The following is a 144179-nucleotide window of genomic DNA, read 5'->3' on the forward strand; positions in this document are numbered from 1 at the left end:
TTTTGTCAATAAGACTGAAAAAACAATACGTACTCCCGAAGAATTACAACGTTCATTTTTAAAAACAATGGAATATTTGAGTACTTTTTTTGATTAAATTTTTTTTTCTTTAGATTACATAATAAAAAAATGGTAAAACTAACAGTACGAGCAACTAATAGTTTAATAACACCTGTTGTAACCTCATCACGTTATATAGAACTATGTGCAAATTCTCAAAAAGTTAAAATTGATTATGTAATGAACAAACCAAAGAAAATTGTTTACGCGATGAATGAAACCAAAAAAAATTGTTTGAGAAATTTGAATGACCATTCAAATTAATTTTTATTGTAATTTTTTATTGTATTCAATTAATTTTTATTGTATTTTTTTAGATTACATAATAAAAAATGTCTTTTAATCTTCAAGTCAATAATCTCATCGCAAAACTTTTATTATCAACAGCTGTTATTCACGATCAAACTCAAACGATTGGGAGGTTATTGAATGAAGCAGAATCTTGTCCTAAAGAAACTTGTAGAGGGTTAAGTACTTGTGAATCTTGCAAAGAAACATACCAATTTGTGCGACGTTATATTCATGAAGAAAATATAAAAAAAAAAGTGCTTGAAATGTTTGAAAATTATACTTTATTATAAATCTTTTTTTGTAATTATTTTTTGTAATTATTTTTTGTAATTTTTAGGTTACATAATAAAAAATGGATGTGGTTTGTGAATTTGAAATTGTTAAAAACAAAGATGGAAGCTTTGGTATTATCGAAGATATTGATCGTGACAACAACGTTGTTCGTTACAGCAATGTTCTTCCAGATTTTACAAGACTAACTTATTTGAATGCTAAAGATTTTTTTTATGAATGAAAGTGGTTGTTTGGAAGATTGTTTGGAAGATTATCATCTTAAAAAATTGTTTCAAGAAGAAATGAATCAAGAAGATTGTTTGAAAGATTATCATCTTAAAGAATTGTTTCAAGAAGAAATGACTCAAGAAGAATTTGACAAATTTGTAAAAAGTGCGACAAATCAAACCTGAAAAACTGAAAAAATATTCAGAAGATAAAAATTTTTAAAAAGAAAAAAGAACTTTTATTAGAAAGTTTTGGTCATTTGTTATTTCAAGGTTGGTGGTTAAGTGAAAAGGATTCTGAAATGTGTGAGATATTCACCCTTTTTGCGTGGCGAACATCGTGGTGAACAGACGCGTTTTCTTACAGTTAAATATTTTTTGAAATTTTTTTTAATTCGTTAAATAAAAGTTGATATGTCTAAATCAGAAGAGTTAGTTTCGATTGCTATGATGAGAGAGCTACTAAATATTCAAAAAGAAACAATTTTGTCTTTTTTTCATGAAGCATTATCGAACATAAATGAGAGGTTTGATAACTTTCAATCTAGTTTTAAAGAAGTTCGGCGAGAACTCGACGAAATGAAATCTGGATTAAATTTTGTTGGCGATGTATTTAACGATAAAGCTAGAGCAGTTGAGGAAAAAATTAATAAAGTTCACGACGATTTATCAAATGTACGAAAAATGCAGGGTAAAATATCTTCTGACAATATTGAGTTAAAATTAAAAAGCGTTGATATTGAAGACCGTAACAGAAGAAACAATTTAAGAATTGACGGGGTCGTTGAAAATAATGAAGAAAAGAATTGGGAAATCACAAAAAAAAAGGTAAAGCAACTATTTAAAGATAATCTTGGTATTGAAAAAGAAATTATAATTGATCGGGCTCATCGAGTGGGAGTAGCTAATGATAAACGAGAGCGAACAATTGTCTTGAAGCTCCGGGATTACGAGGACAAAAAAACAATTTTGGAAAGAGCAAGAAAATTAAAAGGAACTAATATCTTTCTAAACGAAGATTTTAGTTTTACCACGCGAAAAATTCGAAAGGAACTTTTTGATCAGGCGAAGATACATCGTCAAAATGGCTATTTTGCAAAAGTTGTTTACAACAAACTGATTGTTCACGAATTTCGAGAAAACACCCGCAACACAGATGTTATTCCGACATGCGTAAACGAGTAAGCGTTTTGAGTATTTTCGTTTTTAATTATATTAAATATTTTTAAATTATACATTTTTAAAAAATGGCAGCGCTTTTTCCACAGAAATTAGATTTTCACAATTTAAATTTAGACTTTTTTGAGGACAACTTTATAAATAACCTATCAGAAGAAAATATAAATATTTTTCAAGAAACTCAAATGAACTTAATTAACACACCGTATATTGATCCTTTTGAATTTAAAGTAATAGCAGATGATGGCTCATTTTCTGTATTACACATAAACATTAGAAGCATGCAGCAAAATTTTGATAAACTTAAAGAATTTTTAAATATTTTAAACTACACGTTCGACATCATATCTATTTCAGAGACTTGGCATGATACAGAAAGTTCTCTTGAATTAAATTCTAATTATATATTACCATTTTATAAACTAATAAGTCAATCAAGAGGAAATGGGAAAAAAGGAGGAGGATTAGGAATTTATGTCTTAGAAAAATATGCTTTCAAGATAAAAAATATACTATGCTTTTCAAATGATAATTATGAAAGCCTTTTCATTAAAATTATTAATAAAAAATACCGAAACATTTTAGTTGGATGTGTTTATCGTCCACCGAGTGGAAAAATAAAAAATTTCGAAACTTTTATCAAAAATACGATTATGAAAATAAATAAAGAAAATAAGACATTATATATAACTGGTGACATAAATCTTGATGCTCTTTCTAACACAAAATTTCCAAAAATAAAATCTTTTTTTGATATGCTTTTTAAATTTAATGTCTTGTCAACTATTAATAAACCAACGCGAGTAACAAAAACCTCTGCAACAGCAATAGACAATATTTTTATCAATAATTATTTAGAAACGACATTTGAAACCGGTATATTTTTGACAGATATTAGCGATCATTTCCCGATATTCATAAAAATAAAAAACTTTAAATCTATGTCTGATTGTCATTCAAAAATTATACATTTAAAAAAACGAAATTTAAAATTGAGTAACACTAATAAATTAACAAGTAGACTAAAACAAGAAACATGGAACAACGTATATAAATGTAAAGATACTAATGAAGCTTACAATGCCTTTTTAAGTACATTTTTGGAGTACTTTAATGAAACCTGTCCAAAAGAGATAATAACAATTAAGTCAAAAGCAATTGCTAATCCGTGGATGGATAAATCGTTATTAAAGTGCTCAAAAAAAAAGCAAAAACTTTACAATAAATTTTTGAAAAATAGAAACAATGATAATGAAAAAAATTACAAAAATTATAAATTTTTTTACCAAGATCTCATTAAAAATGCAAAAAAAAATATTACAGTAATCAAATTAACAAATGCAAATTTGATAGCAAAAAAACATGGTCCATCATTAATCTCTTAATGGGAAGAGAAAAACTAAATTCACCTTCTCTTCCTAAACGAATTGTTATTGAAAATAACGATATATTTTGTCAAAAACTAATTTCAGAAGAATTCAATAAATATTTTACAAATATTGGTCCAAATCTTGTAAATAAAATTGTACCAACATCTGTATCCTTTAAAACCTATCTTAAAAACACGAATAACGTTACCATGCTTGATTATGAATTAGGCTATGAAGAATTAGAGGCAGCCTTTGCCTCCTTAAAAAAAAAAAAGGCTCCAGGATTTGATGAGATATCTAGTGATATAGTTATTGCAAACAAACACAGTCTTAATAGACCCCTGTTTCATATACTTAAGCTCTCATTAAATTCTGGGATATTTCCGGATGTACTTAAATTGGCAAAAGTAATTCCATTATACAAATGTAATGATCATTCTGACATCACAAACTACAGGCCTATATCAATACTTTCTGTATTTTCAAAACTCTTCGAACGTGTAGTTTATAATAGAATCTATGATTACTTCATTAAAAACAATTTTTTTTACCCAAATCAGTTTGGCTTTCAAAAAAATCTCTCTACAGAGCATGCAATCATTGAAATAGTAAATCAAATAACTAATGGTTTTGAAAATAATAAATTTACTTTAGGAGTGTTTCTTGATTTATCAAAAGCATTCGATACAGTGGACCATTGCATTCTATTAGATAAATTAAGGCACTACGGAATAATAAATAAAAGTTATTATTGGATTAAAAGCTATCTTACAAACAGAAAACAATATGTAAATAATGTCCAATCTGGAGTATTAAATGTCATATGTGGAGTCCCGCAAGGATCGATTCTTGGTCCACTTCTTTTTCTAATATATATAAATGACTTTTGTAATGCATCTTTAAAAATGAACTCGGTCATGTTTGCAGATGACACAAACTTATTTCTCACCAACAATGATATCAAGAAATTATATGCAGACATGAATATTGAACTGTGTAAAGTAAACAACTGGTTTAAGGCAAACAAACTCTCACTTAACGCTGAGAAAACAAAGTATATACTATTTCACAAAAAAACACAAGAAGAAAATCTTCCTCTCAAGTTGCCTAACCTATCTCTAAATGATAAACTAGTAAATAAGCAATCCAATATAAAATTCTTAGGAATCATTGTTGATGAAAAATTATCCTGGCTTCCACATATAATATATATCCAGTCAAAAATCACCAAAATAATAGGTTTGATGTATCGAGTTCGCTCCTACGTCAATAAAAATAGTCTTAAATTAATCTACTTTGGGCTAATTCATAGCTTCATCAGCTATGCAAACATTTCATGGGCAAGTACTCAAGCGGCAAAGATTAAAAAAATTTATAGTCTACAAAAACATGCCTGCAGAATCATTTACTCAAAAAATAGGCGTGAACACGCTAAGCCCTTAATGAAAGATATGAAAATGATGAATGTGTTTGAAATTAATATCTACCAGCATTTAATTTTCATGTATCGTTATAATCACAATATCTCTCCTATAAGCTTTAATAACAAGTTTAAAATAAATAAAAATGATAGCTATAATCTTAGAGCGAATATGTCCAACACATATAAACTGCCTCGGATAATAAACAAATATTCAGAGTACAGCATTCTATATCGAGGTCCAAAAGTATGGAATACTTTTCAAAAAGGATTCAAAGGCACGGTAAATTCGTTAAGTTCCTTCAAGTTTTTAACAAAAAAAGAAATTTTTAAAATATAAGAAATGTTTTTGGTTAATCATATTTTGAATAATTTCTCATAAATCTGTTTTTGTTTTATTTCTACTTTTGTTGGTGGCTTATCAATTTTATTAGCGAATTACGCGTTTTATTACGATATTTTATTGAAATTTTATTACGCATTAACATATTACGATATTTTTTTGAAATCTTGTTATAGGGGCTCTATGAAAAGATTGCGATAACGTACTGTCATCCTCATCTTCTTTGAGCCCCTATCTGTTTTACTTATTTTATTTATTGAAATTTTATATTACGAAGTTGTAAAATCTTATATTATATTAAAACAGAGAAAGAAAAAAAAAAAAAAAAAAAAAAAAAAAAAAAAAAAAAAGTGTGAAAAAGTATCAAAAAAAATTGGGATTACAAAAACATTACTCAAAGTGATTTGTAAAAAACGTGATTTTGTTTATGATGCTTTATGTAAAATAGCTCAATGTGAATGTACATCGAATTGTGTATTTTGTAATTTAAATGCTTGTCACATTTTTGTTGAATTAAGAAGAATTTTTGGTTTTTATTTTTTTGGTAGAATTTTTTTAAAAATGTATTTTTTTTAGATTACATAATAAAAAATGTCAACTTTGAAAAATTTCGATTCAAGTAAAGATATTGTTGAATATGCTGCCATCAAAGAATTTGTTATAAGTTACAGTGATGATTATGTTAGAACTTTGGAAGAATTTGATCTTGTTAGAAAAGTAGTCAAGAAAGATCTCGATTTTGATGATTTTTTAGAATATGTTGCAAATTCTGAACCAAGTGGTGAATTAAAAAGAAAAATGCTTTCAACAGACGAGTGTGCCTTTTGTGATTTGATACCATGTGAGACTTTTCAACAACTTGTTGATTTTCAAGATCAAGTATGTGCTAGCTGTCAAGAGATACATGAAAATTTAAAAAAATATATATGTCAACGATTTTGTAAATAAATTTCAAATGGAAACTACAAAATAACTGTAAATTTTATATTTTTAAAAATGTATTTTTTTTAGATTACATAATAAAAAATGGAAAACAATATAATGTTGGCTTGTCAAAAATTAGGATTGACGGAAGATCTATTGAAAAAGATTATCGTTTATCGAGAAAATCAAATTTTAAGTTTATCGTTATGTCCTTGTAAAGAATTTAATTTGTGTACAAAATGCAAACTAATCAAAAATATAATAATACGTTCGCCATTTATCGACGATCAAAGAATGAGAAATAATCATTTTTTAGATATCGAGAATTGAACATATTATTTTTAAGAATAAAAAAAATTACTGTAAATTTTTTTTATTTTCTTAAAAATGTATTTTTTTTAGATTACATAATAAAAAATGGAAAACAATATAATGTTGGCTTGTCAAAAATTAGGATTGACGGAAGATCTATTGAAAAAGATTATCGTTTATCGAGAAAATCAAATTTTAAGTTTATCGTTATGTCCTTGTAAAGAATTTAATTTGTGTACAAAATGCAAACTAATCAAAAATATAATAATACGTTCGCCATTTATCGACGATCAAAGAATGAGAAATAATCATTTTTTAGATATCGAGAATTGAACATATTATTTTTAAGAATAAAAAAAATTACTGTAAATTTTTTTTATTTTCTTAAAAATGTATTTTTTTTAGATTACATACTAAAAAAATGAAAAATTATACAAAGTTGGCATGCAACAAATTGGAATCGAGCGAAATATTAACAAAAAAGTCTTTTAACTATAAAGATTGAATTAACTATTTGGCTTTCTGCGCTTGTGAACCCAACAATATGTGTTCTAAATGCAAAAAGATTAGAACAGAAATTATAATGTCGGAAAACAATAATGACTATGAGAGAATATATAAATATTTTTTACATATGATTAATTAATTGTAATTATTAAAAGAATAATTCGTTAAATTAACTATTTTTATAAATGTGTTTTTCTTTATTTTACTTTATTTTTTTTTAGATTACATAATAAAAAATGCAACTAACAGATAATGATTTGGACTTTTTGATGGAAAAAATATACCAATTCAATCAAGATAACCCAGCTACTTTGGAAGAAATTCGAATGCATGCGATTACTTCAAAACAAATTTTATGTCAACATTGTAAATGGTATTATTTGAATTACAAGTGGAATGGATTTTTCAATGAAGAAATAAAAAGAATACCTCATATATTGATTTTGATGGTCTTTCAATATATTAAAATACATTATCATGTTTATTTGAATTTAAATTTTGAATATTTTCATGATTTTTTTAAAATAAAATCTAGAGAAGATGTGTTAAATCATGTAAAAGAAAAATGTGTAGAAATTAAAAATAGTAAACATTATTTAAATGATTGTGAAGAGTGTGATGAATATAGATATTCTGATGGGGAGAGTTGTTCGTTAATATATTGTGAAAAATGTTTTAATTCTGTATATTGACTTTTTTAGATGAATAAATTAAGAGAAAAACATAATAAAAAAATGTTGGAGTTGTTAATTAAACAAAACCTATTGCCTGCAAACGAAATGATACTTGCGAATATTTTGTTAGATGAACCAAATGATTTATTTTGTAAAGTGGAAAGACTTGTTGATCAGAACATTATATATATGATGTTTTTTATAAAATATGCTATAATATATTTGTATTCAAAATAAATTTTAAAATACGAACAAAATGTTAAACTAATTTTTTTTTATCAAGTATACTTATATGTACTTTTATTCTAAACTAAAAAACGTTTTTTTTTTCAGTAAATAATAAAAAAAATGTTATCTTTGCAACAACAAAAGCACTTCAATGGCTTGATGAAGGAAAGAATTTTTTTATTACTGGTGGCGCTGGTTGTGGAAAAAGTTATATTGTCAACCAAATTGCTCAAAGTGAACAAATTTATAAAACAATACATATTACTGCGAGTACAGGAAAAGCAGCTTATTTAATCAATGGTGTCACAATACATGCTTTTGCTGGTATAGAAACTGGTGTTAAAAGTGTTGATTATTATAAATGTCATATGCATCCAGACATTAAAAAAACGTGTTTGGAAACTGATGTTTTAATTATTGATGAAATTTCAATGATTAACGCTTCAACATTTGATTTATTACATTTAATAGCTTGTGAAATTAGACAATGTTACGATGAATTATTTGGTGGCGTACAAGTGATTGCTTGCGATGATTTTTTTCAGTTGCCACCTGTTACAGGACAATTTGTTTTTAAATCACAAATATGGCAACACTACATGACGGAAGTGTTGGTTTTAACTCAATGCTTTAGACAAAAAGACGATAAACAATTTTTTGGAGCTTGAAATGAAATACGTTTAGATCAAGTTTCAGACGAAACTATTGATTATTTTATGACGCGTTGTTTTAAAAAAGATGAAAATTTAAACTCTAAATATACAAGATTATTTTTTAGAAACATCGAAGTGAATGTTTATAACAATCAAAAAATAGAGACTATCAACAAGAAGGGTATTGGTTTTATGCTAAAGATGATATTAAAAATCGAAATAGTCCAAGCGCGTTTCAAATTACAGCAGCTGTTTATCTTAAAATAGATGCTATTGTTATGCTTGTAAGAAATATTAATGTGGAAGAAGGTTTGTGCAATGGTACTATTGGTACCGTCATTTTGATAGAAAATGATGCAGTTTGGGTGATGATGAATAAAAAAGAAGTCAAAATTAAATGTGTCAAAGAAGAAATTTTAGATTGCTCTCATGCTGTCGTACGTTCAAGATTTGGTTTGCCTTTAAAATTAGCATTTTCTTTTACTGTTCATAAAGCTCAAGGAAGTACCATGAATAAAGCCGTTGTTCAATTTAATTCAAAGGCTTTCATTAATAGTCTTTATTATGTTTCTTTATCACGAGTTTGTAATATTAACGATATATTTATAATTATTAATAATAAATTTGATTTACGAACACTATTTAAAAGTAATACTGTTGATTTTGATGTTTTGGAATTTTATAAAAAATACATGTAAACTGTTTTTTTTCAGATAATTAAAAAAAAAATGAAATTTAAATATCAAACTGAGGAAACTTAATTTAGTAATAACAGTATATACACAGAACATTATTTTTACATTAAAGATGCTTATAAAGATGAAGATATTGTAGAAGAATCACAACTTTATTCAGAAACTCAAAGTCCTGATAAAATTGTTTATCAGGTTGAACAAAAAACAATGGAAGGATTTGAAACACAAATGAAAAAAAAGTATTCTTTCTAGTGACTTGTTTCAAAATTTCCTATTGGGTTATAATATTGTTTCTGTGTTGCAAATCTATTTAAAATGGTTATTGTAAAATAATGAAACGTTGTTACAATTCGCCTGTTTATTATATTAAACCTTTAGAAGGACCGACAAATTTACGTTTTATTTAAGATGCCAATGTGCGAGCTGTTTTTAATGTTTTAGAAAGCTATAGCGGATGGAAGATAATACGAATATGTAATATTGAAATTAAAACTTTATCCAATTTAACAGAAATATCCATAATGAAATTACGAGATTTTGAATTGTCTGGTTTTAATAGAAAAACGCTCATGACAGATGAACAAATTGAAAAAAAGAAAAAACACAACAAAAGCTATTATGAAAAAAATTAAAAAATACTAAATCAACAAAGGAAAAGTAAAGATAATCAAAAGAAACACATGAAAACATATTACTTAAAAAATCAACAAAAGAGGAAAAAAATAGACGAATGGTTTGGTGAATGGTACAGATTTCATTGTATAACACAATGGAAAAAATCACTAAAAAGTTTATCTTATACTAATCTGTCTTATCAACATAAAAGAAAAATGTTTTTAGATTATAGTATTTTGTTTGAACCAGGATTATGTTTTTATTCAGCGTTTCTCGTCTCTTTGTTGATTCGTCAATGGAATGTGAGCACTGTTAAAGAATGGAATAAAAAAGTGTTGGAAAAAAATGCTACTGATTTATATTCTGAAGAAAATATTTTACAACTTCTTTTTGAAGATCAAGAAGAGAAAAATATTCTAGCATGGAAAAACGTTTTACAACAATTAAAAGAAAAATCTAAAAATATGTCATTTCAAACTTTGATTGATTTGTGTCATTGTTTTGCTGACGAAAATACTTTTGATCGTATTAACATTAAAATTGTTGCCGCTAACAAAAGTAACACCAAAATTCGTTTGTTGCATTCTAAATTAAATTCACAATATAAAAGTTCTCTTGCAGAATTATCAAAAGTGGTTTACGAAAGCGCAAACATTCCCAAAGACGATCAAGATTCTCAAAAGTTATTATTAATGATGAAAAAAGAAATAAAGCCAATCACCGGAAAAAAACAATCTACACGATAAAAATTTGTATTTTTCAAAAAAACATTTCTTTTCACGCTATAAGCATGTTAAATAAATAATTTTCTACTAAGTATTTCTGTTCTTACAACTCACGTGTTTTGTTTCAATGTTCAGATTGTGGACAAAAATTTACTACAGAGAAACACAATTGCAAAGGTTATTATAAACCAGACAAATTTACATATGGCGATTGCATTACTCACTATCGACCACAAAATTCCTTCATGTGTACAAGTAGAAACTTGTTTCCTTTTTTAATGACATTTGATTGTAAAACGAGTATTACAAAGTCTGAAGAAAATGCTACTTCCAAAGTCAAACCTTTATCTGTGTTGAATTATTATTGTCATTCCATTGTAATTCAATGAATTCATGAAAAATTAGCAAGAGAATGTTTTGGTTTAAACGAACAAGGTCAAGTCATTACTCAATGGATTTTTTATTATGGAAATACGGTTGAAAGTTTAGAAAGAAATCCTTTAAAATGTCTACCAGACTATTTTCAACCAGGAGTTTCTTTACTTCACAAGACACACAGACGTATCTTGTAGGAAAAGCTAAATTGTGAAAATAATGAAAAATTAAAAATTGAATTGAGAGTTTACGATATCATTGCTTTAGAAGATACTTTGGTTCGATTTACTTATGAAATATGTTTACCTCGTTTTGAAAATTTAAATATAACGAGTGAAAAAAGAGATTTAATATGGCAAGAAGAAAATCATTGTTGTTCTATTTGTAGAACTCCCGTAGATAAAATACGTTAATCTGATGTTTATAAAAATAAATTTTCTCACATGACTCTTCATGAAATTGAAAGATTAAATCATAATGAATTTCGCATTTATAACGACAAACGAATTCAAGTTGTAAACATGGTGTTTCAAAGAGTAGGACGATTAGAATTGTTCATGTTACCTTGTCACGTTCAAAATTATTTAATCGACAACGATGCTAAAAAAATAAAACAAGTATTATTTCGAGAATCCACTTTGTATTACATTTGTTGTAGATGGTGGGAAAAGTGTATATACCTACCTGCCACTAACGGTTTGTTGAGTGATTATGTGAGAATCACCAGTGGCGAACTTGTAGATTATATGAAACAATTGTCTTTGCTTATCATGACCGAACACCAATTTGAAAACTATTTTAATCAAAAAGATATAGAGTTGTTAGAAGATCCCTACTTTTTAATCAAAATCTTTCGCAAATGTATTAACGAAAGTGGTGAACAATATACAGACAACCTTCATTTTTTGTTTCTCATGAGAAAATTCAAGCAACCCGTCTACGAATTATGGTATCATGCCATGTTGGTTGCTTTTAACAATCAATTTGAAACTAAATTTAGTTTATCTGATTTTATTCAAGATGAAAAAAAATCGAGAAAAAGTTTTAAATAAATGCAATTTTTTTCTTAACGCTTTTGAAGATTATCTTGTTATTGATCACGATCATTTTTCAGGACAAGTGTATGGATTAGCTCACGATTATTGCAACAAAAATATAGGTAGATATAGTCAGCATTTGTCTTGTCCTATTTTTGCTCACAATGCTTCTTTTGATAATCGCATTTTGATTGTTGAAAGTTTAAAAAAAATGTTGCATATTCCGTTATATGGTCAATTGGCAGAATCTGAAACTACACCTTTTAACGCTTTTATAAAATATAGCAACATGGAAGATGTTTTTGTTATAAAAATGTGCGCAAAGTCAATATTATTTGCATCGGTAAACATATTAAAATTGTAGATAGTTTGAAAATTTTAAACTGTTCCTTAGAACAAGCCAGTAGTATGTTGTCACGAAAAGCTCAAAATCAAATTGTTAACACCATGTTGCATTATTTACGATCTTTCCATCCCGAAGTGAATGACTCAACCGACAATCAAGAGTTTAAAAACTGTTTTATTAAAAAAACAATATTTTCTCACTCGCAAATAACTGACGAACTTTTCAACATTGAATATAAAACATTTCCACCTATTGAATTATTTGCTTAAAATGATTTAATGATGTCTAAAAACTTACAAGAAGAACTTAAAAATTAGAAAGAAGCTTATGAAGGTGTTAAAAATTGTGGAACTTTTTATATTAAAAATCTTTAAAATCCTTATTGCATATCTATACTGTGCTCGATACGGTCGTATTAGGTTCTATTATGATTGCCTTTGACGGAAAACATTTAAAATTACAAAATTTCATATTCTAAATCATGTTAGCATTTTTAGTTATACAAGCAAATTAAATTCTACCATCAGTTTTATTCTAATCCAATATCCTTCGACCAACGAACATCAAAAAATGATTGAAAAGAGTATTCGAGGCGGTATGTCCACCAACGGTACGCAAAAATTTGCCATTGATACAGATTACTTTGAACTTAAAATAAAAGAACTCAAATTAAACAGCGAGTTGAGAGGTTGTTTATTTTTGTGGACGAAAATGGACAATACGGAGGAGCTCAATTAAAACCTTTACCTTTTCACATGAAATATTCTTTTGATTTGGAATGTATTACTTTAGACGATGTGATTCGCAAATATAATCGCGTTAATTTAAATGGATTCTCAACTATTGCTTAAGTGCATTGTCAAATTACTATGAAACCAGAGTATCAAGATCAAGTAGGAGGTTTTTCACCCATGGTAGAAAAAGAAATTATATCCTTTCAAGATTATTCTCCCACTGAAATTGTATCCAAACGTTATCTCAAAACCAATGGAACCTACGGTATAGAAAAAGACAAAACTATGAAATTGGTAATAAAATTAAGTTATCATGAATCTTGTGAATTTTTAGACACTTTAATATGGTTGACTACATGTTGTGGATGCGTTGTTGAAAAAATTTACAAAGAACTTCCTTTATGGCGCTATCCTTTAGCTCAAAAAATGGTAAAAAGAAATATGGAAAAAAGAAAAGAAGCTATTAAAAAGGGTGACAAGGTAGTTGATGCTTCTTGCAAATTAACAGTCATTACGGAACCTTGAGTCAACAAATTGCGCAAAAACAAAATACTACTTTTATTAACCACGAAGAAAAGCATTTCAAAATAGTATTGAAAATTTTTAAAACATTCGTCGTGTTTTAATTCAAGAAGGTCAATCAGATAAAAATATTAAAATGTTATTCCTTTTTCATTTCTAAAATTTATTATATAACGGATCCTGATTTATTGGTGTTGAACCTGAAAGATATATATTGGACGTTTTTGAAAAAAAATTTGTTTAGATGATAACGAGACGAGTGATTTTAGTTATGATGATTATTTTAAAGAAACATTGTTTGGTTTGATGACTGATGTTGAAACCAAAAGAATTTTATTTCACGATCAAGACAATCATCATTAAATGAAAGACGCCTTTGAACTTTTAAAATCAAAAGATCATAAAAATGCTCTCATTTTAACAACCAGCGAAAAATGCAAACTCGTAAACACCTCTTTACGCATAGTAGCTTCACAAATTTTATCTTATGCTAAACTCAACGTAGGACGTTTTAGTTGGGAATTAGGACAAGTATTAAGAAATCATGGAGTTGAAAAACATATGGTAGTAACAGATACTGATTCCTGTGTTTTTTCATTACGCAAAAAAAAAATTAAATGCTTTCTTCAACGTTTCGCGAAAAAGTAAAAGAATGGATTTATTTTTCAAAATTTGGCAATCGTTGGATAAATTTTTCCAATTATAAAAAAACTCACCCTTTTTATTCCACTCTTTATGCCAAAAAAACGAATCATTTTCAGAACGAAATACCTCCTCCCTATTACATTGCTCAAGGTTTTGCTATGGGACCTACATGTTATAGTGCTCACAACGTCAACGCAGACGAAGAAAAAGAAAACTATTACAAAAATAGAGCTAAAGGAGTACCCAATTCTAAACCCTTATTTTTAAATTTCAAAATTCAAAAAGTCATGAGACAAAAGTTGGCTGCTCGAGGACAAATTTTTTTTCCCAAAACAAATAGAAAAAAAGACATTGACGAAAACGAAATTAAAATATGGATGAAAGAAATTTTGACGCGTTTTAATACTGTAAAAATGGTAAAATGCGAGCTTTTATCGGATCACGAACGACAACAAATAAAAAATGCTTTTCAAGAATACGTATGTATAGAAATTAAACTTTTTGTCAAAGAATATTTGTATCCGTATCCAAAATTTAACGAAAACTGAAAAGTTATTATAAAAAAAGAAAAAATGAAAGATAAAAATCAAGCTATATCAGACTTTGTTTATCACAATTACGACGTTTCAAAAGAATATTTTAACTCTACTCGTTTTAAACTTTATCACGAAATTATAAATTATTACGCTAATAAATTAATCTCATTCGACACTATACAGCCTGTAAAAACTTTAATCGATTTATTAGGACAACAGTTTGACGTTGATTATTGTCAAAAAAAATTGTATTTTCAAAATAATTTGTATTTTTATGAAACATGAATAGATATAGATTTTATCACGAGTCTCCTTTTTTAACTTTACGTAAGGTGTTAGCAAAAAATGCCTACAACATGGATGTTTTTAACAAGAAATTATTACAAATCGACGAACAAGTAAACCTAGAATCTTGAGAAACAAACAAATCGAATATGTCTGACATTATTCTTTGATATGATTTACCTTCTTCTCTCAATTATGCTGATCCCATCAATCTCGAAAATCAAATTGCTGGTGAAGTAAGCTTTCTACAAACTTAAAATGCTTTGTCACCTTTAGACACTATGCTCGATAGTGATATAGCTACAAGTTTAATCAGCGATCAAGAAAAATGGAAAACTTATGTCAACGTAGGAGGAGATGCTTACGCTTTTAAATCCATTTTAAATCTAAATAAACAAAGCAAATTCAATGATCAAATTGATCAAAGAAACATCAGCGAATCTTTAAGAATGATGAGAAATTTAAAAAGATTTCCTATTCAAGACAACTCTCTTACTACAACACCACCCACCTCTTTTCAATCTAAATTAAACACTTTACCGCGTTCCACTACTTTAAATACTATTCCATCAACTCATAAAAAAATTTACACTTTGACACCTCTTAATGAGTTTTTAATTTTTCACGGACAGCCAATGCGAGTGAAATTCTAGAACAGCTTTATCGAAACGAATCTGTAAAAAAAATTCATAACTTACCTAAACATCTGGTGGACATGTGTAAAAATCAAGTCAATTATCGATTTGGATCACATCAAATTTCTTTACGCGTTTACAAACCAAGAAACGAAAAAGCCACTCTAAGCAATTTAAAAATTTATATTTTATACCTAGCCAACGTCGTAGATGTAGAAGAATCTATAGCTTGTATTAATAATAATGTGAGCAACTTTGCCTTTGAAAAAAAAAACGATCGAAAACAATATTCCTATTATGCTAACGAATTTTTAACTTTACTCACTTCTTCTCATTCTGTAACAAACATGAGAATAGTAGCCGATTATTACCAAATAAGACAACTCACTTTTGCAAAATTATGGAGTTTTAATAAAAAATACAACATACCCTTCCGAAACGAAACTAAATTAACCTCGGAAAGTGTATATGCTAGTGCTCTAGCTCGAGATCCTTACACTGTTATGACTTTTAGTTTTATAGAAAGCGAATCTCTCAGCGTTTAAAGTTTTGGTGGAAATAGAGCTTTTGAAATATTAACACAAACAAAAGACATTATTCAACAAAGATGTATACAATATGGCGAAATGTTTTGAAGTGATAAATTTGAAATATTGAGAGAATACATTCAAGTCAACAGTTATTTACTGCCTAATAAAGATATTTTTGTTCAAATGATAAACAAGTATAACAAAAACGCATTAGCCAGCAGACCCATCGGAGAAACGATGCTCTATTTAACGTTCAAAACTTTTTTCAACACTGTGCCTTCTTTACCTTTAAGAGATGTAACAGATGTGACCCTATTAAAAAAAAAGTAGAACAAACTTGTGCTAAAGGAGGTATGTTAGGATTATTGCAACATATTAAATCCAATTCAAATCAATTTTACAGTACAGAAAAAACAATTAAAGAAAAAAGTTTACTCGAAATTTTAATGATAATGGGTGCAATGTATAATTCTCAACTTGGTCGTTTAAATTCGCTTTAAATATCTTATAAAAAATGTTTTGAAATGGATTCTAATAATATTGAAAATTTTGCCAACGCTTCAAAACTGCTTACCCTTTTTAAAGAAAGAAATTTATTCACTCATCCTTTAACAAGGTCTTCCTTATTAGAAATTCCTAAACCGAAATAAGAACCACGAACACGAGCAGTTGATCCTTATTTAGGTCTGATAGAAACTAAAAAAGAAGAAGAACCTGTTGAAACAACTGCATCTACTGAACCTGAAACTGCTCCCACATTATAAGGAGCTACTGCTTTACCTGAAACAACTAAAACTGAACCATCAGCTGCTACGGCTAGTACTGAAACTCCAATGTTAACTAAAAGTGGTCGTTTAGGATTTAGAACAAAAAAACCATCTACTAGATTGTCATCTACAAACATAGAAGAAAAAAAAATCCACCCTATTGGGACACTACCAAAAAAGTAATTATTATCAAAGTCTCTTAGCGCTCTAACCCTTCAGTAGAAGGTTATTTACCCGTTTATATTTATAAAGTGGGAATAGTAGGCGATTTAAATACGACTTTTAAATTAAAACGAGAAGATTTGTTACCTATTAAGGAAGAAGACAAACACATTTATTATAAAAACTTTAACGAATATGTTACCACTTTTTTAAAACCTTTAAAGAAAAGAGTGCAAGAAAAAAAGAAAAAAAGAAAAAATGAACAATTTTACATTTGACAATGTTTTAGATGTAAATAAATATGATTGTAGCACGTATTATTTTAGCGAAATTAAAAATGAAAATGAAGCTAGCGTGAATTATAATGTCTTAAACGATTTTAGTTTACCCTTCTCTCCTAACAATATAAACAAACCCACATTTAAAAATAACATCATTTTACATTTAGCCAGTATGGACGTACCTACCAATTTATCTCGAGCAGAAGAAAACCTATCCTTCTTAGAAAACAATTACGGATTAAGAATGGAATATAAACCTGCTATAAAAAAAATGTTATCAGATATTCAAAGCGATATGATTAGCAATCCTACAAGACACATAAAGTATTTTTATCTTGTTACTAAAAATGTTGTCTTGTACACCAATCATATACCCTTACAAGGTGACACGTTTCTTTGTTATGACATATTAGATATGGAAAACATAAATGCCGACCATTTCAGTTATATGTGGACCTTTAATGCGTCAGGTGGAGGAAAACTCTTTTGCGTTATGTCACCCACTGCCTATCAAGATGATTTTTTTGTTAGAAACTTGGAATTTTATAATTCTAAATTAGATAGAGTTTTATATTTTTCAGACTTTTTTTCAAGTTATTATAACAAAGATGGTAAAACTTCAGCAACAAAATATTTTAATCCAAAATTTTTTAATCCAAAATATTTATTTGATCCTTCGAATGAGCTTCGATACAAAACGGCTGTAATCGAATTACCCATGATAAAGTTTAGTTTAGATAGCAACAACAATGTTCAACAAAAATTATTTAACGTTAATACTTCTCCATTTAGTAATAGAATCAATTATAATTTATTTTCGTATTATAAAAAAAGAAACGAAAACGCAAGAAATCCTTCTTTTTTACAACCTATTCGATCTACCTTAAGCGTGATCTCGCCTTTACAAGAAAGAGAGTTATCTTATTTCGGGTTTTTTCAAATAGAACAAGTGATAGTGTGTATGTTTTAGAAGATTTTACAAAATTATTACAATTTAATTATATTACTATTAATTCTCTATACGACAACATATTCAATTTATCATTAAATACTCACACTAGTAAAAATTATTTAATTTATGCAAAACATCCGCTTTTAACCGCCGCACAAATAGCAGCTATTTCACCCGAAAGACAAACTATTCTTAACGGTATAGAAGAAACCTTTGTTCGACCTTTTATTCATATTATGCTCTCACCCAATTTTAAAAATCCGGTTTTAACTGGAACAAATTTAACCGCCGACAATAATATTCTTAGTGTTGATCTAGATGTGTATGTTAATAACTTTTTACCTATTGCAGAAAGCACAAAATCAAAAATGAAACACATTTTACCGTGGCAAATTGCTTTCTTTTTATTAAAAATAATAACCAACACCAACACAATACCCTTTTAAGGCAACCTATATAACGTAGAAACTAATCTTAACGATTTCAACACACCTTATAATGTCAACCTTCGTATTCCATCTTTACGAAAAATTTGGAACGATTATGTCGACACTAAAAGTCCACTTTATCCTAGAGTTTATACCAACGAAAAAACAGTACTACCACAATTTGTAGATATTATCAAAGCTGCTTTTACAACTGCTTTTCCAACTGGATTTGGTACAAAACTTATCTATGTTACAGCAGCTGATTTAGGCGTAGAACCTACAGAATTATTAACAAGTTTTTATCAAATTTATTTACCTCTCACATCCAAAAGAAAATATTATCGTTGTACTTTAAAAATGTACCGTTAGCTTCTTTACCGTTACCTTTTTTAACTCACATCAAGTCATATGGCCTGAAAGAGAATTTAAAATGATGGATGTTTTTACCGAAAGTTTAAACATGACAAACAATTTACTCAATCTCAATTTAAGTAACTTGACTTTTGACGGTCATACTTATGCAGGGTCCGATTTTAACATGTTTAGTAAATATCTTACAAATAAAGCAAAGGGTGTGCCTCCATGCATTCCTGATCCTATAGGCGGAACTTCATATTATTATACTTTTTTTTCTTTACCATCCTTCCAAAGAAAATTATTATCACCCATTAAATTGAGCACATTACTTATGAAAAGTAACGTATATTCTAAAATAAAAAGTAACTCCTGTTCAGATTAAGATACCAGTTATACATGGAATAATGTTCCTATTGGTACTCCCGAAATGAAAGGCACTCCCTTTCAAGTATTATCTTCAAACTTATCTAATGACATTTATAAAATATGGACATCCGATAGCTCTTTAATCGCTAAATATAGCGCAGAAACTTTTATTGAAATTTAATATATTGCGAACAAAGCATACCTATTTCTTAAAATACCTTTAAAGCACCTCTTGTCACAACAAGTACTTTAGAAAGAGCTGCCACTCCGTGTCATAAAACATGGTTAAATGGTGTCAAAGCTATATTACAAGGAAATAATCCAACAGAAATAATATTTTATTGCACTTCGCTTAATGGGCAATTCATTTATCAAAAAAAGAGCGATGGTACTATTGTACAAACTTGGACAGACAGTTTACCTTTGAAAAATATCATTTTAAAAATGTATCAACCTGTTGGAAACAATCCTATACCTTATACTTTACTTTTACAAAGAGATCAATACAGTTTAACTCAACAAATTAATCCTTTTATTATGCAAGTCAGTCAAAATATGACCAACATATGTCACTTCATTTTAAAATTCAAAAAAAAAAAAAAATCTTTTTTAAGATGTGCTCTTGTTCAAATTAATAACTTTAATAACACCCTTTCCAATTTTCCTTCAACTACAGACACATACATTTTTATTAAATGTGATCAAGCTGTGCAATGTGGAATGTATATGAACAAAATTTATGTTCCTGGAATTGTTGCTTTTTTCAATTTATTAGACTATACTAATTCTACTCAAGTCACCACCAATATTGATTTTACAAAAGACCGTAATACTTCTATTCAAGGACAATTATCCACCTTTGATATCAACGATGTAGACGATTGGAAACAAACAAGATGGTCATTTCTCAAATCAAAATCTGAACCGCTTACCTTTAATAATCTTAGTTCTACTGTTTTTTTAAATCCTACTTTAAAGATTCAAATGGTTCCGTTTTACAATTAACTAGTTTGATTAGTATAAAATAATATCTTTTATTTTTTATTATGACTAAGAAAATATAAAAAGAAAAAAAAAAGTTGTTATTTTTTTTCTCTCACCTATTTACAAACAAAAAATGAGTCTCTTTTGTGCTAAAGAAAGATATCATAAAAATTTAGTCAATTTAGAAGAAAAAATGATGCAAGAATCAAAAGTAAATATTAAAGAACAATTCACTCAAATTAAAAATCACATGCAACAATTACAAAATCAACTGACTCAATATTCTACTAAATCTGAATTACAAAACATGAAATCCGAATTGGATGAAATTTAAAAAATCAAAAATAAAAAAGAAGAAATACCAGAAGAAAAATTTCTCAAGAATAGGAGAAAAAAGGAACAAATCAAATCCAAACCTATAAAACGAAAATATTCAGAATCTGAAACCGAAAGTTCAGAAGAAGAAGAACTTGTTGAAAAAAAACCTAAAAGCAAATCTAGTCCTTTACACATTTGTTCACAATGTTTTCAAGAAGTCAATGCTGTCGACAAGATAAACGGTTTATGTAGAAACTGTATTATTCAACAAAGAGCCATTTTATCAAGTCCACTCATGCAGAATAACAACGACAAAAAGAAAAAAAAATTGAATAAAAAAAGTCTAATTGAACTTGGTTACACTCGTGCTTTAAAAGACGTTAAAATTTAAAAAATACATTTTAAAAAAACTACTTCAGAATCAGAAGATGAATAAATAGAAAAAAAATGTTTTTCTTTTTTATAATAAATGGGTTCGTTAGCTAAATATATGAGAGACGGTGACGGCAACCGTTATACACCCAATACAAACGGTCATGTTACTATTGAAGATGTTTTGGCACAAGCAGACCACGAAAATCGTTTATTGCAAGAAGCAACAAGTGGTAATATTAGCGCTGAATATAAATCGCTATTAAATGAAAATTATCCTGGTTTTCAAACAGCTCAAGCTCAAGATGAAGTCATTGCTGTTAATAATCAAAAATTTTCTTACGATCTTACTTCTGACATGGCTAATTTAATTTCTTTTACCACTATACTTATCGAATGGACATATCTACCAGATTTTTATATAGATTTTGAATTATTTCTTTATGAAAATGTCAACACACAAACAAGATTATCACCTGTAACAGACAATGATTTAGCAAAAAAAGTATGTCTTTGCAACAACTTTATTCAAGCCTTCTTTAAATGTTTCAAATTCTTTCCCAACTATTAAAAAAATAATACTACTTGCGCAAACAACGCTGTTATTAATCGTTCTTATGATTGATTTAAATCAATGCTAGTTAAAAAAAGTTATATAAAAGCTTTTAGAGAGTTGATGATTAATCCTAATTTAGGTTTAACAGAAGAAACTGAAAATACAAACCCTATTAGTTTTGCTAAAACCAAAGCGCTTATACAAGCTGCAGACCCTAATGGACTCATTAGACCACTCAACACAGCAAGCGGAGCTGCTCCTTTACCTGCTGGTTATCAAACAGTGCTAAGAGATAGATATAATGCTTTCATGATTGGAGAAAAAGGGTGTAAATTTAGAATGCCTTTGAGTTTAATATGTGAAGTTTTTCAAATGAAAGAATATTTTGAAAAAAATAAACAAATTAGATTGGAGTTTAATATTGAAAACGATATGAATCAACTATTGGAATGGGTAAGACCTATTTCTAACGCAGAGGTAACAGCGCTTGCTAATGTAGGAATAGCTATAAAAAACCCAATGATTTATTGCAATACGTATAGACTCAAACCTAGTTTACCCTTGGAAAAGTCTTTATATCTTAACAGTAAAAAAGACGAAATGTATACTTTACTACGTATCGCTCAATACGAACAAGTTGTCACCAATGTAGAAAATGTTGCAGAAGTCACTGTCAATTTAGGAAGTATAAAGACAGCAGATCTTGTACCTCATAGCATTATATTTACTGTTAATTCAAAAAAAGAAAGCGATCATTTAAGCAAAGGTTGTTTTACACCGGTTGAAATGGCTTGCAACATCATTAAAAAAATTACCCTTAATAATTACAGAAGAACATATGTTAATTCAGCAGGTGATACTACTGAACACGATTTGACAAAGCAAGATGATCAATGGTTCATTTGGAAAAGTTATGCTTCCTGGTGTAAAGGAAATACACCCTCTACTTTTAATATTAACAATATTGCAGATTTTTATAATTTTGACGATGATAGTTTTTTGAGACATCCAAATTATATTTTAGTACTACTAACACTACAGAACCTTTAGTCATCGATACCACTAGCGATTTGTTTTATCAACGATAAACCTCCTGCTACTATTGCTGGAAAAAATTCGTTTCAAATCAATGTGCTATTTACAGAACAATTTAAAGGTGTATTTGTTATATATATGCAATATCCAGCTCAAGTTATAGAACAAGGGTCAGGAAACGACACTGAAGTCAGCAATATTCCTACCAAATTTAAATCGTCTTAATTTGTTATAAAAAAACATTTTTAATTTTATTAAACAAACCCTATTTGTATTTATTATTTTATAAGTAAACGGCTATTAATTTTTGAAAAAATCTTAAAAAAATTATAAATCTAGTTTTTTTTATTGATTGTGTTCATGACTCGCAGGCGTACAAGAAGCGGACACCGTCGTTGACATCATAAAACTCGTCATCATAGAGGGAAAGGAAAATTTATTACCAAAGTGAAAAGTTTTGCTAAACGGCTATTTAAATAAAACGTAGGAGGTTACGCTTTGGATTATCTTCAAAAGCAACGCAATGCGTAAAATAGGGTGTTGCACCGCTTGTAAAATAAAAAAAAAGTCATATAAAAAAGAGGAGGAGGGAGAGTTTATTTACCTCCTTTCAAAGGCGCAGGTAGAAAACACTCAAAAAGACATTTAAAAAGACGTATGAGAGGTAAATTTCTACCCTTGTTAGCAGCGGTTTTAGCTCCGTCTTTAATATCTGCTATTTTACCGCGTTAAAAAAATGTATAAAAATCGCAAAAAACACTATAAGAGATTAAAACGTTTCCGTAAACAAAATAAAAGAAGAAGAGATTTTGGATTAGAAGGAGACATTGTAAAAGATTTAGCAACCTTTGCAGCTGCTAAATGCATTCAAAAACAATTACCTACTTGGCAAAAATACGCTTTTGACTTTGCACGTAATAAATTAACCGAATTAAACATATGATATACATAAAATGCGAAAAAAAAGAGGAAGAGGACCCTATTTACTTCCATTGAAAACAATTATGCAAGGTAAAGGTAAAAAAAGAGGCTGCGGAAGAGCCTATTTACCTCCATTACAAGGAGCTGGAAAAAAAAGAGGAAAAGGAAGAGTTTATTTACCACCTCTAAAAGGCGCTGGAAGAAGACGAAGAAGACGCATGCGTGGAATATTTATAGGACCCTTATTGGCTACAGTAGGAAGTCGTCTTATACCTCTTTTACCTACGATTGGAAAAGCTGTTTTGGGTGGCGCTATTTCTGGATGAATTTCTTGCGGAATTAGAAATATTAAACCTTAATTTTATTATAATATATATATATATATATCAATAAAAAAATTTTACACTTTGTTTTTTATTATTTTATTACAAATATAAAATCCAACATTGTTCCAAGTAATATAAAAACTCCTAACAACGCTCCAAATAAATATCCTCCTACTACAATAACGATAAACAAGCTCGAAAGTATTAATAACGACGCTATTTTCGATTTATTAATACACTTCAAAATATCGAATACGATTCCCATGCGAGTCGTGTGTACCACCATTATCTATTGGAGGATCAGGTTTATAAGGTTGAACTACTGCTACTGTCGTTGGAGTTTGAAATTGTTGTATCGGTTTGTTATTTGATTCCATTTGTTATGAACCCATTTCACCTGATCCTTTATTTCTGCGCCCATGCGCATGCGCGTGACGTCGTTCTTTTTTGAACCCGGGAACTTTTTCTTCAACCTTTCGGTTCATCGGTTCAATCGATCGCTTTATTGGTGCATTGCTTATCACCGGTTCTTCCTTTTTATTTGAGCTTTTTTTCTATTCGGACGGGCGGTCTCTTAGGTATAACAAGAATTGTAACATAGTATATCATCATGCATTATTTTCTATTAAAATAACGGTACCAATACTACCATTACACATACCTTCTTCTACATTAATATTTTTCACAAGCATAACAATAGCACCTATTTTAAGATAAACAGCTGCGGGAATTTGAAACGAACATTGCATATTTCGATTTTTGATAACATCTTTAGCATAAAACCAATACCCTCCTTGTTTTATAGTCTCCATTTTTTGATTGTTTATAACAATCGACTTCAATATTTCTAAAAAATAATCTCGTATATTTACTGTTAAAATTTTTATCTTTTTCAAAACAATGCGTCATAAAATAATCAATAGTTTGGTCTGAAACTTGTCCAATACGTATTTCATTTAAAGCTCTAAAAACTTGTTCATCATCTTTTTGTCTAAAGCATGGAGTTAAAACCAAAACTTTTGTCATGTAGTGTAGCCATATTTGTGATTTAAACACAAATTCTCCTTTAATAGGTGGCAATTGAAAAAAATCACTACAAGCAATAACTTGTATACCACTAAATAATTCATCGTAACAATATCTAATATCACAAGCTATTAAATGTAACAAATCAAATGTTTGAGCATTAATCATTGAAACTTCGTCAATAATTAAAACATCAGTTTCCAACCACGTTTTTTTAATGTCTGGATGCATATGACGTTTATAATAATCCACACTTTTAACACCAGTTTCTATACCAGCAAAAGCATGTATTGTAACACTATTTATCAAATAAGCTGCTTTTCCTGTACTCGCAGTAATATGTATTGTTTTATAAGATTGTACACTTTAAGCAATTTTATTGACAATATAACTTTTTCCACAACCAGCGCCACCAGTAATAAAAAAATTCTTTCCTTTATCAAGCCATTGAAGTGCTTTTTGTTGTTGTAAAGATAACATTTTTTTATTATTTACTGAAAAAAAAACATTTATTATTTTGAATAAAAGTACATATAAGTATACTTGATAAAAAAGAACAAAAAAATAAGTTTAAAATTCAAGTTTCATTTATATTATTTATCTTAAAAAAAATTTATTTTGAATATAAATACATTACACCATATTTTATAAAAAACATCATATATATAATGTTCCTTTTGATAAGTTTTTCCAATTTAGTTGAAAAATAGTTTTTGTTCCCATTAACAAGTAATAAAAATATCACAGCTAACATTTCATCCTCGTTCAATACGTTTATTTGTTCGTTATGTTTGTTTAGTAATTTCAACAAGTTTTTGTTATTGTTTTCATTTATTATATTCATCAAAAAAAAAATTACAATCAATATACTGAATCAAAACATTTTTCACAATATATAAATGATCAACTTTCCCCATCAGAATATCTATATTCATTACAATCTTCACATTCGTTTAAATAATGTTTTTATTTTTCAATTTCAAGACATTTTTCTTTTACATGATTTAGTAAATCTTCTTTAGATGCATTTTTAAAAAAATAATAAAAACTTTCAAAATATAATTCCAAATAAACATGATAATGTGTTTTAATATATTGAAAAACCATCAAAATCAATATAAAAGGTATTCTTTTCATTTCTTCATTGAAAAATCCATCCCGCTTGTATTTCAAATGATACCATTTACAATGATGACATAAAATTTGTCTTGAAGTAATCGCATACATTCGAATTTCTTCCAAAGTAGCTGGGTGAACTTGATTGAATTTGTATATGCTTTTTGATTAAAAAATCCAAATCATTTTCTGTTAGTTCCATTTTTTATTATGTAATCTAAAAAAAAATTTAAAAAATATAAAAATTACAATAAATTTTTTCAAAATTTTTTCCATTTATCAAAAAAAGAGCGATGCAATCCAATAATATCTTTGATTGTTTTACAATTTAAACACATGTTGTTCTTTGTACATGGACACGATGACAACCACAAAATTTGACTTCTAGCACATCCTAAATTCTCTATTAACAAATATTCTGGCACACCCAACTTATATGCTACCAACTTTGTATTAATTCTCATCGTATTAATTTTTTTTGTACTCATTTCCAATTTTTATGTAATCTAAAAAAATATACAAAAAAATGTATGCAAAATGTAAACAAAAAAAATTCAGTATAAAAATTAAATATAAAAATATAAAAAAAAATTTTTATTCTTAAAAATAATATGATTAATTATCCATATATAAAAAATGTTTATATCTTCTTTCATAATCATTATGTTCCGAACATATAATTTCGAATCTGATCTTTTTACATTTCAAACACATATGGATCGGTTCGCAAGGACACGAAGCCAAATAGTTTATTACTTTATGATATGGAAAAATCTTTTTTAATAATACTTCACTCAATCCCAATTTTTAGAAGCCAGCAAATTGTTTTCCATTTTTTATGTAATCTAAAAAAAAATACATTTTAAAAAATTCTACTAAAAAAATTATAACCAAAAATTCTTTTTAATTCAACATAAATGTGACAAGCATTTAAATTACAAAGTACACAATTAGGTGAACATTCACATTGAGCTATTTTAAATAAAGCATCATAAACAAAATCACGTTTTTTACAAATAACTTTGAGTAATGTTTTTGTAATCTTAATTTTTTTGGATACTTTTTCACACATTTCGGAAGTCTCTTCACTCATACACCAACCTAAAAATAACAATTCAGCCACACTTTCTAATAAATATTCTTTTTCCTTTTTAAAAGTTTCTTTTTTGAATATTTGTCAACTCGTAATTTTTCAGGTTTGATTTGTCGCACTTGTTTAACAAACTCGTCAAATTCTTCTTGAGACATTTCTTCTTGAGATATATCTTTATGATGATAATCTTCCAAACAGCCCCATTCATTCATAAAAAAATCTTTAGAATTCAAATAAGTTAGTCTTGTAAAATCTTGAAGAACATTTTTGTAACGAACAACATTGTTGTCATGATCAATATCTTCAATAACGCCAAGGCTTCCATCTTTGTTTTTAACAATTTCAAATTCACAAACCACATCCATTTTTTTATTATGTAACCTAAAAAATTACAAAAAAAATTTATAATATAGTATAGTTTTCAAATATTTCAAGTACAGTTTCTTTAATATTTTCTTCATAAATATAATGTTGCACGAAATCATATATATGTTTAAAAGAATCACAAAGACTAAAGCCAGTACAAGTTTCTTTTGGACAAGATTCTGCTTTCTCCAATAATCTTCCCATCGTTTGAGTTTGATCAAGAATAGCAGCTGATGCTAATAAAAGTTGAGTGATGAGATGTTCAACACGTAATTTAAAGTTTGACATTTTTTGTTATGTAATTTAAAAAAAAATGCAATAAAAATACAATATAAATATTAATTATAAAATTTTTTTCTTTGGTTCGTTCATTGTATAAACAATTTTTGTTTTTTGACAATTTGCACATAGTTCTATATAACGTGATGTGGTTACAGGAGGTGACATAAAACTATTAGTTGCTCGTACTGATATTTTTACCATTTTTTTATTATGCAAGCTAAAAAATTTAAAAAATACAAAGTTTAAAAGTGCAAAAAATATTTATAAAAAATTTAAGCAAAAAAATTTTACTCATTAAAAATATTTATAAAAGTAGTCATAAAATTATTTTTACTTGTTTTTTTTAACAATAATCTTTCTTCATGCTTTGAATATACACAAAATCTTTCATATTCACATTGGATTTCATATAAGAGAACATGACATCATCTCTTCTTGCAAATTCTTCTCTTTCTTTTGTTACGATAAATTCGTCTTCTTCAATTGCATTATTGCAAATAACAAGCATAAAACTTATCAATTCCATTAAAAAATGTCGTATATTGAGATTATTTTTGATCACCTCTGTATTTTCATTTATAATTTCGGTTATTTTTTCAAAATTTCCCAATATTCCATCTTGATGATCATGTTTGCTTAAAAATTCATCAATAATAACAAAATGAAAATAAAATACAGGTGACAATTCTTCCAAATTTTGACACAATTCCTGTTCAGAATAATGTAGTTTGCAACGTTTGTCAAACCATTGAATGCGATCTTCAGACCATTTTTCATTATTCATGTTTCTTATAAGTTAATCTAAAAAAAATTAAACAGATAATTGATTAAAATTACAGTCAATATCATCACTTTCTTTAACTTAATCATAAATTTTTAATAAATTTAAAAAATTTTCTTTAATAAATCGTAATTCCTTTAAATAATTTTGAATGAAATTTTTTTTTCTTTTATATTCACTGTTAATAAAAAGTCACCTTCCATTATACTTAAATCGTAACTAGTTTTTTTTAGATCACATCTCCAATAAATCCGATTAAAAATTTCTACATATGCATTTCGTTCATTTGGTGAAATATTCTCAACCATTTGCAAAAAAGACAACTTCATATTAATAAAATCATTCTCCACTGTAATAAACGAATGAGTTTGAAAGTTGACAACGTATTCATATATTCTCGATAAACGATAATATTGTTCTCGATTAAGACGCAAAATGGTATCCCAACTTCGTTTGATATCATACCAACATTTCATTTTTTAATTAGTTATCTAAAAAAAATTATAAAAAAATTATACAGATAAATGTTTAAAATGATATTGTAAAGCGTGATTACATTCAATATGATTATAACTAAAAGTTAACAATTCTGAAAAGTTTTCTGCATATGTTTGTAAACTCAATATATAATTATAAATACAACTATTCTTTTCCATTTTTATAGAATCCATAAATAATTTTTCTCTACTACCACAATCATGCTGAATTTTAGAAAAAATATCCAAATAACAATCTAGTTTATTTAAACTCATAACTTGAATTGCTTGCATAAAAGAACTCTTCATATCCTTAACATCTTTGAGCACATTACTAAATGAGTTTGTTTGAAAGTTGTTAACATAACCCGTTATTCTTGATAAACGGTCATATTGTTCTTGATCATGTTGTAAAATAGTATCCCAAGCAAGTTTGGTAGGCCAGCAATCCATTTTTATTAATTTTCTAAAAAAATTTACAAATATAACAAAAACATTTTTAAAAAATTACTTAATTTTACATTTGATATACAAATTATTTTCAATTAAATAATCGTTTATGACTGCTGTTTTTATAAAATTACAATATCCATAACCAAAATTTTCTTGATCTTTGACTAGACGTTGAAAAGATACATTGTTTTCAGTCGAAAAACTTTTTTTTATTTGTTTACCATGAGGACCACATATTTTAAAAGTAATAACACGATTGATAAAAGGCCAATTTAAAACTGCATCATAAGGTGAAGATCGCATCATTATATATAAACCAATTTCTTCTTCTTCTTGATTATCGCATTTCATATTGATACTCAATTTCATTAAAATTTGATAATTTTTATAATAAAAAGGTACACTATAATAAGCCTTGCTATCATCTTTTATTTGTTCTTTAAAAATTTCAAAAATCCATATTTTAGAACCATGACCGTTATTATGCATTTCTTTCAACATGGATAGTCGAAAATCTAAATTTTTTATTTTGCCATCATATAATCCATTGAATAAAAACTCGGATTGTCAGTGTAAATAAATGAAGGTATGCTAGCCATAATTTTTACTAATCTTTTTTACAGCTTTAAACATTTTCACAAATCCCATTTGAGCAGCAGCATCTCCACGTTTAATAACATAATTTTCTTCAGAATGATTCATCAATAGGACTTTAATTTCGTCTTTATATCAGCGTCTATTATTCCTGGAGCATTAAACACTACAACACCATTTTTGTAAGCTATACCTGATTTGGAATATACTTGTCCTGCTAAATTTGATTCTATTTTATCAATATACACTCCAGTACTTACTAAAATACGTTGTTGTGGTTGAAGTATAACATCCTTTGTGCTTCTAAGATCAAAACAAGCACTCTCTTTTGTTTCATAAAAAGACCATTCATGAATATCTGTAATTTCAAGTGTTTTAAACTCTTTCATAAAGAGACCGTTGATCATCTTTTATTTTATTCATCTAAAAAAAATTTGAATATACATACATTGTGCTTTTTTTCTAAAAAATAACTACATGTTCTCTTTTTTCCTTATGAGAAACAGTTTTTACAAAAACATAATTTACAAAAAAAACAATTAAGACAAAACAAATATTTTTTTTCACAAAGTTCACAATGACCAAACCAATAATAATAAACTTCAAATTCTTCCAAATCATTTTTATTTAAAGGTCTATTAAAAAGTTCATTAATATAAGGTAATAACGGTACACCTGTATTAAATTCGGTATCTATCCACATATTTAAAAATAAATCATTTATTTTTTCTACTAATTTTCTATCGTATTCTTCTACAACTAAAGACTTTTTTAATAGAATATTACAATTAAAATGTTTGTATTTTAATTTTACAATTTGCAGTCTTGTGTTTTCATAATAACTATTTTCTTCCTTTTCCATTTTTTACAATCCAAACACATTTTTTATATCTTGCTATCTTAACCAGAAGATGTTGATGATTTGAACTAGTTTTTTTTCACCTTTTTATATAAAATGATAGTTATAACAACATTATCTCTATCATTAAAATAGAATTAAAATATCAAAGTACAAAGTTTAAAGTACATCACACCACATTGAACTTTAGACTCTTAATAAGGAATTAACATTTTTTTAAAAAAACTTGTTTAATACTTGTTTTTTTTAATCTCCCTTTTCAACTCAAACAGTATAAAAAGAGTTCATTTTCATTTAAAAATTTATTCACAACACAACGAAAACAAAAATGGCTGAGTTTGAAACTGTTTACTGCAATGATAAAACCTATGTTAAATTTGCAGATTTAGCAGCTGCTACTTTGTGGCTTATTTAATTTAAAGAAGAAAAAAATGTTAAAGATAAACAATATTCCACTGTTCCTCTTAAACCATTGGCACAATTTAACTATTATAAAAAAGAACTGATTTACAAACCAAAAAATGAGAGTGTGAAATCTTGTTACCATGGAGATATAGAGAAATGTGCGACCTCAACAAAACAAATTATTTGTTTAGATCTGAGCTGCAATTAACAAAAGACGACAACACATTTAAAATGTCCAAAGGTGAAGTTACTAATAATGTGGTTTTTAAATTTATTCATAACAGAATGACCAAAAAAGTATTGCAAAGTTTGATGGTGAGTATGCAAGATGCTCAAAACAAAGCCTATATGTAGCTTACCCTAAGTAGCTTACCTTAAGTAGCTTACCCTAGTAGCTTACCTTAAAACTCGCATATTAAAAACAATCGAGTTTAACAGTTTTGATATACGATTAGCAAAAGAAGAGGACGAAATTCATGTTACAGAATACGAATGATTGTTGGCTATAGAACCAACTTTTCACAACGCGTTAATTAAAAATGGTGTTCCTAGAAAATTACTATGCTACGTCGACGTGATGGTTCATGAAGTTTTGAGTTTATTTTAATTGTTATTTTAACACCTTACGCAGAGATTTTTTTTCTTCGCAGAGTTTTTAAAAGTTGTTTACTCTGTATTTCAATCTCTTAAATTAAAACTTTCTAAATTTAACTAACATGACACAGCATTTTCTTTTCATTGCATAAAGTTGCATTACTTTAGCTTTTATTTCGCATTAATCTGTAGTGATTAAATTTTATACATAAAAAGCGTGTTTTTTGTTAACAAAATCAAATGGCACGAACAAAAATTGTTATTCGAAATAAAAATAAAATGGTAGAAAATAATAGTATAGACTTAACGCAAGAGTTAGAATTTAACGAAGAAGTTATAGTCATCGAAGATGAAGAAGATCAATTTAAAAGAATTTTCGGTGAAGAACAAAAGAAAGAAGATATACTCGACAAACAAGACAACGAGAATAAAAATATTCATTTCACAAATGAAACTCTTTAAAAAGTAAGTTGTAAAACTTTTTTTTTTCGTTATAAAAAACATCTCGTCTATTTTTTAAGAGTCTTTTTTTATTTTTTTAGAAAAAAAAAAAATAAAAATCGTAAAAAATAAATCGTAAAAACAAACGAAAAAACATATTTTTTATAAAAATTTTTCTCCAAGAATACAATAAATTATAGTTTTATTTGTTTCTATTTTTTCGTCTGATATTTGGTTCTTTTAATTGATGTTTTATATTGACATAGGACTCAGCACTATGAACCCAGCGTTTTATTCTTTTACCAACCCTTCCAAGTTTACGATTTGTTTTTTATTTTACTATCTTTATATCTGTTATTTGTTCTTCGTAAACATGATAATATTCCTTTACAATTGCTCGGTAAATACTGATTTTCAGTCTGTGTCGATGTTGAACTTTGTTTTGTACTCGTTTGTGTTTGAACTGCTCTAGAAGTATATCTTACTTTAGGCATTTATATAATAAAATAACATTTTTTTATTTATAACTATTTTTTGTTTATTACAACAAACAACATGGTTTTTTTATAAAAAACAACAATTTTTTAGCCAAAAATGGAAAATATAAGAATTAACAAACAATGGTATCCTTTAGAAAAGGAAAATATTTTCAAACTCTATATCAAAAAAGATGAAAAAAAAAATACCGCTTGCAATTGTCGCACATTACGATCCGGTAATTGGTAAATGACTAATTTTTTTTAATTTTTTTTTAAATAATGTAATATCATAAATAACGTTTTTTCTTTTTTAGATTATTATTATTCTTTTCCTTCTAGATAAACGCATGGCAATCGCAAATGATTTAATCGAAACGCTCAAAAAAAAGCAAAAGCTGTATTAGTCGTAAGATTAACTTTACTGCTTTTATTAATAAAAAATAAATATTTTTTTAAAAAAAAGTTTCTTTTTTTTTTAGAAACGCAATATACAGAGAGCGAAATAATTACGAATTTTTTTGTATATTTTTTTGGATATTTTTAAAAAAAAAAATTTTTTTGTAGTCTTTTTTTTATTTTTATATTTTTATATATTTTGATATACAATTATATTACTAATTTATATATAATAGAATAAAAATGATTAAAGAAATAATAAATCATACAGCAAAACAACTCCATCATGAATGGAATCAATTGGCATTTTTGTTGAATTTTAAGATGTGAAATAAAAAAATTCAATAAGAATTACATTAAAACATTTGATAAAATAAAAAACGTTTTAACCGTATTTATACTAAGACAAACAAACAAAAAGTTGGCAATAAAACATTTGTATTTTGTTTTATATTCCCATATGGGAAGATAAAGAACTTTTATATAATATACAACAATGTAAACTATTTATATTCATTTATTTATATTATTTTTTTTTTGTAATATTTTTTAACAAAAATAAAAAAATGAATTTTATACAAATTAAACTAAAAATAGCTGTTTGTTTGCAATGGCAATGGGAATGTTTGGCTGAATATCTTGGTTTTAAAAAAAGAGAAATTCTATGTATACAACAAGACTATCGAGACACAAACGATAGGATTCATAAATTGTTAAATTTAATATATCAAAAACATGGAACAGAAATGGAAGCAGCACGTATTTTATACGATTCATTATGGACTTGGGCATTAGACCATTAAAGTGGCAATGAACAAAATCAAGAACTTTTAAATAATATAAATGAGTGCATGACATAATTACAAAACTTTATATTAGAATAATTTTTTTTGTAATTTTTTTTATTTTAGCAAACTAATATATTAAAAAAAAATGAAACAATACATCTGATGATATAGTATGTTACAATTCTTGTGGTATCCTCAGAGACCGCCCGTCCGCGTGGAAAAAAGTTGAAATAAAAATGATGAATCGAGGATAAGCAAGGGTCCGAGGAACTAGAGTATTGAACCGATTAAAGTGATGAACGGATTAAAAGAAAAAAATTTCCCGGTTTTAAAAAAAATGACGAGAATGCGCTTGCGCGCAGAAAAAAGAACAGGTGACAAAAAAAAAATTTTTATAGAAAAAAAAGGTTACAAATGGATTCTGTTCCCTAAAAATTGCGCATGCGCAGAAATAAAAATTTTAATGAAGCGTGACAAAAAGTATATAAAGAGGGAAACGGGTTCATAACGATGGAATCGAAAAACAAAAACTGACCAAAAATGAGTATTATTGATTATGTTAGGTTAGTGATGGATTGTATATATATTCCTTTTATTGCGTTAGCATGTTTTCTTTATATTATTATAGTGGAAGGATTACCCACGTTGTTTAATATAATATGGTTTGGAATATGCTTGTATTTTTTTATTGTATTTTATGCTATTGTTTCTATTATTGAAAATTTTAAAAATGACAATGAATAAAATGATTTATTGAAGCGTGACAAAATGTATATAAAGAGTGAAAAAAAAATAAATGGGTTCATAACGAATGGAATCAAAAAACAAACCGTTACAACAATTTCAAACTCCAACGATAGTAGCAGTAGTTCAACCTTATAAACCTGATCCTCCAATAGATAATGGTGGTACACACGACTCGCATGGGAATCGTATTGGATATTTTGAAGTGTATTAATCAATGGAAAGTAGCGACGATATTAACACTTTCTAGCTTGTTTATTGTTATTGTAGCAGGAGGATATTTATTTGGAGCGTTACTAGGAGTTTTTATATTACTTGGAACAATGTTGGGATTTTATATTTGTAGTAAAATAATAAAAAACAAAGTGTAAAAAATTTTTTTTATATATTATAAAATATTATTTTCCAATTCTATTGATTCCGTAAGAAAATCCACCAGAGATAGCTCCACCCAAAGCAGCTCTACCAATGGTAGGTAGAAGAGCGCTAGTAAAAGAAGGTAAAACGACTTTAGCTAAAAGAGGTCCAAAAAATTTGTCACGCATTCGTCTTGTTCTATGTCTTTTATAACGTTTTTTGTAATGTCTTTTTTTATACATTTTTTTATCGTGGTAAAATAGATAATAATAAAGTCAGTGCTAAAAATGCAGCTAACAATGGTGCAAATTTACCAAGCATGCGTTTTCTATAATGTCTTCTTTAACGTTTTCTACCTGCGCCTTTTAACGGGGGTAAATAAACTCTTCCTCTTCCTCTTTTTCTATGCATTACGACATGTTTGAGGGTGGTGAAATTAAATATATATTGTAAAGTCGTGTTTTTTTAACATGATCAAATTTAGTTTTTTGCATTTGTTTCTTTTAAGCTACATACCAAGGGTAAAAGTTTAAATTTTTTTAAAAGTACTTGTTAAATCTTCTCCTCGTTTTTCTTAAGCCTTTTCTACCTGCTCCTTTTAAAGGTGGTAAATAAACTCTTCCCTTCCCTCTTTTTTTACATGAACTTTTTTTTATTTTACAAGCGGTGCAACACAATTTTTTACGCATTGCGATGTTTTTGAAGATAATCCAAAGCGTAACCTCCTACGTTTCATTTTAATAGTCGTTTAGCAAAATTTTTCACTTTGGTAAAAAATTTTCCTTTCCCTCTACGAGTTTTATGATGACGACGACGGCGTCCGCTTCTTCTTGTACGCCTGCGAGCCATGAACACGACAAATAAAAAACAACTAGATTTAAGAAAATTTTTTTAGAAATAAATAGCCGTTTACTTATAAAATAATAAATACAAATAGGGTTCGTTTGATAAAATTAAAAAAGTTTTTTTATAACAAACTAAGACGATTTAAATTTGGTAGGAATATAGTTGATTTCAGTGTCGTCTCCTGCCCCGCATTCTATAATTTGAGCTGGATATTGTAAATACATAGTATATATTCCCCTAAATTGTTCTGTATATTGAACATTGATTTGAAACGAATTATTTCCAGCAATGGTAACAGGAGGTTTATCGTTGATAAAATTATAATCACTGGTGGTATCAATGACTAAAGGTTAGGTAGTATTAGTAGCAGTCAAATAACGATTAGGATGTCTTAAAAAACTTTTATCATCTTCAGTATAAAAATCTGCAAAATTGTTAATATTAAAAGTAGAGGCAGTGTTTCCTTTACACCCGGAAGCATAACTTCTCCAAATAGACCATTGATGGTCTTGCTTTGTCATGTCGTATTCAGTAGTATCACCTGCAGAATTAACATATGTTCTTCTGAAATTATAAAGGATGACTTTTATAATCATGTTGCATGACATTTTAACGGGTGTACAACAATTTTTGTTTAAATGATCACTTTCTTTTTTTGAATTAACGAAAAATATAATGCTGTGGGGTACAAGATCTGCTGTTTTTATATTTCCCAAATTGACAGTGACTTCTGTCACATTTTCTACGTTGGTGATAACTTGTTCGTAGTGAGCAATACGTAGTAAAGTATACATTTCGTCTTTTTTACTGTTGAGATATAAAGATTTTTCGAAGGGTAAACTGGGTTTGAGTCTATACGTATTGCAATAAATCATTGGGATTTTAATAGCCACTCCCACATTAGCAAGCGCTGTTATTTCGAGGTTGGTAATAGGTCTTACCCATTCTAATAGTTGATTTATATCATTTTCAATATAAAATTCCAATCTAATTTGTTTATTTTTTCCGAAATATTCTTTCATTTGAAAAATTTCACACAATAAACTCAAAGATACTCTGAATTTATAACCTTTATCTCCATTCATCATAGCATTATATCTATCTCTTAGAGCCATTTGATAGGAGGGAGGTAATGGTGAATTGAGAACTCTGACAACTCCATTAGGGTCAGCTGCTTGTACAAGCGCTTTGGCTTCAGCAAATTGAATGGCGTTAGCAGTTGTATCAGCTTCTTTTACTAAACATAAATTAGGATTAATCATCAATTCTTTAAAAGCTTTTGTATAACTTTTTTTTATCAAAATTGTTTTAAATCGATCAAAAGAGCGATTAACGATAGCATTGTTAGCGCAAGTAGTGTTGTTTTTTTAATAATTGGGATAAAACTTGATCGTTTTAATTAAAACATGAATAAAGTTGTTTCGAAGACAAATTTTATTGAGTAAAGCATCGTCTGTTGTAGGTGTAAATCTTGTTTGCGTGCTCAAATTTTTATAAATAAATAAATCAAAATCCAAATATCAATCTTATGGATATGTCCATTCGTTAAGTACAGTGGTAAAAGTAATTAAATTAGCCATGTCAGAAGTAAGATCGTAAGAAAATTTATGATTATTAACAGCAATGACTTCATCTTGAGCTTGAGCTGTTTGAAAACCAGGATATTTTTCATTTAATAGCGCTTTATATTCAGCGCTAATATTACCACTTGTTGCTTCTTGCAATAAACGATTGTCGTGGTCTGCTTGTGCCAAAACATCTTTAATAGTAACATGACCGTTTGTATTGGGTGTATAACGATTACCGTCACCGTCTCTCATATATTTAGCTGACGAACCCATTTTTTTTTAAAAAAGGAAAAACATTTTTTTTCTATTTATTCATCTTCTGATTCTGAAGTGGTTTTTTAAAATGTTATTTTTTTATTTTTAACGTCTTTTAAAGCACGAGTGTAACCAAGTTCAATTAGACTTTTTTTGTTCAATTTTTTTTTTCTTTTCGTCGTTATTATTCTGCATGAGTGGACTTGATAAAATGGCTCTTTGTTGAATAATACAGTTTCTACATAAACCGTTTATCTTGTCGACAGCATTGACTTCTTAAAAACATTGTGAACATATGTGTAAAGGACTAGATTTCATTTTAGGTTTTTTTCAACAAGCTCATCTTCTTCTGATTTTTCGGTTTCAGATTCTGAATATTTTCGTTTTTTAGGTTTGGATTTCATTTGTTCCTTTTTTCTCCTATTCTTGGGAGGTTTTTCTTCTAGTATTTCTTCTTTTTTATTTTTTATTTTTTAAATTTCATCCAATTCAGATTTCATGTTTTGCAATTCAGATTTTGTAGAATATTGTGCCAGTTGATTTTGTAATTGTTGCATGTGATTTTTAATCTGAGTGAATTGTTCTTTAGGATTTACTTTTGATTATTGCATCATTTTTTCTTCTAAATTGACTAAATTTATATGATATCTTCCTTTGGCACAAAAGAGACTCTTTTTTTTTTTGTAAATAGGTAAGAGAAAAACAAATAACAACTTTTTTTTTTCTTTTTATATTTTCTTAATCATAATAAAAAATAAAAGACATTATTTTATACTAATCAAACTAGTTAATTAAAAAACGGAATCATTTAAATCTTAAACGTAGGATTAAAAAAAACGGTAGAACTAAGATTATTAAAGGTAAGTGTTCAGATTTTGATTTGAGAAACGACCATCTTGTTTTCAATCGTCTACATCGTTGATATCAAAGGTGGATAATTGTCCTTGAATAGAAGGATTACGATTTTTTGTAAAATCAATAATGGTGGTGACTTGAGTAGAATTGGTGTAGTCTAATAAATTGAAAAAAGCAACAATTTCGGGTACATAAATTTTGTTCATATACATTCCATAATTTACAGCTTGATCGCATTTGATAAAAATGTAAGCGTCTGTAGTAGTAGGAAAATTGGAAACGGTGTTATTAAAATTACTAATTTGTACAAAAGCACATCTTAAGAAAGCGAGTCTTTTTTTTTGAATTTTAAAATCGAGTGTCATGGTGTTGGTCATATTTTGATCGACTTGCATAACAAAGGGATTGATTTGTTGAGTTAAACTGTATTGATCTCTTTGTAAAAGTAAAGTATAAGGTACAGGATTGTTTCCAACAGGTTGATACATTTTTAAAATGATATTTTTAAAGGCAAGCTGTCTGTCTAAGTTTGTATAATCGTACCATCGCATTCTTTTTGATAAATAAATTGACCGTTGAGCGAAGTGCAATAAAATACCAATTCTGTTAGATTATTACCTTGTAATATAGCTTTGACACAACTTAACCATGTTTTATGAGACGGTGTTGTCGCTCTTTCAAAACTAGTTGTAGTGACAAGAGGTACTTTGATGCTATTTGAAAATAGAAATTTGATTTGTTCAAAATAGATTAAAACTTCAATAAAAGTTTCTGCGTTATATTTAGCGATTAAAGCGTTATCGCCTGTCTACATTTTGTAAATGTCATCAGGTAAGTTGGAAGGTAACACTTGAAAGGAAGTACCTTTTATTTCGAGTTCGCCAATAATTTTGTTTGAGGAAACATAACTAGTATCATAATCTGAATAGGAATTATGACTCATTTTAACATCCAAAATGCCTCTCATAAGGTAAGGGCTCAATTTAATGGGTGACAATAATTTTGATTGGAAGGAGGGTGCAGAATAAAAAGTATAATAATTTGAAGTTCCGTCAATAGGTTTGGGAATACATGAAGGTATACCTTGGGGTATGTTGGTAAGATATTTACTAAACATGTTAAAATCGGGTCCTGCATAAGTATGATCGGCAAAGGTCAAGTTGTTTAAATTGAGATTGAGTAAATTGTTTGTTATGTTTAAACATTCGGTAAAAGCATCTATCATTTTTAATTCTCTTTCAGGCCATATGACTTGATGTGAATTAAAAAAAGGTAAAGGTAAAGAAGCTAAAGGTATATTTTTCATAGTATAACGATAATATTTTCTTCTGGATGTAAGAGGGAACTTTAATAGATAAAAACTTGTTAATAATTCTACAGGTTCAGCTCCCAACTCAGATGATGAAACATATAGTAATCTGGTCGCCTTTTCTCCGCGAATACTTAAAAAAGCAGCTTTAACAATATCTGTAAATTGTGGTAGTACTATTTTTTCACTCGTATAAACTCCGGGTATAGCAGGGTTTTTAGTATCAACGTAATCATTCCAAATTTTGAAATAAAAATTGAATATGAACATTGACATTATAAAGTATGTTGAAATCGTTAAGATTAGTTTCTACGTTATATAGGTTGCCTCCAAAGGGTATTGTGTTGGTGTTGGTTATTATTCTTAACAAAAAAAAACAATTTGCCACGGTACAATGTGTTTTGTTTTTGATTTTGTGCTTTCTGCAATAGGTAAAAAGTCATTAATATAAATATATTAATTAACACTAAGAATATTATCATCTGCAGTTAACGGTCTGGTATCCGAAAGTATGTCACCCTTAGACAATGAGGGGATTTTATAATTGGGTGTCAGCATGATATGAATAAACGGACGAACAAAAGTTTCTTCAATACCGTTTAGAATAATCTGTCTTTCGGGTGAAACAGCTGCTATTTGTGTCGCGCTTAAAAGCGGATGTTTTGCATAAATGCAATAATTTTTACTAGTGTGAGTGTTTAATGATAAATTGTATATATTGTCGTATAAAGATCTTGAAGTAATATAATTATATTGTAATAAATTTGTAAAATTTTCCACAATGTATGCACTTGCAGATGTTCTGTTTAAAAAAAACCCAAAATAAGACAATCCTCTTTCTTGTACGGTTGAAGTTGAACTAGATAAAATAGGTTGTAAAAAAGAAGGGTTGCTCGCATATTCGTTTCTTTTGTTATAATACCACAATAAGTTGTAGTTGGTTCTATTAGCAAATGGGGTGGTATTGACGTTGAATAAATTATTTTGTACATTTTTGTTTGCATCTAAACTAAACTTTATCATGGGCATATCACCTACAACTGTTTTGTATCTAAGTACAGTGGAAGGATCAAATAGTAATTTTGGATTAAAATATTTTGTTGATAAAATTTTAACATCTTTATTATAATAACTTGAAAAAAAGTCTGAAAAATAGAGCACTCTATTCAATCTGGAATTATAAAGTTCCAAGTTTATAATAAAAAAATCATCTTATCCGCTATGGGGTGTCATAACACCAAAGGGTTTACCTCCACCTGTTGCATAAAAGGTCCACATAAAACTCAAATAATCGCTACTCATGTTTTTCATATCTAATATGTCATAGTAAGGAAACGTGTCACCTGGTAAAGGGATATGATTGACGTACAAGACAACATTTTTAGTAACAAAATAAAAATATTTTATGGGTCTTGTAGGATTAGCAATCATGTTGCTTTGAATATCGGATAACATTTTTTTATAGCTGGTTTGGATTCCATTCTTAATCCGTAAGCGTTTTCAGAAAAAGACAGGCTTTCGTCTACTCGAGTTAAATTAGTAGGTACGTCCATACTGGCTAAATGTAAAATGGTGTTATTTTTAAATGTGGGTTTGTCAATATCGTTAGGTGTCAAGGGTAAACTAAAATCGTTCAAAACATTATAATGCACGCTAGCTTCATTTTTATTTTTAATTTCGCTAAAATAATACGTGATACAATCATACTTATTTACATCTAAAACATCGTCAAACGTTAAATTGTTCATTTTTTCTTTATTTCTTGCAGTTTTTTCTTCAAAGGTTTTGAAAAAGTATCAACATATTCGTTAAAGTTTAATAAAAAATGTCTTCGTCTTCTTCGTTAACAGGTAACAAATCTTCTCGTTTTACTTTAAATGTCTTGTTTAAATCGCCTACTATTCCCACTTTATAAATATAAACGGGTAAATAACCTTCGACTGAAGGGTTAGTGCGCTTTGAGACTTTGATAATAATTACTTTTTTGCTCGTGTCCCAATACGGTTGATCGCGAGTAGTCGATTTGCTAAAAGTGTCTTTGGGATCTATTTTATATTTTTTCAAATAACATTCGGTTCCAACGGAGAGAGGTTTGTATATTTTTAATTTTTCGTTTTTGTATTCTTTTTCTACTCGATGTAACATGTTGGAAGAAAAATGATGACCTCGTCTTTTGTCGTCTCGGTATTGATCGACTAAACGAAGAGCTTTACCTTTGACGTCGTCAGCATCCAATTCATCAGGAGTGATTCCACTCGTGACTCGTTCTTTTTCGTTGAGTTTTTGTTCCATGTCCTCGATATAAAAACTACAATCCTTTTTTTGAAGTTCGCCTTGTTTTCTTCATTTTTGATAAAGTTGTTTTAATCGTCCTATGGTTAATTCGGCCAAGTAAGCTTTTCCATACTTTTTAGAACTAAAATGAACAATGTTTTGTTCATAACACCATTCTTCTATTTTGTTGTTAAAAAATTCACCACCTTGATCCGTTTGCAAGTAGATAAAAGTTTTATCGTCTCTTTTAATGTCTTCAAAAATATGTTTAAAACTGCTCAGCACTTTGTCCGCTGTTTTTTTACTGGTGACTCTCAAATAGACTTTTTTAGATACTCCATCTACCACAACTAAACAAAATTCAGGTCGATGAGAAGCAAAATTTAAATTAAAACTGTTCATGTCGGCCAAATCAGCTTGAAAATATTGCCGAGGTCAATCGTACGAATATTGATGTGTTTCGTAAACATAAGGTTTTCGAGGTGCTTGTTTTTTAGCGTTGACATCGGTTGTTTTTTTAAAAAGCAAAGTAACGTGTGACCAAGCGGTGATGAGTCCGTTCCATTTAACATAGATGGAATTTTCTAAAAGCGCTTTGAGTTGATCATAAAACTTCAAATCGGTTGGATTTTTTTTTTAAGTGTCCAATTGTAATAAAACTTTTTAATTTTAGGTGCGTCGGTCAAAGCGAACAAACGACTCGATAATTTGGTCAGTTGATCTTCTACAAGATTATCAATAGCATCTCTCAAGACATTGTCCATTTTTTTTTAAAAGTCGTTATATTTTGATATCGGAGTTTTTCTTTTTCTTTCTTCTTTATTTGTAGACGATGATCAAGTAGTTGGTTTTTTTGTATTTAATCCTAAACGTCCATTTCTAGTTAACATTGGAGTTTCAGTACTACAACTAGCAGCTGTTTGTTAACTTTCAGTTGTTTCAGGTAAAGCAGTAGCTCCTAATAATGTGGGATCAGGTTCAGGTTCAGTAGTTGTGGTTGTTTCAACAGGTTCTTCTTTTTTAATTTCTATCAGACCTAAATAAGGATCGGATGCTCGTGTTCGTGGTTCTATTTTGGGTGTAGGAATTTCTAATAAGGAAGACTTTATTAAAGGATGAGTGAATAAATTTCTTTTTTTAAAATGGGTAACATGTTTTAAAGCGTTGGCAAAATTTAAAATATTATTAGAATCCATTTCAAAACATTTTTTATAAGACATTGAAAGCGAATTTAAACGAACAAGATGAGAATTATACATTGCACCCATTATCATCAACATTTCGAGCAAACTTTTTTCTTTGATTGTATTTTCTGTACTGTAAAATTGATTTAAATTGGATTTAATATGTTGTAATAATCCCAACATACCTCCTTTAGCACAAAATTGTTCTACTTCTTCTTTTAATAGGGCAACATCTGTTACATCTCTAAAAGGTAAAGAAGGCACAGTGTTGAAAAAAGTTTTGAACGTCAAATAGACCATCGTTTCTCCGATGGCTCTGCTAGCTAACGCGTTTTCGTTATAGTTGTTTAACATTTGAACAAATATATCTTCATTAGGTAATAAAGAACTGTTGGCTTGAATGTATTCTCTCAATATTTCAAATTTATCACCTCGAAACATTTCGCCATAGTGTATACATCTTTGTTGAATAATGTCTTTTGTTTGTGTTAATATTACAAAAGCTCTACTTCCACCAAAACTTTTATCGCTGAGAGATTCGCTTTCTATAAAACTAGAAGTGACAACAGTGTAAGGATCTCGAGCCAGAGCACTAGCATATACACCTTCGGAGGTTAACTTAGTTTCGTTTCGGAAGGGTATGTTGTATTTTCTAATAAAACTCCATAATTTGGCAAAAGTGAGTTGTCTTATTTGATAATAATCGGCTACTATTCTAATGTTTGTTACAGAATGAAAAGAAGTGAGTAAAGTTAAAAATTCGTTAGCATAATAGGAATATTGTTTTGGATCGTTTATTTTTTCAAAGGCAAAGTTGCTGACATTGTTAATAACACTAGCTATAGATTCTTCTACATCTACGACGTTGGCTAGATATAAAATATAAATTTTTAAATTGCTTAGAGTGGCTTTTTCGTTTCTCGGTTTTTAAACGCGTAAAGAAATTTGATGCGAACCAAATCGATTATTGACTTGATTTTTACACATGTCCACCAGCTGTTTAGCCAAGTTGGGAATTTTTTTTACAGATTCGTTTCGATAAAGCTGTTCTAGAATTTCACTTGCATTGGCTGTTTCGTGAAAAATTAAAAATTTATTAAGAGGTGTCAAAGGGTAAATTTTTTTATTAGCCGATGGAATGGTGTTTAAAGTAGTAGAAGGCGGTAAAGTGTTTAATGTAGATTGAATAGAGGTGGGTGGTGTAGCAGTAAGAGAGTTGTCTTGAATAGGAAATCTTTTCAAATTTCTCATGGTTCTTAAAGATTCGCTTATATTTCTTTGATCGATTTGATAGTTTAAATCGCTTTGTTTATTCAGATTTAAAATGGATTTAAAAGCGTAAGCATCACCTCCTACGTTGAGATAGGTTTTCCATTTTTCTTGATCGCTGATTAAACTTGTAGCTATATCACTATCGAGCATAGTGTCTAGAGGTAACAAAGCATTTAAACTTTGTTGAAAGCTCACTTCGCCAGCAATTTGATTGTAGAGATTGATGGGATCGGCATAATTGAGAGAAGAAGGCAAATCGTATCTCTGGATAAGCTCAGAGATATTGGATGTGTTTGTTTCTCCAGATTCTAGGTTACCATGTCCGTTTTCTTGTGCGTTGATTTGTAACCATTTTTTGTTAAAAACATCCATGTTGTAGGCATTTTTGGCTAATACCTTACGTAAAGTTAATAAAGGAGACTCATGATAAGGTCTATATCTATTAATGTTTTATTAAAATACAAATTATTTTGAAAATACAATTCTTTTTGACAATAATCAACGTCAAATTGTTGTCTTAATAAATCGATTACAGTTTCTGTAGGTTGTATAGTATCGAATGAGATTAATTTATTAGCATAATAATTTATAATTTCGTGATAAAGTTTAAAACGAGTAGAGTTGAAATATTCTTTTAAAACGTCGTAATTGTGATAAACAAAGTCTGATATAGCTTGATTTTTATCTTTCATTTTTTCTTTTTTCATAATGACTTTTCCGTTTTCGTTAAATTTTGGATACGGATACAAATATTCTTTGACAAAAAGTTTAATTTCTATACAAACATATTCTTGAAAAGCGTTTTTTATTTGTTGTCGTTCGTGATCCGATAAAAGCTCGCATTTAAACATTTTTACAGCATTAAAAGGCGTCAAAATTTCTTTCATCCATATTTTAATTTCGTTTTCATCAATGTCTTTGTTTCTATTTATTTTGATGATAAAAATTTGTCCTCAAACAGCCAACTTTTGTCTCATGGCTTGACATTTACTCGCTTTGTTTGAAGGATTACATAATTCGTAATCGTTTTGTAAAATTCGTAAAAATTCTTCGCTTTCCCAATCATGTAGAATCAGAGCCGGGTCCACTGTCTGAAGATTCGTCTGTAGATTCGTCTGAAGATTTGCACAATCCATATCGTTTTTGTCTTTTAATTTCTTCGAGTAGCTGTGTTGCTCTCTCGATTTCACTCCATTTTCTTTTTTTTATCGGATTTTCTTTTTCCTTATTTATATCCATTTTATCTTCTTCGCTGGGTTTATTCTCCTTCTCTTGATTATAGTTGTTGTGATGCGATTTGAGATAATAATGATTTTTTAGATTAGGCGCTTTTACGTAGGGAAAAGATTGAAAACTAACAATTTTTTTGTTCACGCTCATGTCTTTATAATTAAAGTCCAATTCACCTTGAGCGTCTACTGGAATAAATACTTTTTGTTCTTTACTCGTAATCTGATTTCTTAAGCGTGCAACGGAAGAGTTTCTTTTAAACAAAGCCAAACATCCGTGTTATTTAGAAGTTTCTTTATTTAACAAATCGCTGATAACGTGATGATGCATTTTGCCGGTTAAAGGAAAATCGTTTTTAAATATTTTTACAATTTCGCTGTTGTTATCAAAAGAAATGATACATTTGTAATGAGAGACTAAATTGTTCCAACATTGACTGGCTTTAGAAGGTACGGAATGAAAAACGGTAATGGTACCTACTCCGTGATGAGAACCGCTAGAACACGCGCTCGTGTATTGTTGACTTTTTAAACAAAAAGCGCTAATGTCATCAAATAAAAGTATTGTTTTTAATAAACGGTGATCGCTATTTTGAATACCGTATTTATCTTTGGAAAAACCAATGGCTCTCTGTATTACCGAATCTAAATTTTCTGGACTGGTAACTGTTATAATTTGATACGCTTCTAAATTGTTTTTTGAAGACTCGATAATACTTTTCCATGTTTTGTGTTGACAATCGCTAGGTTCTCTTATTTGTATCACAAATAACATTTCGGCATCAGGAAATTTTTCACAATGTAATAAATCTCTAGCCATAGTTGATTCTTTGCTGTTTGTAGGACCTGTAATAATTTTATTTTCTGGATAGACATCTTGAGTAGGTTTAAAAATATTAAATTTCACTTGCGAACGGGTTTCTTCGTCTTTGAGTTCAGTTTCTTTTGATGTATCTTTTAAATCGAAATCATGAAAACCTTTTTCGTTTAATATTTCGGTAATAGATCTACCATCTTTTTTTTGTAAAGGTTTTTCTATAGGTTGTTCTACAGTCTCTATTTTTTGTTCAAACGGTTTTTCTTCTTTTTCTTCCATTTTTTTAAACTACGAATAAAAAAACAAACATTTTTTTTAATTTATATTCTTTTTTTTATCAAAAAATTTTTTACAAAATACGGTTCAAAATATTTTTTTTAATGTCCATTCTTGGTATGTTGTTCATTGCGTAAAGTAATTGTTCTTTAGTGCCATTACGATTCCATATTTTTAACATTTCAAAAGCTTTTTCTTCAATATATCTGTAATTTGCATCAATAAGATCCAGTCCCTGTTCACTTACTTTTAAATATCTTCCACAGGTTTTCCAATCTCGATTTAATCGTTTTGCCACTTCAGTTAATACTATATTATCCATCTTTTTTATTTTCTAAAAGACAAGTGCAATTATAATGAACTCTTTTATAATTTTCACAATGAACACAATCTTCTTTATAACATCCCACGTGACAAGCAAAACGTAAATAATCAATCAAACAATCAAGACAACAACTTCAAAATTCTTCAGGAATTAAATCTTGTACTTTTAGAGTAATAAGAATCAAACGCGAAGTATAAGAATCGTTTTTTTTTAAATAATAAATTTCTTTTTTTGTATTTTATACTAAATGAAAATTTTTTAAACCAATTTCTTTTGATTTGTTTTCAAGTTGTTGCGCTGTTAATTTTTGTTTTAAAAAATGAAACACCATTTTTTTTATATTCATAAAAAAATTTTACAAATTTATATTCTTTTTAAGATCGTATAACAAAGGGATAAAAACTTTTCGGTTAAACATGGCCATTGTTTGATAACGTTCTGATTGTTTTATAATATTTTTTTAATTTCAAGTAAATTTTGAATGTGTTCATCGCTACAAAATTTTTCTATATCGGGTAACACTTCTAAATTGGCTTATCGTATCGGCTGCAAAATATAATGATCACGAATTTTGGTCATGACTTCGTCATCAAAAACATAATTTTTTTGTGTAAATCTTTTTAAAAAATCAATAGTGTGCGTTTGTATTTTCACTTGTTTGTAATTGACACTCATTCTATTTTGTTCGATAGGTTGATTTTCTTTTATCACTGAAAAATGAACTTGTTTACAAAATCTTTTGGCTGCAAAGGTATTGAATCCGTTGACATAATTTGAAAATGAAAGTTTAGAATTGGGTACTCCTTTAGCTCTATTTTTATAGTAGCTTTTTTCTTCGTCTCCGTTGACGCTATGAATACTATAACATTTAGGTCCTATAGCTAAAGCTTGTGCAATGTAATAAGGAGGAGGTATTTCGTTTTGAAAATGATCCGTTTCTTTGGCGTATAGAGTGGAATAAAAAGGATGAGTCGTTTTATAATTGGAATAATCCATCCAACGATTGCTAAAGTTTGAAAAATAAATCCATTCTTCTACCATTTCGCGAAACGTTGTAGAAAGCATTTTGTGTTTCTTTTGCGTAATGAATAGACAACCAGAATCAGTATCTGTTACTACCAAATGTTTTTCAGCTCCATGATTTCTTAATACTTGTCCCAATTCCCAACTAAAACGTCCTACGTTGAGTTCGGCATAAGATAAAATTTGTGAAGCTACAATGCGTAAAGAGGTGTTTACGAGTTTGCATTTTTCGCTGGTTGTTAAAATGAGAGCATTTTAATGATCTTTTGATTTCAAAAGTTCAAAGGCGTCTTTCATTTCATGATGATTGTCTTGATCGTGAAATAAAAGACTTTTGGTTTTAACATCTGTCATCAAACCAAACAAAGTTTCATTAAAATAATCGTCATAACTATAATCACTCGTCTCGTATTCATCTAAACATACTTTTTTTTCATAAACGTCCAATTTATATCTTTCAGGTTCAACACCGATAAATAAGGAACCGTTATATAATAAATTTTGAAAATGAAAAGGGAATAACATTTTAATACTTTCATCGGTTTGATCTTCTTGAATTAAAACACGACGAATGTTTTGAAAATTTTCAATACTATTTTAAAATGCTTTTTCTTCGTGGTTCGTAAAAGTAGTATTTAGTTTTTGTGCAATTTGTTGACTCAAGGTTCCGTAATGACCGTTAATTTGCAATTTGTAAGTAGCATCCACTACCTTGTCACCCTTTTTAATAGATTCTTTTCTTTTTCCATATTTCGTTTTACCATTTTTTGAGATAAAGGATAACGCTATAGAGGAAGCACTTTGTAAAATTTTTTAACAACGCATCTACAGCACGTAGTCAACCATATTAAAGTGTCTAAAAATTCTTAAGTCTCAAGCGAACTTAATTTCATGACTAATTTAATAGTTTTGTCTTTTTCTATACCGTAGGTTCCATTGTTTTTGAGATAACGTTTGGATACAATTTCAGTGGGAGAATAATCTTGAAAGGATATAATTTCTTTTTCTACCATGGGTGAAAAACCTCCTACTTGATCTTGATACTCTGGTTTCATAGTAATTTGACAATGCACTAAAGCACTAGTCGAGAAACCGTTTAAATTAACGCGATGATATTTTCGAATCACATCGTCTAAAGTAATACATTCCGAATCAAAAGAATATTTCATGTGAAAAGGTAAAGGTTTTAATTGAGTTTTTCCGTATTGTCCATTTTCGTCCATAAAAATTAAACATCCTCTCAATTCGCTGTTTAATTTGAGTTCTTTTATTTTAGGTTCAAAGTAATCTGTATCAATGGCAAATTTTTGCGTACCGTTGGTGGACATACCACCTCGAATACTCTTTTCAATCATTTTTTGATGTTCGTTGGTCGCAGGATATTGGATTGGAATTAAACTAAGGGTAGAATTGAGTTTGCTGGTATAACTAAAACTGCTAACATGATTTAGAATATGAAATTTTGAAAAATTCAAATGTTCTTTCGTCAAAGTCAATCATAAAAGAACCTAATACGACCATATCGAGCACAGTATAGATGAGCAATAAGGATTTTAAAGTTTTTAAATTTAAAAAGTTCCACAATTTTTTAACACCTTTGTAAGCTTCTTTCAATTTTTTAATTTCTTTTTGTAAGTTTTTAGACTTCATTAAATCGTTTTGAGCAAATAATTCAATAGGTAGAAATGTTTTATATTTAATGTTTAAGAGTTCGTCTGTTATTTGCGAGTAAGGAAATAATGTTTTTTTTATAAAACAGTTTTCAAACTCTAGATAATCGGCTAAATCATTTTCTTCAGGATGAAAAGGTCGTAAATAATGCAACATCGTGTTGACAATTTGATGTTGAGCTTTTAGTGACAACATACTTCTGGCTTGTTCTAAAGAACAGTTTAAAATTTTCAAACTATCTACAATTTTAATATGTTTACCGATGCAGATAATATTGACTTTGCTCACATTTTTAGATATAACAAAAACATCTTCTATGTTGCTGTATTTTATAAAAGCATTAAAAGGTGTAGTTTCAGATTCTGCCAAATGACCGTATAACGGAATATCCAACATTTTTTTTAAACCTTCAACAATCATAATACGATTATCAAAAGAAGCATTGTGAGCAAATATAGGACAAGACAAATGCTGACTATATCTATCTAATTTTTTGTTGCAATAATCGTGAGCTAATCCGTACACTTGTCCTGAAAAATATTCGTGATCAATAACAAGATAATCTTTAAAAGCGTTAAGAAAAAATTGACACTTATTTAAAACTTTTTCTCGATTTTTTTCATCTTGAATAAAATCAGTTAAACTAAATTGGGTTTCAAATTGTTTATTAAAATCAACCAACATGGTGTGATACCATAATTCGTAGACGGGTTGCTTGAATTTTCTCATGAGAAACAAAAAATGAAGGTTGTCTGTATATTGTTCACCACTTTCGTTAATACATTTGCGAAAGATTTTGATTAAAAAGTAGGGATCTTCTAATAATTCTATATCTTCTTGAATAAAATAGTTTTCAAATTGGTGTTCGGTCATCATAAGCAAAGACAACTGTTTCATATAATCTACAAGTTCAGCAGTGGTGATTCTCACATAATCACTCAATAAACCGTTAGTGGCAGGTAGGTATTGAAATTTTTCCCACCATCTACAACAAATGTAATACAAAGTGGAGACATTAAATAAATCTTGTTTTATTTTTTCAACATCGTTGTCGATTAAATAATTTTGAACGTGACAAGGTAACATGAACAATTCTAATCGTCCTACTCTTTGAAACACCATGTTTACAACTTGAATTCGTTTGTCGTTATAAATGCGAAATTCATTATGATTTAATCTTTCAATTTCTTGAAGAGTCATGTGAGAAAATTTATTTTTATAAACATCAGATTGACGTATTTTATCTACGGGAGTTCTACAAATAGAACAACAATGATTTTCTTCTTGCCATATTAAATCTCTTTCTTCACTTGATATATTTAAATTTTCAAAACGAGGTAAATATATTTCATAAGTAAATCGAACCAAAGTATCTGCTAAAGCAATGATATCGTAAACTCTTAATTCAATTTTTAATTTTTCATTATTTTCACAATTTAGCTTTTCCTACAAGATACGTCTGTGTGTCTTGTGAAGTAAAGAAACTCCTGGTTGAAAATAGTCTGGTAGACAAGTTAAAGGATTTCTTTCTAAACTTTCAACCGTATTTCCATAATAAAAAATCCATTGAGTAATGACTTGACCTTGTTCGTTTAAACCAAAACATTCTCTTGCTAATTTTTCATAAATGCATTGAATTACAATGGAATGACAATAATAATTCAACTCAGATAAAGGTTTGACTTTGGAAGTAGCATTTCCTTCAGACTTTGTAATACTCGTTTTACAATCAAATGTCATTAAAAAAGGAAACAAGTTTCTACTTGTACACATGAACGAATTTTGTGGTCGATAGTGAGTAATGCAATTACCGTATGTAAATTTGTCCGGTTTATAATAACCTTCGCATTTATGTTTTTTAGTAAATTTTTGTCCACAATCTGAACATTGTGACAAAACACGTGAGTTGTTAGAACAAAAATACTTTGTAGAAAATTTTTCATTCAACATGCTTAAAGCGTGAAAAGAATTGTTTTTTTGAAAAATACAAATTTTGATCGTGTTGATTGTTTTTTCCGTTTATTAGCTTTATTTCTTTCTTCATCGTTAATAAATACTCTTTGAGAATCTTGATCGTCTTTGGTAATGTTTGCGCTTTCGTAAACTACTTTTAACAATTCTGCAAGAGAACTTTTATATTGTGATTTTAATTTAGAATGCAACAAACGAATTTTGGTGTTTTTTTTTTGTTAACAGCAAAAATTTTAATGTTAATACGATCAAAAGTATTTTCGTAAGCAAAACAATGACACAAATAAATCAAAGTTTGAAATGACATATTTTTAGATTTTTCTTTTAATGGTTGTAAAACGTCTTTCCATGCTAGAATATTTTGCTCTTCTTGATCTTCAAAAAGAAGTTCTAAAATATTTTCTTCAGAATATAAATCTGTACTGTTTTTTTCCGACACTTTTGTATTCCATTCTTTTATGGTGCTCACATTCAATTGACGAATCAACAAAGAAATGAGAAAAGCAGAATAAAAGCATAACCCAGGTTCAAACAAAATACTATAATCTAAAAACATTTTCTTTTTTTGTTGATAGGACAGAATAGTAGAAACACTACTTTTTCGCGATTTTTCCCAATGTGTTAAAGAATGAGGTCTATACCATTCACCAAACCATTCGTCTCTTTCTTTCCTCTTTTGTTGATTTTTTTTGTAATAAGATTTATTGCATTTCTTTCGATTGCTTTTCTTTCGTTGATTTAATATTTTTTTATTTTTTTCATAATAGGTATTGTTGTGTTTTTTCTTCTTTTCAATTTGTTCATATGTCATGAGCACTTTTCTTTTAAAACCAGACAATTCAAAATCTCGTAAATTCATCATGGATCTTTCTGTTAAATTGGATAAAGTTTTAATTTTAATATTACTTAATCGTTTTATCTTCCATCCGCTATCGTTTTCTAAAACATTAAAAACAGCTCGCACATTGGCATCTTGAATAAAACGTAAATTTGTCGGTCCTTCTAAAGGTTTAATAAAATAAACAGGCGAATTGTAACAACGTTTCATTATTTTACAAGAACCATTTTCAATACACTTGCAACACAAAGTAACAATATTATAACCCAATAAGAATTTTTGAAACAAGTCACCATAAAGAATACTGTTTTTCATTTGTGTTTCAAATCCTTCCATTGTTTTTTGTTCAACATGATAAACAATTTCATCAGGACTTTAAGTTTCAGAATAAAGTTGTGATTCTTCTACAATATCTTTATCTTTATAACGATCTTTAATGTAAAAAAAATGTTCCGTGTATTTACTGTTATTACTAAAACGAGTTTCCTCAGTTTGATATTCAAATTTCATTTTTTTTTAATCTAAAAAAAAAATTTACATGTATTTTTTATAAAATTCCAAAACATCAGAATCAACAGTAATACTTTTAAATAGTGTTCGTAAATCAAATTGATTATTAACAATTATAAATATATCGTTAATATTACAAACTCGTGATAAAGAAACATAATAAAGACTATTAATAAAAGCCTTTGAATTAAATTGAACAACAGCTTTATTCATGGTACTTCCTTGTGCTTTATGAACCGTAAAAGAAAATGCTAATTTTAAAGGCAAACCAAATCTTGAGCCTACGACAGCATGAGAGCAATCTAAAATTTCTTCTTTGACACATTCAATTTTGACTTCTTTTTTATTCATCATCACCCAAACTGCATTACTTTCTATTAAAATAACGGTACCAATAGTGCCATTGCACAAACCTTCTTCCACATTAATATTTCTTACAAGCATCACAATAGCACCTATTTTAAGATAAACAGCTGCTGGAATTTGAAAGGAGCATGGAATATTTTGATTTCTAATAACGTCTTTAGCATAAAACCAATACCCTTCTTGTTTGATAGTTTCTATTTTTTGATTGTTATAAACATCCACTTTGATGTTTCTAAAAAACAATCTTGCATATTTAGAGTTTAAATTTTCTTCTTTTTCAAAACAACGCGTCATAAAATAATCAATAGTTTTGTCTGAAACTTGACCAAAGCGTATTTCATTTAAAGCTCCAAAAAATTGTTCGTCGTCTTTTTGTCTAAAGCAATAGAGTTAAAACCAACACTTCTGTCATGTAGTGTTGCCATATTTGTGATTTAAAAACAAATTGACCTGAAACCGGTGGCAACTGAAAAAAATCACCACAAGCAATCACTTATACACCACCAAATAATTCATCGTAACATTGTCTAATTTCACAAGCTATTAAATGTAATAAATCAAATGTTGAAGCGTTAATCATTGAAATTTCATCAATAATTAAAACATCAGTTTCCAAACACGTTTTTTTAATGTCTGGATGCATATGACGTTTATAATAATCAACACTTTTAACATCAGTTTCTATACCAGCAAAAGCATGTATTGTGACACCATTGATTAAATAAGCTGCTTTTCCTGTACTCGCAGTAATATGTATTGTTTTATAAATTTGTTCACTTTGAGCAATTTGGTTGACAATATAATTTTTGCCACATCCAGCGCCACCAGTAATAAAAAAATTCTTTCCTTCATCAAGCCATTGAAGTGCTTTTTGTTGTTGCAAAGAAAACATTTTTTTTATTATTTGCTGAAAAAAAATATTTTTTTTATTTACTGAAAAAATACATATATATACATAATATACACATAAATACATAAGTATATTTGATAAAAAAGATTAACAAAATCAGTTTAACATTTAAATTTGTTCGTATTTTAAATAAAAAGTCACTATCGTTTTCATCTAACAAAAATTTCAAAGATGCCATTTCCTCGTCAGTTAAAGTTTTGCAATTTTCTTTCTCCTCGTCAGTTAAAGTTTCGCGATTTTCTTTCAACAAAGAATTCATATTTATAATCTTCTCCAACATTTTTTTATTTTCATTTATATTATTTATCTAAAAAAAATCTTTTTTATTTTTATTTTGAATATAAATATATTACAGCATATTTTATAAAAAACATCATATATATAATGTTCTGTTCAACAACTTGCTCCACTTTATAAAATAAATCAACTTGTTCATTAACCAAAAACTTTGCAACCATCATTTCGTCTTTAGGCAATAGGTTTTGTTTGATCATCATCTTGAACATTTTTTTATTATGGTTTTCTCTTATTTCATTCATCTAAAGAAATTAATATTGAGAACTAAAACATTTTTCACAATATATAAATGAACAACTCTCTCCATCAGATACTCTATACTCATCACACTCTTCACATTCGTTTAAATAATGTTTACAATTTTCAATTTCTTCACATTTTTCTTTTACATGATTTAAAACATCTTCTTTACATTTTAATTTTAAAAAATCATAAAAAGATTCAAAATTTAAATTCAAATAAACATGATAATGTATTTTAATATATTGAAAAACCATCAAAATCAATATATGAGATACTCGTTTAATTTCTTGATTGAAAAATTCATCCTACTTTTATTCGAAACCATACCATTTACAACGACGACATAAAATTTTTCTTGAACTAATCGCATGCATTCGAATTTCTTTTAAAGTAGCTGGGTGAGCTTGATTAAATTGGTATATTTTTTCCATCAAAAAATCCAAATCATTTTCTGTTAGTCATTTTTATTATGCAATCTGAAAAAAATAAAAAAATAAAGAAATTTATAAAAATAGTTACATTAACGAAAGCATCGATAAAGCAAAAATTTTTTAAAATCACAATCATGACACAATTGTTCAAAATCACAATTACATTTAGCTAAATCACGTATTTCGTATTTATGAAAATTAAAAGTTTTGTTTAATAAATCCGTCGATAAACCAAGTTTGTTAGAAGCTTTTATTATTGAAATGTAAAATTCTTTTACTGCATCCACACAATAACTACAACACAAACAAAGAAAATGATACTCGTCGTATTCCTGACATTGACATTCGGCCAAAAATTTAATCTTGTTCTTTTGATTTCTAAAAATTTCCAAAAGTTGTTCTTTAGTTAAATCCATTTTTTTTGAAGCTGTATCCACACAAGAACGACAATACATACAAAGAAATGATAGGTTGTATTCATCACATTGACATTCGGTCAAAAATTTTTTTTGTTTTCTATAATCTTTCAAGAGTTGTTTTTTAGATAAATCCATTTTTTTTGAAGCTTTTAATATAATAGAATAGTTACACCACGATATCTCATCTTGTTCCATTTTTTTTATTATGTAATCTAAGAAAAATACAAAAAATGTATACAAAATTCGATATAAAAAATATAAAAAATATAAAAAATAATATATACAAAATTTAAACAAAATATAAATATAACATGAGCGTGTTTAAATATTCGTATCTAAAAAATGTTTATATATTGTTTTATAGTCTATTTTTTCTGTACTCATTTCCAAATTAATTTTTTTACAATCTTCACACATATTGATCATATCGCAAGGGCAAAAAGCTAAATAATTCAGTCTTTTCTTTATTTTTTCTGTTAATTCCAACATTGTATTATTTTCCATTTTTATTATGAAATCTAAAAAAAAACAAAAAATATATACAAAGTTTAAACAAAATTCAATGTAAAAAATACAAAAAAAATATGTATACAAAAATTCAATATAAAAATATAATTATTTATCCATATATAAAGGTTGTTCATATTTTAACACATAATCTTTATTTTCTGAAAACATTATTTCCAACGCAATCTTTTTACATTTTTGACACATATCATCCGATTCACAAGCACACGAAGCTAAACTATTAATCTTTATGATAACAAAAACATCTTTATGATAACGAAAAGTCTTTTTTATCAACACTTCAGACAATCCCAATTTTTTGCAAGCTAATATTATATTTTTTTCCATTTTTTTATTATGTAATCTAAAAAAATACATAAAATGTATAGAAAGTTTAAACAAAATTCAATATAAACAATGTTTATGTTTTCTTTCATAGTCAATATTTTCCCAAATTAAAATTTCCGATCTGATCTCTTGGCATTTTGTACACATATCATTCGGTTCGCAAGGACACGAAGACAAATAGTTAATTCCATCTTCGTAATATAAAAATTTCTTTTTCAATTCTTCATAATATGAAAATTTCTTTTTCAAGAATACTTCACCAATCCTAACTTTTTCGAAGCCAACTTTATATTGTTTTCCATTTTTTATTATGTAATCTAAAAAAATACATTTTTTAAAAAAATTTAAAAAATTCTTCTTATTTCAGCATAAATGTAACAAGCATTTAAAATACAAAATACACAATTCGATATACATTCACATTGAGCTATTTTACATAGAGCTTCATAAACAAAATCAGGTTTTTTACAAACAAATAAGAGTATTGTTTTGCTAAGCCCTATTTTTTTAGCTACTTTTTCAAACATTTCAGAAGCTTGTTCACTCATACGCCAATCTAAAAATAAAAATGCTTTAAAAACTTCTTTTTCTCTTTTAAAAGTTTTTTCTTCTGAATATTTATCAACTCGTAGTTTTTTAGGTTTAATTTGTTGCACTTGTTTTACAAATTCATCAAATTCATCTTGAGTCATTTCTTCTTAAAACAATTCTTTAAGATGATAATCTTCCAAACAATCTTCTAAACAACCACTTTCATTCTTAAAAAAATCTTTAGCGTTGTTTTCAAATACATAAACCACAACCATTTTTTTATTATGTAACCTAGAAATTACAAAAAAAATTATAAAAAATAATTACAAAAGTTTTATAATATAGTATAATTTTCAAACACTTCAAGCACAGTTTTTTTAATATTTTCTTCACGAATATAATGTTTCACAAAATCATATATTGTTTCGCAAGAATCACAAGGACTCAAACCAGTACAAGTTTCTTTTGAACAAGATTCTGTTTGATCCAATAACCTCCCAATCGTTTGAGTTTGATCGTGAATAACAGCTGTTGATAATAAAAGTTGAGTGATGTGATGTTCAACATGTAATTTAAAGTTTGACATTTTTTATTATGTAATCTAAAAAATACAATAAAAATTATAAAAAAATTACAATAAAAATTATCTAAAAATGATATTATTGATGTAAAATTTTTTTTCGACATTCATCGCATAAACAAGTTTAGTCTTTTGACATTCTTTTTGATGACACAATTCTATGTATTGACAAATTGTTGGTGTTGTTGTCATAATGCTGTTTGTTGGACGAACTATTAATTTTACCATTTTTTTATTATGTAATCTAAAGAGAAAAAAAAATTTAATCAAAAAAGGTACTCAAATATTCCATTGTTTTTAAAAAAGAAAGTTGTAATTCTTCGCGAATACGTATTGTTTTTTCAGTCTTGTTGACAAAAGAAAAATAATTCATTATGTCTTTGCGAAATTTAGGGACATTTTTTTCAATATACTCAAACATAGCCACATCTCTTTCTTTTTGTTTTTCTTTATCTTCTTCTACATCTGTTTTAAGCCATTCAATATTTTTTTGATTTGTCGTAAATAATTTGTACAGGCTTGATAATATAGTTGCAAAGTTCTTAATCTGTTTATAAAACCATTTTTTTCAGCATCTTTTCGTATTAATCGGTTCAATTCATCTACTGCTTCATTTAACATGTTGTCGTGAAAATTTTTAAAAAAATCTTTAAAATTATCACCATATTTAACAAAACATTTTACTATTTTATATTCAGCAGCAACATCTGCATTAAGTTTATCCAACTTTCTATATTTACGAGAGATGTATTTTCCACATTTATAATCTCGAAAGAATTCCATTTTTTTTATTAGTTTACCTAAAAAAATACAAAAGTTATTAAAAGTATAAAAAAATTTTAAAGAAAATAAGTTACTCGATAAAAATATTTATAAGAATAAGCGTAAAACAATTTTTAATTGTTTTTTTTAACATTAATCTTTCTTCGTGCTTTGAAATGTAATGAAAGTTTTTCATGTCCACGTTTACTTTCATATAAGAGAACAAGGCTTCATCTCTTCTTGCAAATTCTTCCTTTTCTTTTTTTACAATAAATTCGTCTTCTTCAATTGCAGCATTGCAAGTGACAATCATGAAATTGACCATCTCTATTAAAAATTGACGTATATTGAGATATTTTTTGATTTGCTCGTTATTTTTATCTATAATTTCTGTTATTTTGTCAAGTTGCCCCACTATGCCTTCTTGATGATCATCATTGGTTAAAAATTCTTTAACAATAACAAAATGAAAATAAAAAACAGGTGATAATTGTTCCAAAAACTTCCACAATTTCCGTTCAGAATGATGAAGTGTGTAATATTTGGTAATCCATTCGACGCGTTCATCAGACCATTTTTCATTATCCATTTTTTAATTAGTTAATCTAAAAAAAATTATACAGTGAAATGATTAAATTGATATACTAAATTTTGATTACATTTAATATGTTTATTAATAAATGTTATTAATTCTAAAAAAGTGTTTTCGATAAATTGCACATCTATTAAATATTTTTTTACACTATGATCAACATAATCCTCATAATCCTCATATTCATCATAAACCTCATAATCCAATGATGATATCATATTTTTTACAAATTGACATTGTTGATAGATTCTTTCAAAAATAATCAAATATAAATTTAATGAAAAAGTTCTAAATGTTCGATAAAAGTTCATCTTCATTCCAATGATATTATCAACTACTTAACTTAATAAAATAGCTTGACTGTCTTTTAGAAACAATGATTAATTTCTAATCGGATATGTTGATCCGATTCTAATTTTTTAATGTCGTCCCAAGCGTTCCAAAGAAGGTATTCTTTATCTTCTCTCATTTTTTTAATTAGTTAATCTAAAAAAAATAAAAAAAGTATACAGATAAATGTTTAAATTCATAATTTAAATCGTGATTACATTCAATATATTTATAACTAAAAGTTAACAATTCTGAAAAGTTTTTTGCAATGCTTTGTATATCATTCATCACAATAAAATCTGTAGAATTCGACAATAGTATTTCTCTACTAGCACTATCTAACTGAATTTTAGAAAAAATATCCAAATAACATTCTAGTTTATTTATACTCATAACTTGAATTGCTTGCATAAAAGAATTCTTCATATCATTAACATCTTTAACCACATCACTGATTGAGCTTGTTTGACCACAGAACACAACATAATCTACTATTTTTCTTAAACGAGCATATTGTTCTTCATCATGTTGTAAAATAGTATACCAAGCAAAGCGTGTAGGCCAATTCATTTTTTTATTAGTTTTTCTAAAAAATAAATAAATTATACAGATAAATATTTATACAGTTAAATGATTAAATTGATATACTAAATTTTGATTACATTCAATATGATTATTAATAAAAGTTATTAATTCTAAAAAAATGTTTTCGATAAATTGTACATCTATTAAATAATTTTCTACACTTTGATCCTCATCTCTTATATTCATTGATGATATCATGTGTTTTACACTTCAACATCTTTCATAAATACTTTCAAAAACAATCAAATATAAATTTGATGAATTAATTTGACGAATAGTTTCAATTGTTCGATAAAAGTTCATCTTTATTCCAATCATATTATCGACTACTTCACTAAATAAAATAGCTTGACAGTTTCTTACAAACAATAATATGATTTCTAATCGACTATATTGTTCAGCATCTAATTGTCTAATGTCGTCCCAAGCGCTCCAAAGAAGGTATTCTTTATCTTCTCTCATTTTTTTAATTAGTTATCTAAAAAAAAAAAATTATACAAATAAATGTTTAAAAAGATGTTGTAAATCGTGATTACATTTAAAAAAATTACTTAATTTGACATTTGATATACAAATTATTTTCAATTAAATAATCGTTGATGTCTGCTGTTTTTATAAAATTACAATATCCGTATGCAACATTTTCTTGATCTTTGACTGGACGTTGAAAAGACACATTATTTTCACTCGAAAAACTTTTTTTTATTTGTTTACCGTTAGGACCACATATTTTAAAAGTAATAATATGATTGATAAAAGGCCATTTTAATATTGCATCATAAGGTGTAGATCGCATCATTATGTACAAACCAATTTCTTCTTCTTCGTGTTTATCGCATTTCGTATGGATAGTCAATTTCATTAAAAATTGATAATTTTTATAATAAAAAGGAACACTATAATAAGCCTTGCTTTCATCTTTTAACTGTTCTTTAAAATTTTCAAAAATCCATATTTTGGTGCCTTGAACATGATGATGCATTTCTTCCAACATGGATAGCCGAAAATCTAAATTTTTTATTTTGTCAACATATAATCCATTAGTGAAAAAATTCGGATTGTTGATCAGTGAAACTATATCATCGGTAAAAATAAATGATGCCATAACTTTTTACTAATCTAAAAAATAAAAAAAAATTTACAAAATATAACAAAAAAATATTTTACAAAAAAAATTATTTTCCAGTGGAACCAAAACCATCCTTACTTTCTACATCTTTAACCATTGACATTTTTACTTCAACACAACAACGCCCATTAAATTCTATTACATTTTTTACAGCTTTAAACATTTTTACAAATCCCATTTGAGCAATAGCATCTCCACGTTTAATCACAACACTTTCTTCAGAATGATTCATCAATAAGACTTTAATTTCCTCTTTAAAATCGGCCTCTATTATTCCTGGAGCATTCAACACTACCACACCATATTGGTAAGCTATACCTGATTTTGAATTTATCTGTCCTACTAAATTTAAATCCGTTTTATCTATATACACTCCAGTACTTACTAAAACACGTTGATGGGGTTGAAGTATAACATCCTTTGAGCTTCTCAAATCAAAACAAGCGCTCTCTTTTGTTTCATAAAAAGACCATTCATGAATATCTGTAATTTCGAGTGATTTAAACTCTTTATTTTCCATTTTATCTATCTCGCTGTCTTGTCCAAAAGATGATATACACAAGTTTTTTTCACTCTTTTTATATAAAATAGTAATCATAACAACATTATCTCTATCATTAAAACAGAATTAAAAGTATAAAGTACAAAGTTTAAAGTTCATCGTACCACATTGAACTTTAGACTCTTGATTAAGGGATTAACATTTTTATAAAAACTTGTTTAGTACTTGTTTTTTTTAATCTCTCTTGTCAACTGAAACAGTATAAAAAGAGTTCATTTCCATTTCAAAGTTCATTCACAACACAACGAACATCAAAAAATGGCAGAGTTTGAAACTGTTTACTGCAATGATAACACCTATGTTAAATTTGCAGATCTAGCAGCTGTTACTTTGTGGCTCATTGCATTTAAAGAAGAAAAAAATGTGAAAGAAAAACAATATAGTACTGTTCCTCTCAAACCATTGGCGCAATTCAACTTTAATAAAAAAGAATTGATTTACAAACAAAAAACTGAGGGCTGTGAAATCTTGTTACCATAGAGATATAGAGAAATGTGCGATCTCAACAAAACAAATTATTTGTTTAGAAGCGAATTGAAATTAACTAAAGACGACAACACATTTAAAATGAACAAAGGTGAACTCACTAATAATGTGGTGTTTAAATTTAATCATAACAAAATGACCAAAAATGTATTGGAAAGTTTGATGATGACTATGCAAGATGCTCAAAACAAAGCTTATATGCAAGTAGCTTACCCTAAAACTCCCATATTAAAAACGATCGATTTTAGCAATTTTAGTATACGATTAGCAAAAGAAGAAGACGAAATTCATGCTACAGAATATGCAAGACATATGGCTATAGAACCATCTTTTCATAATTCGTTAATTAAAAATGGTGTGTCACGAAATTTAAATCAAAATTTGAAAAGAATTTCGGTCGAGCTTGCTGAAATTGAAACAAAAAAAACTAAAGTCGAACCAGAAGTACCTGAAGTACCAGAAGACGAAGAATAATTTTGTTTTAAAGAAAATTTTTGTAATTTTTTTGAATTAAAAAACCTGTTTTAATATTAAAAAACTTGTTTTTTTTAATCTCTCTATTTTCCTATATAAAGGGTGAAAAAAAATAAACGCTAGTTCATTTGTGAAAGAGAAAATGACTAGCAAACAACTCGACGTAAGTTTCATCAAAGCTGTTCAACTTTTTTATCCAGATAATGAATTACATCCTATGTTGTTTGAATTTCACCATTTAAATAACACGTATGAAGAATGGCAAGACATTATCTTTACGTATTTAAAAAATTTTAACTTGGAATTAAACTTGGAAGAAGAAAAATACAAGGATTTATATTTTATTTTTATAGCTAAAGACTATGAAAATAGACTTGATTTGTTTAAAAAACCATCACGACGTTATATGAATTTTGTAGAACAAGAACCATCATGGAGAACGAGCATGCTAGAAGTATGTCACATGATAAACGATGATTTTTTAAATGTAACCAAAACAACTGTAGAAAAACAACACAAAGAATTAAAAAAACAACTAGAAGACTTTCTTAAAGTATATAAACTTTATTACAACTCAAAAAACATGGAAAAGCAAACTTCGTGGAAAAGCAAAATTAAAACCACTTTAAAGTATTATTTTTTGTTTCCTTATCTATCTAACAATTGGGAATATGATCAGTTGAAGAAAAATTGTAAACTATTAAATAACGTTGTTCCAGCTTGCATGGACCTACCGCCTTGTTTTTCGTTTGACGATAAAGTTTTTCATAATGGTTATTATACCCTATACACACCCGTTCCTATTTATGAATAATTTATACAAAAAAAAGTACATCAAGAAGGAGATAAAGCGTTCATTTACAAAGCCTTTGAACGTTGCAATTTTTACGAAAAAAGTTTAATAGAAATGTTTCCCACAGCTCAATGGTTTTTTTTCTTTAAAAGAAATTTTAACATGTCAAAGATTTTATACAGAAAAGAGGACGAAGTTTATAATTATGAAAACGACAAAATAGTATCGAAACAACCTATTCATACAAACATTCATTACACCAAATATTATGTGACTGCGGTAGAAGGATTATAAACAAGACAATATTTTTTTATTTTTTTTATTTTTTTTTTCATATCCAAAAGTTGATATACAAGATTATTTATTTTAAATATATTTTCAAAACAATCACAAGTGTCTTTTTTTAATATGTAAATATATTGAATGTTGTCTTTTATAAATTTAATAAAACTAAAGTATTCATGGTCATAAAACTCTGGGTATTGGTGAACGTCGCCATTTATTGTAAATCCGTTTACAAAATCTTCCAAATACAATGAAAACATCAATGTTTCATATCTAGGACAGTGATGACAACAATTTGTTTTATCTTTGACATTTGAAAAATGTTCCAAACATTTATCTTCGTTATTGACATAAAGAGGCAAGAGAGAGATTTTTGAAAAGAACCACTGATTTAAATCAAACGAGAGTATTTTAAGCTCCTTTATCGCATTTAACACATCTTTTTCCATACAACCGCCTTTATAAAATACAAAGTTTCGTTCATATTTTGAAAATTTTTCTTTTAAATAATCGATCACAGATGCACAAAATATGATTCCACTTGTGTATTTAAAACTAGGATAGTACTCTAACCCATGTATGTTGTATCGACAATAAAAAAAAAATTTTTCAAATTTTTCATTTAATTTGTGATAACTAATACACGGAATGACTTGCGAGTGAAAATATTTTTTATCACCGATGGATCGTAAACATAATTCTCTAATACAATTTTTTCCCCACTGATGTCGATCACAGTTGGGTATAAATTCCAAATCTAACAACCACAACTAGAAAAAAAAATGCTTTTTTTATTAAAAAAAGAAGCGTATTCTTTTAATAAAATGAATAAAAAATTATAAAAAATCAAATTTTTTGAAAATATTTATTTTTACATTTTTAATTAAAAAAATGAATCGCGTTGATAGCATCATAATAAAAATTCACAACAATTGCGCAGTGTGCGCGCTTGATGAAGTATCTAAAAGATATAAATATTACGAACACAAGTCTGGAAATTCTTCACCTTCATCTGATTACGTAGAAGAAGAACATTTTACAGATAAAAATTCATTTGAATTTTTACAAAATGTACTCAAATTTAAAAGGATAACATTAAATTCCTACAGTATTGAAAAATGTTTTAAAAACAGCGAATTTAATAATTTACTCGAAAATCCTCAACTTTGTTCTGTTCATCTCAACTACTTTGATGATTTGAAAGAAACATATGGTGAACATTATGTAATAGAACTCTATAAAACCAAGCTAACTCTATTGCTGCTAGAAAGAAAAATCAAACCACCTATGGTTCTAACAGAAGGTGATCAAACTGACGGTTTTGTGGATACGTTTACTTTAAAAGTAATACCTAGCGTTTCTTCTTTAATAGAAAAACTAGATGGTGCTTTAAAAAAGAAGTCTTTTAAAAGAAACATTAAAGGAATTATAAAGGAAAGTACCAGTGATAAAAAAACTTCTTTTGTTAATATATTACACGCTGTTGTAACACTATTTATTGCAAGTTTTTTTAATTTAGAAAAAGAAGAATAAAAAAATGGCTACTGACGATTCTTTGTCTCGTTTTTTTAAAAATTCTGAATTTAAAAATTATTTTATAGGAATATATTCTTTTGACGAACTTAGCCAAACAAAAACACATATTCATATTTTTCAACAAATGAATAAAAATGGCTTCTTTATCATTAACAACAATGAAACTACAAAAGACGCAGGTCAACATTGGAGAGTGTTGATGAAAATAGACAAGGGTCATTTTTTTTGTTTAGATAGTTTAGGTGAAGAAAGTGTATTGCAACAAATTCCAAAACATTTAAGATTTAATAAATATTTGTTTGAAGCAGTAGAAGAAGTCAATAGCAATATACAAATCAACACGATTAACATTACCTACAACGAAATTGAAATTAATTCTTATATACTACAATCCAATCATTTTCCTTCAGAATGGACAGCAGAAAATCGTGAATTTTATTGGTTTACCAAATTTATTTTAAAATATAGCGAAATCAGTGGCAATCAAAATGTATTTTTTTCATACAATAAATTTCCTTTTCAATGGAATGATAGTAGTTTATGTGGGGCATTTGCTGCCTATTTTGTAGCTCTAGTCTTTCGCAGCGAAAATGTATTATATACAGATCAAATATATTTACCTTCGTTGTGCAGACTGTTAAACCATTATTTTTATGAAGTAACAACGCTTCATGCCTCTTCACTAGTTCAGATAAATCTTTATTCATTTTTTCAGTTTATTAAACACGAACTCTTTCAATACCTTGATAACACTGCTAAACAACTGTTTGAAAAAAGACATGCAGTTGCATTTTTATATGAAAAAACAGGAAAATCTGAAACGTGATCTATTGTCTATGAAAACAAAACAAATTCCTTTACACTATGATATTTACGAAAAACAATTATTAGCTTAAAATGCTGCTAAAAGATTTTTAAAAGATGCAGGATTCTTAAGAACAAATTATGAAGCTACGTGGGATAAGTTATCCCTATTGGATATTCAAGCCATTCCAGCTGTGATGAACGAGGAAAATATTTATTACATGATGCAAAATGAAATGGATAGAATTTATGCAAACAATTACAAAAGATTAAAGACTGCCAATCAATTTTTAGATGTACCTATTGATGATGTTATGACTAAAAAAGAAATTAAAAGGCAAATTGCTCTGAATTTAATATAAACAGAATCATGAAGAGAACAGCGCACACGCTATTAGAAGAAATCGTAGAAGAAAAATGCGCCACGTGCAATGGATATGGTGAACTGTTTTTTGTAGTTTTAAAAGAAAAAAAAATTAACATTTGTTAAAAAACTGCACTATTCACGTTGTATATCAAGAAGTACGGATTTTTAATACTGTTACCAAAAGATCTGCAAAAATACGTCTTTATAAAATAAATTGTTTAACTTGCAAAGGAAAAAAAACTATTCTAATAAAACGATATAAAAAGAAACGAGATTAAGAAAAAAGAAACAATTTTTTATATGTACATATTTATTCATTAAATGAATTAATATATTATTTTTTTTACAACTTTTTTTTTTAATATACTTTAAACACTTTATCCGGAGGCATGTAAGGGTTGGCTGGTTTTGTAACAACAGAAACAGGAGGCGTTTTTGTTTTTTTGCCTTTCCACGCTTTTTTTATACTGTATAACAGCGAACCCACTTGCAATGCGTTAGTTACATTATTAGGCGTGATAAAATCGGCTAAACCTCTTCCTCGTCGGACTCTTCGCTTACGTATCTTAGATCTATAACGTCGTTTTTGCGTTTTACGTCGATAAACCATCCGCTAAGAGTACATCCAACAAAACGTAAAAACTTTTATTAACTTATTTCAAAATGATGTTTTTCTCCGTCTTCATATATAAATACAATTAGATATTTACTATTTGAATAAATTACTTTATTAATTTGACCCTGTTTTAAACAATGTGACAAAGAAAAATCACTTTTTGCTTTACTATTAACTTTGAATAGTGAAATATAAAAATCTTCTAATTGTGGAAACGGATAAGCGTCTGGTGCGTAAGTTTCAAAAGTCATTTTTTATGTCTGCTTCTTCGAGTTGCCAAACGTTAAATGTCTCTTTAATAACATCAACAAAAGCTTCATAATTCATTTCAAATTCGTGGTCCATTTTATTATAAATAAAATTGATATGAGCGTTTTCGTTGAAACGAGTGACTTGAATTTCCGCTAGTGTATCCAAACGAAATACTAATTTAAAATTGCCTTCAACTTGTTTTAAACTATCGCTAGCTTCAAACTTGGAAGCTTCTACATTCATAACAGAGTTATAAAATTCGTTTAAACAAGTTTTAAACTCCATTTTTTTTGTTTATTTTAAATGAATTTTTTTTCTTCAAATGAATTTTTTTATTTCAAAATAAACAAATTTATAGTACTTTTTTTTAAAAAAAACAGAAAAAACACTATTAAATATTTTTTTTATCAATATATTTTTGATATTTTATTACCAATATAACAAACTCCGTAGTTAATATGAGAAATACAATATATTTTATTTAGATAATCGAAATCCAAAACAAATCCTCCCCAAAAAGTAGATATCTTCAAGTGTCTATTTTCTTTATCTCCGCTGATAATTTCAGCAACACCGTTTTCATATTCGTACGTAAGAATATAATCGCCAAAAGCACTTGTGTCTGTACGTAAATTTTTGAGCTTTTGACTCTGTTTTTCCATATATTTTAATAACCAAAGACATTCTTTTATATTTTCTTCAACATAGACTCGAAATTTTTGCACAAAACATTTGTCGCAATATTTTTTAATATGAGTTTTTCTTTTTGCGTGTTTACACACTGATGAATTCATTTTTTTTGTAAATAAACGTTTTACAGAGTTGAGCTTTTTTATACATGTTTTTTAATCCGATTAAAATATAGTTTTAAATACGCCACCAAGTACGGGTATATTTCCTAATAGGTTACCAAGGATACCTTTACCGCGTTTTCTAAGTATACGCTTTCGTCCTTTACCAATTAAAGAATGATAAGGTCTAGGATTAGGTTTCGATTTTCGATGAACAAAAATATATCTTCTAGCATTTCTATGACCTCTATGTCTTCTATGTCTCATTTTTTTAATAAATATTTCTTTGTTTATCGCGATCCACTTTTGTTAAAACAAAACGATATATCGGTTTTCCTACTCGATTCATTTCGCGATTTTGTTTATTATTTATATACTTGCTTTTCGTTTTTCGATAACACTGTATATTTGGGTAATTTAGATGTATATTTAGGTCTTAAATTGCTTTTATATGAAGGTGTTGAAAATAAATTCCGTCTTACAATCATACGGGAAAAATCAATATCATCTGCAGCCATTTTTTGACTTTAACTTTTTTTTGACTTGTATTTTTTATATCTTTTTTTTTTTTTTACAAGATAAAAAACATAGTGTCACCCTGACACAACCTTACTTATTCTGTCTTTACTTTAACTTAGTAGGCCTACTTACTTGTGTTTTTTTCTTACAGTCTTTATATTTTATACGGCCGTATTTTTTTTTCTTACTTACTTACTTAGTCCTTACTTAACTTACTTAATCCTGCCTTAATCCTTAGCCTGCTTACTCACACACTCGTGCGCTTACTCGTTCTCACACACTCCACATACACTACCAAGTCAACTTTCGTCAGCTTGATATTTTTAACATATAACTAACTAGACATACATTACCAAGTCTTCTTTCGTCGGCTTGATATTTTTAACATTGAACTAACTAAACTTTCTACTACCTTCACCAAGAATCGAACCCTCAACGGTCTAATGTCATGGCATCAGAAACATAGTGCGGCGAGCGAATGCACTATGCTACGTCGACGTGATGGTTCATGGAGTTTTGAATTCATTTAACATGTTATTTTAACACTTTACGCAGAGTTTTTTTCTTCGCAGTGTTTTTAAAAAGTTGTTTACTCCGTATTTTAATCTTTTTATTCTTGTTCATAAAAGCGCTATTAAAAGTTTCTAATTTTAACTAGCATGACACAGCATTTTCTTTTCATTGCATAAAGTTGCATCACTTTAGCTATTATTTCGCGTTAATCTGTAGAGATTAAATTTTATACATAAAAAGCGTGTTTTTTGTTAACAAAATCAAAATGACAAAAACACGTTTTACTAAACGATCAGTTAAAAAAACACATTTTCTAATGGATGATAAAGTTGTTGGGAAGGAAATCGATTTTTCCGAAAATGAAGTCGAATTAAGCGAGGAAGAACCAGAAATAATACTAAGCGACGACGAATCAGTATTAGTAATCGAAGATGATCCTGTATTGGATTTTAATATTTTTATCAACGAACCTGATAAAATTGATTTCGTTATAAAAAATAAAACCGAACCTACAAAAGAAGCTCCATTAGAATTGGAAGACGAAGCTCCATTAGAATTCGCGGAAGAAACGAGTCTAAAAAACAACTCTATAAAAAAAGTAAGCTTTTTTTATACACTTTTTTATATTAAACATGTTTGTTTTTTTAAAAAAAACATTTTTTTATGTTTTAGAAAAAAAAAAAAAAAAGCCGCTCGAAAAAAAGAAGCGATTTAAAAAAAACTTTAAAAAGACTATTTTTTTCACCAACTGTTTATTCTTATCAATAATCTTTTTTGTATATAATTTTTTTTGTAAATATATTATTTTTGTCTATTTTTTCGTCGTATGTTTGCTTCTTTTAATTGATGTTTAATATCGACATAGGATTCAGCAGTATGAACCCAACGTTTTATTCTTTTACCAACTCTTCCAAGTTTACGATTTGTTTTATTATCTTTATATCTGTTCTTTGTTCTTCGTAAACACGATAATATTCTTTTACAATTGCTCGGTAAATACTGATTTTCAGTCTGTGTCGATGTTGAACTTTGTTTTGTACTCGTTTGTGTTTGAACTGCTTTTTTTGTTCTAGGAACTGTTGTTTTTGTACGTGCCATATTGACAGTGTTTAATGATCTAGGAGTATATCTTATTTTAGGCATTTTATAAAAAATGATATTTTTATATTTATAACTATTTTATTTATTACAAAAAAAAAAACAACACGGTATTTTTTATTTAAAACAACTCCTATTTTTTAGTAAAAATGAAATACATTATATTAAATAAAATAAAATATGAAGTACATCATGATGGGTTTTTTAAAAATCAGTTTATTGTTCAAAATGGGAAAAAAATCCCATTTCAACATGTACAACCTTACTCAGCTGCATTAGGTAATTTTTTTATATTATTTTTTATAAAAATAATCAATTCTTTTTTTATAAAAAAACTTTTTTTATTATAGATAAAAATATGGAAAAACTAACTCAATTTGTAGAGCGTGTTCGAGAAAGACACGATATTACAAGCGATAGAGAACTGGGTCCCTCGCACTGGGACTACTCTCCTCGTAAGTGAAACTCGATCCTTTTTTTTTATTTATAAAAAAGTATAAATAATTTTTTAATATTCTCTGTCTTTTTTTAGAGAGTCCAGATCCGGCAAATTTATAAATATGCACTTTGTAAATATGCACTTTGTAAAGTTTGTAACATTTTTTATGTATATTTTTTTTATTGAACCATATTGTACCATAAGACGAACCGTTGCAATAAAATAAGTTTATAAAATTATTTTTTTGTATATTTTTTATAGAAAATAAAATTTTTTTTGTAGTCTTTTTTTATTATATCATTTTTTTGTTTATATTTTTTTTAAAATTTTATATCAACTTTTTTTTAATAGAAAAGAAAAAATGTTTAATAAAATTATTAATTTGATATGCAAAGAATTAAATCATCAATGGAAACCATTGGCAATCGAATTAGGATTTAAAAGAAACGTTATTAAAAACATCAACGGAAATTATATTAAAAACTTTGATTAAATGAAAAAGATTTTAATTCTTTTTATATTTCATCATAAAGACCAAAAAAGAGCGTTAAAACATTTTTATTCAATTTTAACATGCTGGCAAAAAAACAATGACGATAAAGAACTTTTATTTAAATTACAACAATGTAAATTATTTATTTTGAATTATTTGTATTAATTTTTTATATTTTTTTTAGCAAATAAAAAAATGAATTTTATGCAATTAAAACTAAAAATAGCTCAATGTTTACAATGGCAATGGGAATGTTTGGCAGAATATCTTGGTTTTAAAAAAAGGGAAATCATATGTATTCAGCGAGACTATCAAGACAGCAATGAAAGAATTCATAGATTGTTAAATTTAATTTATCAAAAACAGATCACAGAATACAAGCAGTACGTATTTTATTCGATTCACTATGGTCTTGGAAAATGCATCTTTCAAGTGACAATCAATAACTTTTAAATAATATAGATGAATGCATGTTAATAATACAAAACTTTAAATTGCAATATTTTTTTTGTAACTTTTTTTTGCAATAATTTTTTTGTAACTTTCTTTTGTTTTTTTAGCAAAACTAATATATTAAAAAAAAATGCATCATGTCAAAAAATGTGGATGGTAAGCATCTTTTTTTCTTTTTTTTTATACTTTTTCAATATTTTTTTTATACATTTTTTTTTTCTTAGTTATGGAGAAAATATTAATGAAGAAACTATGTGCTATCACGAGTTAATATTATCAAAAGAAGAAGAACAAGATTTTAAAGAAGTTATGGAAATGGAAGAGGTAATAGAAAAAGATTATGAAAAATATTTAGAACTATTAGTTCAAGAAATGGAAGATAAAGAAGAAACAGATTATATTGAAGAGCTAAAATCACAAATGATAGAAGAAGAAGTGGAAAAACAAGTCGAAGAAATAAAAAAAGTAATGCATGAAATCTTAGATGGATTGGGAACAATACGTTTTAGACGTTATTAATAAAATGGACAAATTACCAGAGCTTTATTTGTAATTTTTTATATGTATATATATCTTTTTTTTCTTTTTTTTAGACAACTAAAAAAATGAATAATAATGATGATTTTGAAGATATGTTTGGTGATTATTTTAATGAAAAACAAGAAGAAGTAGAACATATAACTTTTAACAATATATTTGAAGAACAAGAAGATATTAATACGAACCTCTATATTGTTATTCTTTTATATGTTTTATTGAGCAATTTTGTTTATTTATTAATTCTTTTATGTTAAAAAAGACATGTATATTTTTTTTATAGTTTTTATATAAATAAATGTTTTTTTTTCAGCAACTAATAAAAAAATGTCAAACAACATATATCCTTGCTGTTTTTGTGACGAAGAATTTAGTGCAGAAGAACTTTTACAGCATCAAACAGATTGTTCTACAGAACAATACTCCCACGAATGTTTCACCTGTAAAAAAAAGGTACAAGATTTGTTAAACCACGAATGCGATTATGAATTTTTAGATATACAAAAAATATGTTTTTTTTGTAATACCAAAATCGACGATCAAGAATATTATAAACACTCTGTCATCTGCTTTCGATATTATAAAGAACAACAAAATCGTAATTTGAACCAAATCATTCAAGACGAAAAGAAAAATTTAAATTATTTGAATCTTTCTATGAATCAAATCATGAATAAAATGAAAAATCTTCAAGAAAAAGAAATTAAAAATCTAAAAGAAGAAAACGACAAACTTCAACAAACCTTAGCAAAAACGAACCAAGAAATGGCAGAATTAAAAAGTCTCTTTTATGACAACATGTTGGTTTTAGCAAATCAGCAAGATACAGAACAACTCAAACAAGAAATAACAAAACTTTATCATATCACAGAAGTAAATAGCACAGAATTCTTAGCTTTAAAAAAATCCATTCAACAACCTAAAGAAGTCAAGGTAATTCAACACGTTTTTAAAGACATGCAATTGATCAAACTCGATCAAATGAATCTCAGGCTGTTATCAGATGAACCATTTTATACAGAACCAGTTTACACATCAGAAGGTTACCGTTATCGTATAAAAGTGTATACACGAAGTACCGACATCAACAAACTAGCCATTTACTTCCAATTGTTAAGAGGTAACCTGGGCGATGCTTTACAATGGCCTTTTACCAAAAATGTCAATATCACCTTGAGAAATAAAGATCAATTTTTTACTCGTACTACTACCAACAATAATTATCTTCAACTTTTAGACGATAGTTCATTTGATAAACCTACCACTGAATATAATGTAGCTGTTGGTTATAAGAATTTTATTTCACACGAAGAACTAAAACCATTTATTATTAACAATAATTTATTTATCACGATTACTATACAATAATATATTTTATGTAAAAAAATGTATTTATCCTATCATTTCTATTTTTTTAAATGTTTTTTTTGTACTTTATCTAACATTATTAACCCTAATTTTTTTTAAGATTAACTAATAAAAAAAATGAATGCTGTGGAAGTTTTCAGACAAATAACTGATGAGCTCACATTCGAAAACGTTAGAAGTATTAGATTTTTGCTAATAATTCCACATGGTATCAAACAAAAATTTAAAAACGCATACGATCTTGTAGAGTATATCAAAGATAATGCCATAGAAGATTATAATGGAAATATTCATGAAAGCTTAGAAAGTAAATTGGAATTTTTACTCAACATGTGTAAAGTTATTCATCAAAATGATATTTTTAACAAATACAAAAATAAAATACCACGTCTTCCTACTTATGAAGAAAGCATTGTTAAAAATCGTCCACCTGTATATTCACCACCAAACGCAGCATATCCAAGTGCGGTTGTAGAAGCAAAACAACAAGAACTATTTCATTCATATAATCCAGAACCAGCTGAAGCACCTGAAAGTGCCTAAGAACCAGAATTCATTTATTTATTTTTTTTAGGGAAAAATTATAGTTTTTTTTGCTTGTATTAATTAATTGATTTGTATTAACTCAATTTGTAAACTTTTTTTTAAACAACTAATTAAAAAAAAGGAAAGCAACTGGGGCAATATTGGAGATATACTTCGAAAAGAAGAAGCTACACTTCGTAACTTTTTACAAAAACTTCATCAACATATGGCACGAGAAAAAAAGTTTATAAAAATAGACAAAGAAACAAGAAAAGCTAGTCATTATTTAGAAAACATTTATTCTTATATTGAAAACTTTGAACAACAAACACTCATCTGGTTTAGTCCAGAAGAACGTCATTTTTCTTATTATCTTTTTATTTTCGACAGTTTTAATTTGAATCACTTTAACAGATTTACCCGTGAAATTCAATCACAACTTAGCTTGAAAGATTTATGTAAAAGAACTTTGGCTGATCGTCGAATTTATTTAGAATTTCAACAGTTGCAAAAGAAAATTATTTCTTTATTTGATAAAACCAAACTACCGCATAGCTAATGGAAAAATAAAGATAATATTAATTTTTTCACAGCTTTTATTCAATCGTTGATTTTGAATTTGATTCCTTTTTTATTATTTTTAATAATCGTTTATTATTTTTTAATCTTCAAAGAGAATATCTTTACAAATTACTTCATATACTATTTACAGAAATATCCTATTTTGCTGATCCACATAAACAACTGGAAATCCCTTTAATACGAAAATTATATCGTTTAATCATGGAATATATAACTTGGTTTCAAAAACAATATTTTTATGCTATTGAACCTTGTTTTATTCATTTTCAAATTGTAAAACACTTTTTTAATTTTTTTAATGTTTTTAGTTAACTAATAAAAAAAATGCAAAGAAGCAAACGCTTTAATGAATACGACATTATCCACATTGTTAGTTGGTTTACATCCGAAACAAAATATAACATGGATGGAGACTTGAAAACGTTAAAAGAAATGTGTAAAAGAAAATTGGCAATTAGAAGAATTAAAATCGAATTTGAAATTTTAAAAGATCAGCTTGGAAATTTATATTTTTGTTATGATGAAAACAATTCTTTTTATATTTGTGACTTTTTTTATTATTGTGAATTTAGTTTTGTATTCAATCATAATTTATTTTATTGGATACAAAGATAAATTATATCTTCTTTATACGAAATGTTTAGATCACACTATAATAATCATTATATTAAAAATGATCAACTTGATTTTTTTTATAATTGTATTAGAAAATACATTCAATGGGCAATAGATCAATATTATTATATTTGCGAAAATAATTTTGTACATTATAAAAATAACATTATATATTTATAGACAAACTAATAAAAATGAAAAGTGGTTACAGCAACAGAAAGCCGAATAAAAAAGTACGAAAACAAAGGAAAGGTATATTTTTTTTTCCTAATTTTTTTCGTTTTTTATCATCAAATTTTTATTAATTTAATTTTTTTTTACAGCCATGTACTCCTACTATTTCCAACTCCAAAAACATTCTTTATCACATTCGAACTCTATTAACCAGCGTTACTTTTGCACCAAGCAATGTGGCGTATGCCAAACATGTTACTTAAAAAAAAATAATTAACTTTTTTTTATACAGAAATATATATTTTATTACATTTTTTGTGTTTTTTTTTATTACATTTTTTTGTGTTTTATACTAACATTTTTTTGTGTTTTATACTAACATTTCTTTTTTTTTCTTTAGAAATAAATAAAAAATGAATAATATTGAATCTTGGGAAGATGACCTCTCCGCTCCGTGTTTCGAATTACAACCAAAAAATTTAAAATTCAAAAAAATCGATATCAAATTAAAAGGACTCGCTTATGAAAAATGTTTAAAACACGAATTACGACATATAGACAATAATAAAAGAATTTCAATTAAGGAATATATTAATAAAAATATTTCTATACGCAAATTATAATCTTTTTTTATTGAAATTTTTTATGGTCTTTTTATTGTACTTTTTTTATTGTCATTTTTTTTGTAAAACTATTTTCTATAAATAAATTTTTTTTTTAGCTAACTAATACAATGTGTGGAAATTGCAATTGTACTGTTAAAAGCACAATCGAATTAACAGCCGAAGAACTGCTATTTGTCTTAAAGTCTGAAGAACAATATAAAAAAACGTTTTTTGAAGAACTCAACATTTATAATCACTATGTCACCATTGGAAAACGATTTCATCCCGACATGACGTTTGAACATTTTGTCAAAAAAAACTATCCTATTTTCAGAGAAGAAAAAAAATCGATATTGTAACCTCTATTTTTAACTGTAACAGTTTTTTTTAAAATAAAAATTTTTTTACACACCTGTTCTTTTATTTCTGCGCGCATGCGCCACCTTCTTTTTTGAGACCATGAAATTTTTTTTTTCATCGTTCATCACTTCAATTCTCTCGGTTCAACACTCTTATACCTCGGACATCTCGGTTTAAACGTTTTATTTCAACTTTTTTTACACGGACAGACGGTGACTGAGGATCTTACAAGAATTGTAACTTACTATATCATCATATGCAATTTTATCATACTGGGAAAAAAACGACAATGATAAAGAACTTTTATATAAAATACAACAATGTAAATTATTTATATTGAATTATTTATATTATATTTTTTATATTTTTTAGCAAAAAATAATGAATTATACGCAAGTAAAACTAAAAACAGCAGCACATTTACAATCACGATGGGAAATTTTAGCAAGTTTATCTTGGTTATGAAAAACGAGAAATTGAATGCATACAATATGATTACCCTAACATTAATGAAAGAATGATGAGACTTTTAAACTTAATTTATCAAAGAAAAGGTACCGAACTCGAAGCAGCTCGTGCTTTATATCAAGCTTTATGGGATTGGTCTATTGATGTTATAACATATGAAATTAATACTACACTTTTAGGTCATTTAAGAGCGACTATGGAAATTGTAAAAAATTTTATTATGCAATAATTTTTTGTAATTTTTTTATTTTTTAGTAATTAATAATACACTTTTAGGTTATTTAAGAGCGAGTATTGTAAAAAATTTTATAATGCAATAATTTTTTGTAATTTCTTTTATTTTTTAGCAACCTAATATAATAAAATAATGAAACGATATATCAAAAATCAATATATCAAAAATTGTGAATGGTAAGCCTATTCGCTTTTTTTCTTTTTTATACGTTTTTATATTTTCATACATTTTTTCTTTTTTTCTTTTAGTTATAGAGAAAATATTAATGAGGGTACTATATGCTACCACGAGTTGTTATTGTCAAAAGAAGAAGAACAAGATTTGCAAGAACTAATGGAAATGGAAGAGTTAACAGAAGAAGGTTATGAAAAATATTTAGAACAATTAGTACAAGAAATGGAAGAAGAAGAAACAGATTATATTGAAGAATTAAAATTACAAATGTTAGAAGAAGAAATGAAAAAAGAAATTCATGTGATCTTTAATGAAATGGATTGGGAACAATATATTTCGGAAGTTATTAATAAAATGGACAATTTACCCGAACTTTTATAATTTTTTTCACCTTCGTGATCATATCACACCATAAGACGATCAGTCGCGATAAAATAAAGATGTTATAAATTTTGGAAAATACACCGAATATAGTCACTTTCATCGCAATCGAACCCTTTTTTCACTGTGATCATATCACACCACAAGACGAACAGTTGCGATAAAATAAGATTGATCTTTATAATCTGCAACCAAAAAACTTATTTTTTGTAATTTTTTTTATTTTTAAATATATATATATATATTTTTAGACAACTAATTAAAAAATGAATAATAATGATTTTAAAGATATGTTTCCTGAATTTGGAGACGTTTTTGAAGAAACAGAAAACATGGCAATAGAAAATATAACATTCAACGATATATTCAAATAACCAGATATTGAAGATATTGAAACAAACCTCATTTATATTTTTATTCTTTTATATGTTTTATTGAGTAATTTTATTTATTTATTAATTCTTTTATGTTAAAAAAGACATGTATATTTTTTTATAGTTTATATATAAATAAATTTTTCTTATTATCTTTTTGACTTTGATGATTTTACATTGGATAAAACAAACAAATTTGTCTACGAAAATCAATCACAACTCACTTTGAAAGATTTATGTAAAAGAAGATTGGCACAAGAACGAATTCAATTTGAATTTGATCAATTGCCAGAAAAAATTGTTTGTTTATTCGATAAAACCAAACTACCACTCACCAAATGGAAAGATCAAGATAATATTCGATTATTGTTTTACACCTACTATAGAATATATATTTATTATCAATTACCTTTTATAAGTAAACGTTTATCCTTTTTTTATCTTCAAAGACGATATCTTTATACTTTATTTCATTTACTTTTCACAGAAATATTGTGTTTTGCTGATCCACGTAAACAGCTCGAAATACATTTAATACGAAAATTATATCGTTTAATTATGTTATCTTTAATTATGTTATATAATTATCGTTTAATTATGTTATATAATTATCGTTTAATAATATAAATTGGTCCAAAGAACAATATTTTTATACTACTGAACCTTGTTTTTTTCATTTTAATATTGTTAATCAATTTTTTTAATTTTTTTTTAGAAAACTAATAAAAAAAATGCAAAGAAGCAAACGCTTTTATGAATACGACATTATCCACATTGTTAGTTGGTTTACATCCGAAACAAAAAATAACATGGATGGACACTTGAAAACGGTAAAGAATTGTGTAAAAGAAAGTTGGCAATTAGAAGAATTAAAATTGAATTTGAATTTTTAAAAGATCAGCTTGGAATTTTATATTTTTGTTATGATGAAAACAATTCTTTTTATATTTGTGACTTTTTTTATTATTGTGAATTTAGTTTTGTATTCAATCATAATTTATTTTATTGGATACAAAGAAAAATTATATCTTCTTTGTACGAAATGTTTAGATCACACTATAATAATCATTATATTAAAAATGAACAACTTGATTTTTTTTATAATTGTATTAGAAAATACATTTAATGGGCAAAAGATCAATATTATTGGGCAAAAGATCAATATTAATGGGCAAAAGATCAATATATATTTGCGAAAATAATTTTGTACATTATAAAAATAACATTTTATATTTATAGACAAACTAGTAAAAAAGAAAAGTGGTTACAGCAACAGAAAGCCGAATAAAAAAGTGCGAAAACAAATGGAAGGTATTTTTTATTCTGTATTATTTTCGTTTTTTATCATCAAATTTTTATTAATTCTATTTTTTTTACAGACATAAACTTGATGATAACGTATGTTACAATTCTTGTAAGATCAGTTTCAGTGTCACCGTCCGTGTAAAAAAAGTTGAAATAAAACGTTAAAACCAAGGGTCCGTTTAAAAAAAGTTGAAATAAAACGTTAAAACCGAGAGGTAAAAGACTGCAAAATTAAAGAAAAAATTTCCTGGTCTCTAAAAAGGTGGCGCATGCGCGCAAAAAAAAAGAACAGGTGACAAAAAAAAATTTTTATTTTAAAAAAAACTGTTACAGTTAAAAATAAAGGTTACAATATCGATTTTTTTGCTTCTCTGAAAATAGGATATTTTTTTTTGACAAAGTTTTCAAACGTCATGTCTGGATGAAATCGTTTTCCAATGGTGACATAGTGATTATAAATGTTGAGTTCTTCAAAAAATGTTTTATTATATTTTTCTGCAGACTTTAAAACAAATAGCAGTTCTTCACCTGTTAATTCGATTGTGTGTTTAACAGTACAATTGCAATTTCCACACATTGTAATAGTTAGCTAAAAAAAAATTTTTATTTATAGAAAATAGTTTTACAATAAAAAATAACCGTGATAAATATTTACAAAAATGAATCATCATAAAAATTTTTATTTATTTCAAATCGGGGTGCATTGCAAATCCATTGCTCTGGGGGCGTGTTATTTGTTTCTTCTATTTGTTTTTTGTATTTAACTTCTACTTTGGCACATTTTTCAAAATCGAGTCCTTTTAATTTGTTATCAATTTTTTTGAATTTTAAATTTGGTGATTTAAATTCAAACGGTGAAGAAATGAGTTCTTCTTCCCAATTTTCTTCAAGATTATTATTCATTTTTTTTATTTATTTCTAAAGAAAAAAAGAAATGTTAGTATAAAGTAATATAAAAAATAAGCAATAAAAAAAACACAAAAAAAAATGTAATAAAAAAAAACACAAAAAATGTAATAAATTATATATTTCTGTATAAAAAAAGTTAATTGTTTTTTTTTAAGTAGCATGCTTGGCATAGGCCACATGGCTTTATGCAAAAATATCGTTGGTTCAACATAGCTGAGTGATGTAACGAATGCTTTTGCATTTTAAAATAGTAGGCGTACATGGCTGTAAAAACAAAAAAAAAATAGAATTAATAAAAAATTTTAATGATAAAAAAAAAAAAGAAAAAAAATACAGAAAAAAAATATACCTTTCATTTGTTTTTTTACTTTTTTGTTTGGCTTTCTATTGCTGTAACCATTTTTCATTTTTTTATTAGTTTGTCTATAAATATAAAATGATATTTTTATAATGTACAAAATTTTTTTCGCAAATATAATAATATTGATCTATTGCCCATTGAATGTATTTTCTAATACAATTATAAAAAAAATCAAGTTGTTCATTTTTAATATAATGATTATTATAGTGAGATCTAAACATGTCGTCTAATATAAATATAATTTTTCTTTGTAACCAAAAAAATAAATTATGATCGGTTAAAAAACTAAATTCATAAAAATAAAATAATCATCATCAGAAATGTTTTCATCATAACGAAAATATAAATCTCCAAGCTGATCTTTTAATATTTTAAATTCGATTTTAATTCTTCTAACAGCCAATTTTCTTTTACATAATTCTTTTAACGTTTTCAAGTCTCGTTCCATGTTACTTTTTGTTTCGCTAATAAACCAAGTAACAAAGTGGATAATGTCGTATTCATAAATGCGCTTACTTCTTTGAATTTTTTTTATTAGTTAACTAAAAAAAAAATTAAAAAAATTGTTTTACAATTTGAAAATGAATGAAACAAGGTTCAATAGTATAAAAATATTGTTGTTGGGACCAAGTTATATATTCTATGATTAAACGATATAATTTTCGTATTAAATGTATTTCAAGTTGTTTATTTGGATCAGCAAAATAGGATTTTTCTGTAAATAGTATATGAAATAATTTGTAAAGATATTCTCTTTGAAGATTAAAAAATAATAAACGACTATGAAAAATATTAAAAAAGGAATCAAATTCAAAATCAACGATTGAATGAAAGCTGTAAAATACCAAGCGAATATTATCTTTATTTTTCCATTTGCTATGTGGTAGTTTGGTTTTATCAAATAAAGAAATAATTTTCTTTTGCAACTGTTGAAATTCTAAATAAATTCGACGATAAGCCAAAGTTCTTTTACATAAATCTTTCAAGCTAAGTTGTGATTGAATTTCACGGGTAAATCTGTTAAAGTGATTCAAATTAAAACTGTCGAAAATAAAAAGATAATAAGAAAAATGACGTTCTTCTGGACTAAACCAGATGAGTGTTTCTTGTTCAAAGTTTTCAATATAAAAATAAATGTTTTCTAAATAATGACTAGCTTTTCTTGTTTCTTTGTCTATTTCTATAAACTTTTTTTCTCGTGCCATATGTTGATGAAGTTTTCGTAAAATGTGACGAAGTGTAGCTTCTTCTTTTCGAAGTATATCTCTAATATTTCCCCAGTTGCTTCCCATTTTTTTTTAATTAGTTGTCTAAAAAAAAAAAAAGTTTACAAATTGAGTTAATACAGTAAAAAAATTGAGTTATAAAAGTAAAAAAAATTTTTTTCCCTAAAAAAAGAGTTAAATGAATTCTGGTTCTTGGGCACATTCAGGTGCTTCAGCTGGTTCTGGATTATATAAATGAAATAGTTCTTGTTGTTTTGATTCTACAACCGCACTTAGATATGCTGCGTTTGCATATACAGGTGAACGATTTTTAACAATGCTTTCTTCATAAGTAGGAAGACGTGGTATTTTATTTTTGTATTTGTTAAAAATATCATTTCAATGAATAACTTTACACATGTTGAGTAAAAATTCCAATTTACTTTCTAAGCTTTCATGAATATTTCCATTATAATCTTCTATGGCATTAACTTTGATATACTCTACAAGATCGTATGCGTTTTTTAATTTTTGTTTGATACCATGTGGAATTGTTAACACAAATCTAATACTTCTAACGTTTTCGAATGTGAGCTCATCAGTTATTTGTCTGAAAACTTCCACTGCATTCATTTTTTTTATTAGTTAATCTAAAAAAATAAGGGTTAATAATGTTAGATAAAGTACAAAAAAACATTTAAAAAAATAGGTTAAATACATTTTTTACATAAAATATATTATTGTATACTAATATATTATTGTATACTAATATATTATTGTATACTAATCGTAATAAATAAATTATTGTTAATAATAAATGGTTTTAGTTCTTCGTGTGAAATAAAATTCTTATAACCAACGGCCACATTATATTCAGTGGTAGGTTTATCAAATGAACTGTCGTCTAAAAGTTGAAGATAATTATTGTTGGTAGTAGTACGAGTAAAAAATTGTTCTTTATTTCTCAAGGTGATATTGACATTTTTGGTAAAAGGCCATTGTAAAGCATCGTCCAGGTCACCTCTCAACAATTGAAAGTAAATGGCTAGTTTGTTGATGTCGGTACTTCGTGTATACACTTTTATACGATAACGGTAACCTTCTGATGTGTAAACGGGTTCTGTATAAAAGGGTTCATCTGATAATAGCCTGAGATTCATTTGATCGAGTTTGATCAATTGCATGTCTTTAAAAACGTGTTGAATTACCTTGACTTCTTTAGGTTGTTGAATGGATTTTTTTAAAGCTAAGAATTCTGTGCTATTTACTTCTGTGATATGATAAAGTTTTGTTATTTCTTGTTTGAGTTGTTCTGTATCTTGCTGATTTGCTAAAACCAACATGTTGTCATAAAAGAGACTTTTTAATTCTGCCATTTCTTGGTTCGTTTTTGCTAAGGTTTGTTGAAGTTTGTCGTTTTCTTCTTTTAGATTTTTAATTTCTTTTTCTTGAAGATTTTTCATTTTATTCATGATTTGATTCATAGAAAGATTCAAATAATTTAAATTTTTCTTTTCGTCTTGAATGATTTGGTTCAAATAACGATTTTGTTGTTCTTTATAATATTGAAAGCAGATGACAGAGTGTTCATAATAATCTTGATCATCGATTTTGGTATTACAAAAAAAACATATTTTTTGTATATCTAGAAATTCATAATCACATTCGTGGTTTAACAAATCTTGTACCTTTTTTTTACAGGTGAAACATTCGTGGGAGTATTGTTCTGTAGAACAATCTGTTTGATGTTGTAAAAGTTCTTTTGCACTAAATTCTTTGTCGCAAAAACAGCAAGGATATATGTTGGCTGATATTTTTTTATTAGTTGCTAAAAAAAAAAACATTTATTTATATAAAAATTATAAAAAAAATATACATGTCTTTTTTAACATAAAAGAATTATTAAATAAACAAAATTGCTCAATAAAACATATAAAAGAATAAAAATATAGAGGTTCGTATCCATATCTTCTTCTTCAAATATAATGTTAAAAGTTATATTTTCTATTTCTTCATTTAAATAATCACCAAACCCAGGAAACATATCTTAAAAATCATCATTATTATTCATTTTTTTAGTTGTCTAAAAAAAAAGAAAAAAAATTACAAAATAAAGTGATCTTATTTTATCACAACTGTTCGTCTTATGCTGCAATATGATTCAGTGAAAAAAGGGTTCGTTTATGATGACTTCAAACCCATGTGTTCTTATTGTCGAGTTTATTATTTAAAAAGTGATGATTGTTATTTATCAAGGTTTTCTAATTATTATTTGTTTTTAGTTGACTAAAAATAAAAAATTATAAATAAAGCTCTGGTAAGTTGTCCATTTTATTAATAACGTTTATAACGTATTGTTCCCAATCCATTTCATCTAAGATTTCATGCATTTCTTTTTCTATTTCTTCCACTTCTTTTTCCATTTCTTCTTCTAACATTTGTAATTTTAATTCTTCAATATAATCTGTTTCTTCTTCTTCCATTTCTTGTACTAATTGTTCTAAATATTTTTCATAACCTTCCTCTGTTAACTCTTCCATCTCCATTAGTTCTTGCAAATCTTTTTCTTCTTCTTTTGTCAATAATAACTCGTGGTAGCATATAGTACCCTCATTAATATTTTCTCCATAACTAAAAGAAAAAAATAAAATATAAAAAATAAAATATAAAAATGTATAAAAAAGAAAAAAAGTGTATAGGCTTACCATCCACAGTTTTTGATATATCGATTTTTGATATATTGTTTCATTATTTTAATATATTATGTTGCTAAAAAAATAAAAAAATTACAAAAAATTATTGTAAAAAAAAAATTACAAAAAATTTTTTTACAATACTTAAATAACCTAAAAAAATTTTTTTACAATAAGCTAAAAGTGTATTATTAAATACTAAAAAATAAAAAAAATTATTGCATTATAAAAATTTTTACAATTTCCATAGTTTTTTTTATATGATCTAAAAGTGTATTATTAATTTCATAGGTTATAACATCGATAGACCAATCCCATAAAGCTTGATATATAGCGCGAGCTGCTTCGAGTTCGGTACCTTTTCTTTGATAAATTAAGTTTAAAAGTCTCATCATTCTTTCATTACTGTTGGGGTAATCATGTTGTATACATTCTATTTCTCGCTTTTCATAACCAAGATAAGCTGCTAAAGTTTGCCATCGTTCTGCCATTTGCCATGGTTGCAATTGTGCTGCTATTTTTAGTTTTAATTGTGTATAATTCATTATTTTATTTGCTAAAAAAATATAAAAATTAATATAAATAATTCATTATAAATAATTTACATTGCTGAATATTATATAAAAGTTTTTCGTCTTCCCATATGGATAAAATAAAATACAAATGCTTTATCGCCAACTTTTTGTTTGGTTGATTTAGTATATATGTAGTTAAAACGTTTTTTAATTTATCGAATGTTTTTATGTAATTTTTATTAATTTTTCTGATTTCAGTTCTTTTTAAATTTAACAAAAACGCCAAATGTTTCCATTCATGATGGAGTTGTTTTGTTGTGTGATTTATTATTTCTTTAATCATTTTTATTATTCTATTATATATAAAATAGTAATATTAAAATAGTAATAACGAAATAGTAATAACAACTAAAAAAAATTTTTTTTCTATACAAAAAATATATATAAAAGCTTTATAAAATTTCGCTCTTATTCTGGATCTGGACTCTCTAAAAAAAAACAGACAAAGGGGATATTAAAAAATATATTTATACCTTTTTATAAAATAAAAAAAAGGAACAAGTTTTCACTTACGAGGAGAGTAGTCCCAGTGTGACGGGCCGACTTCCCTATTGGGTTCTGGTGGTGACCGTGGTGATAGTGGTGATAGTAGTGATGGCGATCGTGGTGGTGATCGTGGATAGGGATTTTCTAAAAAAAAGAAAATAGTTTAAAAAAATGTATTTTTTTTAATAATAAGAAAAAATAGTAAAGTTAAAAAAAAAAACTTACGACGAGCACGAGATAATCTTGCACGATCTACAAAATTTTCATTGACAAAATTTCTAAAATCGCTTAGTTTTTGCATTTCTTTTTCTAGAAAAAATAGTATTATAAAAAATATTAAATTTTTCTTATAAAAATGAAAAAAACCATAAGAACAATTACCTCTTTTTGCGTTGTATGGAAATATTTGAGCAATAGCTTTTTTTTTTTCGTTTTGAATGATATAAAATTGATCATTAATACTGTCACTAAAAACTTCGTATTTAATATTGTTAATTGTGATATATCTCATTATTAAAACTAAAAAAAAATAGGTTTATTTAGAAATAAATACTCTATTTTTTATTGTAATAAATATAAATAGTTATAAATATTATTTTTTTATAAAATGCCTAAAATAAGGTATACTCCTAGATCATTAAACACTGTCAATATGGCACGTACAAAAACAACAGTTCCTAAAACAAAAAAAGCAGTTCAAACACAAACAAGTACAAAACAAAGTTCAACATCGACACAGACTGAAAATCAGTATTTACCGAGCAATTGTAAAAGAATATTATCGTGTTTACGAAGAACAAAGAACAGATATAAAGATAATAAAACAAATCGTAAACTTGGAAGAGTTGGTTAAAGAATAAAACGCTGGGTTCATACTGCCGAATCCTATGTCGATATTAAACATCAATTAAAAGAAGCAAACATACGACGAAAAAATAGACAAAAATAATGTATTATAGTTAATTTATAAATTTAAATAAAAAACTCTCTTTATATCGTATTTTAATTTTCGCATTTTTTGTCTTTTGTTTTTGTATTCGTTTTTTTTTTTCTAAAATAAAAAATAAAAATTCTTAAAAAAATGTAATTTTTTATTTATAAATAATAATTTTAAAAAAATAACCTACTTTTTTTTAACAATATTATTTTCTTGGGGTTGAGATAGTGGTAGTTCTTCTAAAAATTCTAATGATTGTTCATTTTCTGTGATTTGTTCATTTTCTTGTGATGTCTCTGTGTTTGATTGTACGCTTGTCTGTTTGTTAATTAAGAAGTGAATTTCATCATGAACGTCATTGAAAACATTTGCATCGGTAAACCCTAATTCGTCGTCTTCAATCGCTATTACTTCTTGTTCGTCATGATCGTCGTCACTACTTATTTCTACCTCATCCTCTTTAAAATTAATTTCTTTCGCAATAACTTCATCGTCTATAAAGTATTTAGTTTTTTTAACTGAGCGTTTGGTAAAAGTTTTTGCCATTTTTGATTTTGTTAACAAAAAAAACACGCTTTTTATGAATAAAATTTAATCTCTACAGATTAACGTAAAATAAAAGCTAAAGTGATGTAACTTTATGCAATGAAAAGAAAATGCTGTGTCATGCTAGTTAAATTTGGGTAGAAATACCTGATGAGTGATGTCTAGAAAGTTATATGTTTAAGCGTTGGGTAGAAATACCTGATGAGTGATGTCTAGAAAGTTATATGTTAAAGCGTTGGGTAGAAATACCTGATGAGTGATGTCTAGAAAGTTATATGTTAAAGCATTGGGTAGAAATACCCGATGAGTGATGTCTGAGCGTGTGAGAACGAGTGAGCGAGTGTGTAAGTAAGCAGGCTAAGGATTAAGGTAGGATTAAGTAAGTTAAGTAAGGACTAAGTAAGTAAGTAAGAAAAAAAAAATACGGCCGTATAAAAATATAAAGACTGTAAGAAAAAAACACAAGTAAGTAGGCCTACTAAGATAAAGTAAAGACAGAATAAGTAAGGTTGTGTCAGGGTGACACAATGTTTTTTTATCTTGTAAAAAAAAGATATAAAAAAAATACAAGTCAAAAAAAGTCAAAGTTAAAAAAGTTAGAGTCAAAAATGTCCGCAGATGATATTGATTTTTCCCATATGATTGTAAGACGGAACTTATTTTCAACACCTTCATATAAAAGCAATTTGAGACCTAAATATACATCTAAATTACCCAAATATACAGTAGATGGAAAATGGCCTTTTCATAGGGATGCTTTTTTTGAATTTTTTGATAGGACCTCTTTTGATGAAAACGAGTTAACCGATCCCAATAATACAGAACTAAGAGCTCTAAGACGTAGAAGACCTAAGAAAAATTTAAAAAAAATAAAGCGTCAATATTGTAGAAAAGCACTGATGTGTTATCGAAAAACGAAAAGCAAGTATATAAATAATAAACAAAATCGCGAAATGAATCGAGTAGGAAAACCGAGTAGGAAAACCGTTTTGTTTTAACAAAAGTGGATCGCGATAAACACAGAAATATTTATTAAAAAATGAGACATAGAAGACATAGAGGGCATAGAAATGCTAGAAGATATATTTTTGTTCATCGAAAATCGAAACCTAATCCTAGACCTTATCATTCTTTAATCGGTAAAGGACGAAAACGTAGTTATAGAAAGCGTGGTAAAGGTTTTTTTGGTAACCTATTAGGAGGTATTCCTTTATTTGGTGATTTGTTTAAAACTATAGTTTAATCGGATTAAAAAACATGTATAAAAAAGCTCAACTCTGTAAAACGTTCATTTACAAAAAAATGAATTCAACAGTGTGTAAACACGCCAAAAGAAAAAGTCACATTAAAAAATATTGTGACAAATGTTTTGTGCAAAAATTTCGAGTCTATGTTGAAGAAAATATTAAAGAATGTCTTTGGTTATTAAAAGATATGGAAAAACAGAGTCAAAAGCTCAAAAATTTACGTACAGACACAAGTGCTTATGGCGATTATATTCTTACGTACGAATATGAAAACGGTGTTGCTGAAATTATCAGCGGAGATAAAGAAAATGGACACTTGAAGATATCTACTTTTTGGGGAGGATTTGTTTTGGATTTTGATTATCTAAATAAATTATATTGTATTTCTTATATTAACTACAGAGTTTTTTATATTGGTAATAAAATACCAAAAATATATTGATAAAAAAAATATTTGATAGTGTTTTTTCTGTTTTTTTTTAAAAAAAAGTACTATAAATTTGTTTGTTTTGAAATAAAAAAATTCATTTGAAGAAAAAAAATTCATTTGAAATAAACAAAAAAAATGGAGTTTAAAACTTGTTTAAACGAATTTTATAACACTGTTATGAATGTAGAAGCTTCCATGTTTGAAGCTAGCGATAGTTTAAAACAAGTTGAAGGCAATTTTAAATTAGTATTTCGTTTGGATGGAAGTAAACAAATCAAAGTAACTCGTGTTAATAATAAAGCCCATATTGAATTTTTTTATGGTGAAAACAACCACATTTGTTCCACATTTGAAATGAATTATGAAGACTTTGTTGATGTTATTAAAGAGACATTTAACGTTTGGCAACTCGAAGAAGCAGATATAAAAGAATGAAACATTTTACTGTTTATTTAGAGACTTATTATCCGTTTGCAAAATTACAAGATTTTTATATTTCACTGTTTAAAACAAATAGTAAAGCAAAGGGTGATTTTTCATTGACGCATCATTACCAATGGGGAATAATCATTAAAGTAACACGTTTCAATGATGAACTTATTATTGAGTTTATATATGAAGAAGTTCCTTTTGAAACTTTTAAACTTCCTTTGAAACATTTTTTAGTTTATGTTGAGCATTGTCAACAAAAATGGCTTTTAAGCGAAAAAGAAATTTTAGATCGAAAAGACGTAAAAGTCATAGAAAGAGAGTACGCAGAAAAGGAAGAGGATTAGCCGATTTTATCACTCCTAAAAATGTAACTAACGCATTGCAAGTGGGTTCGCTGTTATACAGTATAAAAAAAGCGTGGAAAGGCAAAAAAAACAAAAACGCCTCCTGTTCCTGTTGTTACAAAACCTGCCAACCCTTATATGCCTCCGGATAAAGTGTTTAAAGTATATTAAAAAAAAAAAGTTGTAAAAAAAATATTATATTAATTCATTTAATGAATAAATATGTACATATAAAAAATTGTTTCTTTTTTCTTGTTCTCGTTTCTTTTTATATCGTTTTATTAGAATAGTTTTTTTTCCTTTGCAAGTTAAACAATTTATTTTATAAAGATGTATTTTTGCAGATCTTTTGGTAACAGTATTAAAAATCCATACTTCTTGATTTACAACGTGGATAGTGCAGTTTTTTAACAAATGTTGATTTTTTTTTTCTTTCAAAATTACAAAAAACAGTTCACCATATCCATTGCACGTGGCGAATTTTTCTTCTACGATGTCTTCTAATAGCGTGTGCGCTGTTCTCTTCATGATTCTGTTTATATTAAATTCAGAGCAATCTGCCTTTTTATTTCTTTTTTAGTCATGACATCATCGATAGGTACATCTAAAAATTGATTGGCAGTCTTTAATCGCGTATAATTGTTTGCATAAATTCTATCCATTTCATTTTGCATCATGTAATAAATATTTTTCTCGTTCATCACAGCTGGAATGGCTTGAATATCCAATAGGGATAACTTACCCCACGAACCTTCATAATTTGTTCTTAAGAATCCTGCATCTTTTAAAAATCTTTTAGCAGCATTTTGAGCTAATAATTGTTTTTCGTAGATATCATAATGTAAAGGAATTTGTTTTGTTTTCATAGACAAAAGATCACGTTCCAGATTTTCCTGTTTTTTCATATAAAAATGCAACTGCATGTCTTTTTCAAACAGTTGTTTAGCAGTGTTATCAAGGTATTGAAAGAGTTCGTGTTTAATAAACTGAAAAAATGAATAAAGATTTATCTGAACTAGTGAAGAGGCATGAAGCGTTGTTACTTCAAAAAAATAATGGTTTAACAGTCTGCACAACGAAGGTAAATATATTTGATCTGTATATAATACATTTTCGCTGCGAAAGACTAGAGCTACAAAATAAGCGGCAAATGCACCACATAAACTACTATCATTCCATTGAAAAGGAAATTTATTGTATGAAAAAAACACATTTTGATTGCCACTGATTTCGCTATATTTTAAAATAAATTTGGTAAACCAATAAAATTCACGATTTTCTGCTGTCCATTCTGTAGGAAAATGATTGGATTGACGTATATAAGAATTAATTTCAATTTCGTTGTAGTTAATGTTAATCGTGTTGATTTGTATATTGCTATTGACTTCTTCTACTGCTTCAAACAAATATTTATTAAATCTTAAATGTTTTGGAATTTGTTGCAATACACTTTCTTCACCTAAACTATCAAAACAAAAAAAATGACCCTTGTCTATTTTCATCAACACTCTCCAATGTTGACCTGCATCTTTTGTAGTTTCATTGTTGTAAATGATAAAGGAACCATTTTTATTCATTTGTTGAATAATATGAATATGTGTTTTTGTTTGACTTAGTTCGTCAAAAGCATATATTCCTATAAAATAATTTTTAAATTCTGAATTTTTAAAAAACGAGACAAAGAATCGTCAGTAGCCATTTTTTTATTCTTCTTTTTCTAAATTAAAAAAACTTGCAATAAATAGTGTTACAACAGCGTGTAATATATTAACAAATAAAGTTTTTTTATCGCCGGTTCCTTCCTTTATAATTCCTTCAATGTTTCTTTTAACAGACTTCTTTTTTAAAGCACCATCTAGTTTTTCTATCAAAGAATAAACGGTAGGTATTACTTTTGAAGTAAACGTATCCACAAAACCGTCAGTTTGATCACCTTCTGTTAGAACCATAGGTGGTTTGATTTTTCTTTCTAGCAGCAAAAGAGTTAGCTTGGTTTTATAGAGTTCTATTACATAATGTTCACCATATGTTTCTTTCAAATCATCAAAGTAGTTGAGATGAACAGAACAAAGTTGAGGATTTTCGAGTAAATTATTAAATTCGCTGTTTTTAAAACATTTTTCAATACTGTAGGAATTTAATGTTATCCTTTTAAATTTGAGTACATTTTGTAAAAATTCAAATGAATTTTTATCTGTAAAATGTTCTTCTTCTACGTAATCAGATGAAGGTGAAGAATTTCCAGACTTGTGTTCGTAATATTTATATCTTTTAGATACTTCATCGAGCGCGCACACTGCGCAATTGTTGTGAATTTTTTTAATGATGCTATCAACGCGATTCATTTTTTTAATTAAAAATGTAAAAAAAAAATATTTTTAAAAAATTTGATTTTTTATACTTTTTTATTCTTTTTATTAAAAGAATACGCTTCTTTTTTTAATAAAAAAGCATTTTTTTTTCTAGTTGTGGTTGTTAGATTTGGAATTTATACCCAACTGTGATCGACATCAGTGGGGAAAAAATTGTGTTAGAGAATTGTGTTTACGATCCATCGGTGATAAAAAATATTTTCACACGCAAGTCATTCCGTGTATTAATTATCACAAATTAGATGAAAAATATAAAAAAGTATTTTTTTACTGTCAAAACAACATACATGGGTTAGAGTACTATCCTAGTTTTAAATACACAAGTGAAATCATATTTTGTGCATCTGTGATCGATTATTTAAAAGAAAAATTTTCAAAATACGAACGAAACTTTGTATTTTTAAAGGCGGTTGCATGGAAAAAGATGTGTTAAATGCGATAAAGAAGCTTAAAATACTCTCGTTTGATTTAAATCAGTGGTTCTTTCCAATAATCTCTCTCTTGCCTATATATGTCAATAACGAAGATAAAAGCTTGGAACATTTTTCAAATGTCAAAGATAAAACAAATTGTTGTCATCACTGTCCTCGATATGAAACATTGATGTTTTCATTGTATTTGGAAGATTATGTAAACGGATTTACAATAAATGACGACGTTTATGAACATGAATACTTTAGTTTTATTAAATTTATAAAAGACAACATTAAATGTGTTTACATATTAAAAAAAGACACTTGTGAATGTTTTGAAAATATATTTAAAATAAATAATCTTGTATATCAACTTTTTGATATGGAAAAAAAAATAAAAAAATAAAAAAAATTGTCTTGTTTATAATCCTTCTTCCGCAGTCACATAATATTTGGTGTAATGAATGTTTGTATGAATTAGTTGTTTCCGAATCCGTTGACATAATTTGAAAATAAAAGTTTAGAATTGGGTACTCCCTTAGCTCTATTTTTATGATAATTTTTTTCTTTGTCTCCGTTGACGCTATGAACGCTATAACATTTAGGTCCCATAGCAAAAGCTTGTGCAATGTAATAAGGAGGAGGTATTTTGTTTTGAAAATGATCCGTTTCTTTGGCGTATAGAGTGGAATAAAAAGGATGAGTCGTTTTATAATTGGAATAATCCATCCAACGATTGCCAAAGTTTAAAAATAAATCCATTCTTCTACCTTTTCTCGAAACGTTGTAGAAAGCATTTTGTGTTTCTTTTGCGTAATAAAAAAACAACCAGAATCAGTATCTGTTACTACCAAATGTTTTTCAGCTCCATGATTTCTTAATAATTGTCCCAATTCCCAACTAAATCGTCCTACGTTGAGTTTGGCATAAGATAAAATTTGTGAAGCTACAATGCGTAAAGAGGTGTTAACGAGTTTGCATTTTTCGCTGGTTGTTAAAATGAGAGCATTTTTATGATATTTAGATTTTAAAAGTTCAAAGGCGTCTTTCATTTCATGATGATTGTCTTGATCGTGAAATAAAATACTTTTGGTTTTAACATCTGTCATTAAACCAAACAAAGTTTCTTCTAAATAATCATCATAACTAAAATCACTCGTCTCGTATTCATCTAAACATACTTTTTTTTCAAAAACGTCCAATTTATATCTTTCAGGTTCAACACCAATAAATATGGAACCGTTATATAACAAATTTTGAAAATGAAAAGGGAATAACTTTATAATATTTTCATCGCTTTGACCTTCTTGAATTTAAACACGACGAATGTTTTGAAAATTTTCAATACTATTTTGAAATGCTTTTTCTTTGTGGTTCATAAAAGTAGTATTTAGTTTTTTTGCAATTTGTTGACTCAAGATTCCTTAATGACCGTTAATTTGCAATTTGCAAGAAGCATCCACTACCTTGTCACCCTTTTTGATAGCTTCTTTTCTTTTTTCCATATTTCGTTTTACCATTTTTTGAGCTAAAGGATAACGCCATAGAGGAAGCACTTTGTAAATTTTTTCAACAACGCATCCACAGCACGTAGTCAACCATATAAAAGTGTCTAAAAATTCACAAGTCTCATGCGAACTTAATTTCATGACCAATTTAATAGTTTTGTCTTTTTCTATACCGTAGGTTCCATTGTTTTTAAGATAACGTTTGGATACAATTTCAGTAAGAGAATAATCTTGAAAGGATATAATTTCTTTTTCTACCATGGGTGAAAAACCTCCTACTTGATCTTGATACTCTGGTTTCATAGTAATTTGACAATGCACTAAAGCGCTCGTTGAGAAACCGTTAAAATTAACGCGATGATATTTTCAAATCACATCGTCTAAAGTAATACATTCCAAATCAAAAGAATATTACATGTGAAAAGTTAAAGGTTTTAATTGAGCTCCTCCGTATTGTCCATTTTCGTCCATAAAAATTAAACAACCTCTCAATTCGCTGTTTAATTTGAGTTCTTTTATTTTAGGTTCAAAGTAATCTGTATCAATGGCGAATTTTCAACGTACCGTTGGTGGACATATCGCCTCGAATACTCTTTTCAATCATTTTTTGATGTTCGTTCGTCGCAGGATATTGGATTGGAATTTTACAAAGGGTAGAATTGAGTTTGCTGGTGTAACTAAAAATGCTAACATGATTTAGAATATGAAAATTTGTAAATTTAAATGTTCTTTCGTCAAAGTCAATCATAACAGAACCTAATACGACCGTATCGAGCACAGTATAGATATGCAATAAGGATTTTAAAGTTTTTAAATTCAAAAAGTTCCACAATTTTTTAACACCTTCGTAAGCTTCTTTCAATTTTTTAATTTCTTCTTGTAAGTTTTTAGACTTCATTAAATCGTTTTGAGCAAATAATTCAATCGGTGGAAATGTTTTATATTTAATGTTTAAGAGTTCGTCTGTTATTTGCGAGTAAGGAAATAATGTTTTTTTAATAAAACAGTTTTTAAACTCTAAATTGTCGGTTAAATCATTTACTTCGGGATGAAAAGGTCGTAAATAACGCAACATGGTGTTGACAATTTGATGTTGAGCTTTATGTGACAACATACTACTGGCCTGTTCTAAGGAACAGTTTAAAATTTTCAAACTATCTACAATTTTAATATGTTTACCGATGCAAATAATATTGACTTTGCTTACATTTTTAGATATAACAAAAACATCTTTCATGTTGCTGTATTTTATAAAAGCATTAAAAGGTGTATTTTCAGATTCTGCCAAATGACCGTAAAACGGAATATCCAACATTTTTTTTAAACCTTCTACAATCATAATACGATTATCAAAAGAAGCATTGTGAGCAAATATAGGACAAGATAAATGCTGACTATATCTACCTAAATTTTTGTTGCAATAATCGTGAGCTAATCCGTACACTTGTCCTGAAAAATGATCGTGATCAATAACAAGATAATCTTCAAAAGCGTTAAGAAAAAATTGGCATTTATTTAAAACTTTTTCTCGATTTTTTTCATCTTAAATAAAATCAGTTAAACTAAATTGGGTTCCAAATTGTTTATTAAAAGCAACCAACATGGTGTGATACCATAATTCGTAGACGGGTTGCTTGAATTTTCTCATGAGAAACAAAAAATGAAGGTTGTCTGTATATTGTTCACCAGTTTCGTAAATACATTTGCGAAAGATTTTGATTAAAAAGTAAGTATCTTCTAACAACTCTATATCTTCTTGATTAAAATAGTTTTCAATAAGGTGTTCGGTCATGATAAGCAAAGACAATTGTTTCATATAATCTACAAGTTCAGCAGTGGTGATTCTCACATAATCACTCAATAAACCGTTAGTGGCAGGTAGGTATTGAAATTTTTCCCACCATCTACAACAAATGTAATACAAAGTGGAGACTCGAAATAAATCTTGTTTTATTTTTTCAGCATCGTTGTCGATTAAATAATTTTGAACGTGACAAGGTAACATGAACAATTCTAATCGTCCTACTCTTTGAAACACCATGTTTACAACTTAAATTCGTTTGTCGTTATAAATGAGAAATTCATTATGATTTAATCTTTCCATTTGTTGAGGAGTCATATGAGAAAATTTATTTTTATAAACATCAGATTGACGTATTTTATCTACGGGAGTTCTACAAATAGAACAACAAGGATTTTCTTCTTGCCATATTAAATCTCTTTCTTCACTTGATATATTTAAATTTTCAAAACGCGGTAAACATATTTCATAAGTAAATCGAACCAAAGTATCTGCTAAAGCAATGATATCGTAAACTCTCAATTCCATTTTTAATTTTTCATTATTTTCACAATTTAGCTTTTCCCACAAGATACGTCTGTGTGTCTTGTGAAGTGAAGAAACTCCTGGTTGAAAATAGTCTGGTAGACAAGTTAAAGGATTTCTTTCTAAACTTTCAACCGTATTTTCATAATAAAAAATCCATTGAGTAATGACTTGTCCTTGTTCGTCCAAACCAAAACATTCTCTTGCTAATTTTTCATGAATGCATCGAATCACAATGGAATGACAATAATAATTCAACTCAGATAAAGGTTTGACTTTGGAAGTAGCATTTTCTTCAGACTTTGTAATACTCGTTTCGCAATCAAAAGTCATTAAAAAAGGAAACATGTTTCTACTTGAACACATGAACGAATTTTGTGGCCGATAGTGAGTAATGCAATCACCGTATGTAAATTTGTCCGGTTTATAATAACCTTCGCATTTGTGTTTCTCTGTGGAAATTTTTTGTCCACAATCAGAACATTGAAACAAAACACGTGAGTTGTTAGAACAGAAACACTTTGTAGAAAATTTTTTATTCAACATGCTTATAGCGTGAAAAGAATTGTTTTTTTGAAAAATACAAATTTTAATCGTGTTAATTGTTTTTTTTCGTTCATTGGCTTTATTTCTTTCTTCATCGTTAATAAATACTCTTTCAGAATCTTGATCGTCTTTGGTAATGTTTGCGCTTTCGTAAACTACTTTTAACAATTCCGCAAGAGAACTTTTATATTGTGATTTCAATTTAGAATGCAACAAACGAATTTTGGTGTTTTTTTTGTTAACGGCAAAAATTTTAATGTTAATACGATCAAAAGTGTTTTCGTAAGCAAAACAATGACACAAATCAATCAAAGTTTGAAATGACATATTTTTAGATTTTTCTTTAATTTGTTGTAAAACGTCTTTCCATGCTAGAACATTTTGCTCTTCTTGATCTTCAAAAAGAATTTGTAAAATATTTTCTTCAAAATATAAATCTGTAGTGTTTTTTTCCAACATTTTTCTATTCCATTCTTCAATAGTGCTCACATTCCATTGACGAATCAACAAAGAGACGAGAAAAGCAGAATAAAAACATAATCCAGGTTCAAATAAAATACTATAATCTAAAAACATTTTCTTTTTTTGTTGATAAGACAGAATAGTATAAACAGTACTTTTTAGTGATTTTTCCCATTGTGTTAAAGAATGAGGTCTATACCATTCACCAAACCATTCGTCTATTTCTATCTTCTTTTGTTGTTTTTTTTCGTAATATATTTTATTGCGTTTCTTTTGGTTACTTTTTTTTCGTTGTTTTAGTGTTTCTTTATTTTTTTCATAATAAGTTTTGTTGTGTTTTTTCTTTTTTTCATCTGTCATGAGCATTTTTCGTTGTTTTAGTGTTTCTTTATTTTTTTTATAATAAGTTTTGCTGTGTTTTTTCTTTTTTTCAATTTCTTCATCTGTCATGAGCATTTTTCTTTTAAAACCAGACAATTCAAAATCTCGTAATTTCATCATGGATCTTTCTGTTAAATTAGATAAAGTTTTAATTTTAATATTACATAATCGTATTATCTTCCATCCGCTGTCGTTTTCTAAAACATTAAAAACAGCTCGCACATTGGCATCTTGAATAAAACGCAAATTTGTCGGTCCTTCTAAAGGTTTAATAAAATAAACAGGTCAATTGTAACAACGTTTCATTATTTTACAATAACCATTTTCAATAGACTTGCAACACAAAGTAACAATATTATAACCCAATAAGAAATTTTGAAACAAGTCACCAAAAAGAATACTGTTTTTCATTTGTGTTTCAAATCCTTCCATTGTTTTTTGTTCAACATGATGAACAATTTCATCAGGACTTTGAGTTTCAGAATAAAGTTGTGATTCTTCTACAATATCTTCATCTTTATAACGATCTTTAATGTAAAAAAAATGTTCCGTGTATTTACTGTTATTACTAAAACGAGTTTCCTCAGTTTGATATTCAAATTTCATTTTTTAAGACTCTAAAAAAAAAAATTTACATGTATTTTTTATAAAATTCTAAAACATCAGAATCAACAGTAATACTTTTAAATAGTGTTCGTAAATCAAATTTATTATAAAAATTATAAATATATCGTTAATATTACAAACTCGTGATAAAGAAACATAATAAAGACTATTAATAAAAGCCTTTAAATTAAATTTAACAACGGCTTTGTTCATGGTACTTCCTTGCCCTTTATGAACCGTAAAAGAAAATGCTAATTTTAAAGGCAAACCAAATCTTGAGCCTACGACAGTATGAGAGCAATCTAAAATTTCTTCTTTGACACATTCAATTTTGACTTCTTTTTTATTCATCATCACCCAAACTGCATTACTTTCTATTAAAATAACGGTACCAATAGTCCCATTGCACAAACCTTCTTCCACATTAATATTTCTTACAAGCATCACAATAGCACCTATTTTAAGATAAACAGCTGCCGGAATATGAAACGAGCATGGAATATTTCGATTTTTAATAACATCTTTAGCATAAAGCCAATACCCTTCTTGTTTGATAGTTTCCATTTTTTGATTGTTATAAACATCCACTTCGATGTTTCTAAAAAACAATCTTGTATATTTAGAGTTTAAATTTTCATCTTTTTCAAAACAACGCGTCATAAAATAATCAATAGTTTTGTCTGAAACTTGACCAACACGTAGTTCATTTAAAGCTCCAAAAAATTGTTCGTCGTCTTTTTGTCTAAAACATTGAGTTAAAACCAACACTTCTGTCATGTAGTGTAGCCATATTTGTGATTTAAAAACAAAGTGACCTGAAACAGGTGGCAACTGAAAAAAATCACCACAAGCAATCACTTGTATACCACCAAATAATTCATCGTAACATTGTCTAATTTCACAAGCTATCGAATGTAATAAATCAAATGTTGAAGCGTTAATCATTGAAATTTCATCAATAATTAAAACATCAGTTTCCAACCACGTTTTTTTAATGTCTCTTTCGCGATTTTCTTTCAACAAAGAATTCATATTTATAATCTTCTCCAACATTTTTTTTTTTCAATTATATTATCCATCTAAAAAAAAAAATTTTTTTTATTTTGAATATAAATATATTACAGCATATTTTATAAAAAACATCATATATATAATGTTTTGTTCAACAACTTGCTCCATTTTACAATATAAATCATCTGGTTCATTAACCAAAAACTTTGCAACCATCATTTCGTTTTCAGGCAATAGGTTTTGTTTAATCATCTTGAACATTTTTTTATTATGGTTTTCTCCTTTTTTATTCATCTAAAAGAAATTAATATTGAGAATTAAAACATTTTTCACAATATATAAATGAACAACTTTCACCATCAGATACTCTATACTCATCACACTCTTCACATTCGTTTAAATAATGTTTACAATTTTCAATTTCTTCACATTTTTCTTTTACATGATTTAAAACATTTTCTTCACATTTTAATTTAAAATCATCATAAAAAGATTCAAAATATAAATTCAAATTAACATGATAATGTATTTTAATATATTGAAAGACCATCAAAATCAATATATTGGGTACTCGTTTCATTTCTTGATTGAAAAATTCATCCCACTTGTACCCCCCATACCATTTACAACGACGACATAAAACTTGTTTTGAACTAATCGCATGCATTCGAATATCTTCCAAAGTAGCTGGGTGAGCTTGATTGAATTGGTATATTTTTTCCACTAAAAAATCCAAATCATTTTCTGTTAGTTGCATTTTTTATTATGTAATCTAAAAAAATAAAGAAAGATATAAAAATAATTTCATTAACGAAAACATCGATAAACCATAAATTTTTCAAAATCACAATCATGACACAATTTTTCAAAATCACAATTACATTTAGCTAAATCACGTATTTCGTATTTATGAAAATTAAAAGTTTTGTTTATTAAATCCCTCGATAAACCAAGTTTGTTAGAAGCTTTTATTATTGAAATGTAAAATTCTTTTACTGCATCCACACAATAACTACAACACAAACAAAGAAAATGATATTCGTCGTATTCCTGACATTGACATTCAGCCAAAAATTTAATCTTTTTCTTTTGATTTCTATACATTTCCAAGAGTTGTTCTTTATTTAAATCCATTTTTTTTGAAGCTGTATCCACATAAGAACTACAACACATACAAAGAAATGATGGTTCGTATTCATCACATTGACATTCGGTTAAAAATTTCTTTTGTTTTTTATAATCTTTTAAGAGTTGTTTTTTAGATAAATCCATTTTTTTTGAAGCTTTTAATATAATAGAATAATTACACCACGATATCTCATCTTGTTCCATTTTTTATTATGTAATTTTATTATGTAATGTAAAAAAAATACAAAAAATGTAATCTAAAAAAAAATATAAAAAATAATATATACAAAATTTAAACAAGATATAAAAAAAATTTTTTTATTATTTAAATAATCGTATCTAAAAAATGTTTATATATTGTTTTATAGTCTATTTTTTCTGTACTCAATTCCAAAGCAATTTACACATATTGATCATATCGCAAGTGCAAAAAGCTAAATAATTCAGACTTTTCTTTGTTTTTTCTGTTAATTCCAACATTGTATTATTTTCCATTTTTTATTATGAAATCTAAAAAATACAAAGTTTAAACAAAATTCAATATAAAAAATACAAAAAAATATGTATACAAAAATTCAATATAAAAATATAATTATTTATCCATATATAAAGGTTGTTCATATTTTAACACATAATCTCTATGTTCTGAAAATATTATTTCCAACGTAATCTTTTTACATTTCTGACACATATCATCCGATTCACAAGCACACGAAGCTATACTATTAATACCCTCTTTATGATAAGGAAAAGTCTTTTTTATCAACACTTCAGACAATCCCAATTTTTTGCAAGCTATTATTATATTTTTTTCCATTTTTTTTATTATGTAATCTAATAAAAATACATTTTTTTAAAAAATTCTTCCAATTTCAGCATAAATGTAACAAGCATTTAAAAGACAAAATACACAATTCGGTATACATTCACATTGAGCTATTTTACATAGAGCTTCATAAACAAAATCAGGTTTTTTACAAATAAATAAGAGTATTGTTTTGCTAACTCCTATTTTTTTAGCTACTTTTTCACATATTTCAGAAGCTTGTTCACTCATACGCCAATCTAAAAACAAAAATGCTTCAAAAATTTCTTTTTCTCTTTTAAAAGTTTTTTCTTCTGAATATTTATCAACTCGTAGTTTTTTAGGTTTAAATTGTTGCACTTGTTTTACAAATTCATCAAATTCATCTTGAGTCATTTCTTCTTTAAACAATTCTTTAAGATGATAATCTTCCAAACAATCTTCCAAACAACCACTTTTATTCTTAAAAAAATCTTTAGCGTTGTTTTCAAATACATAAACCACAATCATTTTTTATTATGTAACCTAGAAATTAAAAAAAAATAACTACAAAAGTTTTATAATATAGTATAATTTTTCAAACATTTCAAGCACAGTTTTTTTAATATTTTCTTCACGAATATAATGTTTCACAAAATCATATATTGTTTTGCAAGAATCACAAGGACTCAAACCAGTACAAGTTTCTTTTGAACAAGATTCTGTTTGATCCAATAAGCTCCTTATCGTTTGAGTTTGATCATGAATAACAGCTGTTGATAATAAAAGTTGAGTGATGCAATGTTCAACATGTATTTTAAAGTTTGACATTTTTTATTATGTAATCTAAAAAAATACAATAAAAATTATAAAAAAATTACAATAAAAATTATCTAAAAATGATATTATTGATGTAAAATTTTCTTTCGACATTCATCGCATAAACAAGTTTAGTCTTTTGACATTCTTTGTGATGACACAATTCTATGTATTGACAAGTTGTTGGTGTTGTTGCCATAATGCTGTTTGTTGGTCGAACTATTAATTTTACCATTTTTTTTATTATGTAATCTAAAGAGAAAAAAAAATTTAATTAAAAAAGGTACTCAAATATTCCATTGTTTTTAAAAAAGAAAGTTGTAATTCTTCGCGAATACGTATTGTTTTTTCAGTCTTGTTGACAAAAGAAAAATGATTCATTATGTCTTTGCGAAATTCAGGGACATTTTTTTCAATATACTCAAACATAGCTACATCTCTTTCTTTTTGTTTTTCTTTATCTTCTTCAACCTCTGTTTTAAGCCATTCAATATTTTTTTGATTTGTTGTAAATAATTTGTACATGGCTTGATAATACAGTTGCAAAGTTCTTAATCTGTTTATTAAACAATCTTTTTCAGCATCTTTTCGTATTAATTGGTTCAATTCATCTAGTGCTTCATTTAACATGTTGTCGTGAAAATTTTTAAAAAAATCTTTAAAATCATCACCATATTTAACAAAACATTTTACTATTTTATAATCAGCAGCAACATCTGCATTAAGTTTATCCAACTTTCTATATTTACGAGAGATGTATTTTCCACATTTATAATCTCGAAAGAATTCAATTTTTTTTATTAGTTTACCTAAAAAAATACAAAAGTTATTAAAAGTATAAAAAAATTTTAAAGAAAATAAGTTACTCGATAAAAATATTTATAAGAATAAGCGTAAAACAATTTTTAATTGTTTTTTTTAACATTAATCTTTCTTCGTGCTTTGAAATGTAATGAAAATTTTTCATGTCCACGTTTACTTTCATATAAGAGAACAAGGCTTCATCTCTTCTTGCAAATTCTTCCTTTTCTTTTTTTACAATAAATTCGTCTTCTTCAATTGCAGCATTGCAAGTGACAATCATGAAATTGACCATCTCTATTAAAAATTGACGTATATTGAGATATTTTTTGATTTGCTCGTTATTTTTATCTATAATTCTGTTATTTTGTCAAGATGCCCCACTATGCCTTCTTGATGATCATCATTGGTTAAAAATTCTTTAACAATAACAAAATGAAAATAAAAAACAGGTGATAATTGTTCCAAAAACTTCCACAATTTCCGTTCAGAATGATGAAGTGTGTAATATTTGGTAATCCATTCGACGCGTTCATCAGACCATTTTTCATTATCCATTATTTTAATTAGTTAATCTAAAAAAAATTAAAAAATTATACAGATAAATGTTTAAATTCATAATTTAAATCGTGATTACATTCAATATGTTTATAACTAAAAGTTAACAATTCTGAAAAAATTTTTTCAATGGTTTTTAAACTCGATATATAATTATAACTATTAATTAAATACAAATTAAATGCAACTTAAATACAATATATAATTATATAATATATAATTATCGATATATAATTATAACTATTAATTAAATACAAATTAAATTAAATTAAATACAAATTAAATACAACTATTCTTTTCAATTTCGTTCATATCCTCAATCACAATATCTTCTATATTTTCCATAAATAATTTTTCTCTATCGCCACAATCAAGTTTAATTTCAGAAAAAATGTCCAAATAGCAATCTAGTTTATTTAAAAACATGCCTTGAATTGATTGTATAAAAGAACTTTTCATATCATTAATATCTTCCATTACATGAGTAAATGAATCCTTATGACGGTTACCAACAAAACCCATTATATTTGATAAACGTTTATATTGTTCTTTATCATGTTGTAAAATAGTATCCCAAGCAAAGTGTGTAGTATCCCAAGCAGACCAATCTCTTTTTTATTAGTTTTCTAAAAAAATAAAAAATATACAGAACAATGTTTATACAGTGAAATGATTAAATTGATATACTAAATTTTGATTACATTCAATATGTTTGTTAATAAATGTTATTAATTCTAAAAAAGTGTTTTCGATAAATTGCTCATCTATTAAATATTTTTCTACACTATAATCAACATAATCATCATAATCCTCATATTCATCATAAACCTCATAATCCAATGATGATATCAAATTTTTTATAATTTGACGTTGTTGATAGAATCTTTCAAAAATAATCAAATATAAATTTAATGAAAAAGTTATAAATGTTTGATAAAAGTTCATCTTCATTCCAATGATATTATCAACTACTTCACTAAATAAAATGGTTTGACTGTCTTCTAGAAATAATGATATAATTTCTAATCGACTATGTTGATCCGAATCTAATTTTTTAATGTCGTCCCAAGCTTCCCAAAGAAGGTAATCTTTATCTTCTCTCATTTTTTTAATTAGTTAATCTAAAAAATAAAAAAATTATACAGATCAATGTTTAAAAAGATGTTGTAAATCGTGATTCCATTTTAAAAAATTACTTAATTTTGCATTTGATATACAAATTATTTTCAATTAAATAATCGTTAATGTCTGCTGTTTTTATAAAATTACAATAACCATATCCAACATTTTCTCGATCTTTGACTGGACAATGAAAAGACACATTATTTTCTTTCGAAAAACTTTTTTTTATTTGTTTACCGTTAGGACCACATATTTTAAAAGTAATAATATGATTGATAAAAGGCCATTTTAATATCGCATCATAAGGTGTAGATCGCATCATTATGTACAAACCAATTTCTTCTTCTTCATGTTTATCGCATTTCGTATGGATAGTCAATTTCATTAAAAATTGATAATTTTTATAATAAAAAGGAACACTATAATAAGCCTTGCTTTCATCTTATAACAGTTCTTTAAAATTTTCAAAAATCCATATTTTGGTGCCTTGAAAATGATGATGCATTTCTTCCAACATGGATAGTCGAAAATCTAAATTTTTTATTTTGTCAACATATAATCCATTGAAGAAAAAATTTGGATTGTTGATCAGTGAAGCTGCATCATTGGTGAAAATAAATGATTCCATATTTTTTTACTAATCTAAAAAATAAAAAAATTTTTTACAAAATATTTTACAAAAAAAAATTATTTTCCAGTGGAACCAAAACCACCCTTTCTTTCTACATCTTTAATCATTGACATTTTTACTTTACAACAACAACACCCATTAAATTCTATTACATTTTTTACAGCTTTAAACATTTTTACAAATCCCATTTGAGCAATAGCATCTCCACGTTTAATCACAACATTTTCTTCAGAATGATTCATCAATAAGACTTTAATTTCCTCTTTATAATCAGCATCTATTATGCCTGGAGCATTAAACACTACCACACCATGTTTAAAAGCAATACCTGATTTTGAATATATCTGTCCTACTAAATTTGAATCCATTTTATCTATATACACTCCAGTATTTACTAAAACACGTTGATGGGGTTGAAGTATAACATCCTTTGAGCTTCTCAAATCAAAACAAGCGCTTTCTTTTGTTTCATAAAAAGACCATTCATGAATATCTGTAATTTCGAGTGATTTAAACTCTTTATTTTCCATTTTATCTATCTCGCTGTCTTGTCCAAAAGATGATATACACAAGTTTTTTTCACTCTTTTTATATAAAATAGTAGTCATAACAACATTATCTCTATCATTAAAACAGAATTAAAAGTATAAAGTACAAAGTTTATAGTTCATCGTACCACATTGAACTTTAGACTCTTGATTAAGGGATTAACATTTTTATAAAAACTTGTTTAGTACTTGTTTTTTTTAATCTCTCTTGTCAACTGAAACAGTATAAAAAGAGTTCATTTCCATTTCAAAGTTCATTCACAACACAACGAACATCAAAAAATGGCAGAGTTTGAAACTGTTTACTGCAATGATAACACCTATGTTAAATTTGCAGATCTAGCAGCTGTTACTTTGTGGCTCATTGCATTTAAAGAAGAAAAAAATGTGAAAGAAAAACAATATTCTACTGTTCCTCTCAAACCATTGGCGCAATTCAACTTTAATAAAAAAGAATTGATTTACAAACAAAAAACTGAGGGCTGTGAAATCTTGTTACCATAGAGATATAGAGAAATGTGCGATCTCAACAAAACAAATTATTTGTTTAGAAGCGAATTGAAATTAACTAAAGACGACAACACATTTAAAATGAACAAAGGTGAACTCACTAATAATGTGGTGTTTAAATTTAATCATAACAAAATGACCAAAAAAGTATTGGAAAGTTTGATGATGACTATGCAAGATGCTCAAAACAAAGCTTATATGCAAGTAGCTTACCCTAAAACTCGCATGTAAAAAACAATCGATTTTAGCAATTTTAGTATACGATTAGCAAAAGAAGAAGACGAAATTCATGCTACAGAATATGCTAGACAGTTGGCTATAGAACCATCTTTTCAAAATTCGTTAATTAAAAATGGCGTTTCACGAAATTTAAATCAAAAGTTGAAAAGAGCTTCGCTCGAGCTTGCTGAAATTGAAACAAAAAAAACCAAAGTCGAACCAACAGTACCAGAAGACGAAGGATATTTTTTTTTTAAATAAAAATTTTTGTAATTTTTTTGAATTAAAAAACCTGTTTTAATATTAAAAAACTTGTTTTTTTTTAATCTCTCTATTTACCTATATAAAGGGTGAAAAAAAATAAAACGCTAGTTCATTTGTAAAAGAGAAAATGACTAGCAAACAACTCGATGAAAGTCTCATCAAAGCTGTTCAACTTTTTTATCCAGATAATGAATTACATCCTATGTTGTTTGAATTTCACCATTTAAATAACACGTATGAAGAATGGCAAGACATTATCTTTAAGTATTTAAAAAATTTTAACTTGGAATTAAACTTGGAAGAAGAAAAATTCAAGGATTTATATTATATTTTTATAGCTAAAGACTATGAAAATAGACTTGATTTGTTTGAAAAACCATCACGACGTTATATGAATTTTGTAGAACAAGCACCATCATGGAGAACGAGCATGCTCGAAGTATGTCGCCTGATAAACGATGATTTTTTAAATGTAACCAAAACAACTGTAGAAAAACAACAAGAAGAATTAAAAAAACAACTAGAAGACTTTCTTAAAGTATATAAACTTTATTACAAATCAAAAAACATGGAAAAGCAAACTTCGTGGAAAAGCAAACTTAAACCCACTTTAAAGTATTATTTTTTGTTTCCTTATCTATCTAACAAACAGGAATATGATCAGTTGAAGAAAAATTGTAAACTGTTAAATTACGTTGTTCCAGCTTGCATGGACCCACTACCTTGTTTTTCGTTTGACGATAAAGTTTTTCATAATGGTTATTATACCCTATACACACCCGTTCCTATTTATGAATATTTTATACAAAAAAAAGTACATCAAGAAGGAGATAAAGTGTACATTTACAAAGCCTTTGAATGTTGCAATTTTCACGAAAAAGTTTAATAGAAATGTTTCCCACAGCTCAATGGTTTTTTTTCTTTAAAAGAAATTTTAACATTTCAAAGATTTTATACAGAAAAGAGGACGAAGTTTATAATTATGAAAACGACAAAATAGTATCGAAACAACCTATTCATACAAACATTCATTACACCAAATATTATGTGACTGCGGAAGAAGGATTATAAACAAGACAATTTTTTTTATTTTTTTATTTTTTTTTCCATATCAAAAAGTTGATATACAAGATTATTTATTTTAAATATATTTTCAAAACATTCACAAGTGTCTTTTTTTAATATGTAAACACATTGAATGTTGTCTTTTATAAATTTAATAAAACTAAAGTATTCATGTTCATAAACGTCGTCATTTATTGTAAATCCGTTTACATAATCTTCCAAATACAATGAAAACATCAATGTTTCATATCGAGGACAGTGATGACAACAATTTGTTTTATCTTTGACATTTGAAAAATGTTCCAAGCTTTTATCTTCGTTATTGACATATATAGGCAAGAGAGAGATTATTGGAAAGAACCACTGATTTAAATCAAACGAGAGTATTTTAAGCTTCTTTATCGCATTTAACACATCTTTTTCCATGCAACCGCCTTTAAAAATACAAAGTTTCGTTCGTATTTTGAAAATTTTTCTTTTAAATAATCGATCACAGATGCACAAAATATGATTTCACTTGTGTATTTAAAACTAGGATAGTACTCTAACCCATGTATGTTGTTTTGACAGTAAAAAAATACTTTTTTATATTTTTCATCTAATTTGTGATAATTAATACACGGAATGACTTGCGTGTGAAAATATTTTATATCACCGATGGATCGTAAACACAATTCTCTAACACAATTTTTTCCCCACTGATGTCGATCACAGTTGGGTATAAATTCCAAATCTAACAACCACAACTAGAAAAAAAAATGCTTTTTTATTAAAAAAAGAAGCGTATTCTTTTAATAAAAAGAATAAAAAAGTATAAAAAATCAAATTTTTTAAAAATATTTTTTTTTTACATTTTTAATTAAAAAAATGAATCGCGTTGATAGCATCATTAAAAAAATTCACAACAATTGCGCAGTGTGCGCGCTCGATGAAGTATCTAAAAGATATAAATATTACGAACACAAGTCTGGAAATTCTTCACCTTCATCTGATTACGTAGAAGAAGAACATTTTACAGATAAAAATTCATTTGAATTTTTACAAAATGTACTCAAATTTAAAAGGATAACATTAAATTCCTACAGTATTGAAAAATGTTTTAAAAACAGCGAATTTAATAATTTACTCGAAAATCCTCAACTTTGTTCTGTTCATCTCAACTACTTTGATGATTTGAAAGAAACATATGGTGAACATTATGTAATAGAACTCTATAAAACCAAGCTAACTCTTTTGCTGCTAGAAAGAAAAATCAAACCACCTATGGTTCTAACAGAAGGTGATCAAACTGACGGTTTTGTGGATACGTTTACTTCAAAAGTAATACCTACCGTTTATTCTTTGATAGAAAAACTAGATGGTGCTTTAAAAAAGAAGTCTGTTAAAAGAAACATTGAAGGAATTATAAAGGAAGGAACCGGCGATAAAAAAACTTTATTTGTTAATATATTACACGCTGTTGTAACACTATTTATTGCAAGTTTTTTTAATTTAGAAAAAGAAGAATAAAAAAATGGCTACTGACGATTCTTTGTCTCGTTTTTTAAAAATTCAGAATTTAAAAATTATTTTATAGGAATATATGCTTTTGACGAACTAAGTCAAACAAAAACACATATTCATATTATTCAACAAATGAAAAAAAATGGTTCCTTTATCATTTACAACAATGAAACTACAAAAGATGCAGGTCAACATTGGAGAGTGTTGATGAAAATAGACAAGGGTCATTTTTTTTGTTTTGATAGTTTAGGTGAAGAAAGTGTATTGCAACAAATTCCAAAAAATTTAAGATTTAATAAATATTTGTTTGAAGCAGTAGAAGAAGTCAATAGCAATATACAAATCAACACGATTAACATTAACTACAACGAAATTGAAATTAATTCTTATATACGTCAATCCAATCATTTTCCTACAGAATGGACAGCAGAAAATCGTGAATTTTATTGGTTTACCAAATTTATTTTAAAATATAGCGAAATCAGTGGCAATCAAAATGTGTTTTTTTCATACAATAAATTTCCTTTTCAATGGAATGATAGTAGTTTATGTGGTGCATTTGCCGCTTATTTTGTAGCTCTAGTCTTTCGCAGCGAAAATGTATTATATACAGATCAAATATATTTACCTTCGTTGTGCAGACTGTTAAACCATTATTTTTTTGAAGTAACAACGCTTCATGCCTCTTCACTAGTTCAGATAAATCTTTATTCATTTTTTCAGTTTATTAAACACGAACTCTTTCAATACCTTGATAACACTGCTAAACAACTGTTTGAAAAAGACATGCAGTTGCATTTTTATATGAAAAAACAGGAAAATCTGGAACGTGATCTTTTGTCTATGAAAACAAAACAAATTCCTTTACATTATGATATCTACGAAAAACAATTATTAGCTCAAAATGCTGCTAAAAGATTTTTAAAAGATGCAGGATTCTTAAGAACAAATTATGAAGGTTCGTGGGGTAAGTTATCCCTATTGGATATTCAAGCCATTCCAGCTGTGATGAACGAGAAAAATATTTATTACATGATGCAAAATGAAATGGATAGAATTTATGCAAACAATTATACGCGATTAAAGACTGCCAATCAATTTTTAGATGTACCTATCGATGATGTCATGACTAAAAAAGAAATAAAAAGGCAGATTGCTCTGAATTTAATATAAACAGAATCATGAAGAGAACAGCGCACACGCTATTAGAAGACATCGTAGAAGAAAAATTCGCCACGTGCAATGGATATGGTGAACTGTTTTTTGTAATTTTGAAAGAAAAAAAAAATCAACATTTGTTAAAAAACTGCACTATCCACGTTGTAAATCAAGAAGTATGGATTTTTAATACTGTTACCAAAAGATCTGCAAAAATACATCTTTATAAAATAAATTGTTTAACTTGCAAAGGAAAAAAAACTATTCTAATAAAACGATATAAAAAGAAACGAGAACAAGAAAAAAGAAACAATTTTTTATATGTACATATTTATTCATTAAATGAATTAATATAATATTTTTTTTACAACTTTTTTTTTTTAATATACTTTAAACACTTTATCCGGAGGCATATAAGGGTTGGCAGGTTTTGTAACAACAGGAACAGGAGGCGTTTTTGTTTTTTTTGCCTTTCCACGCTTTTTTTATACTGTATAACAGCGAACCCACTTGCAATGCGTTAGTTACATTTTTAGGAGTGATAAAATCGGCTAATCCTCTTCCTTTTCTGCGTACTCTCTTTCTATGACTTTTACGTCTTTTCGATCTAAAATTTCTTTTTCGCTTAAAAGCCATTTTTGTTGACAATGCTCAACATAAACTAAAAAATGTTTCAAAGGAAGTTTAAAAGTTTCAAAAGGAACTTCTTCATATATAAACTCAATAATAAGTTCATCATTGAAACGTGTTACTTTAATGATTATTCCCCATTGGTAATGATGCGTCAATGAAAAATCACCCTTTGCTTTACTATTTGTTTTAAACAGTGAAATATAAAAATCTTGTAATTTTGCAAACGGATAATAAGTCTCTAAATAAACAGTAAAATGTTTCATTCTTTTATATCTGCTTCTTCGAGTTGCCAAACGTTAAATGTCTCTTTAATAACATCAACAAAGTCTTCATAATTCATTTCAAATGTGGAACAAATGTGGTTGTTTTCACCATAAAAAAATTCAATATGGGCTTTATTATTAACACGAGTTACTTTGATTTGTTTACTTCCATCCAAACGAAATACTAATTTAAAATTGCCTTCAACTTGTTTTAAACTATCGCTAGCTTCAAACATGGAAGCTTCTACATTCATAACAGTGTTATAAAATTCGTTTAAACAAGTTTTAAACTCCATTTTTTTTGTTTATTTCAAATGAATTTTTTTTCTTCAAATGAATTTTTTTATTTCAAAACAAACAAATTTATAGTACTTTTTTTTAAAAAAAAACAGAAAAAACACTATCAAATATTTTTTTTATCAATATATTTTTGGTATTTTATTACCAATATAAAAAACTCTGTAGTTAATATAAGAAATACAATATAATTTATTTAGATAATCAAAATCCAAAACAAATCCTCCCCAAAAAGTAGATATCTTCAAGTGTCCATTTTCTTTATCTCCGCTGATAATTTCAGCAACACCGTTTTCATATTCGTACGTAAGAATATAATCGCCATAAGCACTTGTGTCTGTACGTAAATTTTTGAGCTTTTGACTCTGTTTTTCCATATCTTTTAATAACCAAAGACATTCTTTAATATTTTCTTCAACATAGACTCGAAATTTTTGCACAAAACATTTGTCACAATATTTTTTAATGTGACTTTTTCTTTTGGCGTGTTTACACACTGTTGAATTCATTTTTTTGTAAATGAACGTTTTACAGAGTTGAGCTTTTTTATACATGTTTTTTAATCCGATTAAACTATAGTTTTAAACAAATCACCAAATAAAGGAATACCTCCTAATAGGTTACCAAAAAAACCTTTACCACGCTTTCTATAACTACGTTTTCGTCCTTTACCGATTAAAGAATGATAAGGTCTAGGATTAGGTTTCGATTTTCGATGAACAAAAATATATCTTCTAGCATTTCTATGCCCTCTATGTCTTCTATGTCTCATTTTTTAATAAATATTTCTGTGTTTATCGCGATCCACTTTTGTTAAAACAAAACGGTTTTCCTACTCGGTTTTCCTACTCGATTCATTTCGCGATTTTGTTTATTATTTATATACTTGCTTTTCGTTTTTCGATAACACATCAGTGCTTTTCTACAATATTGACGCTTTATTTTTTTTAAATTTTTCTTAGGTCTTCTACGTCTTAGAGCTCTTAGTTCTGTATTATTGGGATCGGTTAACTCGTTTTCATCAAAAGAGGTCCTATCAAAAAATTCAAAAAAAGCATCCCTATGAAAAGGCCATTTTCCATCTACTGTATATTTGGGTAATTTAGATGTATATTTAGGTCTCAAATTGCTTTTATATGAAGGTGTTGAAAATAAGTTCCGTCTTACAATCATATGGGAAAAATCAATATCATCTGCGGACATTTTTGACTCTAACTTTTTTAACTTTGACTTTTTTTGACTTGTATTTTTTTTATATCTTTTTTTTACAAGATAAAAAAACATTGTGTCACCCTGACACAACCTTACTTATTCTGTCTTTACTTTATCTTAGTAGGCCTACTTACTTGTGTTTTTTTCTTACAGTCTTTATATTTTTATACGGCCGTATTTTTTTTTTCTTACTTACTTACTTAGTCCTTACTTAACTTACTTAATCCTACCTTAATCCTTAGCCTGCTTACTTACACACTCGCTCACTCGTTCTCACACGCTCAGACATCACTCATCGGGTATTTCTACCCAATGCTTTAACATATAACTTTCTAGACATCACTCATCAGGTATTTCTACCCAACGCTTTAACATATAACTTTCTAGACATCACTCATCAGGTATTTCTACCCAACGCTTAAACATATAACTTTCTAGACATCACTCATCAGGTATTTCTACCCAAATTTAACTAGCATGACACAGCATTTTCTTTTCATTGCATAAAGTTACATCACTTTAGCTTTTATTTTACGTTAATCTGTAGAGATTAAATTTTATTCATAAAAAGCGTGTTTTTTTTGTTAACAAAATCAAAAATGGCAAAAACTTTTACCAAACGCTCAGTTAAAAAAACTAAATACTTTATAGACGATGAAGTTATTGCGAAAGAAATTAATTTTAAAGAGGATGAGGTAGAAATAAGTAGTGACGACGATCATGACGAACAAGAAGTAATAGCGATTGAAGACGACGAATTAGGGTTTACCGATGCAAATGTTTTCAATGACGTTCATGATGAAATTCACTTCTTAATTAACAAACAGACAAGCGTACAATCAAACACAGAGACATCACAAGAAAATGAACAAATCACAGAAAATGAACAATCATTAGAATTTTTAGAAGAACTACCACTATCTCAACCCCAAGAAAATAATATTGTTAAAAAAAAGTAGGTTATTTTTTTAAAATTATTATTTATAAATAAAAAATTACATTTTTTTAAGAATTTTTATTTTTTATTTTAGAAAAAAAAAAACGAATACAAAAACAAAAGACAAAAAATGCGAAAATTAAAATACGATATAAAGAGAGTTTTTTATTTAAATTTATAAATTAACTATAATACATTATTTTTGTCTATTTTTTCGTCGTATGTTTGCTTCTTTTAATTGATGTTTAATATCGACATAGGATTCGGCAGTATGAACCCAGCGTTTTATTCTTTAACCAACTCTTCCAAGTTTACGATTTGTTTTATTATCTTTATATCTGTTCTTTGTTCTTCGTAAACACGATAATATTCTTTTACAATTGCTCGGTAAATACTGATTTTCAGTCTGTGTCGATGTTGAACTTTGTTTTGTACTTGTTTGTGTTTGAACTGCTTTTTTTGTTTTAGGAACTGTTGTTTTTGTACGTGCCATATTGACAGTGTTTAATGATCTAGGAGTATACCTTATTTTAGGCATTTTATAAAAAAATAATATTTATAACTATTTATATTTATTACAATAAAAAATAGAGTATTTATTTCTAAATAAACCTATTTTTTTTTAGTTTTAATAATGAGATATATCACAATTAACAATATTAAATACGAAGTTTTTAGTGACAGTATTAATGATCAATTTTATATCATTCAAAACGAAAAAAAAAAAGCTATTGCTCAAATATTTCCATACAACGCAAAAAGAGGTAATTGTTCTTATGGTTTTTTTCATTTTTATAAGAAAAATTTAATATTTTTTATAATACTATTTTTTCTAGAAAAAGAAATGCAAAAACTAAGCGATTTTAGAAATTTTGTCAATGAAAATTTTGTAGATCGTGCAAGATTATCTCGTGCTCGTCGTAAGTTTTTTTTTTTAACTTTACTATTTTTTCTTATTATTAAAAAAAATACATTTTTTTAAACTATTTTCTTTTTTTTAGAAAATCCCTATCCACGATCACCACCACGATCGCCATCACTACTATCACCACTATCACCACGGTCACCACCAGAACCCAATAGGGAAGTCGGCCCGTCACACTGGGACTACTCTCCTCGTAAGTGAAAACTTGTTCCTTTTTTTTATTTTATAAAAAGGTATAAATATATTTTTTAATATCCCCTTTGTCTGTTTTTTTTTAGAGAGTCCAGATCCAGAATAAGAGCGAAATTTTATAAAGCTTTTATATATATTTTTTGTATAGAAAAAAAATTTTTTTTAGTTGTTATTACTATTTCGTTATTACTATTTTAATATTACTATTTTATATATAATAGAATAATAAAAATGATTAAAGAAATAATAAATCACACAACAAAACAACTCCATCATGAATGGAAACATTTGGCGTTTTTGTTAAATTTAAAAAGAACTGAAATCAGAAAAATTAATAAAAATTACATAAAAACATTCGATAAATTAAAAAACGTTTTAACTACATATATACTAAATCAACCAAACAAAAAGTTGGCGATAAAGCATTTGTATTTTATTTTATCCATATGGGAAGACGAAAAACTTTTATATAATATTCAGCAATGTAAATTATTTATAATGAATTATTTATATTAATTTTTATATTTTTTTAGCAAATAAAATAATGAATTATACACAATTAAAACTAAAAATAGCAGCACAATTGCAACCATGGCAAATGGCAGAACGATGGCAAACTTTAGCAGCTTATCTTGGTTATGAAAAGCGAGAAATAGAATGTATACAACATGATTACCCCAACAGTAATGAAAGAATGATGAGACTTTTAAACTTAATTTATCAAAGAAAAGGTACCGAACTCGAAGCAGCTCGCGCTATATATCAAGCTTTATGGGATTGGTCTATCGATGTTATAACCTATGAAATTAATAATACACTTTTAGATCATATAAAAAAAACTATGGAAATTGTAAAAATTTTTATAATGCAATAATTTTTTTTATTTTTTAGTATTTAATAATACACTTTTAGCTTATTGTAAAAAAATTTTTTTAGGTTATTTAAGTATTGTAAAAAAATTTTTTGTAATTTTTTTTTTACAATAATTTTTTGTAATTTTTTTATTTTTTTAGCAACATAATATATTAAAATAATGAAACAATATATCAAAAATCGATATATCAAAAACTGTGGATGGTAAGCCTATACACTTTTTTTCTTTTTTATACATTTTTATATTTTATTTTTTATATTTTATTTTTTTCTTTTAGTTATGGAGAAAATATTAATGAGGGTACTATATGCTACCACGAGTTATTATTGACAAAAGAAGAAGAAAAAGATTTGCAAGAACTAATGGAGATGGAAGAGTTAACAGAGGAAGGTTATGAAAAATATTTAGAACAATTAGTACAAGAAATGGAAGAAGAAGAAACAGATTATATTGAAGAATTAAAATTACAAATGTTAGAAGAAGAAATGGAAAAAGAAGTGGAAGAAATAGAAAAAGAAATGCATGAAATCTTAGATGAAATGGATTGGGAACAATACGTTATAAACGTTATTAATAAAATGGACAACTTACCAGAGCTTTATTTATAATTTTTTATTTTTAGTCAACTAAAAACAAATAATAATTAGAAAACCTTGATAAATAACAATCATCACTTTTTAAATAATAAACTCGACAATAAGAACACATGGGTTTGAAGTCATCATAAACGAACCCTTTTTTCACTGAATCATATTGCAGCATAAGACGAACAGTTGTGATAAAATAAGATCACTTTATTTTGTAATTTTTTTTCTTTTTTTTTAGACAACTAAAAAAATGAATAATAATGATGATTTTTAAGATATGTTTCCTGGGTTTGGTGATTATTTAAATGAAGAAATAGAAAATATAACTTTTAACATTATATTTGAAGAAGAAGATATGGATACGAACCTCTATATTTTTATTCTTTTATATGTTTTATTGAGCAATTTTGTTTATTTAATAATTCTTTTATGTTAAAAAAGACATGTATATTTTTTTTATAATTTTTATATAAATAAATGTTTTTTTTTTTAGCAACTAATAAAAAAATATCAGCCAACATATATCCTTGCTGTTTTTGCGACAAAGAATTTAGTGCAAAAGAACTTTTACAACATCAAACAGATTGTTCTACAGAACAATACTCCCACGAATGTTTCACCTGTAAAAAAAAGGTACAAGATTTGTTAAACCACGAATGTGATTATGAATTTCTAGATATACAAAAAATATGTTTTTTTTGTAATACCAAAATCGATGATCAAGATTATTATGAACACTCTGTCATCTGCTTTCAATATTATAAAGAACAACAAAATCGTTATTTGAACCAAATCATTCAAGACGAAAAGAAAAATTTAAATTATTTGAATCTTTCTATGAATCAAATCATGAATAAAATGAAAAATCTTCAAGAAAAAGAAATTAAAAATCTAAAAGAAGAAAACGACAAACTTCAACAAACCTTAGCAAAAACGAACCAAGAAATGGCAGAATTAAAAAGTCTCTTTTATGACAACATGTTGGTTTTAGCAAATCAGCAAGATACAGAACAACTCAAACAAGAAATAACAAAACTTTATCATATCACAGAAGTAAATAGCACAGAATTCTTAGCTTTAAAAAAATCCATTCAACAACCTAAAGAAGTCAAGGTAATTCAACACGTTTTTAAAGACATGCAATTGATCAAACTCGATCAAATGAATCTCAGGCTATTATCAGATGAACCCTTTTATACAGAACCCGTTTACACATCAGAAGGTTACCGTTATCGTATAAAAGTGTATACACGAAGTACCGACATCAACAAACTAGCCATTTACTTTCAATTGTTGAGAGGTGACCTGGACGATGCTTTACAATGGCCTTTTACCAAAAATGTCAATATCACCTTGAGAAATAAAGAACAATTTTTTACTCGTACTACTACCAACAATAATTATCTTCAACTTTTAGACGACAGTTCATTTGATAAACCTACCACTGAATATAATGTGGCCGTTGGTTATAAGAATTTTATTTCACACGAAGAACTAAAACCATTTATTATTAACAATAATTTATTTATTACGATTAGTATACAATAATATATTAGTATACAATAATATATTAGTATACAATAATATATTTTATGTAAAAAATGTATTTAACCTATTTTTTTAAATGTTTTTTTGTACTTTATCTAACATTATTAACCCTTATTTTTTTAGATTAACTAATAAAAAAAATGAATGCAGTGGAAGTTTTCAGACAAATAACTGATGAGCTCACATTCGAAAACGTTAGAAGTATTAGATTTGTGTTAACAATTCCACATGGTATCAAACAAAAATTAAAAAACGCATACGATCTTGTAGAGTATATCAAAGTTAATGCCATAGAAGATTATAATGGAAATATTCATGAAAGCTTAGAAAGTAAATTGGAATTTTTACTCAACATGTGTAAAGTTATTCATTGAAATGATATTTTTAACAAATACAAAAATAAAATACCACGTCTTCCTACTTATGAAGAAAGCATTGTTAAAAATCGTTCACCTGTATATGCAAACGCAGCATATCTAAGTGCGGTTGTAGAATCAAAACAACAAGAACTATTTCATTTATATAATCCAGAACCAGCTGAAGCACCTGAATGTGCCCAAGAACCAGAATTCATTTAACTCTTTTTTTAGGGAAAAAAATTTTTTTTACTTTTATAACTCAATTTTTTTACTGTATTAACTCAATTTGTAAACTTTTTTTTTTTTTAGACAACTAATTAAAAAAAAATGGGAAGCAACTGGGGAAATATTAGAGATATACTTCGAAAAGAAGAAGCTACACTTCGTCACATTTTACGAAAACTTCATCAACATATGGCACGAGAAAAAAAGTTTATAGAAATAGACAAAGAAACAAGAAAAGCTAGTCATTATTTAGAAAACATTTATTTTTATATTGAAAACTTTGAACAAGAAACACTCATCTGGTTTAGTCCAGAAGAACGTCATTTTTCTTATTATCTTTTTATTTTCGACAGTTTTAATTTGAATCACTTTAACAGATTTACCCGTGAAATTCAATCACAACTTAGCTTGAAAGATTTATGTAAAAGAACTTTGGCTTATCGTCGAATTTATTTAGAATTTCAACAGTTGCAAAAGAAAATTATTTCTTTATTTGATAAAACCAAACTACCACATAGCAAATGGAAAAATAAAGATAATATTCGCTTGGTATTTTACAGCTTTCATTCAATCGTTGATTTTGAATTTGATTCCTTTTTTAATATTTTTCATAGTCGTTTATTATTTTTTAATCTTCAAAGAGAATATCTTTACAAATTATTTCATATACTATTTACAGAAAAATCCTATTTTGCTGATCCAAATAAACAACTTGAAATACATTTAATACGAAAATTATATCGTTTAATCATAGAATATATAACTTGGTCCCAACAACAATATTTTTATACTATTGAACCTTGTTTCATTCATTTTCAAATTGTAAAACAATTTTTTTAATTTTTTTTTTAGTTAACTAATAAAAAAAATTCAAAGAAGTAAGCGCATTTATGAATACGACATTATCCACTTTGTTACTTGGTTTATTAGCGAAACAAAAAGTAACATGGAACGAGACTTGAAAACGTTAAAAGAATTATGTAAAAGAAAATTGGCTGTTAGAAGAATTAAAATCGAATTTAAAATATTAAAAGATCAGCTTGGAGATTTATATTTTCGTTATGATGAAAACATTTCTGATGATGATTATTTTATTTTTATGAATTTAGTTTTTTAACCGATCATAATTTATTTTTTTGGTTACAAAGAAAAATTATATTTATATTAGACGACATGTTTAGATCTCACTATAATAATCATTATATTAAAAATGAACAACTTGATTTTTTTTATAATTGTATTAGAAAATACATTCAATGGGCAATAGATCAATATTATTATATTTGCGAAAAAAATTTTGTACATTATAAAAATATCATTTTATATTTATAGACAAACTAATAAAAAAATGAAAAATGGTTACAGCAATAGAAAGCCAAACAAAAAAGTAAAAAAACAAATGAAAGGTATATTTTTTTTCTGTATTTTTTTTCTTTTTTTTTTTTATCATTAAAATTTTTTATTAATTCTATTTTTTTTTTGTTTTTACAGCCATGTACGCCTACTATTTTAAAATGCAAAAGCATTCGTTACATCACTCAGCTATGTTGAACCAACGATATTTTTGCATAAAGCCATGTGGCCTATGCCAAGCATGCTACTTAAAAAAAAACAATTAACTTTTTTTATACAGAAATATATAATTTATTACATTTTTTGTGTTTTTTTTTATTACATTTTTTTTTGTGTTTTTTTTATTGCTTATTTTTTATATTACTTTATACTAACATTTCTTTTTTTCTTTAGAAATAAATAAAAAGAATGAATAATAATCTTGAAGAAAATTGGGAAGAAGAACTCATTTCTTCACCGTTTGAATTTAAATCACCAAATTTAAAATTCAAAAAAATTGATAACAAATTAAAAGGACTCGATTTTGAAAAATGTGCCAAAGTAGAAGTTAAATACAAAAAACAAATAGAAGAAACAAATAACACGCCCCCAGAGCAATGGATTTGCAATGCACCCCGATTTGAAATAAATAAAAATTTTTATGATGATTCATTTTTGTAAATATTTATCACGGTTATTTTTTATTGTAAAACTATTTTCTATAAATAAAAATTTTTTTTTAGCTAACTAATACAATGTGTGGAAATTGCAATTGTACTGTTAAACACACAATCGAATTAACAGGTGAAGAACTGCTATTTGTTTTAAAGTCTGCAGAAAAATATAATAAAACATTTTTTGAAGAACTCAACATTTATAATCACTATGTCACCATTGGAAAACGATTTCATCCAGACATGACGTTTGAAAACTTTGTCAAAAAAAAATATCCTATTTTCAGAGAAGCAAAAAAATCGATATTGTAACCTTTATTTTTAACTGTAACAGTTTTTTTTTAAATAAAAAATTTTTTTTGTCACCTGTTGTTTTTTTTTGCGCGCATGCGCCACCTTTTTAGAGACCAGGAAATTTTTTCTTTAATTTGGCAGTCTTTTACCTCTCGGTTTTAACGTTTTATTTCAACTTTTTTTAAACGGACCCTTGGTTTTAACGTTTTATTTCAACTTTTTTTACACGGACGGTGACACTGAAACTGATCTTACAAGAATTGTAACATACGTTATCATCATGTACTCCTACTATTTCCAACTCCAAAAACATTCTTTATCACATTCGAACTCTATTAACCAGCGTTACTTTTGCACCAAGCAATGTGGCGTATGCCAAACATGTTACTTAAAAAAAAATAATTAACTTTTTTTTATACAGAAATATATATTTTATTACATTTTTTGTGTTTTTTTTTTATTACATTTTTTTGTGTTTTATACTAACATTTTTTTGTGTTTTATACTAACATTTCTTTTTTTTTCTTTAGAAATAAATAAAAAATGAATAATATTGAATCTTGGGAAGATGACCTTTCCGCTCCGTGTTTCGAATTACAACCAAAAAATTTAAAATTCAAAAAAATCGATATCAAATTAAAAGGACTCGCTTATGAAAAATGTTTAAAACACGAATTACGACATATAGACAATAATAAAAGAATTTCAATTAAGGAATATATTAATAAAAATATTTCTATACGCAAATTATAATCTTTTTTTATTGAAATTTTTTATGGTCTTTTTATTGTACTTTTTTTATTGTCATTTTTTTTGTAAAACTATTTTCTATAAATAAATTTTTTTTTTAGCTAACTAATACAATGTGTGGAAATTGCAATTGTACTGTTAAAAGCACAATCGAATTAACAGCCGAAGAACTGCTATTTGTCTTAAAGTCTGAAGAACAATATAAAAAAACGTTTTTTGAAGAACTCAACATTTATAATCACTATGTCACCATTGGAAAACGATTTCATCCCGACATGACGTTTGAACATTTTGTCAAAAAAAACTATCCTATTTTCAGAGAAGAAAAAAAATCGATATTGTAACCTCTATTTTTAACTGTAACAGTTTTTTTTTAAATAAAAATTTTTTTACACACCTGTTCTTTTATTTCTGCGCGCATGCGCCACCTTCTTTTTTGAGACCATGAAATTTTTTTTTTCATCGTTCATCACTTCAATTCCCTCGGTTCAACACTCTTATACCTCGGACATCTCGGTTTAAACGTTTTATTTCAACTTTTTTTACACGGACAGACGGTGACTGAGGATCTTACAAGAATTGTAACTTACTATATCATCATATGCAATTTTATCATACTGGGAAAAAAACGACAATGATAAAGAACTTTTATATAAAATACAACAATGTAAATTATTTATATTGAATTATTTATATTATATTTTTTATATTTTTTAGCAAAAAATAATGAATTATACGCAAGTAAAACTAAAAACAGCAGCACATTTACAATCACGATGGGAAATTTTAGCAAGTTTATCTTGGTTATGAAAAACGAGAAATTGAATGCATACAATATGATTACCCTAACATTAATGAAAGAATGATGAGACTTTTAAACTTAATTTATCAAAGAAAAGGTACCGAACTCGAAGCAGCTCGTGCTTTATATCAAGCTTTATGGGATTGGTCTATTGATGTTATAACATATGAAATTAATACTACACTTTTAGGTCATTTAAGAGCGACTATGGAAATTGTAAAAAATTTTATTATGCAATAATTTTTTGTAATTTTTTTATTTTTTAGTAATTAATAATACACTTTTAGGTTATTTAAGAGCGAGTATTGTAAAAAATTTTATAATGCAATAATTTTTTGTAATTTCTTTTATTTTTTAGCAACCTAATATAATAAAATAATGAAACGATATATCAAAAATCAATATATCAAAAATTGTGAATGGTAAGCCTATTCGCTTTTTTTCTTTTTTATACGTTTTTATATTTTTATACATTTTTTCTTCTTTTCTCTTAGTTATAGAGAAAATATTAATGAGGGTACTATATGCTACCACGAGTTGTTATTGTCAAAAGAAGAAGAACAAGATTTGCAAGAACTAATGGAAATGGAAGAGTTAACAGAAGAAGGTTATGAAAAATATTTAGAACAATTAGTACAAGAAATGGAAGAAGAAGAAACAGATTATATTGAAGAATTAAAATTACAAATGTTAGAAGAAGAAATGAAAAAAGAAATTCATGTGATCTTTAATGAAATGGATTGGGAACAATATATTTCGGAAGTTATTAATAAAATGGACAATTTACCCGAACTTTTATAATTTTTTTCACCTTCGTGATCATATCACACCATAAGACGATCAGTCGCGATAAAATAAAGATGTTATAAATTTTGGAAAATACACCGAATATAGTCACTTTCATCGCAATCGAACCCTTTTTTCACTGTGATCATATCACACCACAAGACGAACAGTTGCGATAAAATAAGATTGATCTTTATAATCTGCAACCAAAAAACTTATTTTTTGTAATTTTTTTTATTTTTAAATATATATATATATATTTTTAGACAACTAATTAAAAAATGAATAATAATGATTTTAAAGATATGTTTCCTGAATTTGGAGACGTTTTTGAAGAAACAGAAAACATGGCAATAGAAAATATAACATTCAACGATATATTCAAATAACCAGATATTGAAGATATTGAAACAAACCTCATTTATATTTTTATTCTTTTATATGTTTTATTGAGTAATTTTATTTATTTATTAATTCTTTTATGTTAAAAAAGACATGTATATTTTTTTATAGTTTATATATAAATAAATTTTTCTTATTATCTTTTTGACTTTGATGATTTTACATTGGATAAAACAAACAAATTTGTCTACGAAAATCAATCACAACTCACTTTGAAAGATTTATGTAAAAGAAGATTGGCACAAGAACGAATTCAATTTGAATTTGATCAATTGCCAGAAAAAATTGTTTGTTTATTCGATAAAACCAAACTACCACTCACCAAATGGAAAGATCAAGATAATATTCGATTATTGTTTTACACCTACTATAGAATATATATTTATTATCAATTACCTTTTATAAGTAAACGTTTATCCTTTTTTTATCTTCAAAGACGATATCTTTATACTTTATTTCATTTACTTTTCACAGAAATATTGTGTTTTGCTGATCCACGTAAACAGCTCGAAATACATTTAATACGAAAATTATATCGTTTAATTATGTTATCTTTAATTATGTTATATAATTATCGTTTAATTATGTTATATAATTATCGTTTAATAATATAAATTGGTCCAAAGAACAATATTTTTATACTACTGAACCTTGTTTTTTTCATTTTAATATTGTTAATCAATTTTTTTAATTTTTTTTTAGAAAACTAATTAAAAAAATGCAAAGAAGCAAACGCTTTTATGAATACGACATTATCCACATTGTTAGTTGGTTTACATCCGAAATAAAAAATAACATAGATCGAGACTTAAAAACGTTAAAAGAATTATGTAAAAGAAAATTGGCTGTTAGAAGAATTAAAATCGAATTTGAATTATTAAAAGATCAGCTTGGAGATTTATATTTTCGTTATGATGAAAACAGTTCTGATGTTGATTTTTTTATATTTGTGAATTTAGTTCTTTAATCGATCATAATTTATTTTATTGGTTACAAAGAAAAATTATATATTCTTTATGCGAAATGTTTAAATCGCACTATAATAATCATTATATTAAAAATGTAGAACTTGATTTTTTTTATAATTGTATTAGAAAAAACATTCAATGGGCATTAGATCAATATTATTATATTGACGAAAATAATTTTGTACATCATAAAAATAATATTTTATATTTATAGACAAACTAATAAAAGGAAAACCTACGGATACAGCAACAGAAAACCTAATAAAAAAATAAGAAAACAAATGAAAGGTATATTTTTTTTCTGTTTTTTTTGTTTTATTATCATTAAATTATTTATTATTCTTATTTTTTTTTTTTACAGCCATGTACTCCTTCTATTTTACATTAAAAAACCATTCTTTGACACATTCGAATTCCGTAAACCAACGCTACTTTTGCTTAAAAAAATGTGGCGTATGCCAAAGTTGCCATCTTAAAAAAAAAATAACTTTTGTATTTATTATTTAGAAATATATATATATATATTTTTTATCCTATTTCTTTGTGTTTTTTTTATTCCTTATTTTTTTTTTATTTATACCACTTTTATACTAACATTTTCTTTTTTTAGACATAAATAAAAAAAAAAAAAATGAATAATAATGATGAAAACTGGGAGATCGGTCTTACTGCTATTTCGTTTGAATTGAAAGCACCCGATTTGAAATTGAAAAGACCATTAAAAGGACTTGCTTTTGAAAAATGTCTAAAATTGGAAATAAAAAACATTAAAAAAAACGAAAAAATACAAGAGACATAAAACACCCCCCCCCCCCCATTCCAAGAAGAATGGATTTGAGACGCTCCCCCCTTTAATTTAAATTCCAAATGTTATTTTGATTAAATTTTTTATAAATATATTTTCTATAAATAAATTTTTTATGTAAATATGGTTTTATTAATAAATTTTTTTTCATATTTTTGTAAATATATTTTTATAAATAAATTTTTTTTTTAGCTAACTAATACAATGACTGGAAATTCAAATGATGTCATAGAAACTATTATTTTGTCAGAAGAAGAAGTATTACTTGTTATGGAAATGGCAAACTTATATAACAAACCATTCGTCGATGAACTCTAACTATATCATTCTTTCGTCACGTACGGAAAAAAACGTCACCCAAACATAACGTTTGAAAATTGGACAAAAAAACACTACCCTATTTTTAGGGAACGTAATCCATTTGTAACCTTTTTTTTTTATAAAAAAAATTTTTTTTTGTCACCTGTTCTTTTTTCTGCGCGCATGCGCATGCGCGTCATTCTTTTTGAAACCGGGAAACTTTTTTTTTAATCCGTTCATCACTTTAATCGGTTCAATACTCTAGTTCCTCGGACCCTTGCTTATCCTCGGTTTATCAATTTAATTACAACTTTTTTCCTCGCGGACGGGCGGTTTCTGAGGATACCACAAGAATTGTAACATACTATATCATCATACATCAAAAAGTGTGGATGGTAAGCATATCCACTTTTTTTCTTTTTATATGTTTTATATTTTTATACATTTTATTTTTTTCTCTTAGTTATGGAGAATATATCAACGAGGAGACTATTTGTTACCACGACTTGTTATTCTCAAAGCAAGAAGAACAGGATTTGAAAGAATTAATGGAAATGGATGAAATAACAGAGGAAGATTATGAAAATTAATTAGGACAATCACTACAAGATATAGAGGAAATGGAAGAAAAGATGATATTGAAGAGCTAAAAAAGAAATGATAGAAGAAGAAGCAGAAAAAGAAGTTGAACAAATAGAAAATCATGACATTATAATGGAAACGGATTGGGAACAATATATTTTAGACGTTATCAATAAAATGGACGATTTGCCTGAACTCAATTTGTAAATATTTGTTTTTTGTAAATATATCTTTTTTATAGACAACTAAAAAAATGAATAATAATGATGATTTTGATATGTTTCCTGGTTTTGAAGACGTCTTGGAAAAACCAGAAAACATGCAAGTAGAAGATATAACATTTAACGATATATTCAAAGGACAAGATAATGAAGATATTGAAGATATTGAAACGAACATTATTTTTATTTTAATACTTTTATTTGTTTTATTGAGTCATTTCATTTATTTATTAACTCTTTTATATTAAAAAAAGACGAGTGTATTTTTTATAGTTTTTTCATATAAATATGTTTTTTTTTAGCAACTAATAAAAATGTTAGACAACACATGTCCATGCTGTTTTTGTGAAAAAGAATTTACTGCAGAAGAACTTTTGAAACATCAAACAGATTGTTCTACAGAGCAATACTCACACGAATGTTTTACGTGTAAGAAAAAGTTACAAGATTTATTAAACCATGGATGTGATTATGAATTTCTAGACATACAAAAAACATGCTTTTTTTGTAATACCAAAGTGGATGATCAAGATTATTATGATTACTCTGTAATCTGCTTTCAATATTATAAAGAACAACAAAATCAATATTTCAACCAAATGATTCAAGACGAAAAGAAAAAGTTAAATTATTTGAATCTTCCTATTAATCAAATCATGAATGATATGAAAAATCATCAAGAAATTTAAACTAAACAAATAGTCATCTCAAAAGAAAAAGACCAAGTAATTAAAAATCTAAAAGAAGAGAATGTCAAACTTTATCAAACCCTAGAAGAAATGAACAAAGAAATGACAGAATTAAAAAATCTCTTCTATGACAACATGATGTTTTTAGCCAATCAACAATATACAGAACATCTCAATCAAGAAATAACAAAACTCAATAAAATCGTAGAAGAAAACAGCACAGAATTCTTAGTATTAAAAAAATCAATTCAACAAAGCAAAGAAGTAAAAGTAATACAACACATCTTTAAAGACACGCAAATCATCAAACTAGATCAAATGAATCTCAGACTATTATCAGATGAAGCATTTTATGCAGAACCCATTTACACATCAGAAGGTTATCGTCATCGTATAAAAATTTATACTCGAAGTATCAACGTAAACAATTTAGCCATTTACTTTTAATTATTACGAGGCGAACTTGACGATGCTTTAAAATGGCCCTTGACCAAAAAAATCATTTGTACCTTGAGAGATAAAGATAAATTTTTTGCTCGCACTATTACGAATGATAATTATCTTCAAAGTTTAGACGCTAGTTCTTTTGATAAACCTATCGAAGAATATAATGTAGCTGTTGGTTTCAACAATTTTATTTCGCACGAAGAACTAAAACAATTTATTATTAATAATCATTTATTTATCACGATTACTATTAATTAATATATTTTATATAAAAAAATGTATATGTACTTTTATTTATAATTATTATACATTATTTTTTTTAGATTAACTAATAAAAAAAATGAATGCAATAAAAACATTCAAAGAAATCAGTCTGGAACTAACCATTGCCAACGTAAAATCTATCAAATTTATGCTCAGAATACCTTTTGGAATCTAAGAAACTTTAAAAAATGGTTTCGATATTGTAGAGTATTTTAAAGATAACACTATATATAAGAAAATTAGCTATTAGAAGAACTTAAATTGAATTGGAATTATTAAAAGATCAGCTAGGATTTTTATATCCTCGGTTCAATTCTGAGGATTTTTTTTATATTAGTTATAAATTGACTTTTTTAAACGATCATAATTAATTTTTTTGGATACATAGAAGAATTATATTTTATTTACACTGATTATTTAGATCACACTATTTTAATCCTTTTATTAATAATGATGAAGTTCAATTTTTTTATAATTGTGTTATGAAATATGCTCAATGGGCAGTAGATCAGTATTATTATATTATTGAAAATAATTTTGCTCATTATAAAAATAATATTTTACATTTATAGGTAAACTAATAAAAATGCAAATAATAAGAAAAAGTTTTGAAGAATACAACATGCATTATCACGAATGGGTATGGTTTTGTCCACAAACAAGACTGAACTATTAATACGAAAAAGTACCTACATTAAAACAATTATGCAAAAAAAAAATGGGATTAGCAAGAATACAAATTGAAACGGAAACATTTTTAAAAGAACTAAGCAAAGTAATTTCTATGGAATATTACGATTCGGATAAATATATTCTTTGGAGTCTAACTTTATACAAGACAACCGAAATTGGGCAACGATTTTTATACAGAAAACATTTAGAATTTTTTTTTGATCAAGCTTTTTTTATATATAACTGGTGAAATTTTTAACTCTCATTATATTCTACCTTTTTAAAGTTATACACAATATGATCATTTTTATATTTTTTTAAAAAACTATGTAAATTGGGCTTTACCGCAATATTATTATATTATTTCTCAACAATTTGTACATAGAAATGATATTATTTTATATTTATAGCTAGAAAAATAAAAATAAAAAACCCCATTATGCAAAAAATAAAAAAATACCCAAAAAAGTCAGGAATCAAATAATAGGTATATTTTTTTTTCTCTTTTCTTTTATTTTTTTATCATTAAACTTTTTATTTAATAATCCTTATTTTTTTTACAGCAATGTACCCCTACTATTTTATTTTACAAAAACATTCTCTCACTCAATCGAGATTATTAAACGAAAGATACTTTTGTATCAAAAAATGTGGCTCTTGTCAAGCTTGTAAATTGACAAAATAACTTGTATTTTTTTTATTTAGAAATATATATTTTTCATTACATTTGTCTTTTTTATTCCTTATTTTTCTTTATTTTTTATTCCTCTTTTTTTATACAACTTTATACTAACATTCTTTTTTTTTTAGATATAAATAAAAAATGAATATTAATAATGATGAAAATTGGGAAACGGAACTCGTTGCTCAATCTTTTGAATTTCAACAACCAAACATGAAATTAATAAGACCTCTCCGAGGTCTTAATTTTGTAAAATGCAATAAATTAGAAGTAATAAACTTAAAAACAAAACAATCGCAAAGAAAAAAAAACAATATGTGACGCTCCTCTCTTTAAGAACGAAGAACGGATTTGCGACGCCCTCCACCCCCATTTAATTTAATCTGTAATACTATTATGAATAAATTTTGTAAATACTATTATGAATAAATTTTTTTTTAATTTTTTAGCAAACTAATACAATGTCTGGAAATTCAAATTGTGTGGTAAAAAATATTATTTTGTCAGAAAAAGAATTATTATTCGTTGTGCTAAATTATATAACAAACATTTAATTTAAACTGTATATACTATTATGAATAAATTTTGTTATGAATAAATATTATTATGTATAAATTTTTTTTTATTTTTTTAGCAAACTAATACAATGTCTGGAAATTCAAATTGTGTGGTAAAAAATATTATTTTGTCAGAAAAAGAATTATTATTCGTTGTGGAAATGGCTAAATTATATAACAAACGACTCATTGAAGAACTCGATATATATAATTCTTTCGTCACAAATGGAAAAAAAACGTTACCCAAACATAACGTTTGAGAACTTTGTGAAAAAACACTACCCTATTTTCAGGGAAAAGAATAATTTTTAAATGTAACAGTTTTTTACATGAAAAAACTTTTTACACCTTATCCTTAAATTTATTTCTGTGACGCTGTTCTTTTTTTTAACTCGGGACCTTTTTTTTATTCGGGACCTTTCGGTTTATTGCTTGATCGGTTGATCGCTTGTGACCGGTTTCTCGTTTTTCTTTAAGCTTTTTTTGACCTCGGACGGGCGGTCTCTTGTTCTTAAATATTTCCAACATACTATATCATCAGATGATATTAGATTATTGTTTCACTGCTTTCATAAACACATTTTTTTTTAATGAAATGTCAAAAAAAGAAACATTTTTTCATCATTAAAGACGTTATCTTTACAATTTATTTCGCTTACTTTTTACAGAAATACCGTATTTTGCTAAGCCTCATAATTAACTAGAAAGAGATTTTGTGAAAACAGTATATCATTTAATAATAGAATATATAAACTGGACAAAACAACAATATTTTTATATTACAGAACCTTGTTTGATACATGTTAATATTGTAAATCAATTTTTTAAATTTTTTTTAAGATAACTAATAAAAAAATGGAAATCAAAATACAAAGAAAAAGTTTCGAAGAATATGATTTACGTTATGAAAAATGGGTATGGTTTTGTCCACACACGAGATTAAGCTTCAAACATGAAAAAGTGCCTACGTTAAAACAACTGTGTAAAAGAAAAATGGGTTATGCTAGAATACTGGTCGAAATTGACGCATTTTTAAAAAAAACTACCTTAAGTAATACCATTTGAATACTATGAGAGAAAATATATTATTTGGGATCAAACCTTTTACTCACAAACACAATTTGGACTTTGTTTTTTATAAAGAAAATATTTAAAAAATTTTTACAAACAAGCTTATTTTTCATATATAAGCAGTGAAATATTTTTATCTCATTATTTTCATTCTTATTCAAATAATACTCAATACGATCAATTTCATATTTTAATAAAAGATTATGTAAAATGGGCTACAGATCAATATCATTTTATCACATCTCATCAATTTGTACATATGAAGGATGTTATTTTATATTTATAGATAGAAAAAAAATGAATAAAATAAAATATGGCTATTCCAAAAAAAAACCATCCAAAAAAGTAAGAAATCAAATGAGAGGTATATTCAATTTCTTTTATTTTTTTAAAATAAATAAAAAAATTTTATTTAACCTATTTTTCTTTTTTTATAGCTATGTATCCCTACTTTTTTCGACTTTAAAGAGAATTTCAAATGCTCAATCGTCGTAATTTTTGCGTCAAAAAATGTGGCTCGTGTCAAAGCTGTCAATTACAAAAATAATTTTTTTTTGTATTTTTTTATTTTCAGAAATATATATATTTTTTTATTACATTTTGTCTTTTTAATTTCTTATTTTTTATTGCTTTTTTATTCCTATTTTTTTATTCAACTTTATACTAACATTCTTTTTTTTAAATAAAAAAAATGAATAATAATAATGACAACTGGGAGTGGGAACTCGACGCTCCACCGTTTGAATTCAAACAGCCTCACTTAAAATTAAAAAGACCTCTCCGAGGTCTTAATTTGGAAAAATGTACAAAACTAGAATTAAAAGACTTAAAAAGGAAAAAGAGCGGATATGCGAGGATGCACAAGAAGAATGGATTTGCGACGCTCCCTTATTCGAATTAAATTGTAAATATTTATACGAATAAACTTATTTGTATTTTTTTTTTTCAGCTAACTAATACAATGTGTGGAAATTGTCTCGTTAAAAACACAATATATATATCAGCTGAAGAAGCACTTTTTGTCCGGGAAATCGCGGAACAATATAACAAAACATTCGTTGAAGAACTTAACTATATCAATCACTATATCACCATCATCAATCAATCACTATATCACCATCCATCAATCACTATATCGCCATCCATCAATCACTATATCACTATCTGGAAACAATTTTACCCAAACATGACGTTTGAAAATTTCGTGAAAAAGAACTATCCCATTTTTAGAGAAGAAAAAAAATCTATATTGTAACCCTATTTTTAATTGTAACAGTTTTTTATATGAATAAATTTTTTTACACTGATCCTCTATTATATCTGCGCATGCGCATTACCTTTTTTTCTTTGGTCCTTTTTTTTTCTTTTGTCCTTTTAATTTCGTTTCTCGAGCCTTTTTTTGCTCAGGCCGTTTCTCGCCCGTTTTCTCGGCCGTTTTATCGCCCGTTTTATCGATGGCTTCTTAATTCTACCCTGAACACACTTCTTCAACATACTATATCATCAAACGAAGAAGCACTATTCGTCTTGGAAATGACTACAAAATATAACAAACCATTCGTTGAAGAACTCGATATTTATAATCACTACATTACAATTGGAAAACAATTTTACCCTAACATGACCTGTTTAAAAAATGAAGTGAAAGAAAACTACCCTATATTCAGAGAAGAAAGAAAATCAGTATTGTAACAATTTTTGTTGTAACAGTTTTTTATATGAATAAATTTTTTCACACCTGAACCTATATTATATCTGCACGCGCATCGGTTTAATTTTTTTCACCTATTCTGTCACGTGTCAAAAAGGTCTTTTAAATTTTTTACTTCACACATTTTATTTTGCTTATTCACCCCCTTCACGAATTACCGTCAATTGACGACGACCCCCTCAACTATTGAACAACCTGACGTGTCAATAAATGGTCTCTTACCACACTTTTCCAACATTCATATATCATCACCAATTGAAATACCACCCTATTGTATTAAGGACCTTATTTAATATGACAGTTTAATTTAATAATAAGGAATTAATTCAATTTATTGATTAAATAATTTAATTTAAAAAATTAATTTAATTTACTTAACTTGATATTATAACTTAATTTAATGATAAGGACTTAAGGGTATTATAGATAGTTTCCACTTTCAAATGCACATAAGATTATGTGAGGTAGTCATGTATGAGGTATGTGGTGTCTATTGTTGATAATGATTTATTTAGGAACTTAAAATTAAAATCATTTACTAAAGGCTAAGACATAAATTAATTACGATGTTTCAAAACATTTGTGGATTTGTTTGTTTTTTAGGTTGGTGGGTTAAACATGTTCATTTAAGTTAGAAAACATAAACTCGTGCTATTTGTAAACTGGTTACTATTAGTGTATGTTGGATAGTAAAAGAATCTCGTTTTCACTTCACTTTCACGTACATTTAATGATTGTAATAAAGATTAATTTATTTTTATTTTTTGTCAGGTAGTTGAAGAGGGGGGTTTGCGGCGGGGCACATACGCTCTCCCTCTAGATTAGGTGTGTTAATCACACTAATGTATGCTGTAAAAAAGATTGTTGTTTTTTATTAACAATACATGTAATAATTGATATATAGATTAAATAAATTTCAATTTTTGTTACGTGGGGGGGGGGGGGTGGCGTGCGCCCTCCCCCTAATGTCAATGTGTATGAACAGTGTATCACTGATGCATGTTGCATAGTAATATAAGATTATTTTTACTTTAAAACGATACATTAAATTTATGTATTAGAGATGATATTATTTATTAGAATCTGAGATTATTGTATTAGGGTGTTATAACATCACAACCACATCTACACCCAACTTAAGATCACCTTATTATGTTAGACGGTTTTCTGCAAGCATGTTTGGACAATATTTTGTGTTTACAATGTGACCAATTATTAAAAAATTGCTTATTTCTGACAAAAAAATGTATTTTCTCAAGGGTACGATGGTGTTTCATTAATCCCCTCTGTCTCCCAAGATACACCCTATACCCAGACACCAATATGAACTTGAAGCCCTTTATTGCACCTATCATTTGATACCAAGATATAAGTATTTCGATGAAAATTGACAAATTTATAACCATTTAAGTGAAAAGTATATACTTTGACTACAGTATTTTCAACAATTCCATATCTAAAATTTGATACTGAAAACGACATAACTTTTAATATAATTGTTCGTTTCTGATATTTTTTCACCTTTAATCTGTATTAAGGGCCTTTAAAAATGATTCATAACATTCAACTATATGATCAATTTAATAATTTAAGTGCGCGTATCTAAACTAATACAATTTATTTTATATGAAGAGACAAAAATCGCATGCTGTTTACCTAATTTGAATATCAGGGCTGCGTATATATTTTAGTGATTTAGAAAGATTATAATCTAAAGTTCTTGAGCTTTTCCATCCTTTACCCTAAATGAAATTGGGGCTTCTATCAGTTTTCCTTTTCCAAGGTGAGTTGCTTTTAACGTTGCACAGGCGTCAGAGTCCTCACAATTGCGTTAGTTTTTACAATAAGGCTATGTGTAATCCTATACTATGAGTTGTTTCTGTGAAACAGATTGAACTGGATAGCGTTAAATTTAGCAGGGTGACCCGACCTGATATTTAATTGATAAATTTAAACTCAAACACATGATTTAGAGATGTAATTTAATGATAATTTATCTAACGTTTTATTTTTCTTTTAAAAGGGTGAACTGACATCGCTGAATGCAATATGATAGTTTATATCTAACGAGATGAAAGATGATAGTTTATATTTTATGTCGTACACTGCGATAAATATCTTATTAATGTTAATCTTGGACTAAACATACTAATGCTTTTCTATAATATATTTTATAATCCAAATAAATAATAAAATAAACATTATTTCAAAATGTTCAATGACTTTCAATGAAAGTTAGGGATTTATGACTATCACACAAATTGTATATCAAGGCATGACTAGCGATTAACGTATCGTGTTGATCCGCGGCTGAACTTATAAATAGACTTTTCTTAACTAACGAAATTTTATTTATTTGAAGTAAGTCGGGTCTGGTTCTAATAATAAAAACATATCTTACAAACTCTTTATCGGTTAAGTTTGATATTTAGAGGTGAACGGTAAGTCCTTTAGTTGTGCGATTAATATTTAACATTTAAGTAATGTAAATAGAATATTTGAAAAGATATTATATTAAAACGGTATATAACATTGTAAAGTGCTCTAAAACCGTATTTCAATGGCGAAAGTTTTTAAAAATCAAACAATTTTACAAGATTTAGGGAAACAATAGTTGATATACAGATTTCTTAAAAAAACTGTGGTCAAAATTCGTTTTTTCTCAAGATAAATTGTGATAATTTTGTAAATTCTTATCAAAACACCTTCAATGGTATCGTAAGAAAGGTTTATGGGTGGGCTAAACATTATTAATAGCAAGGGCGTTCTTATGGAGTCTGAGCGGGCATCAATCCTAAATCCTTACTGTGGAAAAATTCATTTAAAAAATAAAAACATTCAACAATATTTAATATTTTTATATAGAAACAATTGTTATAATTTGCCTCCAGACTACTGCCCTACATGAAAGGTATTTTTTGAGTTAAGGATGGATGGTGGTGTGATGGTTTAACACAGCCAAATATGAAAAAGGACTTTTAAATATATTTACTTTTATTCTTATTATAAACTAGTAAATTTAATATAATATACAAAAATTATATTTCCCTTTTTTACAACATATACTAAGGCTACATAAATGGACTTGAGGTGAGCGGCGTATGCCCCTCCTCTTTGCCTATCTTACCTAATAAAAAGACTTTTAAATACTGTTTTAATAAATTAAAATTAATGCTATTTAAAAAAATGGAATTTCATGTAAAAAAAAATTTTACCATATTTTAATATCCATCTGTAATGGCTGCTTTAAAAAAAGAATACTACTTCTTTAGGAAAAAAACTGATTAAGTTAACCGCCAATAACAAGCTCTATAATCAGTTGAAAGAATCATAATATAGATGTCCATCAAAATAACAACAAGTACATTTTCTGCGATCGTCACTCTCGGATTTTATTGGAAAAACGCTGACACGTCATACTTTGCCGGGAAATGAATTACGCAGTTACAACAATCCTCCAACCACAAATTATTGATACTGTTCTAAATAGGCTGGTTTACGACACGTTCGACCTGACCTTCGGCTTTTTGTGTTAATGGGCACAGAAAACGGCCAAGGTTGTTCACAAGGTCTATTGGGACCAAGGTGTCGTCACTCTCTGGCTGTAAACAGCCAGAAAGTGGAGACCTTGGTCCCAATAGACCTTGGGATCAATATCCTTCTTAATCGGGTCGAATTTATCATAGATGTTATCACCTAGAACTACGTTTTCGTTTTTTCAGCTATTTGATTGCTTAAGAAAGGGCTATTTCAGCCATATGCTGTTTTAACTAAAGGTTTAATGCAACCTTTCACGTGACGTTTTACTCTCTGATTTACGTGTCTAATCTGGATACGACCATCCAGTGTCAACACCTTAATTAACATTTTCAATTGCCGATACAATAATGGCTTAGACCCATTTCTCACTTCCAATATGATTCCTTACATAAGCAGGGACTTCATGTTGAAAGAATTGACTACTAATAATATAAATATCTGGAAATTGATTTTAGTGATGGCCTCAGAAAGTAGCATTGACAATGAAGTTCTTAATCTTCTACTTAATAAGTGTTCAGCCGGATAAACTCCAAATGTAGAATGTGGCGTTAAGTAAAATATTTAAAATGGAAGCGACACAATTGCATCTCGACATCGCTACCTTGAAAAGTTTTGAACAATTTCTTTGACGTTTGAACCATTCGTCCTGCTTGACCATTTGAGGCTGGATGATACGGTGCTGCATAGATAGGTTTGAGACTCAGTTAGTGAGTCTCAAACCAATCTATGCGCTTCTGATTTCTTCTAAAGGTCTAACCATTCTTTAGATTGTTCTTAATTTCAGAATCGGTTCTGGGCCACCAGACATAATTCTAGCCAAAGCTTTCAGTTTACTTACTTCGGATGAACCTAATGTAACTCCTCTAATACTGTTTCTCGTAACACTCTTGACACCACTACTCTTTGCCCCCCAAAAAACAACCTCCTTCTGTTGTCAACTCAGAAAACGTAGATGTTTATCGTGTCAGCTCTATTTTACTACATTTTACTATATTTTACTCCATCATCAATCCCCCATCTAACATTTATTTAGAACCACTTCTAATATTTGATCATTGTATATGGCTATCCTCAATTGCTTCTCTGTAGTAGGGTTTTTACTAGCTCCATCATAGCCACATCCATGGTTTTAAACAATGACTTTTCTCTCGATGCATCTAATGGAAAACGGCTTAAACCATCTGCAGCTGCATACTTTTCACCAGGACAATACAGCAGTTTATAATCATGTCGACAGTAGCAGGGCTCAGCGTAATACTACTGCAGCAGCAATTTTCTTGCAGAAATTCCTCGTTTTCTGAAAATAGCCTTATAAAAGGTTTAGATCAGTTAACAAAGTAAACTTGTGCTCATATAAAAACTGATGACATTTTTTTACTGCAATAACTAATGCTAATCCTTCCTTTTCAGTTTGGGAATAATTTCGTTCAACCATACTTAATGTTCTTGAAACAAAATGAACAGGTTTTTCATTTCCATCATCCTGGTCTTGAATTAGAACAGCTCCCACGCCACGTGGACACTGGCATCACATGAACCATGATGGTTTTGAGTGGGTTAACAGTAGTGCATTACATAACAAAGATTTAACGTTTTGAAAAGATTTCTCACTATTTTTACTCCATATCCTAATTACATTTTTCCTCAAGAAATTATGTAGCGATTCTGTTACGAAAGCCATCCTATGTAAGTAGGCGTTGTAATAGTTAGTCATACCTAAAAGTGCTCTTATCTCTTTGATATTAGTGGGTCGAGGAACATCCCTGACTGGTTCCACGCTTTGCGTTTTTGGTCTGCAGCCTTCTTGGCTAATATTAAACCACAGAACACCACTTCAAGTTACATGAAAGACCACTTAGATGCTTTAATAGTTAATCTTAATTCCTTCAAAATTCCTAATACGAGTTTTAAATTGCTTAAATACTCTATTAGTTTTTCTAGAAATATCGTTCATGAGTATATCGTTCACTCTTACTTTCACTAATGGCAACTTGACCAACCTTTTATCCATTTCTCTTTAAAAGATGCCCGTTGCACAATAACTCCAAACTGAAGACGAATCGACTGATATAAACCTTGATGCGTGATTGTTGTTAAAAATTATTCTAAAGCATCATGTAACTCAAGTTGCTGATATGCCTGCGATATTTCGAGCTCGGTGTATTTCTATTCTTCTTCGATAGGGGCTAACTGATCATTGATGTTTAGTAATGAATAGGTATCTAGTGGGGCAGCTAGATTTATTTTAATTTTATAATGTCTACATATGCGCTTTTGTCCCAAAGGATTTTTAAATTCTGTAGAACTTGCACTATAGATGCTGCTTATTTTGAATACTAAACTCTTTTTTAATCCTCTTGATCTTCTAAGGGATCATGCTCTTGTTTAATCCTAGTCATTACAGCATACAGTGCTGGTCTAGGTTTAAAAAACTTTGGTTGCGCACCCTCCCAGCCGGCACATATGCTATTGTATTTATCACGTATTGTATACCGCCAGAATATTTACCTACATACTGCCAGAGCATACCTGCTATTGCATTTATCACGTATCACATTCCGCTGTTGATAGCAGCAAAATATACATCTAGTTTTAAGTTATATATTCGAGTTCAGTACTAAGAGTACTAAGAATTATTCAAAAATACATGTAATCGTGCGGTTTTGTTTAAATATTAACATATAACATAAAAATTAAAATTTGGCTGCAAATCGCATGCATACACAAAAATCGCTGAATCAAAATTAAACAAGAAGTTTAGTATAAAGTCTTTATTTCATTTATGCAACTTTTAAATTGTGTAAAATTATCATCTTGTTTTTATAAAAATTAACAGATCACAACTATGTTATTTCGGAAATATTCAGGTATATACGAGAAGCTATATTAAAAATCTTTATATAGCTTTTGTGATATATGTGAAATGTTTTAGCAAAACGATAACTCTTAAGAGAAGATATCCTTCTGATAAAGCATTTCACATTTATCAACTTTTTATTCAATGATATAATTTATAATTAATCTTTCTGTATTATCGCCGAACTTAATAGTGCTGTTAGTGTTAGTAGTGCCTATTCGAACGTCTTTGACACGAAACCCTTAACAGCCATTGCAACCATGTAGTGGCGAGAATGAGTATGAATGATACAACAAATCTGTTGAAATAAGATAACTAGACGCAAAATTTAAAAGCTCTTAACAAAAGCCACTAACCTAAAAAAATTGAAGGTAGTTGCAGTTCAGTGCACTTAAAAATTTTTAGTATAGTATAATGGTGTTTGCAAAGAAACGTTAGATAAATCATTTTTGAATATATTTTTATTGAAAATCTATTGTATTGGCAGGTTTGGCACTTAACAATTCCTAATTAAATGGTATATTTAAACAAATATGTCATTTATATATATATATATATATATATATATATATATATATATATATATATATATATATATGTATATATATATATATATATATATATATATATTTATATATATATATATATATTTATATATATATATCTATATATATTTATTTATTTATATATATATATATATATATATATATATATATATATATATATATATTTATATATATATATATATATATATATATATATATATATATAAATTGTTTATAAAATGTAAAAAATCCACTTAGCAATCGACCATAAATTACGCAACGCTAAATTTTTCTTACAAACAAATAAAAGAAGATCTAGAGTTTTCCCTTGCAGACCTTTAAGTTATATAAAAAACGAAAATAACGTATTAAGTGAAATGAAAATCACCGCGGAGAAGTGCTTGAGATATTCTACTTTATTTTTTAAATAAATTCAACTTCGCGTAATTTATGGACGATCCCTTATATAACGTTTTATTTCAGGATCTTATGAGTATAAGTAAAATTTTCTAATACTTACAATTCTTTTTTATTCAAGCTGTTTTGTTTCGATTTTTCTTATGTATGATATTATATTTTAAAAGATTGACAAGATTGAAAAAACACGAATTATTATCTCATCCAAGTAAAAAATTTAAAACTTCAATTTTAGATTTGCCCCTCTTTTGATCATTTTTGATTGCTTAAATTACGTCTTATATCCTAAAATTGCTTCTTTTAGCATTAAAAATGATAGACGCGGCTTTTTGGTAAATCATCGAAGCCACAATTTTTTTGCGTATATGACTTCACTTTGCGGCAGAAAATTTGAAAATTAAACTAGAAGTAGGATTTTATTTAACTTTTTCAGGAAAATTTTTTTTATTAAAGATATATGGAATATATTTTCATGGGATATATTTTATACTAAAGTCATAAACTATTTACTGCTACTGTAATAAATAAAAACTCTAATCCGTGAAATTATATATCTGTACCAGTTTTATATCTTTTGCAATTGTTGCAACATGATTAAAATTAATCAAAAATTGTAAAATAAATTCGAAAAGAAACTTGACGCATCAAAGTTTATTTTACCACAAGCTGACGTCAATGCGCAAAACTTTTTCAGCTTTACTTTTAGATTAGTATTAAATAGCTGAGGCTATTATTCTCTAATTTTTAATCATAAGAATGATCTTTTTTTTTTATGTTTTAGTGGTCTTAAATCTTCTTAGTACCACTTGTTTAGCGTTACGTGCAAAAGTGTGTAAATGTAAACAACTAAATCATAGTTAAGTTCGCAAGCATTATTTAGAATAAACTCGTATAATCTTCTATATATATAAAAGGCAATGTGTGTGTGTGTCCCGGGGTCAGGGGGGACCAATTTTTGGGCCGATTTTTTAGGCCCATTTTTGTGTACAGATATCAGGTAAGCCAGTTTAAATATTGGCCCGGGCAACGCCGGGTAACTCCAGCTATATATATAAAGGGCAATGTGTGTTTGTGTGTGTTTGTTTGTTTGTTCTCTATAGACATCCAAACCGCCGGACCGATCTCGATGAAATTTGGCATGGGGGTAGTCCTCGAGGGGGAAAAGGTTCTTAGCTGGGTTTAGACCCCGTACCCCGATCCCCGGGGTCAAGGGGGCCCAAAAATGGGCCCCCTGACCCCGGGGTCAGGGGGGACCATTTTTTGGGCCGATTTTTTAGGCCCATTTTTGGGCCCATTTTTGTGTACAGATGTCAGGTAAGCCAGTTTAAATATTGGCCCGGGCAACGCCGGGTAACTCCAGCTATATATATAAAGGGCAATGTGTGTTTGTGTGTGTTTGTTTGTTTGTCTTCTCTTCTATCTATATATATAAAGGGCAATGTGTGTGTGTGTTTGTTTGTTTGTTCTGTATAGAAATCCAAACCGCCCGACCGATCTCGATGAAATTTGGCATGGGGGTAGTCCTCGAGGAGGAGAAGGTTCTTAGCTGGGTTTTGACCCCGTACCCCAACCCCCGGGGTCAAGGAGGCCCAAAAATGGGCCCCCCTGACCCCGGGATCAGAGGGGACCATTTTTTGGGACCATTTTTGTGTACAGATATCAGGTAAGCCAGTTTAAATATTGGCCCGGGCAACGCCGGGTAACTCATGCTAGTGTTTCTATAAAATGAGGAAACTTCAAAACTTTATTTCAAATATGAGATATGTTTTTGGCTTTATATTTTTTTACTATAAATATATGAGCATTATTAAAGAAAATTCAAAATTTAATACGCTAAGGGAAGGTCTTAAACCACCCAAAACAAACTTATGCTAGCGCACTTAATCCCTGAAATATTAACAAAATGCATTTAGCAGAAAAACAAACATAATTAAAATTCTCTTATTTAATACGTATGTAGAAAAGGTGCGAATGTTAAGTTTTAACCCTAGCTCTCTCAGAGAGCCCCTGGGTATTGAGAGCGTGAAATTCTGTAGTGCTCAAATATTAACGGCTTTTTAGATTTACAACCTTTTGGTCGCTTTCTTTCTTCGGTGTCTCCTAACACCCCTTATGGACGAGTTCTCCATTTAAAGAAGGGCTCATCAATACCACTTTGATTAAATCACTTCTTCTAAGACCTCTCCGATAGAGCCCATAGGTGTTAAGAGCAATAATTTCTGTATTACTCGACTGTTCACGACATATTACATTTAGAACCTTTTGGTTGCTTTTTTTGTTTGTTGTCCACAAGCAGCCCGGTATGAGTGAGCCCTCCATTTAAATTACTACACCACTTATTAAAGAACCTCTCCCAGAGAGCTCCTGAGTGTTAAGAGCGTATATTTCCGTAGTGCTGATATGTTAACATCATTTTACATTTACAACCTTTTGGTTGCTATTTTTTCTTCGGCGACTCCAAACACCCTGGTATGGATAAGCCCTCCATTTAGAGGAGCGCTCATCCAATCCGCTTTTATTACACAACTTATTAAAGAACCTCTCCGAGAAAGCCCTTGCGTGTTAAGAGTATTAATTTCAGTAGTGCTCAAATGTAAACAATTTTTTATGTTTAAAACCTTTCGGTTGCAGCTTTTTCTTTGGTGTCTCCTAACACCCCGGTATGGGTGAGCCCTCTATTTGAAACAGGGCTCATCTGTACTGCTATTATTACACCACTTTCTAAAGGACCTCTCCCAGAGAGCTTCTGGATATTGACAGCAATGACTTCTGTAGTGCTCAAATGTAAACGACTTTTTACATATACAACCTTTAAGACACTGTTTTTTCTTCGTTGTCTCCTAACACGATAAGGATAAGCCCACCATTTGTAGAAAAGCTCATCTATACCTCCATTACTACACCACTTATTAAAGGACCTCTCTGAGAATACCCGTGGGTGTTGAGAGTAATAATTTCTGTGGTGCTCAATTGTTACCAACTTTTTACATTTACAACCTATTTGTCGCTGTTTTTTCTTCAGTGTCTCCAAACACCCCGGTATAGATAAGTCCTCAGTTTAAAGAAGAGCTCAACAAAACCACGTTGATTATACCATTTATTTAAGGACCTCTTCGATAGAGCCTCTAGGTGTTAATAGTGATAATTTCTGTAGTGCTTAAATGTTCACGATTTTTTTACATTTACAACCTTTTGGTCGCTGTTTTTTCTACGGTATTTCCTAACACCCCAATATGGATGAGCTTTTCATTTAAAAGTGAACTCATCCATACCGCGATAACTACACCACCTATAGAAGGACCTCTCTGATAGAGCGTCTGGGTGTTGAGAAAGATTTCTGAAGTGCTTGAATGTTACATTTAAAATTTTAAGGTTGCTATTTTTTCCTTGGTGTCTCCTAACACCCTGGTATAAATAAGCCCTCCATTTGAAAAAGAGCTCATTCGCACCGCCAATACTAAACCACTTATTAAAGAACCTCTCCGTGAGAGCCTCTTTATGTTAAGAGCGATAATTTCTGCAGTGCTTATACATAACGACTTTTTACAATTACAACCTTTTAATCGCTGTTTTTTCTTCGGTATCTTCTAACACCGCAATATGGATGAGCTCTTCGTTTATAAGTGAACTCATACATACCGTCCTTACTACGCCATCTACACAAGGACCTCTCTAAAAGCGCCCTTGGGTGTTAAAAGAGCTAATTTCTGCAGTGCTTAAATGTTTCCATTTAAAACCCTTCTGTTGCTGTTTTTCTTTGGTGTCTCCTAACACCCTGGTATAAATGAGCTCTCCATTTAAAGGAGAGCTTATTTGGACCGCCAATACTACACCATTTATTAAAGAACCTCTCCGTAAGAGCCTCTTGATGTTAAGAACGATAGTTTCTGTAGTGCTCGAATGTTAACGTCATTTTTATTTACAACCTTTTGGTCGCTATTTTTTCTTCGGTGTCTCCTAATGACCTGGTATTGATGAACCTTCCATTTAAAGGAGGGCTCATCCATACTGCCAATACTACACCACTTATTAAAGAACCTCTCTGAAAAAACTCCTGGGTGTTAAGAACGTAAGTTTATGTAGTGTTCAAATCATAACGATATTTTACTATTACAATCTTTTGGTTGCTGTTTTTTCTTCGGTGGCTCCGAACACCCCGGTATGGATGAGCCCTCCATTTAGAGAAGCGCTCATCCAAACTGCCTT

General features: G+C 27.4%; 8 protein-coding genes and 3 long non-coding RNA genes across 11 annotated transcripts; 3 read left to right on the forward strand and 8 right to left on the reverse strand.

Moving 5' to 3' along the window:
• The first annotated feature begins 1265 nt into the window (after positions 1-1265).
• LOC136083549 (uncharacterized) lies at positions 1266-2036 on the forward strand. Its single transcript, XM_065802953.1, has one exon. It carries the CDS (start codon positions 1266-1268, stop codon positions 2034-2036), a length of 771 nt encoding a protein of 256 aa, XP_065659025.1.
• A 51427-nt stretch (positions 2037-53463) lies between these two features.
• Positions 53464-54099, reverse strand: LOC136083551 (ATP-dependent DNA helicase pif1-like). The gene has a single exon (XM_065802954.1). The coding sequence runs from the start codon at positions 54097-54099 to the stop codon at positions 53464-53466; it is 636 nt and encodes a 211-aa protein (XP_065659026.1).
• A 6788-nt stretch (positions 54100-60887) lies between these two features.
• Positions 60888-61445, reverse strand: LOC136083552 (TNF receptor-associated factor 2-like). Its single transcript, XM_065802955.1, has one exon. It carries the CDS (start codon positions 61443-61445, stop codon positions 60888-60890), a length of 558 nt encoding a protein of 185 aa, XP_065659027.1.
• A 70-nt stretch (positions 61446-61515) lies between these two features.
• LOC136083553 (deoxyuridine 5'-triphosphate nucleotidohydrolase-like) lies at positions 61516-62067 on the reverse strand. Its single transcript, XM_065802956.1, has one exon. The coding sequence runs from the start codon at positions 62065-62067 to the stop codon at positions 61516-61518; it is 552 nt and encodes a 183-aa protein (XP_065659028.1).
• A 17879-nt stretch (positions 62068-79946) lies between these two features.
• On the reverse strand, positions 79947-83963 carry LOC136084075 (uncharacterized). Its single transcript, XR_010640314.1, has 2 exons — positions 80912-83963; positions 79947-80826 (listed from the first exon to the last, which is right to left on the reverse strand). It is a non-coding gene; the product is annotated as an uncharacterized LOC136084075 (long non-coding RNA).
• LOC136084074 (uncharacterized) lies at positions 83964-84944 on the reverse strand. The gene is made up of 2 exons (XM_065804207.1): positions 84834-84944; positions 83964-84759 (listed from the first exon to the last, which is right to left on the reverse strand). The coding sequence occupies exons 1-2, from the start codon at positions 84875-84877 to the stop codon at positions 84429-84431; spliced, it is 375 nt and encodes a 124-aa protein (XP_065660279.1). The 5' UTR covers positions 84878-84944; the 3' UTR covers positions 83964-84428.
• An 845-nt stretch (positions 84945-85789) lies between these two features.
• Positions 85790-86495, reverse strand: LOC136084076 (uncharacterized). The gene is made up of 3 exons (XR_010640315.1): positions 86108-86495; positions 85910-86026; positions 85790-85824 (listed from the first exon to the last, which is right to left on the reverse strand). It is a non-coding gene; the product is annotated as an uncharacterized LOC136084076 (long non-coding RNA).
• Positions 86496-98428: 11933 nt separating this feature from the next.
• On the reverse strand, positions 98429-99464 carry LOC136083554 (ATP-dependent DNA helicase PIF1-like). Its single transcript, XM_065802957.1, has 2 exons — positions 98574-99464; positions 98429-98443 (listed from the first exon to the last, which is right to left on the reverse strand). Exons 1-2 carry the CDS (start codon positions 99462-99464, stop codon positions 98429-98431), a joined length of 906 nt encoding a protein of 301 aa, XP_065659029.1.
• A 5878-nt stretch (positions 99465-105342) lies between these two features.
• Positions 105343-105894, reverse strand: LOC136083555 (deoxyuridine 5'-triphosphate nucleotidohydrolase-like). Its single transcript, XM_065802958.1, has one exon. It carries the CDS (start codon positions 105892-105894, stop codon positions 105343-105345), a length of 552 nt encoding a protein of 183 aa, XP_065659030.1.
• Positions 105895-114427: 8533 nt separating this feature from the next.
• LOC136084078 (uncharacterized) lies at positions 114428-115133 on the forward strand. The gene is made up of 3 exons (XR_010640316.1): positions 114428-114815; positions 114897-115013; positions 115099-115133. It is a non-coding gene; the product is annotated as an uncharacterized LOC136084078 (long non-coding RNA).
• Positions 115134-115980: 847 nt separating this feature from the next.
• Positions 115981-116959, forward strand: LOC136084077 (uncharacterized). Its single transcript, XM_065804208.1, has 2 exons — positions 115981-116089; positions 116164-116959. Exons 1-2 carry the CDS (start codon positions 116046-116048, stop codon positions 116492-116494), a joined length of 375 nt encoding a protein of 124 aa, XP_065660280.1. The 5' UTR covers positions 115981-116045; the 3' UTR covers positions 116495-116959.
• The last annotated feature ends 27220 nt before the right edge of the window (positions 116960-144179 follow it).

Source organism: Hydra vulgaris, chromosome 08 (genome assembly GCF_038396675.1).
Source record: "Hydra vulgaris chromosome 08, alternate assembly HydraT2T_AEP".
NCBI lineage: Eukaryota > Metazoa > Cnidaria > Hydrozoa > Anthoathecata > Hydridae > Hydra > Hydra vulgaris.

Excerpts from the sequence above, each read along its gene's own strand:
- LOC136083549 (XM_065802953.1), top strand. The coding sequence starts at position 1,266 with ATGTCTAAATCAGAAGAGTTAGTTTCGATTGCTATGATGAGAGAGCTA.
- LOC136084074 (XM_065804207.1), bottom strand. The coding sequence starts at position 84,877 with ATGAAACAATATATCAAAAATCGATATATCAAAAACTGTGGATG. Across the intron at positions 84,760-84,833 it reads TATATCAAAAACTGTGGATG|TTATGGAGAAAATATTAATG; the intron begins GTAAGCCTATAC and ends TTTTTCTTTTAG.
- LOC136083551 (XM_065802954.1), bottom strand. The coding sequence starts at position 54,099 with ATGACGCGTTGTTTTGAAAAAGAAGAAAATTTAAACTCTAAATATGCA.
- LOC136083555 (XM_065802958.1), bottom strand. The coding sequence starts at position 105,894 with ATGACTACTATTTTATATAAAAAGAGTGAAAAAAACTTGTGTATATCA.
- LOC136084077 (XM_065804208.1), top strand. The coding sequence starts at position 116,046 with ATGAAACAATATATCAAAAATCGATATATCAAAAACTGTGGATG. Across the intron at positions 116,090-116,163 it reads TATATCAAAAACTGTGGATG|TTATGGAGAAAATATTAATG; the intron begins GTAAGCCTATAC and ends TTTTTCTTTTAG.
- LOC136083553 (XM_065802956.1), bottom strand. The coding sequence starts at position 62,067 with ATGATTACTATTTTATATAAAAAGAGTGAAAAAAACTTGTGTATATCA.
- LOC136083552 (XM_065802955.1), bottom strand. The coding sequence starts at position 61,445 with ATGGCATCATTTATTTTTACCGATGATATAGTTTCACTGATCAACAAT.
- LOC136083554 (XM_065802957.1), bottom strand. The coding sequence starts at position 99,464 with ATGAATTCTTTGTTGAAAGAAAATCGCGAAAGAGACATTAAAAAAACG.